This window comes from Lissotriton vulgaris, chromosome 5 (assembly GCF_964263255.1).
Source record: "Lissotriton vulgaris chromosome 5, aLisVul1.2, whole genome shotgun sequence".
Taxonomy (NCBI): domain Eukaryota; kingdom Metazoa; phylum Chordata; class Amphibia; order Caudata; family Salamandridae; genus Lissotriton; species Lissotriton vulgaris.
Genome location: NC_141693.1, coordinates 471,206,023 through 471,315,358, shown reverse-complemented (window position 1 = coordinate 471,315,358; position 109,336 = coordinate 471,206,023). Strand labels below are relative to the sequence as shown.

General features: G+C 45.5%; 1 protein-coding gene across 2 annotated transcripts; it reads left to right on the top strand.

The window, feature by feature from the left end:
- Positions 1 to 47,798: 47,798 nt before the first annotated feature.
- On the top strand, positions 47,799 to 106,517 carry CPLANE2 (ciliogenesis and planar polarity effector complex subunit 2). 2 transcript variants are annotated; one of them, XM_086921914.1, is made up of 6 exons: positions 47,799 to 47,870; positions 86,330 to 86,468; positions 94,745 to 94,865; positions 98,724 to 98,848; positions 99,626 to 99,762; positions 104,292 to 106,517. In XM_086921914.1, exons 1-6 carry the CDS (start codon positions 47,854 to 47,856, stop codon positions 104,554 to 104,556), a joined length of 804 nt encoding a protein of 267 aa, XP_086778040.1. In that variant the 5' UTR covers positions 47,799 to 47,853; the 3' UTR covers positions 104,557 to 106,517. The 2 variants fall into 2 exon arrangements, with proteins under 2 accessions (XP_086778040.1, XP_086778038.1); XM_086921912.1 differs by having other exon boundaries at positions 86,330 to 86,496; positions 94,713 to 94,865.
- Positions 106,518 to 109,336: the final 2,819 nt, after the last annotated feature.

Genomic DNA, 109,336 nt, shown 5'->3' with positions numbered 1-109,336 from the left:
TTCTGGGGTTGTTTTTGGGTTTAAAGGCCTCTCTGAGAAAAGCAGGACCTATGTTGTTGATTGCTTTATATGCTATGCAGAGGGACTTAAATCTGGTGCGGTTCTTGATGGAAAGCCAATGAAGGTTTTGCAGGTGGGAGGAGATGGATTGAAATTTGGGAATCTTCAGAAGGACTCTGGCTGCCGCATTCTGCACTAGCTGAAGTTTGTTAGTGGAGGAGGCAGGAGGCACTCGTCACCTGAGAAAACCATTCTCATAGTAGGGAAGAATCATTAATCCTGCTGAAGAACAGCACTGGGAGCAAGTGAAAGTAAACAAGGGGTGGCTATAGGCCATACAAATGGCAAGCGCATTTGGAAATTATGGTAGCTTAACCGAATCATGTAAATGGCGGTATTCTCTGTCTCTCGTGAGAAGACTCCAACACCTGTGTACGCCCCCTTTTCTTCGCTTGGAAAACTGCAGAAATATATCAAGAAAATAAAAATTCAAACCATAAAGGAATGTTGACCAAGAGATTGAAGATAATGAGAGCAGATGGTCAAAAGCTTTAAAGACCCAAAGAACCATAACCAGATAATCAAGGGTAAGGTCAAAAGCTCTGAAAGTAGTTGGCTGCAGAATAATATGGAATTCACCTTGAGTGTAAGTGGAAAAACCCGCACAAGTACCCCAGGAAATAGCAGTGTAAATGCTAAAAGTCACATAATTATATGTTCTGATCCTAGCTATAGTATTGACCTCTAACGCCCTTTTTAATTCAGTTTTTGTACATGCATTGTGAAAAATATTTTAAGTGTGTTAAAAAACTAAAATATAAGTACTATTATATGACAGCTTAGGGTGTAGCAAGTTTAGTGATTCAGTTTGCATTGTCTACCTTTATGTTGTAGGTTTAAAAAGTGTAACTGCATTCCAAGTGTCTAAAATAGTTCATATTAAAACAATGAACTGGCTGTATAATACAGGAAACTCATGTCTTCTAGCCAGCAATAAAACAAGATTGTATATGAGCACCAGAACAAAACTGATTGTTGCATGCAAATCTGGATGATGGCTTGTATATAGGTTCAAATGTATTACAGTTCAGAAATTGCCATTGAGAGCTCGCCTTCAATCCGCTGACATCTGACAGAGTCCCCAGAATTAGAGCTTACAAGCCTGACTTTCTACATGTTCAATTGGAGATTCCTCAACTGCCTGAGAGAATTTGGAAAATGGGGCAGTCATGCATTCATTATTATAATTTCACATAAATTGACTTCAATCATAGGATTAGAAAACACATGCATGAAATATTCCAGTGCTTTCATGGTGTGCTTAGCAAATTCGACCTTTTTTCAGTGATTTGGGGATTTCACACTTCAAATAAAACTAAAAATGTGGTAAGAGAATGCATTTTTTCAACACACTTTCTGTGATTATTAGTTAAATACAATAAATATCACATATAGTTTCAAATATCTGGACCTGGCATTTGACATGTCATATCCAATATCAAAATGAATGTATTCTTACTTTTATTCAACCTTTTTGCAGTTCCAAGTAGATTTCCGTAATCTACTTTGAAGGCACCATGTGGCAAAATTGAAAGTTAAAAGGACCTCGTGCGAAATGTAGACAGGCCTTACAGATACTAATCAAGTTGCAGATAATGTACCCCCGTTTAGACTGCTGACACCGTTCTTTCAGGCTCAAAGCATCTAAAAACAGTAGTACTTGCACTACAAATACAGGTGCTAAAATCCATCGTCACGGTCTGTGAACTTTTAGCCAAAGCAGTAAGTATCTTCTGGCACCAAGAGAACTACATAAGCAATAGGTCCTTCAATTGCACACATACACAAATCAGCTTTGCATGTATTTTAGAAAATAAACCATTTTGTCCCCATCCACCAGGTTGTCAAGTACAAGCTGTTTTTGGTTTGGATAAATACTCTTCCTGTAAAGAAATATTGTCTTGAGAAACTATTTTATTCTAAAATACTGACTATTTGTTTTTTAATAAAGGCACTGTTGCCAAACGTGTCAGTTCCACCACGTATTTGCATACTACTGCTGCACATGAACAGATTCTGTTATACATCCACAAACCCATCATCTTACAACCAGATACCCTTCATATATTCTCTGAACCTCCCCCTATACTCACACACCCACCACCAAGTGTCCTCAGTCACCACCTTCACTTACACAGCCACCATTACACAGCAACCCCTCTACCATCACTCACTTACAAAACTACTTGTATCTGATAGATTCATCTAGCTGCAGATTCCTTACCTTCGAATTATCCCTGACTTCACACTGGAGCTGGAAGATTTTCCATGTGCGGTACCCTGGCACACAGGTATATTAGATCGATCAGCTCTGCGTGGTGTAGGTGCCTGCACCTGAAGAGACGCCTGCTTCACCTATATAGGCACCACCTCAGCATATGGATGTCAGTTCTTTTCTTTCCACACCAGCTAGCTCTGATACAAGAGAAGAGCTACCCCTCTGTCAGTATATGACAGGATCTTTGCACCGTTTTGTTGACATTTTGATGTATTTTCCATCTGGTGTGTCGAAGATGTCATTGAGGAAGACCGGTTTTGAACCCTGTGGCGCCTATGACCGTGCCATGTCTGTGATGGACCTGCACCTCGAGTGTTTGTGGTGTCTGGAGTGCAACCACAACTCCAAGTCATTCTCCTACCGTCGGGCCATGGCACCGAAAGCTTTGAGGGAGCAGCCCCCGAAGCTGCTAGCAGCCCAGCATTTGAAGTCCCGCTCAAGAGGATGGTCTCTGGACTGTTCCAGTAGTCCGAAGTCCACTTCGTCCTACTCAAAAACATCTAGGCATTCAGGTAAGAGGCCTAAAAATACAAGACGTCAAAGCACTCTTCAACTTCTCATCCGTCGGCCGACGCGATGAAGGAACATCCGAGTTTGAGGCCTGGTTCCACACTACCTGAGCCTGGGCAGACTCTGTGCCTCCCCAGTCCAAAATAAAGAATTTTATGAGGCCATGCGTCTCGTTTTTGAGTTGCATAACCCCTCCAGTGCACCTTCGGGCCCTGCAGGGTCGGATGGGGCCTCATCTGGTTTTTGCTCTGCAGGGTCTGACGTGCCTCCATGGATCCGGACTGGTGCTAGTCGTGTCACTAGGACCTTCCCCGATGCCGCTGGCGTCATTCAGCAGCCCGAGCCCCATTTGTAATCCACTATGGGATGGAGCCGAGTCGACCAATGCTGATTCCAGTGCCGACAGGACCCCTGTGTCCTAGGTCAGAGCAGGAGCCCAATTCTGAAGTGCTCGGCCTTGAGGACGAATGGAAGCATTCACTGACCCCTTTAGAATACCAGTATGAGCAGGATATGGAACGGTGTGAGGAACTGGGTGTTGCCAGCGGACTGGACACGTCTCCAGATACTGGCATGCTTTCTCCCCCTACAATGGCTACGGTGGAGGGTACTACATATGCAATGGTGGTGCGTAGGGGGGGGGGGCTGAAGACCTCGACCTTCAGTTGCCTTCGGCGGTGATCCAGACTAACATCTTGACAAAGGTGCTGCAACCGGGACTCTTCTCCTCTTAACCCCCTACTCCTGTTCATCAAAGCACTCACCAACTCCCTTCTGGGTACCTGGTCCAAATCCAGCACAGTGGCTCCTGTGAATAGGACGATTGCCCGCTGCCACTGCCCCACTCCAGGGGACCCAAATTTCTCTACCCAGCACCCTACCCCGGAGAGCTTGTTGGGCCAAGCCTCCACTTCCAATGAGGTGTTCCGCCCCGCATAGGGTGTTCAAGGTGCTGGACAGCTTGGGAAGAAAGAGTTTTCTTCTGCCAGCCTTGCATTGTAATCAGTGAACACCGCATGCCTAGTGGGCCATTATTCCAACACACTGTGGGAAAAGGTTGCACAAGTACTGCCACAGGCCCCGGAGGAGGGGCCATTCTCTCAGGAAGTTAGACGGGAGAGTACCAGTGAAGTTAACTATACGCTGTGGCTTGGACACTACTGACTCGCTGGCCAGAGTGGTTTTGTTGACGTGGCCCTCAGACGCCACACCTGGCTGAGAACATCTGGATTTTCGGCAGATTTTCAGGCGTACTCTGTGCTGGAGCGCTTTAAGGACTTGCAGGCTACGGCCAAGTCTTTGGGCCACTGGGCCGTCCACGTCCCTAGTCTGCCTTTTGATCCTTTTGTGGCCACGGAAGGGGCTTTCAACTGTGCCAACCCTACCCCAGCCACGCTGGCATCCCAGCCTCAGCGTGGACTAGGGCGCAGTTCATAACGACCTTGTGGGTCAGGTATCCAGCGGTATGGTCCAGCCACCACCCCTCTGGCAGATGCAGCTTCCAACCCTTCCTAATCTTGCCCTTCTAGTTTATGGATGTCTCGTTGGTGGCAGGATCCACCATCACCCCCACCTCTGGCAGTCCCTTCCATTCAAGATTAACCCTCCCTTGATGCCTCTATTTTAAAACTGGCTGATTGAGGTTCATAGGTCCCTGCTCCACTAGGAAGTCATGGCTCTCAAGGCCAAGGGATCCATAGAGAGGGTTCCAGGAGCCAGTGGGTTGTGGCTGCTATTCCAGCTACCTTTTGGTCATGCAAAAGGGAAAGGCCCTTCATCCTATCCTAGATTTCTGAGCTCTCCACTACTTTTTCAAAAAAGCATAAATTCAAGACGCTCAGGTCTTGTCTGCCCTGGACCTAGGAGACTGGATGGGAGCGTTGGACTTGCGGAACACCTATTTTTACATCCCCGTCCTGCCTGCCCATTGGTGTTACCTGCTGTTTACAGTAGTCCACGAGCATTTTTCGTTCACCGTGCTCCCTTTTGGCCTTACCAGTGCCCCTTCGGGTTTTCACCAAGGTGAAGGCGGTACTCGCAGCTTATCAGTACAGATCTGAGGTGCCGGTCTTCCCCCTATCTTAACGGCTGGCTGCTGAACGTGAGCTCGCCCCAAGCTGCCTTCTCCCACCTCCAGACTATGGTGCCCTCTTGCATTCGCTGGGGTTCTCTATCAAAATGCCAAAGTGACACATCACTCCCCCTCAGATGTTCCCTTTCATCGGAGCTGTTCTGGCTGTAGTGCAGTTTCGGGAGTATCCTTCTAAGTGATATTGAGCCTATGATACCGATGTTTCAGCCTCTATCCTGGGTTTCGGTCAGACTGACTCTGAGGCTGCTGTGCCTCATGGCATCCTGCATCTTGCTAGTAACACATGCCAGATGGCATATGTGGGCTCTGCAGTGAGACCTGACGTTTCAGGGGCATAGCATCAGGGGAATCTCACTGACATGATCCAGATCTTGGAGGGAACTGTAAAGGACCTAACGTAGTGGCTAACAAACCGCGATTGAGTCAGAGGCAGACCCCCTCCCTTCCCCAACCAGATCCCACAGTAGTGGTAGATGTGTCACTTTTGGGATGGAGCACCCATCTGGTAAAAGTTGGGATCAGAGGACTCGTCTCTGCCGAAATCTGAACTCCACATTATTCTGGAGTTCCATGTGATCTGACTGGCATTGAAAGCCTTAGTACCCTCAATCAAGGGAAAGCTGATATAGGTGTTCACAGACAACACCACTGCTATGTGGTACTGCAACAAACAGGTGGGTGGGGTCATGGACCCTTTGTCAAGAGGCCCTGCTTGTAGTGACATGGCTGGAACGGCAGGGCATTTCCCTGGACCTGGTAGCTTCCCTGAACGCCAGGGCAGATGAACTCAGCCGTCGATGCCTAGTGGATCTCAAATCGCATTTCCACCTGGAGGTGGCACAAGGTCTCTTTTAACACTGGGGAGTGCCTTGGTCAGATCCGTTCACCTCTGCAGAAAATACGCAATGTCAGCAGTTTGGAGAGCTGGACTTTCCAAAGCTGTTTTTGCTTGGAGACTCTTTCATTTCAAGTGGAGCTCAGGCCTCCTGTACACCTTCCTACCCAATACCTATCCTGCCCAGAGTCATCAAGAAGATCCGGAACAACAGGGCCCAAGCCATTCTTATGGCTCCGGACCTGGCACATAGGGTCTGGAATCCCGAGCTTCTGAACTTGAGCATCAATCCTCCATACAGGTTGCCCCTTCGGAAGGGGCTTTTTTCGCAGCAGCAGGGGAGGGTCCTCCACCCAAGCCTGTCAACTCTTAATGTTCTTGCGTGGAGATTGAGGGGCTGCAGTTGATAGCTTTCAGCCTTTCTCCTGAAGTCTGTAATGTTATTCTGGCAACTAGGCGTCCCTCCACCAAGGCGGTATAAACCTGCAGATGGAAAAAGTTTATATCATATTGTACAGAAGTCTCCTGCCTCCCTTTCTGACATTTTGCTTTTTATTTTGAACCTTGCACAGCAGGGCTCTGCTCTTAGCACTCTAAAATGGCATCTTTCTGCCCTGTCTGCCTTCTTGCTGCTGCCTGACCAACCCTCCTTATTTAAATCTCCCATTGTAAATAGATTTCTAAAAGGTCTTGTACATACACTCCCATTTTTCCCTTTCATTTTGCCTCAGTGGACACTTAATTTGGTTCTTAGATTTCTGATGTGTTCTCCCTTCGAGCCTTTACAATTGTCCACTCAGGCTGCTCACCATCAAAACAGCCTTTGTTGAGGTAATTACATCAGCCAGGAGGGTGAATGAGCTTAAGGCTATATCGCCCAAGCCTCCCTTTCTATCAGTCTTTCCTGACATAGTGGTGCTTTGCGCTAGGGCCGCTTTCCCGCCAAAAGTAGTAACACAATTTCATGTAGGCCAATCTGTCACCTTGCCCACTTTCTACACTCCTCCACATCTCTCTAAAGAAGAGGAGCGACCCCACCATCTGAACCCCAAAAAAAGGATTGGCATTGTACCTTGACTGCACATGAAAATGCCGGGTGGACGACTAACTATTCGTTCAGTATGTTAGGGCAAAGAAAGGTTGGGCAGTGGAGAAATGGACCATCTCTTGATGGGTCATTTTCAGCGTCAATATCTGCAATGCACTGGCAAAAACCTAGCCTCCTGAAGGCTTAAGAGCTCATTCCAGCAGAGCTAAGGCTGCAACCACTGCGGTAGCCTGTGGAGTTCTAGTCCTGGACATCTGTCAGGCAACAACATGGGCGGCTGTTCACATGTTTGTCAAGCATTACTGCTGCGCAGTGAGGTCCACAGGGACAGACATTTCACCCTTTTGGTCCTGCAGGACTTTTTAGTTTAAATTTGTCCACAGACTCACCTCCGAGGATGGTATTGCTTTGGTATCTATTCAAAGGTAAGGAATCTGCGTCTAGATGTCTCTTAAAGATGAACGGCTTACTTCCCTCTGGTAATGCCTTATTTGGTAGAGACAATATGTAACTGAAGATTCTTTACCGACCCAACCATCCATCATCCTTGCTCTGCGGACACATTTCTAGGGTCAGGGCTGATCCCTTTCAGGACCCATGGTTTTGTGCTTCTGGCGTGGAAAGTCATGAAAAGTGACTGATGTCAGCCTGCCGAGGTGATGCTTATAAAGGTGACTTGGGCGTCACTTCTGCTTTGGATTCTGCTGCCACATGGAGCCAATGAACGCCACTTGCCAGCGTGCAGGGGTGCGGCTCACTGAAAATCTTCTGGATCCAGTCTGACGCCTGGGGAAATTCAAAGGTAAGGAATTTGCATCTACATATTGTCCCTATCAGATAAGGTGTTACCAAAGGTAAATAACTTGGTCATCAATGTGTGTGATACAAAGCAGCAATCAGTCAGGCCGAAACTGACTTAACAAGATCATAGAATCACACAATAAACTAATTTCCTGCTTACTGAAGTCTTTTTTGCTAGTTCTTAATCACAATTGAGATAGTTATGTAATATTCGTAGCCACTCATTTTCTTACCAAAGTAGAAAATATATGACTTTATTAAATCTCTTCAGCTACAGCACCCCTTGGATGCTAAAACACGAATGGTTCCCTGGAATGGTCCAGTCTTATACATTTTCCACCCAGAGTCAAATAGGCACTGATACAATAACTGATTTTGGCAATTATTAAGGATCTGCTCCTTCATTATCAAATTGCACAATCCCTTAAAATCATTCACTTTGCTGCCAAGCAACCAGCCTTCCAGAGCCTTAATGACACTATCCACAATGCCTACCCAATCCACATTTTGTGTCTTCTGGGTGTCTGAACGTTATCCTGTACTGTTCAGTGGTTAAGCCAAACAAATCACTTAGAGCACTCTTCAAGATTGAGTTGTTGTCAGTATCCTCTGCTCCTGGGAATCTTTTCCAGAGTGGGTTTCCCTAAGGAGGTCTTAACTGACAGAGGTATAAACTGTAACGATTCGCTCCCTGCACTCTCGTGCCCACCACCAGGGGGCTGAATTGTGGGGCTCTCCAGTGCTCTAATAAGCTTCCAGACCCTCCCCTTCATTCATGTAATGACTTCCAGTCATTTGGGTGGAAGCCTGCCTGCTTGTGCTTGAAGCCAGCCTGCTCATGTTTGACACTCTATTACCTAGAATTCCCTGTTCACTGCTTTGTCTAAACCCCTGCAGGCCAAGGATGGTGGAAGAATTCAGCTCACCTGTGGCATGTGATTACTGTGAACTCCTTTAAGCCCCAATGCCCTTCAGTCCAGTATTGGTCTTTGTAGTGTGTCTTGTTGAAGACCGATCCTTGTTTCCTGGGTTTTTGATATTCCTTTATTCTTGAGCTATAGCTATTCCTTGTGCCTGATTTAGCACTGCCTGCAATGCTACCTTGTTTCCTGAGTCCCTGAGCTATAGTTATTTTTTGTTCCTGTTCCTGGTCTTCAGCAATTTCTTGTTCCTGATTTGCACTGCTTATAGTGCTCTCTTGACTCCTCGTTTCCAGAGCTGTAGCTAGTTCCTGTTTCCTTGAACTAGCAATGCCTGCAGTGCTATCTTGACTACTGAGCCTTAGCTCAATTCTTGTTCCTACCCCAGAACAGCCTTCAATGCTACTTTGTTTTCTTGATTCCTGAACCTTCACTATTCTAGAATACCCTTGTTGCCTACCTTTCTGTATTCCAGTCCCTGATTTTCTTCCCATTTCCTTTGTTCCAGTTCCTAGTTTGCTGTCTTTCTATTCCTGCTGTCTTGCTTCTAATTACCTTATATGTTTGGTACTTGCTTTCTGCCAAGTGTGTCCTGTGATTTCCTTCGTTTCTTATTAAGCACTCCTCCTTGCTAGCTCCTTGTCTATCGTGCTTGTGTTTAGTTCTACCCCCTTGCAGTTACTGCCTTGCATGTTCCTGTGTGATCACCAGGATCCGGGGGCACAGCTGACTACCTAGGTGGTGTTTCTTGTTCACTGTGAGTATTGTCTTTGAGTTACATTTATAACATCACCATAGGTATCCGCTCCATGGACCCTGCCATTCCAGGCATATCCTATATGTGGGTATTTGCTGTCAGTATCTGTAACAGCAATTGTGGGTGAGGAACTTACTGAGCTTCAGTCTTACCATGTGGAGCTCCTGAGTGCTTTGCCCAACATTCCCTTTATTGTATGTCTTACATATCCGTCCTGTGTGTAGTTTTCTGAACGCTAAATCACCTCTGAGGGCCTATCCTTTCTGAGCCTTAATTCTCTAATTCTCTTATACAGAGCTTCCTGTTAGAATTCCCTTTCTCCTTTGACTCACTGTGTGATCTTGGGCAGCTCAGTACCCAGTATTCTGCCTACTCTGTCTTCCCTGGCACCAGTCATTGCCAGAGTACCTGACACATGCCAGTGTCCCAGACTGAGTCCTGACAGAATGACCAACCCACATTTCCAGAGTCACTTGTAAGGTTTCTTTGCATTCAGTTAACTACCACTTTACTGTTACATTTGTGTGTGAAAATATTGAAGGTGTGTCATAATGAAAGGTTTAAGAAAGAAACACACCAGTGCATCATTTAGGTTTGTGCAGGGCAGTTCTCCAGTGCCCAACAATAGGAGGCATGGAGTGTCTACTCTACAAGTTGAAGATGTTAACTCTAGTCCTGAAAGAATGAATCTTCTCATGAGACATTGACATTTACTTTCTGAATATTATACTTATTGGCTCTCAAATACTTATTTGCCTGATTTTGACTTAATCTGCTGCTCTGATTCAGATTCAATGTCTGTGTCAGCATTGCAAAAGGATAACAATACCTTATTCTGCTTGCTGAGCAAGAGTTCTGATTCTTGCATGTCTGCTGGAAGTGGTTATAATATAGCATGTTTAACCACACCACAGACAAAGAAAGAGCAGGTGCTTTATATAACCTCTGTTTTCCATTCAAATGATATAGCTCAGAGTTTGGACCCAGTGAAGATCACAGTCCCTGACACTAAAGATGCAATGTTTAATACTACATTCAAAGTAAACCACACTCTGTTTAACAAAGAGAGAAAAGACCTTCCGGAATACATGTGGCTAATACTTTAAACAAACTCCAATGTTTAGTTCTGTTGCTTGTTGTGAAGTTGCCAAGCCTACCCTGTCTTTGTGGAGAATGGTCTACAGTCTTCACAGGATAAAATTAAATCGAAGATTAGGGAATTACAACAAGAGATTAAAACTTTTCAGGCCCTGTTAAGATTCTATAACCCAAAGTTCAAGTGGGAACCTAAAACCCCTGTACAAGAATAGTTTTCTGAATCTATGTCAGCCTCCTTACGAATGAAACCTTGTGCTCTGTTTTGCGTTCCCCTCCGAGCTGGTCTAGTGATTGCTTGAATAATACTGTGGCTAACCACTCAGATCCCACTCAGAATGGCCAGATTACCTTGTCTCAAAGGGCAGTTAATGAACGTATTTGTTTGATTTCAGAATTTTCTAACTCCTTTGATGTTTTGCCTTCTAGTGCTAAATTACATTTAGGCTGTACACCTGAGATGTGTCCCTCCACTTTTCATGAACCCCAAATGCCAGACAAGACACAAAATATCTCTTTGCTTTCTTTTGCTGGTAGTGGGGTCAGTTCTATCTCAGAGATCACCCATAGGCAGGCCATAGACATACAGATAAAATCTGAACCAGTGCCCCACATAATCCCTGATGTGACAATATAGTGTGACTCAGAACATGCTCTTGAGCTAGCTGCTGCGACTGAAGACAACCTCCTTGCTGAGAAGAAGCACAATTCGGACCCCTGGTTTGTTTTCTTGCCTTCAAGCACATCACATATGGAAAAATCAGGAAATTATAGTACTCTATGCTCTGTTGCATCTGTACCATGTTGTAATGCAAATTAAAATGAAAAGATCTCCCATGGCCAAGTAATCTCTGACCTATTTCCTCAGACTGTGAGCTGTGAACTGCCAAATTGTGAAAGAAGTCTGACAATCAGAAACTCTAAGATAAGCACTTTTCTGAGCCATCTGGAAGGAAATGCTTCTGTGTGTTTTAATGTGGCAAGGACCAATGAGGATGTAACTACTGGCAACCGCAAACCTACTGTTTACAAGCTACTACCATTCCCAGAGCTTAAAGTTGGTGAACCATGAGCCCCTCCACCTTTAGCTTGTCTTCTTGCAGAGTCCTCAGCCAGCCTGCTGCCTTCAGAGCACGAGTCCTCAGCCGGCCTGCTGCCTTCAGAGGCGAAATCCTCAGCCGGCCTGCTGCCTTTAGTGCTCGAGTCCTCAGCCGGCCTGCTGCCTTCAGAGCCTGAGTCCTCAGCCGGCCTGCTGCCTTCAGAGCCTGAGTCCTCAGCCGGCCTGCTGCCTTCAGAGCCTGAGTCCTCAGCCGGCCTGCTGCCTTCAGAGCCTGAGTCCTCAGCCAGCCTGCTGCCTTCAGAACCTGAGTCCTCAGCTGGCCTACCTACTGAACTTCAGCCTGCAGTCTGCCTGCCATCTAAGTCCAAACCTCTGGCCTGGCTGCCTACTGAGCCTCCAACTAATTTGCTTATAGAGCCAGCGCCTCCTAAAAGCCTGTTTATGGAGCCAGAGCTTCCAAAGAGCGTGCTTACAGAGCCAGAACCCCCAGGCTGCCTGCCTTCAGCACCAGAACCTCCAGGCAGCCTGCCTTCAGCACCAGTGTTTCCAGGCTGCCTGCCTTCAGCACCAGAGCTTCCAGGCTGCCTGCCTTCTGGTCTGCCTACTTTTTGACCCCGTACTTCCAGTTTGCCAGCCTTTAGAGGTCTCAGTATGTATACATTCAGAGACTGAATCTCCAGCATCAGAGACAAAACTCTCAACATGTAAGCCTCCAGGGCCTGGGTCTCCTGAATTCTTGCTTCCAAAGAAACCTGCATGTGAGTCTTTGTATGTTTTCCTCCAGGGCCAGAACTTCAAGTCTGCTTCCTGTCACCTCCTTCGTTTTCAGCCAGTTTGCCTTTGACCTCTGTGCCTCCTGCCAATCCATTTTCTGCTTTTGACCCTACAGCCAATCTGCCTTTGTTTCCAGCGTGCTACTCTAGCCTGCCATCATCAGGACTTCAAACATCTTTAATTCAGGCTTCTAAGCCCCTGTCACTGGATCTGGACTCCAATACTGCTGTTAATTTACATCCTATTATCGAACCATCTAGAACATCACAGTTTTCCTGCAGTCCTCTGGTATCTTGCACTACATATATGACGGAAATGGATTTACTTCTTAGGAGAAAAGGCTTTGAATCCAGTTCCAGATTCCTGGAGACGGTCTTTGGAGGGGGTGTACTGTCACAATTCGCTCCCTGCACTCTTGTGCCCACCACCAGGGGGCTGAATTGTGGGGCTCTCCTGTGTTCTAATGAATGAATGAGGGATTTATAAAGCACTGAACTCACCCCAGCAGGGGTATCTCTGCGCTAGCAGTGAAAAAAGAAGCGAGGAAGTAGGTGGGCAATCATACTTTAAAAGAGTTCTGTTTTCTAAATTTGAGCAGGTCAGGGCACATTCATAACGCACTGGAGAGTTAGTTCCAGAGATGCTGGGCTACGAAGGCAAAAGATTTGCCCCCTGCACGACGTTTGTTGACCCAAGGCACTACTAGCAGAACCTTCCAACTTGAGCGCAGGGATCTGCTTGGACGATAGGGGACAAGACTTTCAGTCATAAACTTGGGTCCACTATCGTTGATGGTTTTGTGAATCAAATTTCAAACTTGATTCGGTCACGAATGGGAAGCCAATGAAGGATTTTCAGTAACGGCCGAGAGAGAGCCCTCTTTGGTTGATTTAAAGCCAACCGGGCTGCTGTGTTCTGCACTACTTACAACCTGTTTAACACCCTCTCATTTACCGCTCCCAGCAGTGCATTACAGTAGTCCAAATGACTAACTGCCAGGGCTTGGAGAAGGGTCTTGCATACCGATAGGGGGAGAAGATCAAACACTCTCCAGAAAAGCTTTAACATACCAAAACAGCTACCTGAGTCAACCTCCACCTGGTCCTTCATAGATAGAGAAAGTCCGGATGCACTCCTAAGTTTTTAGCCTTAACAGTGGGAATAAGCGCTGGGCCTAATTCTACCAGCCACCAATCGGGGGAACAGATAAGTTGAGCTTTGCCAAACAGGAGGACTTCGGTTTTATTAACATTCAACTGGAGCAAGTTCATTGTCATCCAGTTGGAGATTGCACGCATACTCTCTGCAAAAAGCTGTTTAGTTGCCTCCGAGTTGTTATCGGATGAAAACAGAAGTTGCGTGTTGTCCGCATATGTAAAAGGGACAAAGCCGGGATCTCTAATGATCTTTGCAAGGGGGGCCACGTATATATTAAATAACGTGGGCTGGGGCATGAGCCCAGAGGAACCCCCTTATTTAAAGATTTGGCTCCAGAGCGGAAGATACCCAGATTCACAGTTTGGGTGCGCTGTTCCAGAAAGCTGGCCACTGAAAGGCAGATCCCATTACGCCAATTTCCGTCAGCCTTTGCAATAGTCTGTGATGCTCTATGGTATCAAAGGCTACAGACAAATCCAACAGCACTAAAGACACTGCCTTATCCTTGTCCAGTGCAAGTTTGATAACATCTGTAACACCAAGCAGGGTTGTTTGGGTAGAATGTTTTGGTCTGAAACCAGATTGCGAGGGGTCCAGACATGACTGAGCTTCCAGACCCTCCCCTTCATGTATATACTTACTTCCAGTCATTTGGATTCTACTTACAAATCGTCATCCATTCCCAATCGATGCCGGATTTTGTCGAAGCCAGCCTCATGCTTGTAGCCAGCCTGCTCATGTTTGACACTCCATTACCTAGAATTCCCTGCTCCCTGCTTTGTCTCCACACCTGCAGGCCAAAGATGGGTGGAAGAATTCAGCTGACCTGTGGCTGGTTGCTGCTAGCCTGCTCCACCTGACGCATGTGATTACTGTGAGCTGTTTTAAGCCCCAGCTCCCTTCAGTCCAGTGTTGGTAATTGTAGCAGTGTCCTGGTGAGACTCATCCTTGTTTCCTGGGCTTTTGATATTACTTGATTCCTGAGCTATAGTTAATCCTTGTTCCTGAATTCCTGAGCTATAGCTATTCCTTGTGCCTGATTTAGCACTGCCTGCAGTGCTACCTTGTTTCCTGAGTTCCTGAGCTATAGTTACTATTTGTTCCTGTTCCTGGGCTTTAGCTATTTCTTGTTCCTGATTTGCACTTCTTGCAGTGCTCTCTTGATTCCTTGTTTCCTGAGCTGTAGCTATTTCCTGTTTCCGTGAACTAGAACTGCCTGCAGTGCTACCTTGACTCCTGAAGCTTTAATAATTCTCTGTTCCTGAAGCAGCACTGCCTGCAGTGCTACCCTGACCGCTGAGCTTTAGTAATTCCCCGTTCCTGAACTAGCACTGCCTGCAGTGCTACCTTGACTCCTGAACCTGTTTTCATTATTCTAGTATACCCTTTTAGCCTCCCCTTCTGTACATCCTTTTCCAGTCCCTGCCCTTCCTTCCATTTCCTTGGTTACCTTTCCTAGTTTGCTGTCTTTCTTTTCCTTCTGTCTTGCTTCTAATTGCCTTGTATGTGTGTTACTTGCTTTCTGCCAAGTGTCCTTTGATTTCTTTCCTTTCCTATTAAGCACTCCTCCTTGTCTATAGTACTTGTGTTTAGTTCTACCCCCTTGTTTTTTCCGGACTCACAAACGCTAGTGTGAATCGCATTGAATAGAATCCAGTAGCCGCGTCTTTGCTTTGACTGCAGGCTGCAGCGAGCAGGGGTGAGCGAGGACAGCGCGGAGACGCCGAGGCTGAGCAGGTGTAAGGAGTAAGGTGCTGCTCCCGCGGTTGAGCTTACGGACCCCGGCCTCACGGCTCCCGCGCGGACTTTTACCTGAATTACTGAAGTACCGTCCGACTGCGGGACGGCCGAGCGGTGCATTGTGCATTGAGCGTCCCTGCCCCGTCTCAGCTCGGCTCTGCACTGCCCCTCACAGCTCCTTGTGGTGATTTACCGGTGCACTGCTTAATGCTGCTCAATGCTGCTCAATGCTGCCTCATGCTGCCTCATGATCTCTGAGCCGCTGCTTCACCTCTAACCTATGCCCCCAGCAACCTCCAGAGGGCGGGTTGGAGCGGTGAAAGGTGAACAATTGCTAAATGTTTATTAATTTATTTTTCACTACCTTTGTCACCTATTTAACGTTCCTTAAACGCTACCACGATAACATAATTGAACTGGTATCTCGAATGAGCGAGTAAAGAAACGAGCGGCGGGTTGGCAGCCGGACGAGTTATAGCTAGAATCACAGCTCAACTGTTGTTGTTCAACCGCTGCTCCTCCCTGTTCCAGTGCCTATTTACAGCTCGTGGCCCCCGCTTCGCCCGGTTACGTATTCGGACTCATCCTCCTCGTGGTGCGGAGTGCATCGGAGCCCTGCAGAGGGGGTTTGATTGTTGCTTGGACATTGTCTTCCTCGGATTGCCTTCAGCGGTCGGGACTGCGAGTACCAGGGTGCCTTGCGCTCGACCAACACAGCGCACCTGGTGACTCTTCCCGCCCCTGCTCCTCCCTGTTCCAACGCCTATTTACAGCTCGTGGCTCCCGCTTCGCGGGTGCCACTCGAAGCTGTTACTGTTGGTTACGTATTCGGACTCATCCTCCTCGTGGTGCGGAGTGCATCGGAGCCCTGCAGAGGGGGTTTGATTGTTGCTTGGACATTGTCTTCCTCGGATTGCCTTCAGCGGTCGGGACTGCGAGTACCAGGGTGCCTTGCACTCGACCATCACAGCGCACCTGGTGACTCTTCCCGCCCCTGCTCCTCCTATTTAGGCCCGCCCTTACACGCACAGCAGGATGCGTGTGCGGGACGCCGGACTAAGCCCGGACAAAGGGCGGGCCCTCCGAGGCCCTCAGAGGCTGAAGAAGGCTGGAGCTGGGCTCATCCACTAACTTGATTTATTCCCAGTTCCCTACCATTGTACAGGATTTGGTAATAGTTGCATTTGGGCTGCACTGTATTTTATAGCATCTAGGTTATCGTATCAGGATGACCGCCAAAAAGTTAAGGTCTGGGAGAGTTCTGGTGGGTACAGCATGCTCTAAAACTAAATCCAACCCACTTAGAAATAAGGACGGTCCTACTACACAGTTAAGGGGAAATTGTCAATTGTTTAGTCTCTGGGAACGGGGTTCGAATAAAACTTCAATGGCGTCACCCAAACCCAAAGATAAGGTAGACATTAGTAAAGGTATACCAGCCCTATTAGCTCCAAAGGATGTTCTTTCCCCTGAGAAATTACTGGGGGAAAATAAAAAAGAAGAGGTTATTAGTCGGATTAAGGTCACAACAGTGAGCGATTCTCTTCCCTCAAATCTCAATTATATCCGAGAGAATAATTCTAAAAGTGAGAAGGTGTTAATCCATAATTCACTCCCCAATTCCATTGAGCATCCTTTAAAACATCGCTCAAGAGGGTCTATCCGTAAATCCTCCTTAAGCTCCCCTTCTCTTGAAAGAGAGGTCAGTAATAAATCAATATCATTCGAAATCGATATGGAGCTTTGTGAGCGGTATGTAGCTGACAAGCCCTGTAGAAATTCAAATCTGGTAAAAATCCCGGCGGCTTTTGTCCCTTCTGGACTCCAATTGTATAGCAGCATGCCCTCCAATAAATCTAATCCCAATAGTGTATCATTGAGCCCCGATCTTAACATAACAGACCCAGATGTCTTGATCCTTGCTAACTCTGTTAAACAGGTTTCCGAGTCTCTGATTTCATTGGAACACCTACTTTCTTCCATACTGTCTTTACTTGAAAAGTTTGTCGGGGGGTCGGATTGTGTTTTAGAAACGGTAACGAAAATCCTAAAAGTACTGTTGGACAATCGTGTAGTGAAGGTTTCTCCCCCCAATACAGTAATAAGCTCTACGGAGGGGGAAGGATTGAATGATAAAATTCTATCTGAGTGTATAGATGCTGTTACCGATGTTCACCCAGTCCCTATAGCTGTGGAAAAGATGCCTCCCCCATAACTAATTTTACTTCCAATTGTGTGGTGGAGCTTGATAGTCCTATAGTTGTACTGTCCCCAGATATGAATGTGAGACCAGTGAAAGAGTGCTTCGCGATTTTCAATCAACAGAGTGGTAAGGAAGATAAGGCGGTCCTGGAAGTAGCTGCTAGAGCAAAAAAAGGAAAATTTGGGAAATTAAATAAGAAGAGAAGAAATAAAAGGAAGTTAATCCGCAGGATTGAAAAAAACAGGCGGAGGAAATTCCTTTTTGAATCCCAACAAGAAACATCGTCTAGAGAAGAGGTCCATGCGGAGCCTTCAATCTGCTCCACAAATACGCCAAGGGATATAAAAGTAGCTAACGTTCCCTCCCTACTTCCCCCTCTGGTCTCAATGTCTATACCATCTATATTAGACTCTTCTTTACCAGTATCCAAGTCAGCTTCTGTTGTTCGTAATGGCATAAAGAGGGAATTCCAAGCTGAAAAGGGGGAATGTAAGTCGAGACATCTCGGGGTATTGTTTAATAATCCCCCGGTCACAAGTTTGTCTGTCCTTAACCCTTTGGCAAAATCCTTTTCTGGTATGACGGTAGGCGTAGAGGATACAAATAATTTTACTGATCCTAGAAAAGAGGAAAATATAAATACGTTTGTACTCAATTTCTTTCCGCTATTTGAAGCAGATTGTATCTTGAATAGAACCGCCCTTCTTAAATGTTTTCAGGAGTCCGGAAAATTGGAATTAATCCAATCATCGGACATAGATCTAATTTATATTTTGAAAACAGAGGGAGGTTTCTTAACGAGGGCAAAGTTCCACTCTAAACTCATTGTTAATTTAATCCTTCAACATTCCGAGATTTTTCAGAGTAGGGGTATCGATGTTACACCATTTTGGGGGAATTTTCTGTCGGATAGACCATCTAAATCCCCTAAGGGGGCACGCTTTTCTGCCCCGCTTTTTCCTTCAGCCCTGGGTAGGAAAGAACGATTTGATGTCTACAATGACCTAAAAAAAAAATTCTCCAAAAATATACGTTGCGTATCTGAAATTACTTCCCTTCCTCCACTAACACGAAGCAAGAATGATGATGAGAGCTCCCGTTGGAACTGGCTTCCCGGTGTCCTTACGAGGAAACACACAGTTAGTCAGGAAATGCAACCTGACGTTTAGCAGCAACTTTAAAATTCTGTCTTGGAACGCTGCAGGACTAAAGAATAATTTTGAAAAAACTGCGTTCCTCTTGTCCTCTGACGCTGCTGTGATTTGTCTACAAGAGACGTGGAGCACCGAGAATCTTGTTGTGGGTAGTGATTACATTATCTTGGAGGGTAAAGCTTCTTCCTCTCCTAGAGGACACGCAAGAGGTGGCATTGCTTGTTGTCTCTTAAACCGGATCAAATGGTCCTTTTCTCATTTTCTGGATCCTTGCAATTTATTTCAGGCTGTAACATTATTCAGCCTGGGCAATATGGAATTTCCCAGCCCGATTGTTTTGATTAATGTGTATATTCCTCCCGATGTATGTTTTAATCCTATCCTAAAGAAAGTTTTTTCCTACGCTAAGAAAGCCAGAGAGGAAATGCCGTCTTCATATATAATCCTGGTAGGAGATTTTAATTGCAAAATTTCCAACTTAAGCGTGTCCCCATTTAGGAATAAATTTAGGGAAGAATCTCTGCACATCCCCCAAGCCGTGTTCCCTGCGAACATTAAAACCATCAAAAGAGGGCAAATTCTTCTGGAAGAGTTATTTGAGATGGATGGAATCGTGGCGAATGGAAAACTTTCTTCCGATTCGCTGGTGAAATATACACACGAATCATATCAGGGAGAATCTATTTTGGATTATGTATTGGTGGATAATTCCGCCTATATGTTACTAAATGATCTTGTGATCTCGAATACGCCTTTAAGCGACCATTCTTCTCTGGCTATTTCACTAAAGATTTGTCCTCCTATGTCTGACCGTTGGTCGCTAAACAGGGATTTGGTAAGCTTTGGTGGTTCATCGGGGAGATGCTATTGGGGTAAAAAGACTCTTAGTGGGCTGGACAATATCCTTGATGCTACAATAGCTGATTTGCTGAATTGGGATGGTACTGAAATTGATTGTTTTTTAGATTTAGTGCGGAATGTGACCTCTGCAGCAAGACACCCCAAAAGAATCAGGCTTCCAGCCCCACCTCCCAGTTCCATTAGTTTATTAAATAAAGATATAAATAAATTGGTAAGGGACCAATATTTGAAAATCCTACCCGAAAGATCTCGCATGATAACCTTATTAAAAAGGAGAAGGAAAAGGCTAAAGCTTAGACTGTGTAAGGAGAGGGAAGACCAAATCTGGATGCAATTGAGAGAGGCAGCTTTTCATGGCCGAGTAAGAACATTTTGGTCTTTAATTGTTAAGGGTTGTGGTGTAAGGTCGAGCCCCTCCCCAATTCCTATTGAGGAACGAATCTGGGTTGAGCATATTAAAAATCTATATGCAAGCAATGGGGAACACTCACTTCGGGGAAGTTACAACGTGGTGCATTTGGCTCATGAGGAACCCCCATCGGAAAAGTCCATTGAGTTGGCCATCCGTGAAATGCGCACATCAGGGGCCATGGGTCCAGATTTCTTGCCTAGCTCTGTCTTAAAGCAGAGTAGCACAAAATTGAGTCAAATTCTATTTCCTGTATTTGCTCGCTGCTTTTTGATTAGGGCTGTTCTCCCATCTTGGAAGGGGAGTATTTTGGTTCCCCTTTTCAAGAAGGCTGATCGACTTTCGCCTCAAAATTACCGCCAGATTGCCCTTCTGGATGCCGTTGGCAAGGTCTTTGCCAAATGCCTATTGAAACTGTTATCTGAATGGGTAGATCAGAACAATATTCTCCCCTTTGAACAAACTGGTTTCCGTAAAGGACATGGCACTATGGATAATCTAACAGCTTTACAAGTGATTATGGACAAATACATCAGAGTCCGGGGTGGAAAGGTATATGCTGCCTTCATAGATTTTTCCACAGCATTTGATAAAGTTGACCGCCACCTGCTGTGGAGGAAACTATTGTCTTTAGGCATCCCACCTTTACTGTTAGATTTAATTCGGGATCTCCACACGGATACCTGGTGCAGAATATTGTTGGGAGGAGAAAGAGGCCTGTCAGAATCCATTCCCTCTGCCAATGGACTCAAACAGGGCTGTTTGCTGGCTCCTTTATTGTTCTCCCTTTACGTTCATGATCTCCCTCAAGTTCTATCTTTGAGCAGTGGAATTGCTCCTGTATTGGGGGATAAAGCTATTGTGTGTTTAATGTATGCCGATGACATATTGTTATTAGATTTGACACCGAAAGGGTTGAACAAGCGTCCACAGGCATTACATGTTTTCGCAGAGTTGCACTTTCTACAGATAAACATCTCTAAAAGTAAAGTTATGTGCATGTCGGGGAAGGAAAAATCTGCTCATGGGAGTTTCGTATGGACATTAGGTGGCCGTAAGTTAGAAATCGTAAATTCATACGTATTTTTGGGGAAAATAATTTGTGGTAATATGAGGGATAAGGCCCATATTAAGAATAATATGCGCAAGGCTCTGATGCAGGGCAAGGGTCTAAACGCTCTCTACAAAGCCACAGGAAAACGTCATTTCCCCTATTTGTTTGAAGCTTTCCGAGCAAAAATCCCTGCCTCATTATTGTATGGTACTGAACTTATTGATGTGAGCAACAGGGGTTTCCTCCATATTATTGAAGGTAGACTCTTGCGACAACTAACCTCCGTTAATTCCGCCTGTTCTGTGGCCTCTCTTAGGCTTGAGTTTGGCATAAGAAGTAGCTGGGTCCAAGGACTAGCTGGGATAGTCAGATGGGTCTTCTATCTAGCTAAATGCGAACCCTCCACGTTAAGACATCTCATTCAAAAGGAATTACTGGGTCCTTTAAAAGAACTTTCTTCAATCGTAAAAAACTTTAGAAAGGCAGTCTCTTTGCTGCGATTGGAAGAATCCTCTTTGTTTTCACTTTCTTCCTATCAATTAAAGGCATTACTAAAATCAGCAACGTGGAGGTTAAGCTTTATGTTGGATAGAGATTCTATTGTATCAAAGAAAAGCAGTCTGCCGGTGATTAATTCCTATGTTTTTAAATCCATGCAATACTATGTATCTTGGAATCTTCCACATGGCATTCGGCGTTTTTGGTTCTTGCTAAGACAAGACGTGTTACCCTTGAATAATCTCCTATCCAACTGGTATGGTTCTTCCAACATATGTACTTTGTGTAACCATTCGATCCAAGACCTCTCCCATGTTCTGTTTATTTGCCCAGCTTTGTCAAATTCGCGGCGTAAGTGGATAAGACCAATTTGTTTGAAATTAGGTATTCTATCTGCCAATGCATTTTCTGAAGCGATCATAAGCCCCCCTAATGAAATGTTTTGTTCTAGAATATTTAACTTTTTTAAATGCTTTTTGAATTTATATTAATCAGGTCGGTCATCTCTACTTTGTAACAACTGAATGATTTTATATATTTGTACTGTTTTGCTGTTGCACTTTTTATGTGGACCTCTCACAAGTTCCAAATCATAAAATAAAAACTTGAACTTGAACTACCCCCTTGCTGTTACTGCATTGCATTTCCCTGTTTGATCACCAGGATCCGTGAGCACAGCTGACAACCTAGGTAATGTTTCTTGTTCACTGTGAGTATTGTCTTTGAATTACATTTTTAACATCACCATAGGTATCAACTAAACAGACCCTGCCTTTGCAGGCATATCCTATATGTGGGTATCTGTAACAGCAATGGTGGGTGAGGAACTTACTGAGCTTCAGTCTTACCGTGTGGAGCTCCCGAAAGCTTTACCCCATATTCCTTTTATTGTTAATGTTGTTCTATATATATGTCTTGCATATCCGTCCTGTGTGTAGTTTTCTGAATGCTAAATCACCTCTGATGGCCTGTCCTTTCTGAGCCTTAACTCTCTTCTCTTGTACAGAGCTTCCTCCTAGGATTACTTTCTCCTTTGACTCGCTGTGTGATCTTAGGCAGCTCTGTACCCAATAGTCTGCCTACCTTGTCTTCCCTGACACCAGTCGCTGCCAGAGTACCTAACAAATGCCAGTGTCTCGGACTGAGTCCTGACGCAAACTTCATGTCCAGTTACATTACTGCAATGTGGAAGTAGTGTGGAGTGAACTATAAGTTAACCACACTCCATCACCCACAATGCAATGGGTTAGTAGAAAGGTTCAACACAACCCTCAAGGGGGTGATCGTGGGTCTCCCAGAAAAGCTCAAGCGAAAATGGTATTTCCTATTGCCCTGCCTTCTCTTTGCCTACAGAGAGGTCCAAAGGGGTTGGCTACAGTCCTTTTGAACTTTTGTTTAGGCATCCAGTTAGGGATCCCTTGTGTTTGGTGAAGGAGGGATGGGAGTTACCTCTCAACCCTCCTAAACAAGACATAGTGGACTATGTACTTGGTCTCTGCTCCAGGATGACTGAGTACATGATTTAGGCCAGTAAAAACCTTGAGGCAAGTCAAGAATGGCAAAAAGCTTGGCATGACAAAAAGGCTGTGCTGACTGTTTATCAGACAGGGCAGAAGGTGTGGGTGTTGGAGCCTGTGGCCCCAGCAGCTCTCCAAGACAAGAGGAGTAGACCCCCATACTATTCTTGAGCAAAAGTGAGAGGTCACCTACCTGGTGGGTGTAGATACTCCCAGGACCCCCCCATAGGGTGCTCCATGTGAACAGGCTGAAGCCATAAATTGACAGGGCTGACATGGGCTTGCTCATGGCAACTGATGAGGGACAGGAGGAAGAGAGTGACCCTCTTCCTGATCTCTTCTCTCAGAACCCTGATGATGGATCAGTTGATGGTGTAGCATTGGCAGGCAGCCTCATTGACCAGCAACAGATTGATTGTAGGAAGGTCCTCATTCAATACAGACACATGTTCTCTCTCACTCCTAGTCAAACCACCTGGCGTACCCATGGAGTGGACACAGGTAAGAGTCCACCTAAATAAGATTTACAGGCAGCCTGACCATGTCAGAGACTGCATCAGGACTGCGGTTCAGAAGATTACTTGGCAGTAATTGAGCCCTCAGATATCCCTTGGGCTAGTCCAGTGGTCTTGGTACCAAAACCTCACACCCAGGGTGGTAAAAGAGAGATGAGGTTCTGTGTTGACTACAGGGTACTCAATGCAGTCACTAGGACTGATGCTCAACCAATTCCTAGGGCAGATGAGCTTATTGATACTTTGACCTCAGCAAAGTTTTGAGCACATTTGACCTTACTGCTGGCTTTTGGCAAATCAGACGCTGAAGATGCCAAACAAAAAACAGCATATTCAACCCCAAGTGGGCATCATCAATTTATTGTAATGCCCTTTGGTTTGAAGAATGCACCTGCCACATTCCAAAGGCTGGTGAATAAAGTCCTTATAGGCCTGGATGCCTATAGTGCATCATATCTTGATGATATAGATGTCTTTAGACCCACCTGGAAGAATCACCTAGTCCACATGAAGAATGTTTTGGAGGCTCTGCAGAAAGCAGGCCTCACTATCAAGGCCACTAAGTGCCAGATAGGGCAGAGAACAAAATTGTGTATCTGCCACATTGTGGGTGGAGGCCAGGTTCAACCATTCCAAAGCAAAATCCAGACCATCATGGACTGGGTTGCTCCAACTACCTAGACTCAGGTCAGAGCTTTCTTGGGCCTGACTGGGTACTACAGAAGATTTGTGAAAGGATATGGGTCTATAGTGACCCCCTTGAATGATCTTACATCAAAGAGAATGCCTAAGAAGGTTCAGTGGACAGTTTGCTATCAGAAGGCATTTGATGATCTCAAGCAGGCCATATGCACTGTTCTCATTCTACAGAGTCCTGACTAATCAAATCAAATCAAATCAAAAAAATCTTTATTCGATTGTAGAATTTACAATCATAAAAGTACAATTCTTAAGTACATATTTAAAAACTTTACAATCAATTAATTTCATATGGCAAATAATGACACAGTATACAGTACGAAGAAAAGGGTGGTACATCAGACACTATGAGCATGATCAATATTTGGCTAAAAACATAAATAACTGTGTTCTTAAAAAAAGCACCTAAAACATTCGCAGCATAATTAACCATCCATACTTTTCCTAAAACAGATGGCTTTTTTAAAAAAGTTAAAGACAAATAATGTACAATCGCTATTCAGTAGTTGTAAATAGTAAAGTGCAGGTTTAATTTGTGCAAAACTCAATTTTTTAAGGCACGGTTTAAGATATAATTTCCGTGGGATGGAATAATAGGGGCAGATAAAGAGAAAGTGTGCCAGATCTTGAGGAGACTTTCCGTCGCAGCCACAAGCTGGCAACACTTCACCCCGTTGAGCCCCACTTGGTACTGCCAGTAGAAGATGATAAAGATCAAAACGGAACCTTATTAGCAGAAACCGTTCATAGCTAGTCATCGGCCATGTCAGGTAAGGTTCCAGTTGTGGACATGTTTTTAATAGTAAGTGTTTCCTTACACTGGCCTTCTGTATCTCAACCTCTTCTCTGTCAGTACATCTTAACAATAGTATAGCGTTCTTGACGGAAATAACATCAGATTTTATAATTGAGTTGGGAGCATAAAACAGGTCCGGCCGACCAATTGCCGTTAAACAATCCTTTATGTACTTCACCCATGGTACTTTGAACCTCCCGTCTAGCTGTAAGGCTTCTTTCAATAGGGCATGTGTTAGTGGAATGTCAGTGTTAAGCCAACAATTCAGCCAACACAAAACCGGATTTACTGCTATTCTGTCGCCTAAATAGGGGATCCCCAACTCCTCATGTACAGAATAGTTCCCAATACCCCTTGGCAGCCTCAGAATCTTTTTCAGGAAGTTATTTTCTGTAACCTCTAGGTCTTTAATCTTGCGATATCCCCAGAGCTCGCTCCCATAGCTGGCGACAGCAACACTTTTTGCCTGGTACAGTTTAAGCAATGCGGCCGTAGGGCAATTGCCGATTTTTTTTGCAAAGCCAAGAATGGCCGCATTAACCCTTGTTGTTTCGCCCTTCTTTTTAGAGACTGCTGGGCCCCACGATAGTTTATGATCTAGCAGGACCCCAAGGTATGAGAAGGAGTTAGTTGATGGGATTTTTTCCCCATTTATGCTAAAGGAATCAGTTTTCCGGGTTCCCTTTCCTGTTTTCATGACGTAGGACTTGGAATTATTTATACTCAGGCCACGTGACTCCATAAATTTATAGAAGGAATTTAATAATTTCTGAAGACCGATTGCTGTTCTAGATATGAGAACAGCATCGTCAGCATAGAGTAATACAGGTACCCCTTTGCGCTCAACTAGGGGGTAATCTGCTTCTGTGTTTAAAAGAAATTCCTCCAATTCATTAATGTACAGGTTAAAGAGGAATGGGGCCAGAATACAGCCTTGTCGAACTCCCCGATTTATTTTAAATTCGTCCGTAACTTTAAGATCTTGAGTGTAACGGACGTTTGCTCTTGTATCTGAGTGCAGATCAGCAAGGAAGTTGACAAGATTCCTCTCTATACCCATTCTCAGTAAGGTAGCCCATAGTAAACTTCTGTCCACGCAGTCAAAAGCGGACGACAGGTCCATAAATGCCATGTAGACAGTACCTTGTCTCGCCAGGGTATATTTGCTTAGAATCAGGTATAGGTTCAGGCACTGCGTAATGGTCGAATGGCCTGATCTGAACCCATATTGTATGGGTGAAAGGATGTTATTATCTTTAGCCCATATGGATAACCTATTAAGAATTACACCCCCTACCACTTTAGCTACTGAATTTATTAAAGAAATTGGCCTGTAACATAACGGGCTGCTGCGATCGCCCTTTTTAAAAACGGGGACTATAGTGGATAGACCCCACGTCTTTGGGCACCCCGTTATCACCGCTGCGTTTATTACAGCCGTGAGAACTGGAGCCCAAAAGGGTGTGTTAGACTTGAACAGGTCTGGCGGTAATCCATCCGGGCCCGGGGCCTTGTTGCTGGTTAGACCCTGTATTCCCCTAGCGACCTCATTTACTGTGAAACATAATGGAATCACAGTTGGTGTCAAAAAATCATGATCTTCCCAATGTTCATTGCTCTTAAAAATTGTGCTGAAGTGAGTCACCCACTCCCCCTCTGAAATATTTGTGCCAAGAGCTGTGTCATTTGGATTATCAAACAAAGGTTTGTTGATTATTTGCCAAAACCTGCTGCTATTCCCCAACACTGATGGGTCTAAAAGGGATTCAGTAACGTTGACCTTAATTTCTTTTTTTCTAACAGCTATTGCCTTCCTATAAGCCAATCGGAATTTTTTTTATCAAATCAGAATCTCTCGGTTTAATTTTTAAAGCGTTTTTCAGGTCCCTACTTGCCTTTGAGCAGTTATGATCAAACCATTTGGAATTTTTCCCACTTTGCCCCTTTGTTGGCGCTGTAAGCATGGAGCCAATTTTGGAGACCAGCCCCTCAAACCCGGTCAGAATATTCGAGGGGGTTGAGTCAAAAGATGAACATGCAAACAGCTCCTCTTCACATGCAGTGTTTATTTTGGAGTATAAAGAGTCTTGGTTTATCATTGACCATTTGATGCGACGTCTGCCATTTACGCAACTCAGCGTGCCACGATCAATGCGCGACTGTCGCTTTATAAGTAGAGACCCACCCAAATTAATGACGAGGGGATTATGATCACTGTATACACTGGTATGGATAGTAAAGTGCGAGACCCATTGTACAAGATCTGAGGATACTAATATATGATCAATAAAAGATCCCTGCCCATGTCCTTTAAAGGTTGGGGTGTCAAAAATGTTTGTGTCAGGAACCAAGGACATAGCTACAGTCAAGTTGTTTTCATTCACTAAGTCATTTAGGTTCTTGCCACCCCTAGTGTGAGAAAAGTGAAAACCTTCAACACTATTACACCCCAAGGAGCCCATTGGAGTACAGCCTGGATTACCACATGGTTGGACATTAAAATCGCCTACTATCAACAGGTGCCGTGATACAGTGTAAACATTTTTGCTCATTAGTTCTGTTAAGGAAGCAATATTACATACATCATTACTGCTATTAGCATTGTAAAAGTTAACCAGGGTCAACACATTCTTGCCATTCTTTAGTTCAATCATCTGAATGTTCAAATTATCGTTATGACAGTTACTTATTTTACAAAGCAAACCCAGGTTAATAAAGGTGGCCAGGCCACCCTTAGCTCTGCCCCTGTTCGAGGCGACTGCTGGGATAATGAAACTTAAAAAACCATCAATATGAACATTTTTGTCCTCCAACCAGGTCTCTTGAAGACACACAATACTAAATTCTTTGATGAATGATAACCATACTGGGTCTCGTAACTTATTGGCCAAGCCAGCTATGTTCCATGAGATTAGGTTTACACAATCATCGGGTACAGGGCAGGTAGAAGTTTCTCTGATAATTGGAGCGGATGTTGAAGTGGGCATCACTGCATTTGTGTCCACCGAGTCCTCAGTACTTACTGCAACCGGTTCTGAATGCTCAAAAATAAGATCAGAAGCCCCGTACCGAACAAAAGAGTTCTCGGTTTTAGGTGGAGAATCCACAGTTAACAGTGATGTACTGGGGTGGTTTTCGTGGTATCCTAACGTACTTACACCCTTATCGACACCACTTTCAGAGTCGCTATTTACTGGCCTTATAACGGGTAAAATCATTGGAGTCACCTCGTTTTTCCCAGAAAGCACTGTAGGTAATACTGCGGGGAATCTGCTATTTTTCCCAGCATATATTAAAGCAGTATATGTCTCTGTTTCGTGGCAACAGCTACCCGTCTTATCATGTGACATTAAGGTGCCCCCCCCCCCCGCTGCCACTACACTCCTTAAACATCAGTCGCATTCCTCCAAACCACTGAAGGCCTCGAACCTGTTAGAAAGCTCTAAGGGGGTAAATGGTATCAGATTTGACATATTACCATTAAGTCCTATTTTATGGTTAATTGGTATGGTATTCCACCCTTGTATAACTGGCGGTGGAGCTAAATAGTGCATATATGCAGGATTCAAGGCAGACTCAATGTTGAGGAATTGGGAGGTAGAATAGGTATTATTATTTTGGTATTGTGGGGGGAAGACAGTGGATCTAGGGTAAAAGTACGTCAGAGGACGTGGTACTATGCAATTCTTTTCATTACCGAATGGCCAATTCAGGATATGGTGTACTGCTTTTCTGTCCCTAAAATTTATAACCACAACATCACCACCTATATCCTTAGCTCTGCCCCCCAACCAAGACAGGCGGCGAACATGAACTATTTCGCCATTTACCGTAATGGGTTTTGGTCTATATAGAGAGAGCCAATGCGTTATTTTGTTTTTTAATTGAGAGTATCCCTCTCTTTTTCCATTTGGCAGTTCGGGGACCCCGGTGAGTACAACCACGTACGGTAGTGCTTCCGGTGGGAGTTCCATAGGCGGTGTCCTAGACTGACCCACTCTTCCCCGGGTATTCTCCTTCCCGTCGGGTCTAGGGAGTCTATCCGGGAGAATGCTAGGTTCCCTGGTTAGGATATTGGCTGAAGTAACTGTATTGCTATTTGATGTTGTGGTAGTTGGTCTACCCTGGGCAGCTATTGAAACTGTTGACAAAGAATTGTTGCAAGTATTACCATCATGTGTTATCGAGGCCACATGCAAGGGATTAGGGGCAGCTGGAGTTACTACTACTGCCTGGCTATTACCTGTAGAGGATGTAGATTGTGTGGGACCCACAACATTTTTTGAAAGGGATTGTGTTGTTGTGATAACTTTTTGTTGCTGCACTTTTGATGGACCTTGTGATCGTACAAAATTCCCTAGTGCAGTCAAGTCCCCCTCTATTTTACCTAGCCTTGTCTCCATCCCCTTAAATCTTTCTGCTAGTGCAAGCATGTAACTACGTACAATCAACTCAATATTGTCCAAAAGCGTCTTGGGTGTGGCCAATTGCGAATCCTCTTCCATTTGAGTATGAGTGATGTCTAACTCTATAGTTACTTGGGCTGGCGGTGTTAGAGGGATAGCTGCAGTAGCTTGGTTAGTATCAGGAACTCCCAATGGTGTTATAGCAACAGTGTTCACCTTTTTGCCAAACTCAGTATGACTTATTTTGGGCTTATTCACAGTTGTTGTTTTCCGTCTCCTTTTAGAAGGAGGGGGCCCATGCATTTTCTGTGCCAATGGCCTCGAGTTTTTGCCTCTTACAACCTTGCCAGGTCTTATTGTAGGTGAAATCAAGATCTTAGAGGTATTGTTAGGGGCATTGGTCACAGTTGGTGAGGCTTGTTGGGTTTGAGTAGGTGACACTGCAGGGGCTAAGCATTCTTGAAGGAGCAGGGGTACACTAGCAGTTAGTGAGTTGTTATCTGCTGGGGTGGTAATCAGATCGTCGTCCAGAGAAACAGACATTATGGGTTCGGAAAATGTTCTGTTTTTGATGCGTTCTATTGAGCGACGACGATCAGCCCTCCTCTCAGCTAACAGAAGCTCCTTATTACCTTCTGAGGCAGGTTTAAGAAAGTAATCATCCATTGTTCGTTTAGACGTGCCCCCATTTTTGTCTGCTCCCACGAAAGCAGGGCTAGTAGCGGCTGTGGCCATAAGGCGGTGGGAAGTAGTGGCAAACTATGTGAAAATATACAGCTTTAACTTACAGATATCTCGAACCAGGACCTCTGGCCCAGCCCAGCCTCTTCTGGCCGATGAGGGCCGTAGAGGGCCCGCCCTTTGCCCGGGCTTCGCCCGGGCGTCCCGCTCGCGTCCCGCGTTGCGGGAGGACCCGTCTTTTCAGGCGCCTCCTGGTGCTAGATGATGACGCGCACAGCGTGCGCGAGTGCAGGGCCCCCTGGGGTACCGAGTCCGCTCTGCTGCCGCTGGTGTCTCCAGGCGCGGCGGCGGCGGTAACTCGGCGTGGAGCGTGTTTCCCGGTTGGCAGACAAGGTGAGTGGTTCCCAGCTTTTGGTCAGCTAGGGTAGCAGCAATACCGCAGCAATACCGGTCAGGTCGGGGTTAGTGCAGCATCACGCACTGGTCGGGAGGACCCGTCTTTTCAGGCGCCTCCTGGCGCTAGATGATGACGCGCACAGCGTGTGCGAGTGCAGGGCCCCCTGGGGTACCGAGTCCGCTCTGCTGCCGCTGGTGTCTCCAGGCGCGGCGGCGGCGGTAACTCGGCGTGGAGCGTGTTTCCCGGTTGGCAGACAAGGTGAGTGGTTCCCAGCTTTTGGTCAGCTAGGGTAGCAGCAATACCGCAGCAATACCGGTCAGGTCGGGGTTAGTGCAGCATCCTGACTAATATAAGCAATTTATTGTCCAAACAGATGCATCTGAGTTGGGGGTAGGGGCTGTGTTGTCACAACTTAATGCAGAGGGTCAGGATCAACCAGTCACATTTATCAGCAGAAGGCTGACCCCCAGAGAGAAACTCAGCTATAGAGAGGGGAGCCTTTGCTGTGGTCTGGGTGCTGAAGAAGCTGAGGTCATACCTCTTTGGCACTCACTTCATTGTTCAGACAGACCATAAGCCTCTCCTATGGAAAAACAGATGAAGGGTGAAAACCCCAAACTTTTGAGGTGGTCCATGTCTCTACAGGGGATGGACTATACAGTAAAACATGGACCTGGGATTAACCATGCCAATGCAGATGGACTCTCCAGATATTTCCAATTAGAAAATGAAGACTCAACTGAGCAAGTTTAGTCTCATCTCTTTACGTTGGGGGGGGGGGGGGGTTGTGCAGGAAAGTAGGATCTGCTTCTTATGGTTACCCCCACGTTTTGCTAAATGTGATATTGTTTTTGACTAGTCTGACTGGGATCCTGGTAATCAGGACCCCAGTCTATCTGCTTTCTCCCTAAACCGTTATGTTAGGTGCTTAGGTGCACTCCAGATTGGATACTGGGGTACCCTTGTCAGGCCCTATTATATGGTACCCATGTACCCAGGGCATAGGTACCCCAGAGGCCTTCCATGGGCTGAGGCATGTATTATGCCACCCCTGAGAGGCCATGCAAAATGGAACTGCAGGCCTGCCTTTGCAGCCTCTGTAAATTGGTGCATGCACCACTTACTTATGAAATAGGTTTAATGTATCAAATGGTCACTACACTTAAATCCAGCGACCCCTATAGCAGGCCTTAACAATCCTGAAGGCAGGGTGCTTGGCTCTAAGTGAGAGGGTGGCACTGCATGAGCAGGACACCCCTGCAGCCTACGGAGTTCATTCTCCCGGGTTGATAGTGCTGCAGCTATTTACTGCATATAGAGTGGCATTATGCAACTGTGTGATAATCCTAATAGGGCTGAAAGTAACCGTATCGTGTTTGGTTTCAAACATTGTGGAACAATATCTCCACCCTGGTAACAGGTGTGCGAGGTATGATTCCACCCCTCAGAAGTAAGCTTCTTTGGGTCCCTGGTGTTCCCGGTACCAGCCTTCTAGTCCCAGGCAGCACAAAATGGTTGCTGCTGACCAGACACTTGTTTCTGCCCTCCTGCTGCTGAGCCAAGCTCGAGCAGAGGAAGGTGGAACAGGCATCCTCTCAGGGGGAGGTGTGACCACCTCCCAGACAGGATTCAGTGTATTAGGGCTGGGTGGGTCCGCTTGCCAGTGACCAAAAGTCTGCATGAGGGGCACCTTTGGTGTTCCTGTGCATAGTCCAGTTCCAACCAGTCCTTGGAGCCTTTGGCTACTGCTCTGGTGCAAAACTGGACAAAGGACATGAGAGTAACCTCCTCACTGTCCAGACCCTCCCCTGGGAGTGTCCCCGGAATCTTCCCAACCCCCTCCCGTGGGTACAAAAGGGCTTACCTGGCTTAAGGACCTTAGCTTCAACGTGGACAAGATTCTGAACTGGAAACCACTGAAGTTCGACCGTCTGTACACTCTGGACTTCGCTTGGGCCCGACTTCGTCTCCCTCTCAGTCTGAAGCATTGCCTATGCCTGTGCACCATACAGGCTCCATGCTGGACCTGTGGAGCATCAAGGTCAACCGAAGATATCTCCCTAGGAGTGAAGGAGTCACTCCCTGCAACCACATGCACCACACCTCGACCAACCGGTCTGCTGCTCCTGGGCTCCTAAAGACTCTAAAGGCTCCAGCAACACAGGAGGTCCAAGCTGCTCTCTTACCAGGTTTGAGGCCAGAATCCCTTGTGGGGGCTGCAATACCTGTACCCCTGTGCACCGTGTTAATTTGCAGGTGCATATGCATGTTGGTGTTTCCCGAACAAGTGCACTGGGCTCCAAGTAGCCCCAATCTCTGGTACCATTTCCTACAAAGAACTCTGGGTTCCTCACATCGAGTGCTCCCTGGGATGCAGCTTTGTGAAATCGCTTGAGGGCATCCCGCAACCCCTGTGCCTCAGGCCTGTGAGTTCACTTGAGGGTCAACTTTGCTTTTCTTGGGCTCCCCTGGTTGCTCTAGGATCACATTGACTCCCCTGTACTTGGTGAGTCTCCTGGTCCTTGCTGGTCTGTCCATAACCTTCCTTGACCTCCTGCATGGGTTGCCGCTGCCAAGGCTTGCTGGTGCTCCCGTCGGACACTGACCCCTCAGCACTCAATATCCTTCATGGGACAGCTCGTACCCGGCTCCTGGTCATCCTCAACGTCTTCTGATCCCCTTGGCTACAGAGTTAAGAACCCCCTCAATGCACCTGAAGCACCTGACAACGTTGGGTATTTATCTACCGAGCCCCTGGTCACTCCTGAGTGACCCAGACTCTTTCCCTCTGCTTTCAGGTACTCTTCAACAAAAATCCACCTTTGGATTCCAACAGACACTTTTCTTCCTTCCAGCCGTGGCTCTTCTTCGAAGTCCTTCATTGAGATCGACAACTTTTTCCGATGCCACTTCAGATCTATGCACCCGGGATAGGTAACTCTGGTACTAAGGCAACAACGGGTGGGGTGGCTCTCCAACCTCCTAACTTCCACAGGGTTTCTTTGAAGTCCACTGGGAAGGGTCCTTAAACTTTAAAACCTCAACTGCGACTTTCCCATAGAATTGTATGGAGCACACAGTTGTGTTCCCACACTTCACCCGTCCTCCGTGGGGTCCCAACTTACTCACCTTGGGTGGTTCCTTGGGGTCCCAGCGATTATATACCAAGCCAACTTCTCACACTCCCCATGCCACAAAAACTAAAGTATGGTTTCATGTAGAAAATGTGCTTTTTATGTAAAGCGCTTTAGTGCCGGTAGGTTATGTTCAGGCTATATATATAGCGACAAAAAAGTACCAATTACGCACTCCACATATGACTCAAACTTGCCGGAAGCGCTTCAGCCGCTCTCGCAGACAATAGTAGTGTATTCTAGCATTGGGTTGCAGCCTAACACTTCAACTGAAAGTGAGACAGTTTGCTGCATGGCTAAATACTTAGGCCCCAAATACGAGACCGATTGCATTTCAAATGCTTGTCTTTTCAGCAGCCAGTACTGCCTTCTTCTTGTCAGCAATTTACTTTTTCTCAAAGGTAACCAGCTGCAACTGGACGGCCCTCTCCACCTGCCTGGACTCTAGCTTTGATGGGGACCAACTGTAGGCGGATATGCTGCTCCCTGCTCTGGACATTGCAGGTGATGCTGTTCCTTGGGGAGAACATTCCTCTGGCACTCTGGCTTCATCAATGTCCTCCTCATTATCCTCTTCAACCTCATTCTTCTTCTTCTTCGCTGAGGTTCATTGCAGATGATGGACTTACTCCCAGGCTCTGAGGACAATGTGGTAATCGGTCTTTTTCGACTGCTTGTTTAGTTTTAGTCTTTATTGCTTGCACATGCTTCTTAGCACTGCCATGGAGAGGTGCTCCTCATTAGCCAGATCTGCCTCCATGATCTCAAACACTTAAGGTGAGAAAATTGTGTACAAGAATTAATTTAGATTTTTTTTTTAAATGATCCAATTAAAACCAAGAACCATTTAAAAATCTAAAGGTTACTTTTGCTGCCAATTAAAAAAGGGTGTTTTAATTTCATCTTAAATCACTGCATAGTATTGCAAAGCACAAATCCTGGATCCAACACCTAAATACCAATGTAAGACACTGGATTATTATTTGAGGTGGGTGACTACCCATCTCAAAGAATAATCACAATCCTTGTCCGGATGATTCCTCAAAGTCACTAAATTAACCTTAACACAGCTCTCTGGAAGCTAGGGCACACAGAAGCCAGGCTTAACCTAGAAAAATGTGTAAAGTATGTATGCAGTATCATCTCTGAACATCCAGGTAAGCCCGATAAAATCAAAATGCAAAACCATAAAAGCCCCAATCAAAATGAAAAGAAAACAATATATTTTATAATAATAAACAAAATTATGCCAAAATGACAGAAGCCCAATAAGGTGAACCAAGATATGAGTTTTCAAAGAGCCAAAAAGCACAAAGCACTTCTGATAGTCTATGGACGCGGTAAGTCTAGACCTAGGCCCAATTTGAGCCTGACCCCAATGGAGTGTTGGTCGGATAAATCAACCAGGTTCATTCTGGTCAAAGATTTTATCTTCTTAGTCTAATGTCTCAATTCAAGCACAGCAGTACACTTCTAAAGAACCCCAGGACCTCAATGGTGGCAGTTTGAGACTCATAGGGAGTCAGGCAGAGGCCAACAGCATGGCCATTCCAGATCTAGTTGCCACTGGTCAGCTGGATACTTTCAGGCAAAGCCTCTTGTAACTTCTAGACTCCCTGTAGCCAAACAGGAGTTCAGCCAACTGGCCCTTTCATTCCAATTCCTTGACCTGTGCAAGAGTGAGCAGATCCAGTCTTTCCGTGTTCCACTCTTGTCAAAGACAGTAGGCCAAGTCCTCTTCTGATCTTCTGCAGATCCTGAAAGTGTTCTGACTTTGGTGCATGGAAGTGCCACATTTATGGCTGTCACCAGCTAGTTGGTTTGGTGACTCCTAGTTTGTTCCTAACCAATGGGGTAAATGTTCCCATACCCTGATCTATTCATGTTTACAGAAGTTCTTGTTAGCTGTATTGCCAATAGGACCAAAACGCCATGTGTCAGGGCAGTTTCAAGATAGCAAAAGCCTTCTGTGACACTAAACATGGGCTCTGAGGGCTTGGAGTGTGTTTAGGGAGTGTACTGTGGTAATCCTTGTGTCGTTCCACATCTAATACAAATATCCAGTATGGAGCCGATACTAAACCAACAGCAGACCCAGAGATAGAAGCCTGGTAGGCCAAAATCAGGGTCTATAAGGAAACTTGGTCTGGGGGCTAGGTGTCCGGGGGAGTGCACTATGGTAATCCTAGTGTCCTCCCACATCTAACAATAAAATCCAGTTAGGAACAGGTGTACTGTACCCACAACAAACCCAGAGACAGAAGTCTGGTGTGAAAGTGGGTGCACAAGAATTGCCTTGGCATCTTGTTTTCTCCATTTCAAGTGTGTCCTACGTGTTATATGTGAACCCAGCAGACCAGTTAAGTAGGATTTGACACTCAAGAAGGATTTGATACGTTTATGTAAAAAAAAAAAAAAAGAATGCACACATCCTCCATATTCGGTGGAGTTCAGAGGGGTCATCACTGCCCGTTCAGGTCAGCCTACTGTTTGGTGTTGGGAGGCATTTCACACAATTTTCACACCTATTCAAGGTGATTTACTGGCTGGGAGAAGCTGGCGGCCAATTCAAATAGGCCTCTAGGAAAATCTGGAAGGAAAAAGGTAACTTTCTCAAAGTTACTTGTCCTTAAGATTTAATTAAATTTGACTTCACCATTCAATTGGAATTTTAATAACTATTAAAAATAGTTGTTTAATATGTCTTTACCACGGTTATTGTATATCCTACAAAATACTCCCTGTCTGGTAGCAGACAAATTCTTCAGGGGTGTAGATACTGAGCTACGAAAGTTGCTATGGGATGGGGGGGGGGGGGGCACGGATCGCACTGGCCAAATTACAGAAGGGAGTGTACAAGGGAGGCTTAGCCATCACAGACCTCGAAAAGTACTACTGGGCGTGGCACCTAATGGTCATTAATAGATAAGAGTAACCCGGTTTTTACAGGGTGGATCACTGGGCAATGGGATCTGACTGCTATCTAGGGGCATTATATGGTCGGGAGAGGCAGGGCAACGTGCCCCAGCACACCCAGATAGTGCCAACAGTATGGGCCAAGGCTGATCGATTTCTGAGTTGGGCCAGCTGGCTAACCGAGCAGACACCGCTGTGGGCTAGCGGAATGCTTCGAGAGGTGGGACAGTTGCAGGGCTTCTCGAAATGGAAGCTTATAGATATTATACGACTAGGAGATGTGTGGAAGCGACAGGCAGTGAAATCGTTCTCAGACCTACAGACAGAATTTCATCTGGCACCTACAGAACATTATCAATATTTACAATTGAAGCACGCGCTGGGCAGGCACCTCAAAGAGGAGGATCAGATTCTCGAATATAGCCCACTGGAGGACAGGTTATAGTTGGACCTGATTCCGGAGAAGGCAATGTCTTGCACATACAAGAAGATACTCAATAATTCACCAGATCTATAAAGTTGCTGTAGGCGTGGGAATCCGAGATTGGATTGTTGGAGGATGACGACTGGGCAGAGGCGGGGCAGAGTCCCAGGGAGGTGGCAATCCGGGCAAGATTTAAATTGGTCCAGTTGAGGATACTGCAGAGGTCCTAATACACCAGCATACTTATGTTCAAGCATGGGTGAATTTTAACTGAGGAATGTCAGAGGGGTGCACCCAGAAAGACAAATTTTTCTATTTACTATGGGACTGCCTGTGAATACTGAAATATTGGAGGAAAGTAGCTCCGATTATGTCAGAAGTGATAGAACAGGAAGTCCCCCTGGATGCCAGGTGGCATGTATTGTGCATCTCTGGGGAACAAAGCTGGCCCAAGTAACAAAGAATCTGCCTACAGGTGGCGGCATTGGTTCCCAAGAGGAACATTGCAGGGGCATGGGGGGCGATGCAGCCGCTGAAAGTATCCCAATGGAAGAGAGATATGGATTGGTGTTGTGCAGCAGGAAAGATGATTTATGAGAGCCGGGGATGACCCAAGAAATAAGAGAAAATTTGGCGGGGTGGGAAGAGTACAGGGGGTAAGGAGGGGCATAACATGGCTAGGTGGGGGGAGGTATAGGTTCTACAAGAGGATTTGACTTGCTTCACGACTATTATAGCGCATCTATGAGTTGCAACTTATGAAAGCCGCGGAGAAACGTGTATCTCAACCTATAAATATGTAAATGTATATGGATGCTGACACTTGTTTAAATAAAAAGAAGTTTAAAAAAAATTGTTGTTTGATTATTTTACTAGCTAGTCCCATTCCTGAGATACAGTATTAGTATTTGATATTGCTTGCCAGTATTTTTCTATTGGCCAGGTAGACTTCTTACAATGAAAATAGCTTTGCGGGGCTAGTCACTGGAAGGACATGCTAAGTAGTGGCGGCTCCTCCGCTAAGGCGGAGGAGCGTTGCCCCAATGCCGAAAAGGAAAAATAAAATTATTATAACTATCGTTATTATCATTTTATTTTCCCTAATGCAGTCAGTGGTGGAGTGGGGCTGGCCAGAGCAGTGTAGGAGTGCTGTGCCCTCCCTAAGTGCGCATGAATTGTTTGGCCGGTCCTCTCGGGCCGACCAAACAGTTCATGCGCAATTTGCATGTTCCTATCAGGCTGCATGAAATAGCCTGGTTAGGAACATGCACAGGCTCCCTGTTGCTGTCTGAGCGCCAATCCACGGCACTCAGACCAATCACAACAGTGCATTACAGCGTTATGAGTGGCTCAGTGGAGCCTATCTGCCTAGATGCTTCTAGCTGCCAGCCGGGACAGGAAGAGGAGCAGAACAAGGATGGAGGAGAAGCGGCAGCCGGTCGTTAAAGGTAAGTCCTTTTTAGATCTCGTAGAGAGACCTATTGCGGTGAAACCAAGACTTAAAGTAAGCTCTCTTAAAAAGCGGATTTTCAACAGTTCACGTGAAATCACGTGACCACAAGCACGCGCATTTCCCCACATCAAAGCCTCAGCCTCCCTCCCTTGCCATTTGCCTCCTAACTAGCCTGCCTCGCATAATTGCATCAGACCCGACATTTCAAAGGAATGCGCCCCTCGCAATGCCGAGAGACACTTTCACGGCCGCCAGGCCATGCATTTCTCTTCCCCCCCTCCCCACAGCAATGCCAAGAGCTTGTGGCTTGCTCCAACTTTAGCACACAAAGCCAACTATGTGTTAATCATTCAGCATAACGCAAAAGACAGGCACCCCGCGACTGGAGGGATGCATATTTCCCTGTGGTTTGGGATGTTTCCTTTCTCCCCTCGTGCTCTCCTCCCCCTTGTTTATCTCCATTGCCGTTGTTGGTCTGCATTTCACAGTGTCTTGTAACTGTTTGTCTCTGACTCCTGCTGGGCTGAGACGTATCTGTTTCCACAAACCCACGCCTTCCCCAGCCTCTCACAGTTTCTAATACTTCTGCTGCAGTTTGACCTCCGTACAGATGTGCGACTTGACATAAGTTGTACATAAATCTGCAGAAGATTGTGCTGCATTGTACAAGGCTGTACCCGACCCTATCCCTGCTCCCCGCAGTGCAGTGTTTACAGAGCCCAGTCCTGCTCGTTAAGTTTTTGAACATCCCTGAGCAGGAAACACCGCCCCCTGCCAGCCCGGTGCCCCGGTGTCCACCCCGCGGGGGAGTCCACTCTTCACAACAGCAGCAGCACGGCCGATGCGGCTTCCCTCTAGCAGAAAGCAGTTGATTCAGGTAAGTACCAATGAGCCATAAAAAAAATGGATGTCTGCGCCCATGAATGCGTGCTGCCCTGAAAGCTGCTTCTAGGTGCTGCGAACTGGGAAGCTACAGAAAAGTTCTGCACGCGCCAGCTGCCTGTGACTGCCGCATTAAGAGAAGGTGCGATCTATTGTTTCAGTCAAGACACCGGTTCCAATTTCAGGTGGGTAACTGGGCTTTGGTTACTGGGGTTACTTGGTTAATGTTGTTCCATTCTTGTTTTTTCTTTCTCTGAAGTAAGAAAGTTCTGAACTGGCCGCAGCGCATGGCACTGCTTACATTTTACTTTGACGGCCGCAAGGCCATCTCTACCCTTACTCTCCCCTATTCTTCCCTAGTTTTCATTTTCATTTGCTAGACTTTTGCCCATATAAACGATTCCGATGTAAAACAATATAAACTACATTCACGAGAATTCGTTGAAATAACATTTATTAAATCTTTTTAAAATGGCATTAAAAATAGACCACAGCCCACGTAATTCTCTCTGAATTTAAAGATAGTCAAGTGCCAAACATACTTTTGCTAGCCAGCTTCATACGTCACTGGTCTAAAGCATTGTTTTCTCCTAGTCGGTACTTAGGGGCATGTCACAAGTGTTGGCTTATGTTTATTAATTATAAAGTGCAGAGCAATCCAAATAGAGCTTCTTAATGCTGGTGACCGAAAATAAAGCCAATTCTAGGACCACCTACACATAAGAGGCCAATACGTTTTTAGCTGTTTCCTGAGAGCAATCTCACTAGGACTGGGCAGAGTTATTGTGAAAGAGCATTGTACTGTCTCACAGCCAGATAGTCGAACGAGCGTCTGCTCTTTCACGAGCTGCTAAATCTAGGCAGAATGGCTAGGTTGGAACTGGCAGAGTTCAAGAATCTGGAAGGGGGCATGACCGAATCAAGGGCTTGAGGCTTGCATCATACTTTCTATCACACTTGTTTCATTTTCGGAAGACTGTGTGTTCCGTAAACTCCCTTATTAGGTGACTGGATTAAACACTGTCACGTAGTATTTATTAAATGAAGTCTGTTCACGAGCTGCGTGCGCACCAGAGCACAACTCACAAAGAGATGGAATGAAACAATGCAGAAGGTGTTCCAAAAAACAAACCGAGTAAACAAAAGGGGAGTTAGCGGCTCAACTTTTCAGCTCCTTTCTAACCAGGCCCGCAGGCGCCGCAACCCGATGCTGAAACCTCCAGGGCACAACTAAATACATTTAGGGCAAGCACCCTTTTCTCTATGTAGGTGTTTGTACATGAGGCATAGGCGAGTGAAGTGTTGGTAAGTAAGGCATTAGATCCCTTAGGCCCTTATCCTGACCGTCAAGGTAATACTGGTTCAATATAGAGCTCCCTTGCAATGTGCATTTACTGGGTGCACAGCGTGAGGCCACGCAATTCTCAGGGCTCCTGTAATCAGGGCTTAGATGTAACCTAGATCACTCAGTGATCATGATGCAGAGCCCGCGTAAAGTCAGGGAGCAGAGAAAGTGCGTTCACCAGAGAGCACGTTCACCAGACAGTGCGTGTTTACTTCACAATCGCCACGACAAGTATGGGGGCACTCACAACTTTAAGCCTTGAGCCAAAGGTCAGGCCGGCAAAAAAACAGCAGTGGCTACATTTCTGAAAACCCTCTCGTTCTACATAGTCCAGCACTCTGTGTCTGCATGCAACAACATCGCAGAATATGTTGACGGGATGGGACTATCATGGATGCCTCTGCAGAGGTCGTCCCCGATTTAATTCTGTAATAGTCTAATTTATCTGGCTGATCCCCACGAACGCAGAACCCCGCCGCTTTCCGAAGAGCTGGTTTGTGTCCCTGCCTGCGACTATTGGGAGCATCTCTTGCATTTCTCAGATCCTGTTTCCAAGCTCACAGCCTCTAGATCCGCTGTAGATCCATCTTTTACTAGTAGGATTCAGCTTCCAATGGTTTACCCTCACACCTGACAGATGGCAGCTCAGCAGATGTAACGCACCACAAACTGCACTCCTTTCATCATCAACTGGCCCCAGCCCCCAATACTGCATCACTCAGCCAAACCCCTGCATCACTCAGCCCAACCCCTGCATCACTCAGCCCAACCCCTGCATCACTCAGCGAAACCCCAGCATCACTCAGCGCAACCCCTGCCTCACTCAGCGCAACCCCTGCCTCACTCATCGCAACCCCTGCCTCACTCAGCGCAACCCCTGCCTCACTCAGCGCAACCCCTGCCTCACTCAGCGCAACCCCTGCCTCACTCAGCGCAACCCCTGCCTCAATCAGGGCAACCCCTGCCTCACTCAGCGCAACCCCTGCCTCACTCAGCGCAACCCCTGCCTCATTCAGCGCAACCACTGCATCTCTTTCTGGCCTTACCTCGACCTCGCACCTTATTTTCTTCAGGACAGTCTGGATGCTTCACAGCTCCTCTGGCCTCCCTGCCCCCTCCCCCCTGATCTGTATCTTGCTCCTCTCCTCTCCAGCCTCCTTTCCCTCTATAGTCTCTTTCCACTCTCATCTCTTTTGAGTCTCTCTCTTCCACCTACATCCTCACCCTTATCTCATCTACCCTCTTCTCACCACCTTCCATCCTTTTCTCCTGGTCCTTCTATCCAACTCTTTATCCTCTCACCCCCATCTCTTTCCTGCCCGCTCCCCATGCTTCTCCATTTCTTCTATTTTTTGTGCCTTCTTCTCCTCTGATTGTACTCGTTTTTCGTGCCTTCTGCTCCCCTGATTGCACTCGTTTTCTTGCTTCTGCTCCCCTGATTGCACTCGTTTTTTTCTTGGATTCGGCTCCCCCACTCCATCCATCCATTCATGCATACCCCCCACTCCATCCATCCATCCATCCCCCCACTCCATCCATCCATCCCCCCCACTCCATCCATCCCCCCCACTCCATCCATCCCCCCACTCCATCCATCCATCCATCCATCCACCCACTCCATCCATCCATCCACCCACTCCATCCATCCATCCCCCACTCCATCCATCCATCCCCCCACTCCATCCATCCATCCCCCCACTCCATCCATCCATCCCACTCCATCCATACCCCCACTCCATCCATCCATCCATCCCCCCACTCCATCCATCCATCCATCCATCCATCCATCCATCCATCCATCCCCCCACTCCATCCATCCATCCATACCCCCACTCCATCCATTCATCCCCCACTCCATCCATCCATCCATCCATCCATCCACCCCACTCCATCTATGCCCCCACTCCATCCATCCATCCCCCCCACTCCATCCATCCATCCCCCCACTCCATCCATCCATCCATCCATCCATCCCCCCACTCCATCCATCCATCCCCTCCACTCCATCCATCCATCCCACTCCATCCACCCCACACCATCCATCCATCCATCCCCCCACTCCATCCATCCATCCCCCCACTCCATCCATCCATCCATCCCCCCACTCCATCCATCCATCCCCCACTCCATCCATCCATCCCCCACACTCCATCCATCCCCCACTCCATCCATCCCCCCACTCCATCCATCCATCCCCCCACTCCATCCATCCATCCCCCCACTCCATCCATCCATCCCCCACTCCATCCATCCATCCCCAGACTCCATCCATCCCTCCCCGCCCCACACTCCATCCCTCCTCCGCCCCACACTCCATCCCTCCTCCGCCCCACACTCCATCCCTCCCCCGCCCCACACTCCATCCCTCCCCCGCCCCACACTCCATCCCTCCCCCGGCCCACACTCCATCCCTCGCCCGGCCCACACTCAATCCCTCGCCCACACTCCATCCCTCGTCCACACCCCATCCCTCGCCCACTCTCCATCCCTCGCCCACTCTCCATCCCTCGCCCACTATGCGCTACCACAGCATCACTGAACGCTACAGCATCACTCGTTGCCGCCACAACATCATTCAGAGCCACCACAGCATCAATCTGTGCAACCATTCAACAACAACTGATTCAAATATGTTCTCTCAATGTTTCAAACTTTATTACAAATGTCACAAAAAAAGTTAATATTTCACTTCTGTTCTTGTATTTTCATCACAATAAAGTACACTAAACATAATCTTCCAAAAAGTTATTTGCAAAAGTTTAAGCTATTGCCATTATAAATTACAATAACTTTTATTTAAGTATTAAATATTGGAAAAAATACAACCATTGTTATTTTTAATATTAATACATCTATGTCATGTAAATACAACACATATTGCATTACAAATGCTATAGGTGTCACGTTTGCAAAGGTTAACACTATTGGCATTGTAAATGACAAAGTTATTAATTTCGTTATTTTCAAAACAAAAACATAAATTAAAAAATTGTCATTTACAATACTAATACCTCTAACTTTACTAATGCGAGCCCTATTGCATTGCAAACGTATTATTTATAACATTTTGAAAAGATTGTGATTTGTCACATCAATACATGGAAGACAGGGGAAAAATAAACATGTACCTTGTATCCAGTATTAATTCCATGATGGAATCTGTAGCCACAGAAAGTGCTTTTACAATCCTAGGCGACTTAAATTTTCACCTAGACCTTATTCACTTAACTGACTCTGCTACCCTTATTTCCGATCTTGAAACCTTAGGACTGAAACAACGTGTCATGTCCCCCACCCACCAAGCGGGCCACATTTTGGACCCCATTTTCTCTAATCTTGAAGGCATGCAAATAACAAACATCTTGCCCATGCCCTGGACGGACCACTACGTCATTTTCGCAAAAATAATTACGCACAACCAGTGCGGCAACAGACCACTCCCCACGCCCAAACAATCCTTCAAAGATTGGAAAAACATGAACCATGACCAATTAAAACTAACACTGGAACTCACCCGTCCCACACTGTCCCCAGAGCCCAATTCAGCTCTCCAGCAGTTTTACACCTGGGGGGGCCAGGCTACGAACCAATCAGCCCCTACTAAAGAACGGTCCAGTAACAGATCTAAACCAACCGCCCCCTGGTACAACGACAAATTAAGGGCACAAAAACAAATAAATCGCAATAAGGAACGACAATGGAGAAAGAATTATGATACAGACAGTAAAATCATTTACAAAGAAGCACTGGCTCTCTATAAAGCCATGATAACAAAAGCAAAAAAGGATTATTATAGCGACCAAATCAAGAACGCCAAAAATTCCAGCAGACAACTGTTCCAAATTACCAAAGTACTATCAGGTAACGCCCCTGATCTTACTCCCCCTCCATCGCAATCGTTATGTGATGCTCTTGCCTCCTTTTTCTACACCAAAGTAGATGATATTTACCAGGCTTTTGCTGCTAATTCACCCTCGCGCACAGTCAGTCTCCCCATCCCGCCCCCAGCCAACATATTTCCCAGCTTTCAACCAGTCACCCCAGATCAAATAAAAGCCACATTGTCCTCCATCAAATCAGGATCACCTCTGGACCCCTGCCCACTCTCAGTACTCCGGCCGGTAATGGAGGGTATCATTCCAGTGATCACCCAGGTCTGCAACTCCATTCTTCTATCAGGCAACTACCCAGACCCCCTTAAAAATACGTTACTAAAACCCCTGTTAAAAAAACCATCCCTTGATAAAAGTGAGTTGAAAAACTATCGTCCCATTGCGAGCCTCCCTTTCATGGCGAAGGTGATCGAAAAAACAATGAATTCCCAGATCTCCGACTTTATAGAAAAACATCAGCTCTTCCATGGGACAGAGACAGCCCTGATCAAGGCTGCTGACGATATCAGGGTAATCAGGGACCAGGGGGGCACAGCCATTCTAGTTTTGCTAGACCTATCTGCAGCCTTCGACACGGTCGACCACACCATCTTGGTCGACCGGGTCGAGGGTTTTGGAATTTGTCACACTGCCAAAAACCTAATTGCGTCCTTTCTTGCCAAAAGAACGCAGGCTGTCATCCTAGGACCCTTTCAATCGGCCCAACTCTCAGCTCCATGCGGCGTCCCTCAAGGCTCATCCCTGAGTCCGACACTGTTTAATATCTACGTGTCGGACCTTGCTAAAACCATCAAAGCACATGGGATGAGCCTAACCTCCTACGCCGATGATACCCAACTAGTGTTGGCTATCAAAGGGGATGGAGATCAAGTGGCCGAACAATTCAAGAAAGGACTCCTAGATATAGGAGACTGGATGTCAACCAACTGTCTAAAGTTGAATTCTGACAAAACCGAGGTACTCATTTTTGGAACACTCCTGCCAGCTTGGCCTTCAAGCTGGTGGCCTGAGACCTTCGGTACGCCTCCTAAGCCTGCCGCTAAAGTCAGAAACCTTGGCATCATCTTTGATGATGCCCTAAATTTTATGGACCATGCCAATAAAACGGTGTCTTCGGCACACCTAAAGCTCAAGATGATCAGGAAAATACACCCTTTCCTTCCTGACTCAGCCATCAAGACACTGGTCACCTCTCCAGTCTTGTCCTCCCTGGACTACTGTAATGGTCTCTTTCTAAATGCTCAATCTAGAGTCATCACCAAACTGCAGACCATTCAAAACGCGGCAGCACGCCTGCTCGCTGGCAAAACCAAATTCGAATCCATTTCCAACAGCATAAAGGAATTTCATTGGCTCGCTGTGCAGAAAAGAATCCAATTCAAATCCCTATGTATTGTATTCAAGGCACTCAACAACCAAGGCCCCCAGTTTTTAAGAGACCAATTACAAATGCACAAACCCTCCAGAGCCCTAAGGTCAGCCACTCTCAACCAATTAGTCACCCCCCCCGCACCAAAACTGTCACCTGGGGCGATCGCCGCTTCCTGGTAGCTGCCCCCAAGCTATGGAATACCTTGCCACTCAACATCAAACAAAGCCCCACCCTTCTTCAATTCCGTAAACTCTTGAAAACCTGGTTGTTCACCCAATAATCATTCCTGTTCAGAGTCATTCACAAATAACTGGCTTACAGCGCCAAGACGCCTATGGGTATAAGCAGCGCTTTAGAAATATTAAAAATAAATAAATAAATAAATAATAAATACTAATGCTATAGATGTAACATTTGCTAAATGTATAACTATTGGCATTTCAAATAACAAAATTAATACTTTCATAATTTGCAAAACATAAACAAAAATTTTAAAATATTTACATTTACCACACCAAAAGCTCAAACTTTTCTATTGCGAGACCTATTGCATTTTTATTATTTAATTCCTCTCCTCTCCCCCTCCACCCGCCTCACCAGTCCCTTCCGGTAGCAGCCGCTGCTGATGCTAAGTTTACATTCCTACATCCCTTACTTTTAAATACCATGCACACTGCCTTGTGGTCTACAAGGCCTATATAGGGGTGTCCTACACTTTTTTTAAAAGGAAGGTTTTACCGGTTTAAATGGGTTTACTTTCACAGGTCGCAGAGCATGATTTGCAGTGTTACAGTCAGGCTACAATGGTAGGCCGGACGTCATTTTTCCACTGCCACTATGGTGGAGGCACAATTAGCGCTGCAGTCCATTAGTGGAATTTAAATTCCATGCCCTGAGTACATTTTGTATAGGACTAAGGATGTAGAGGCAACTTAAACATACAAATTAGGAGTATGCCAATTTAACCATGTTAAAAGGTGGAAGCACAGGCACTTTGCTACTGGTTATCAGGGGTAAGGTGCACAGAGTTCTAATTCAGTGATATAGGGTCTAGCAAAAGGTACAAAATACAGGGTGACAACGCAGAAAAGGCAGATTTCCTACACCCGACCTATTGCTGTAGGATCACCAAGTGTCCTGCTTCGGAGGCCTGCAGATTTCTGCAGTGCTGTAACGTTTCTTAGCTGTGCTCCAGTAAATCAATTTATGTATGCATAGTTCTGCTCTTGCTTTTAACCTGCTCACTTTTTTGTTGGCCTTTTTGGGCATTATTGGAACTAATATCGTTTTGAAATAAGACGTGCACCTTATTTGAGACGTAAGTATACATATTACTTCTTGGAGCTCACCCTCAATGAACCTTCGGTGCCTGTAACATAACATACTCTTGGTGAGTAGCGACTTTGTAGCCAAATTCATATAAAATGGAAAACTACAAGCCTCATAATGCAACATTCCATTGCATTAAATAAATAGCACTGGCTGAAATCATCACACATAACTGCTATGTTGTAACTGCGGGGCGGAGCAGCACAGTGGATGGGTCCAATGAAATTTCCACAGGCAAAAACAGCTAGCTACAGTAGACAACACCTGGCAGTAAAGTGAAAAGTCCGTTACCGAGATAACAATCCCAGGTGAGGATTGTTACCTCTCACTTTTTGTTTGCTTTAGATACTTGCACAAGTGCCACCATTGCCTACGTAACGTTTGTTCTTGTTCTGGAGTGTCTGCCATTTATTGCAGTATTGTACCTCTACTTGCACTTTGTACGCTTTTGTAACCTGCACACATATCACTTTTTCCTCCTGTAATGTACCGATTGCTACCTCATGTATTTTGGTTGCTCACTATTGTCACTTTTGAATCGTGTAACTCAACGTTTGCTTTTGTAATTTGTTCACTTGTAATTTTTCTCCTCATGTATCATTGCTGTTCCTATTGTGAAGCGCTCTGACACCTTCGGGCAAAGTCCGCGCTATATAAAATCGCATAAATAAATAAAAATAAACAAAAGGCGGGACTAGAACAGTCTCAGGGTCAGTCTGTCTTCTGTTTCAGTGGCTGTCGATTCAACGATCTTTGCTGCGCAAGCGCGACGAAATGTCGGAAAGGAATGCGGAAGCTGGATAAGTGAGTGAAATCTTTAACTTCTGAATGTATCTGTGTTTTTTAAACGTTGTTTGCATAGCGGGAGTGTCTTGGGGGAGGACCTGTAAATTATCACGAGTCGCTTAGGTGTTGAGACCGGGACACACTGCCAAGTCCTGCCATCGTCAATTCTGCTTTGTTTAGCTACATGATTCTGCTATAGGTCTGCGGCTATTAAAGGATCACCGGCCCCCGCTCTGTTCCCCGGAATCCCATCCGGTTAGCGGGTGGTGGTGGTGCCACCTGGCAGGTTTTGTACTCGCACCACCAATATTTTCCCAGCAGGTTCAAATAACTCAAAATATCCAAGCCAGTATTGTTATCCCTTATCTGATAATCTCTATACACTTCAAATAGCAGGTTCTAGAGCTGCTTTAACTATCCACGCCTAATAATTGAAGTAAACACAGGCAGAAAAGTAATGTTGTAAATGAATACAGTCGATTTGGTTAAAGTCCTGTTTACCCGGCCTTTGCAGAATCTTAAAACAACAACAAATGACGGGTTCTAGTTATTTCCGTTTTGGAATCCTCGCCGTACATGTTATGGTATTTAGATGACCCATTATCATTCATACATGCCAATAGACTCCATTCTGGTGGGAGACACTCGATTGCTGAAGCAGTAAATTGCCATATTTTCGCTTGAAATTGCTTCTGCTTCAATAAAAATCAACGAAGAGAACCCATTCCCCACCGTTTTCCCCCAAAATCTTCAATTTTCATGTTCTAAAATGTTAGCATGTGTTCAGTATGAAAAGTAAAAAAAGGTAGAAATTGCCATCCATACCTTGTCTCAACACCCCACAACCTGCCAGGGGAAACAAAAAATGATGTCTGTTGCTTTACAAGTTGGCCAAGAAATAACAAAAGATATGTGTAGAAGTGATGCCAACAGGCCTGAATTAAGCGAGGAAAATGGGCATCCTAGTCAAGGCTAAGTAATAAAAATACGGGGAAAAATTTGGTGCAGAGGACCCCCAAACCCATAATTCAAGGGCCACTGCACCTGATACATTATTGATAGCTAGGTCCACGGATAAGGAATTGTTTTACTTTCTGAAGATCAGCGTGTATGAGAGGTATGCAAGATATGTCAGTCTGTGATTAATAAAATTACCAGGTTACTTCATCACCAAGGTTGCAATGTGACCCTTCTGGCGCTTCTTTTAACAGTCTAATGTATTCCGGTGGTAGTAACACTAGCTCTTGTCTGATCCATTTGAAATAACACCCATTAAGACAATGTTTTGTTAAAAGCCAAGGTTTAGAGCATCGCCTCCTTGGTGATGTGTACTGAGGAAACCAATCCAGAATTCTCTGAAATGCCGCATATGTCATTCCCTTGTACTTCGCCATTATACATAATGCTACTCCTGTCTCTGGAGCTTCCCAGAAGGCAACACATGAGTCCTTATTCATGATTATATAAAATCGAAATATGAGGGAGGAAAGCATCTCCTGATGACCTTTAGTTCCCTTTTGAAGCTTACAGCTCTGACCTTCTCGAGTTCCTTGCATGAGTGGGTCATCCTGTCCAGCGATCTACCATGAATTCTTGTCCTTGCAGTCCCGGTTTTACAGTCGGTTTAAAGGGACTACATATCTTAGCAAATAGCTAAAGTAAAATCTGAACCAGATGAGCTACTCATGCAAGTAACTGGATGACTCTGAGTGCTCTATAATCTTGGTGTCTTCTGCATGCTTGTGAAAGTCCATTTGGTGGCTAGGAGGAATTTGGCCGCTGGAATCGTGTTTGTGACGAATAGGATGTGATTTTCTGTGAGTGCTGGTTTTCGATAGGAATGTAGCTAATCTTACATGGTTGGTTCCATGGGATAGGAAGGGTGAAAAATTGGTTCAACACAAGGTTGCGTCTCCCAAGTCATCTTGGAGAATCTAATGCAAATTCTGTTATTGACGTTGACAGTTGAGACTGAGCGGTCCAGATGTAAGGGCATGCCAGGTTGACATAGTTAGCTGTTTGCGAGGAGTAATTCTCAGGTGTTCATAAGTGTATTTTTAATGCCTCCTTTGGAATTGAACTCTGATTAGCTGTTTCCTAGGAGGGAGTTTGTCTTCCAAGTTCTAAGTTTGAGATAACCTTAACTTACTAGTATCCCTGAGTCTACCAAGGCGTTCTTCAGTGCAGGGTGTTTTAATATCCAGTATTTAGCTGTTAACCAATCAACCTCTCTCAGAAGTGCACTGACCAGTTGTGTTATTAGTTGGGCAATGATTTGCAAGCATTTGATTATGGTTGATTCTGCCTCCGTTATGGAATTGATCTCTACAAGGACTCCTCATTTGAAAACTGAGCATCGGTCTTTGCTTAATGCATTCCTGTGTTTTGAAAGTAGCCTTTTGGGTGCTTAACCCGATAATCAATTGAACCTCCATATTCTCAGACATCCCAGATTTTACCTTGTCAGCTTCGCTCCTTCTCTGTAGTTCATCTAGCAGTTAGAAATATAACTCTTTCCATGTACCCATCAAATTAGCGTGGAAATTAAGAAAGAGATCAAATAGTGACGAGGACCCTCCAAGTCGTTTTGCATACAAATTGTTTAGTACGCTGACAATACACAACTTTTCCTCACATTGGACCATAACACTCCCAATGCTTTGAGCAGTTTTATGGAATGTATGACTGCCATGTTCGCCATGTTCCAATGGATGCGGGACAGCAACCTCCAAAGTAAAGCCCCCTCCATCACCACCACCACCACGAAAACCAGGATGTTTCCCTTCCACCTTCTCCGGGCACCAGCAGAGTGTAATCAAGGGGTGACATTTGTTAACACTGTCTTGTGTGCCTCAGGTGGCAGGGATAGTAGGTTTCTGTTTTAGCCTGTTAAAAAAAATAAAAACAAAAAAACCACTGTATTTTCTTCCCGTTATGTAGTAAAAAGAACTCTGATCCAGGCTTTCATTACTTATTGGTTGGACTATGCCAACTCCCTCTACTGGTGGCAGCCTGCCTACCTCTTGAGGAGATTGCAGCTAATGCAGAATGCTGCCGCACGAATCTTGCTACGCCTCCCCAGGAGAGCTCATATTTAGCCAGTTCTTAAACATCTACACCGGATACCTGTGACAGACCGTGTCAGGTTCAAAGGCTTAGTCTTTATTTATAGAGCATTCATTTGAAAAGGCTTGTCTAGTGGATTAATTCCATATCAACCTTTTTGGGTCACTTCGGTCCTCCAATTCTTTGATGCTAGTCATCCCTTGGTTCAGAAGAAAATATGGGACAGCAGCTCCTATTCCTATCTGGCTGCCAAGGAGTGACGCTCTTCCACTCCTTTCAACTCCGGGCCCCTGAGATCATCTTGGTGTTTTAAAAAACAACTCCTTAAGACGCAGCTCTTTTGGTCTGCCTTCTAGTGCTTTGTTTCAATGGGTCTAGACCTTACGGTTAGCGCTGGGGCACTCATGGAGTATCTGTAACTCAGTACACACCCGTTTATTATAATAATAATTGAGTTATAGATCAGAAATACATAATACATTTAAGGATTTATTACAATAAATCTCCCATTATCGTGTATTTCCTGACTTCTGAAATTAATCAAAGGGAAGGGTGGGGTAATGAATTGTTTTATAGCCTGTGCTTTTAGCTATTTATGGAGAATATTCACATTTTGACTGTTATATGACACCTGTAACTAGGGAATGAACAAATGCACTGATTGTCGCGGTATGCATCACATTTTTTTTTATTTCTCTCTTTTTAGGTTTTGCCTGGGGTACGGAGCTTTAGCTCCGCCCCCAGGAGAAATCTTTAGTTTTCAATATAGGGGACTTGAATCCGCCCTCTATTCCATTGGCTAGCTCCATAAATGAAGGCTAGCCATTGGAACAGAGATCTGTCCGTCAAGGCCGGACCAGATTCGGGGGCGTTCCCGCGATTTTTTCCCTCTCCACCCTTTTTGCATCGTCATTGGGCGGTGGGCGGGGTTTATATATTTTTTTGTCCACGTTTGTTTTGCCCATTCTGCGGCCGGAGGAAGTCCAGGTGAGTGCTGGTTTTATCAAGGCTTTCCTTACTGGACACGAGAACTACGAATCGGAGTCCAGGTGAGTGCTTTGTTTTTTTCTTGTTCTTGCCTTATGTCTTCCCGCCCCCCTCCCGCTCTCCGTGCCTGTGCGTGTGTCTGTTCCCGCTCCCCCCCCACCCGATTGCTCGCAATGAAGCGTGCACCACTAAACCCCAGCACAGCGAGGCACAAACCAGCCCGAGGGAGGGGGCGGGGCTCTATAAAGCTCCAGGCAGCGGCGCCTCGGTCAGGAGAGGAACGCGGAGCTGCACCAAGCGTGGAGAAAAGGTACACCATGTCCACCGCCCGGTCCCCCGCGTGGATCATGGCCACACCAGGTACCCAAGATGGCCGAAGAGCGCCTGACTATCGAGCGCAAAATGGCGCTAACCGACCCAGCGCTAATGGGCTCAAGATCATGCCCACCCAGCACAGCTAGCCGTCCAGCCGGCCATGCCAGGTAAGAGCGCTACTCCCTCCCTTCCCCCGGTTAACCACGACCGAGGAGGACCATATCCCATCCCCGAGTCGGGTAGGGGGTGGGAATTCAAGAGGGGGGTGCATGCTACGCCTGCCAGGGAGGAGGACGCGCTCACGGGAACCCCCCTCGTAAACGCTGAATTAGCCGCAAAATAGATTCGGCCCATCTACGGTCAATGTTCGAGCCTCGGGGTGTAGCAACATTACGGTAAAGAGTGTCTGGAACATTCTAACAGGAAGTGGACGCAGCACTTTCACCTCAACCATTAGGGAAGTTCACTGCGCTGTGACTGCTTCCGCTGCCATGCCGATGAGGAGCGACCACGGACCATTTCCGTCAAATCGTCCAGAACCCCATAAAAGCGGGGTTACCATGTGCGGAACTCTCGTCCCGGGGGTGGTTATGAGAAGGGGCAAAATCCGGCCCAGTTCGCCCCTTCACTAGCCGCGGTGGTGGGGTCGGTTTGGCCCACCCCTCACTGTAGCAGTCCCAGTGAGCTGCCACTTACGACGATCCACCGTGTGACCTTGGGCATCGTGGTACCACAGCCGAGTGACTGACGTAGATTCCGCTTCTTGTTATGACAGCGCAGGGCGCGTCTGTAGCCACCATCACCTGTGCATGGGGCAGTGATGTCTGACATTGTGATACAGCCACTTGTTAGTGTCTGTAGTAGCCAGCCTTGTGACACCCATCACTGCTGGAACCTACCACCCGAGGCTGCGCGTTGGGGTGGGGTGGGGGGGGGAATGGTGCTTTCTGAGCAGCAGCGTGTCTGTTGTAGCAAGCCTGGTGCCACACAGCACTGTTGGAACCTACCACATGAGGTAGGTGGGGGGGGGGCTTCTCTGAGCAGCAGCGGTGTCTGTGGTAACAATCCTTGTGCCACCAAGCACTGGTGGAACCTACCACATGAGGCGGGCGGGGGGCTTCTGTGAGCACCAGCGATGACTGTGGGAACAAGCCACGTGCCACCCAGCACTGCTGGAACCTACCATGGAGGCTGCCAGGTGGGGAAGGGGTGGGGGCGGGGTCTCAGCATCAGTGGTGTCTGTGGAAACAAGCCTTGTGCCACCCAGCGTTTTGCATTACGTGTGCATTACGTGTGTTCTGTTTTGTGTAAATCTGAATTGTACACCAGGGGTCTGCATCATGTTGCTGATTTGTGTGTCTAGTGTGCATCTCGTTGTGTTGTGTCTGTATATGCTACCTCTAAATCGGATGGGTTGTCTGTGTGTGTTTTGGCTGTTTGTTGTCTATGTCCTGTTTCCTATGTGTCACCAGGTGGTGTTGTAATATATTGATGGTCCTGTATGTGGGTCTGTGGGGTGTGCTGTTCTTTGTGGTGTCTGTCTATGTTCTGCGAGTGTTGCACTGTCTCTGTGTGTTTGAGAGTCGTGTGGGCCTGTAAGTGCTGTGCTGTGTTGTGTGTGTGTTGTGTATGCCTGTGCCCTGCTTGTGCTGTGCGTGGGTTGTCTGAGAGACTCGTCTGTTCACGTGAGTTGTGGGTGTTTTAATCTTTAAAATATGATGCCTTTTTTATTTTATGTTTTATTTGGGCATTTATATTAGAGCGTTGTACTGCGCATTGCTTTAATGCACGGAGAGGCAGTAAGTGATTCGCAGGGTGTGGCGCTGAGGCACTGGTTGGCACCTGACTGCTGGAGTCCGAAGTGGTATGTCTGCCATCACCAGGCCACGTCTACTATCTCCCCCTGTGCTACTCTCCCTCCCTGTGTCGCTATCTCCCCTTGCGCTGCTCTCCCTCCCTGTGTCACTATCTCCTCCTGCGCTGCTATTCCTCCCTGTGTCGCTATCTCGGCCCTGCACTACTCTCCCTCCCAGTGTCGCTATCTCTTGCTGCACTACTCTCCCTCCCTGTGCCATTATCTCCCCCTGTGCTACTCTCCCTCCTTGTGTCACTATCTCCCCTAATCTGCTCCCCCTCCCTGTGTCGCTATCTCTCTCTGCAGTACACGGGAGGAAGAAATGTTCAACTCAACACTGGAAAAAGTGTGGGGTTCAGAGACCGTGAGAATGAGGGGCCTGAAATAGCGTAGAACAAGAAGTGGTGGATAGTTCGGAAAAAAAGGGGAGAGTTGGTTTGTCATGAGTGATCCGCCTGTTGCCTGCTTGTGACCCTGTTTTCGTGCCTCTGTTGCCTGCTTGTGACCCTGTTTTCGTGCCTCTGTTGCCTGCTTGTGACCCTGTTTTCGTGCCTCTGTTGCCTGCTTGTGGCCCTCTTTACGTGCCTCTGTTGCCTGCTTGTGACCCTGTTTTCGTGCCTCTGTTGCCTGCTTGTGACCCTGTTTTCGTGCCTCTGTTGCCTGCTTGTGGCCCTCTTTACGTGCCTCTGTTGCCTGCTTGTGACCCTGTTTTCGTGCCTCTGTTGCCTGCTTGTGACCCTGTTTTCGTGCTTCTGTTGCCTGTTATTATAGGTCTTCTATAGCGCGCAGCTACTTCAAAGGAGTGTCCCGGCGCTTTGTGCTCCAGACCTAGGAGAAAGAACAGACAAAACATAACAGTGAAAAGATAAAAAGGCAGAACCAAGGACGGGGCAAAAAGTCTCTAGCGAGTAAAGAGCCAAGTCTTTAAACTCTTCCTGAAAGCGAGTAAGTTGGACGTGGAACGTAAAGACAAAGGTAAAGAGTTCCACAACTGAGGGGCCAGCAACCTAAAAGACCGTCCTCCGATGCGGGCTTTCTTTATACGGGGGACTACTGCTAATGCAAGAGACTCCTATCTTAAAGATCGTGCCGGAAGGTAGAAAGCCAGTCTCTTTTGTAAGTATTGGGCTCCCGTAGCATGCAACGCTTTGTGAGCCAGTGTCATGGCCTTGAATATTATCCACTTCCGGATGGGGAGCCAATGTAGAGTTTGCAGTAGACTCGAAGCACTCGCTCGCCGATGCAGGCCGAAGATGGCTCGAGCGGCCGCATTCTGAGCCACCTGCATGTGCTGTAGGAGGTATTCCGGAAGACCAAGATATAGGATATTGGCATAATCCAGTCTGGATCCGATGAGGGCCTGAACAATTGTTCTCCTATGTTCCTCAGAAAGCAGCGGAAAGAACTTCCGGAGCATCCTGAGGATACCGAAACATGCTCCTGTGAGAGTCAGCACCTGGGATTTGAGCGTGAGCCCGTTGTCTATTTTAATTCCCAGGTTCTTAGCTGACTCAGATGAATAGGCTGGAGGGAACATGTCGGCAGGCCACCACCCTTGCCAGTCCGGTTCTGATGGACATCCAAAGAAAAGTATCTCGGATTTATCTGAGTTGCACTTGAGGCTGTTCATTTGGGACCAGTTAAAAACAGCCCCAAGGCACTCACGGATACTTTCGCCATCAAATTCTTCACCCTTCCGGCAGGTAAAGAGAAGCTGGGTGTCATCAGCATAGGAAACGATCTGGGCCCCGTAGGACTCCACCAATGTCGCCAGAGGGGTCATAAAGATGTTAAATAGAGTTGGGCTCAATACTGAGCCCTGAGGAACTCCGACTCCCAAAGGCGACATTTCGGCAGAACCAGGGGAGGCCCAGACCGTTTGTCGACGGTTGGCTAGAAAAGAACGAAACCAACTGAGCACTGTCCCCCTCAGACCGATGTCATGCAGTCTTATGAGGAGATCCTCATGGGGGACGGTGTCAAAAGCCGCCGACAGTTCTAACATAACTAGCATCACCCTGCCTCCGACATCCAGCGTCTCCTTGACGACCTCTGAAACCTCCAGAAGCGCTGTTTCTGTGCTTAGATTAGGTCGGAAACCAGATTGAGACGCGTGCAGTAGCTCGTTGGACTCCAAAAAATTGGAGAGCACGCCATGAACATGCTTCTCCAAGATTTTAGTGAGTGCCGGAAGGAGCGAGATGGGCCTATAATTGGCAGGGGCTTCTGGAGCAAGGCTTGGCTTTTTAAGAAGAGGGATGACCATGGCCTGTTTCCATGAGTGTGGTAGGGCCCCCTGACTCAAAGAGAGATTCAGGATAGGGTTGGCTAGAGGGTTTACAATGTCTGCCATTCTGGCTAAAAATTTGGCAGGGCAGGGGTCACGTGGTGATCCAGATTTGAGATTCATCATCAGTGCTAATGATGAAGATACCGTAAGAGGCGGAAAGACTGCCAGAACAGGGCCAGAAGTGGGCGAATGGGCTAGCTCCTCCGGCAAGGTCGGGAGACCGACCGTCGGCCTAGGGGGAAAAGAATCCCGTATCTGCCTAATTTTAGTGGTAAAGAAATTAGCTATGGTATCGGCCCAGGTCTCAGCCGGGGCTTTCTGTGCTGAGTTAGATCGCAGGGTAGTGAATTCCCTAACAATCGAGAAAATCTCCTTACAGGAGTTTGCTGCTTTTTCGATTCTTTTAGCGAAATAGCATTTTTTTTCCTGAAGGACTAGTCTATGGTAGGATTTAATCATAGATCTATAGGTCAGCTTTGCCTCGGCATCATACTGAGCCCTCCATGTCCGTTCGGCAACTTTACATTGTCTACGGGAGTGAGCCAACCCCGCAGTAAACCAAGGTGCCGAAACCCGTTTGATGGCGGTTCGGGGAGGCTGCGCGGGGGCAAGCTCATTCAGTCTTGCTAGGAGCCAGGTCTGCATGGTTTCGAGGTCATTGTCCAGGTCGCCGGTATAGGACACAGGATGGTTCAAAAGGGCCTGGGCTAACAGGTCTGGAGTCACCCGATGGTATGCCCTAAAAGCACATCCCTGCTGTCTCATAGCGGTGGCTGCTGGTTTCTCAGTGCCTAGTATTAGGAACTGAGCTAGTCGATGGTCAGACCATAATACCGGCAACAGGGTAGTCACCTCAACCGGAAGGGTGGAAAAGACCTGGTCTAAAGTGTGACCTTTGTCGTGGGTCGGGCCAGAAAGATAGGGAAGCAAGCCCAGGGAGGACGTAACATCAAGCATCTTGATAGTATCCGGATCATAGCAATCTTCCATATGGAAGTTGAAATCTCCGGCCAATACACACTGCTCAGTTCTCAGGACTAGTGTGGAAATGACTTGCTGGAGTTCCTCAAAAAAGGATCCCGCAGGGCCCGGAGGTCTATACACTAGGAGCCCCTTGACAGATTGTTGGGATGACAGGGATAGGGAGAAGGCAAGGGATTCGGTGCCCGTGATGGTCTCCGTATAAATGACAGAGCAAGTAAATGTTTTTTTCACCACGAGAGCCACTCCTCCCCCTCTACCCTTATCTCTATCTTACCTAAAGATGTTGTACTCGGGGGGGATAGCGGCAGTAATGTCAGGATGGGAAGACTCATTAAGCCATGTCTCAGTTAGCATCAGACAGGCAGGTTTATCAGTGGTCAGGAGATCAAAGATTTCCTGAGCATGTCTGTGCATTGATCTGGTGTTAAGGAGTAAGCAAAGATGTTTAATGTTTCGCTCCTTCGTGTGAGATGTGGGAGGATGTACGCTAGTTAGATGCCAATTACAACCTGGGCATTTATGCTTGCCCCTATGGTGACCAGGAAAAACTGTGCAACAGGACTCCGCAGCTTTGTTCATGGAGTGGAGCTCCTGGGACGAGTAAGATAGCATGTTGCTATGGGGAAATGGAGCGTAGGGGAGAAGAGAGCCTGCCACGCCGTACGCCTCCGTGCGCCTCCGGGTCGCTGACGGGCGCAGACGGGCAGGACTCTGGCGCGACTCCGGCGCAGGTCCGGCGCGTCCGCAGTACGCGTCCGCTACGCGGAGGAAGAGGGGAGCATTTTATAGCGCTACTAGAGCGCGAGGGCAGCGAGTACTACCCCCAAGATGGTGGCCAAAGTCAGATCCCAGCCCTCGGCGTCAATACTCGGCAGAGGGCGGTCTGAATACCCAGGCAAGGGGAAGGGAGCAAACGAAGCGCCTAAGAGCGCTGGGAAGTCTCTAACAAAGACAGCAAACGCTCATTAATCAAGCGCGAAGCGCGAGCCTAAACTGCACAGAAATAAAATGACTATACAGGCAAGTCACAACACACAGGTAAAATGTGCAAGAATAGAGTGGAGACCTCCCGGCTTCCGCCTCAGGAGGGAAAAGGTTGTAGCAGATGGTAATCCCTAAGCAGACGCTCAGATTCCCTTTTATAGCGCTACTAGAGCGCGAGGGCGGCGAGTCCTACCCCCAAGATGGCGGCCAAAGTCAGATCCCAGCCCTCGGCGTCAATACTCGGCCGAGGGCGGTCTGAATACCCAGGCAAGGGGAAGGGAGCAAACGAAGCGCCTAAGAGCGCTGGGAAGTCTCTAACAAAGACAGCAAACGCTTATTAATCAAGCGCGAAGCGCGAGCCTAAACCGCACAGAAATAAAATGACTATACAGGCAAGTCACAACACACAGGTAAAATGTGCAAGAATAGAGTGGAGACCTCCCGGCTTCCGCCTCAGGAGGGAAAAGGTTGTAGCAGATGGTAATCCCTAAGCAGACGCTCAGATTCCCTTTTATAGCGCTACTAGAGCGCGAGGGCGGCGAGTCCTACCCCCAAGATGGCGGCCAAAGTCAGATCCCAGCCCTCGGCGTCAATACTCGGCCGAGGGCGGTCTGAATACCCAGGCAAGGGGAAGGGAGCAAACAAAGCGCCTAAGAGCGCTGGGAAGTCTCTAACAAAGACAGCAAACGCTTATTAATCAAGCGCGAAGCGCGAGCCTAAACTGCACAGAAATAAAATGACTATACAGGCAAGTCACAACACACAGGTAAAATGTGCAAGAATAGAGTGGAGACCTCCCGGCTTCCGCCTCAGGAGGGAAAAGGTTGTAGCAGATGGTAATCTGCTTGTGACTCTGTTGCCTGCTTGTGACCCTGTTTTCGTGCCTCTTTTGCCTGCTTGGGACCCTGTTGCCTGCTTGGGACCCTGTTTTCGTGCCTCTGTTGCTTGCTTGTGACCCTGTTGCTTGCTTGGGACCCTGTTTTCGTGCCTCTGTTGCCTGCTTGTGACCCTGTTTTCGTGCCTCTGTTGCCTGCGGGGGGCTCGCAGTGTGTGGGGCTCGCAGTGTGTGTGCGGGGGGGCTCGCAGTGTGTGGGGGGCTCTGTGTGTGTGGGGGCTCTGTGTGGGTGTGTGTGGGGGGGGCTTTGTGTGTGTGTGGGGGGGCTCTGTGTGGGTGTTTGTGTGTGTAATTTGCGAGAGATAAAACTAGTGGCATTGTAAATGACCATGCCATTTATTTATGTTAAAAAAAAAACATAAATCAAAATAATGTCAAGAGCAATGCCAATAGCTCTAACTTTAACAAAGGCAAAACCATTGCATTGTAAATGCTTGTTTCATTTTCCTTTAACTTTGTGAGTTTTAATGATTTTATCTTCTGCTGTTGTCTGTATTTTATTCTTCATCTGCTTTTATGGTTTGATATAAACTGAATAATGATGCAAAAAATCTCTTAAGGCATTACAGAAAAGATGATAAATGTAAGGACTCAAATACAGAAAATACAAAATCGGCACCAGAAATATTAATCATAGTAAGTAGCTATTCCCTAAGTTTTAGTGTCCTAGTCATAACGAGTTCTAACAGCGTTCTATGTGAAGAAAATCACAATAAAATCGGACAGTTTCAGGAGTAAAATGAGAAGTCCCCCTCGATCCATAAAACCAGTGAATTATATACACATTTTATGTATAAGAAATTTGCAAAACTGCAAATTTAGCATTACCTGATCATGATTAACTCAGATCGGGCAAATCAGAATAAACAGCATCACAAAGAATAATTTTAGCACTAACTCATCTGCGCGAGAACGCCGCCAGGAACCCTACTCCTTTTCTTTAAAAAGGTAATCAAATGCCTCTTCTGTCTTACACCAGTGCAAATCTAATAGGTTTTAGGGCAAAGCCTATCCTTTCTATACTCCGGTCTACTCTGTACCTTGATACTGCCTTTGAAACAGGATGGCCCGCGTGTTTGCAGATTTTGCAACTTTGTGTGCACCCTCTCCACCTCTCAGGAGACTTGCATTGTTCAGAGTGACAAAAATCCCAGTCGGCCTGAGCACATAATAGTTTCTCCCATTTAGCGCTTAACAGTAGAACCACCACTGAACTTCACCACAGACCAGTCTCCGCTCCGTACCCTCTATTGTAATGCCCATTCTATTCCCAAGCATGCTTTTGAAATATGGGATCTCCTAGCTATTGACAAACCAGATATCTGCTTAATTTCCGAAACAGGGCTTCATCCCTTAGCACTTCCCAGTATTCGAATAGCATTCCCCCTCTCGAGTATAGACTGATCAGATTAGATAGAGAGGCTAAAACTGGTGGGGGATTTGCTAATTCCTTTCGCAATCCTACCAAAAGCACTCTATTGAACTCATTCCTTACCGACTGGGCTGAGCTCTGTATTTTCAAATTGGAGACACCTACGGATGTGGTCTGGTATGGCGCTTTAGTTTATCGCCCTCCATGTCCAAAAAATATTTCAGTATTACACTTATCGAATGTCTGGCACTGTACATTCTTGTATCTGACAATTTTATACTGATAGGGGATTGTAACTACCATGCAGAACTGAACTCCGATCCAGAAATTGCACTTCTGCTCTCAGACTTTGAGTCGCTAGGACTGTATCAAAGAGTCTCAGGCCCCAGTTATACTTTAAACCTTATTTTCCACCTAATTATAATGCTCTTGACCCATAAACTGGTTTCAAACTGGGCAAGTATTTTAATTAGCTGAGACACCATTTTCTTCTTTATCACATATCGGAGCACCTTCAAATACTTGAGTTCAGCATGTCTGCTGTACAGAAAACTCTGGTTTAATAGACTAAACTTTTGTTCCATATATAATACAAATCTAGCCACGTATAGAATGCACATGACCGCTGACTTGCCTCAGTTCATTAACAGCATTGTCATCAGTTCAGGGGCAGAAAGGTTAAAAAACTGTCACTTTTAATAAATGGGAAACATCCATTACGACGCAGGTATTACAACACAGTGCCTTTACATCTCAGCTAATACACCACAAATTCCATTACAACGCATGCTATTACAGCGCATATGCCTCACTGACCAGCACCTTCCCTGAGATAAGCACCCAGCGGTGTTAGAATAGTAATTTACGCTGTAATGGTACATGCGTTGTAATGGCCTGCGTTGTAATGGCCTGCGTTGTAATGGCTTGCGTTGTAATGGCATGTGTTGTAATGGAAGTTACTTTGTAAAAACCGCGTTGTAACAGTTTGCCTTGTAACGTCATACATCCCTAATAAGATACTTAACTAAAGCATGAGGTAGCAGCACACTCATTTGCAATAAGCAGATTTTACATTGAAATGCCCACAGAATTTCCCACCGTTTCAAAATTCTATTGCGTACAATGTCTGGAAATCCAGTTTCTGCAAGTATGTCCTCCGCACATCACCAAGTTATGTGTTGTGATTTGTTTTGCTCCTATGTAAATCTTTGTTTGCATCACACTTCTGAATTACAAACAAAAGTTATTTCAAAACTCCTGATCTAGTTTGAAATAACTGTACTATTCACTTATAAGCTGTTTAAATATTGTGTTGGAAAAAAAACCTTACATTTTACAGCCTGTTTTTTCCCCAGATATTATCAACTGCTCCCTAACTTTTAGTCTTTTCAAAATGCATGTTCAGTCTTTAGGAAATTATATCATTTTGCAAAATCATCCAATTTAAAAATCGTTCTTCTCAGGTTAAGTTCTATTTTCCTTACTTAAACTCAGTTAATCCCAATGGGATTTTTCTTCCACATTTCCAATTTCAGACTGATTCACCGCAAAACCTCTGCTGGAAGTCTTTAAACCAGAAATAATCCTTCTGATTTTGTTGTCTTCACATACTGCAGCTTGATATACCCATTCAGGTGAAGATTATTTCTGATTAGGAACTCGTTTTCTGTTTGATCTTTTTGTAGCTGGTGACTCACTCCCACTAGTCTCTGTGTCTGACTGTCTCGCTTGCTCTTTTTCTGGTGGGCAGTGTTTCTGTTTGCATGTTCTTTTTCTTGGAATATCTTCAACTTGTTCCTTTTCAGTTACTCTTTAAAAAATATATATTTCATTTGTCTCAGATCTCTGATTCGATATCAATTCTGAACTTTGACTTTTCACAAGGAACTTTATTATTCTAAGAGGGGTCGTTCTGATTTTGATTCTCAGTTGTAAGGTGTTGTCCTTGCTCTGATCAGAGACTATTTTTTTCCGTTGCCACTGATACTTTGACCTTTTTCTCTGCAACAGCTCTTCACTCCTGAAACTGGACTTCTGAAGTTTCAGGTTCTACATCAGAACACTTGCTCACCAGAAACCTCACTTTTGCTTTTTGTTTTTGAAATTTGTCTGTTTTCACAAATGCTGTGTCTTCACCTGTTTCATTCTGTCTGTATAGATTTTCACACTCCAATTTTCAGATAGGCATCAAACTCTAAGAAAAGCAACCAATTCTGCCACTTGTGCTGGTGTCCCATTTGGCTAGGGAAATGCATCTACTATCTTTGTAATAGAGCCCACTGCATTGGCCGCTTTGAATGCTCCTTGTTCGTCCCTTAAGCAGGAACCATTCGTAGTGTTGAGTTAGCCATTTGTAACGAAATATCTGTAATGTCTGGTCTTGGTTGTGCGTATAACTCTTCACTTCCAGGCAGTCATGATACCGTTTCACTTTCCTTGTCTTCATTAGTTTTGTCTGGAAGCAGGAGCAGTGTTGCTAGACTCAGGATGTTATATTTCTGAATTGATATGTTCTCTGTTGCAAGTATAGTCTGCTCTTAATGAGTCAGCCTACTATTTGTCATATGCTGAGTCTTTGTTAAAAGGATCTCAACTGAATGTAGGATGTAAACAATTAAAGTATGACCCGTCGCAGTCCTTTCACTTTGTTCAATTGCCTGCTGCAACCGATTTCAGACAAATGGATCGATAAGACATTCTTATCCAATTTACAGTCTTCTTTAGTCTTGCATGCTATCAGCAAATCATCTATATACTGTACTAGAATTTGGTTAAATGGCAATTTTAGACTCTCTAGATCTTTCTTCAGTATTTAGGAGACAATTGATGTGGTCTCAGTATACCCTTGTGGAATTCTGCTCAAACGAAAACTTTATTTATGATTTGAAACACAAGGGGATACTGAGACTCTTCGTGAAGAGGAATCGAGAAAAACGCTTGGCATAAGTCAGTGACTATACCATTCTACTACTGAGGGAATCTGGAAAAAAATCACTGCAGGGATTAGTTCCACTGGACAGCATTGAACAACAATTTTATTAATTTCCCTGAGGTCTAGAAAAATTCTCCATTTCCTATTTGGCTTCTTTTCTCACATGATAGGAGAATTGCAGGACTACCAAACAACTCTCAAAGGATTCCTTGTTCAATCTTTTTTTTCAATCACTGGCTGAATTTCTTCATCTGCCCCCTTCATCAAATTATATTGCCTCACTCTTGGAGAAAATTTGTATCTGGTTTTATCTTTATTTTAAATGGGTTTTCTGCTTAGATGATGGACTGGCAACTAATGCGAGGGAGACCACATTTATGGCTATCCACCCCCACAGATGCTTTACAGGATTAATAATGTTGGAAGGGTAGGAGTTGGAGAAAGTGTCAGAGTTTGATTACCTTGTCATTTGCCTCTAGTTCAAATACCTGAGGCACCCAGGTTACCAATAGCACTCTCCTGCTTAAGCACAGGGCGGCAGTCACATTACAATTTGCATATTAGACCTTGTTTCACTGATTATCCCCATCCTTGAGGTTTGGAGATCTAAAGCGGTAGGTTCCTCAACATATGGAGCAGAACTCTGGCAATATGGTTATCTAAAAGCCCTTGAGTTGGTAGAGAATACATTTCTAAGAGTAGCCCTTAAACTGCCTCAAACTATTCAGTCTATTGTTCCAATAGTGCACCTGAAACCTATTCTGTTCTGGCTTCCGATTTGGTCTACACCTAAGCTGGCAAAATATAGTGTGGGATTAAGAGATGTCCTAGATATATCACATAGATGTGTTCTCCTACCCTGGTTGGAGTAAATAAAACCATCCTTATATCTTTGAATCTACACAAGTATTGCTAGTCCCCTGAAATCATTCTATCTACGATAAATAAGAAATGGTAGCCCATCTATTGAGAGTCTGGGAGGTTAAATTCTCCAATCAGGTACGCTTTGGCCAACTTTTTTTTTTCTCCTTTTTTTCTTCTTTCTTCATAGAATTCAAGCCTACCTGTTACTTTGAAAACTCTGAGTGATATTGATCCTCCATTCACAAAAGCTCTTTATATAAGCTTCAGGTTAGGTGCATTACTGTTTGCTACCTCCACCGCTAAATTGAATAGTCAACAAGGTGGCAGTAAAATATGCCATGTTTGCAGAAGTGCTGAAGAGACTGATTGCATCTCCTCTTTTTTTTCCAGAATGCGCACTGAATTGTTCCTCTGTGTCACCTTTTAGGTGTTGCCTAATACAGGCTAGCAATTGGATTATATAGAGCATACACATCTCTGGTCATTGTCTTCTCCATTGCAAAATCTTTGGAAAGCATATGGCCAATTCACCCAAAAAGTGGCCCTCTTACCCTTTTTCTTCCTCTGATTAATGTAAATCCCTTCCATTTTCAAGACAATTTTATAGATTTTAGAACTTGTGTTTTTAATTATTTTGTAAGCTGGAGCACATGCCCTCTATTCCGCTAGGATGCCCTGTGAGATGGGGAAGAGCATGTAACCCCAGCTTTCCCTGTATTGAAATGATTGTTGTTCCACAATTGATAAATTCCTGTGCTTTGTGTGTCAAATGCATTACGTACACACCTAGTAATGAAAATCACGGGGTATCTACCTTTTAAAGCTTAGTATTCTGGCCTGAAGCTTTTTCTAACATTATTACTATAGCATGACATGTTTAAACTGTACTTTTGGCATGACGTACCGCAATAGGTTTTTGTCTATGGTCAAGTGTTTGTACATTTGTTCTGTGTCCCCAGGCCAAGTGTTGGTATGCTTGGTATCTGTATATGTTCCAGCTTTTATTGTACTGTGTTTTCCTTTATAATTTTTTTTAATTGTACTACTTTTATGACTTTTGGCTGAAATAAAGTAAATAAAGAAAAGAACTGGTTTTACTCCCTTGATCAATCCGATTTTATTACCTGTGTAATTCCATACCTCTTATTTGACAGTATGTCTGAAATCCAGACGCAGTTCTGCTCTTGTCAACGCTGGGTATAACTCAACTCATGAGTCTCTCGAGCTAACTTTAAAAACAGATTCTTTATCTTTGGTTTTAGCTGGAACATCATCCATTGTGCAATTTATCACACAGTTCATTTTACAAACGTAGTCCCTTCCAAGAAGAGTCACTGGACTTGAATCACATAATATGAACTGGTGCTTATTCTCTAATTGACCAATTTTAACTATAACATCTGCTTAACCAGTTTTATAATCTCTTTATTGCTAATCCCTACAACTTGGACTGCTGTTCGAGAGAGGAGTAGGTTAGGGACTTCCACAGAACGGACTATTGAACAGGTAGCTTCCAATATCAATTGGAAACAAAATGGGGTGACCTCTTTTGTTTAATTTATACATCTACCCCCTCATTTTTATGTTACAGCAGCTTGAGGTCACGGTGTTCAATTACGCCGATGACCTCCAGCTAATTTTTAACCTCTCCCACCCCTCCTCCTCCGCCTCAAATGTCCAATCCGTCATGTTGTTCATCCAGGATTGGATGAACTGCAACCACCTCAAACTCAACCCGGACAAGACGGAGTTAGTCTTGACCAGAGGTGGTTGCAGTCCCTGGTCCCCCTCTCACTGGCCCTCTTCACTTGGTGCTCCCCCGCTCCCAGTTCCCAAGGTCAAGACCCTCGGCATCTTCCTGGATCCCTCACTTTCCGTTCATTCCCAGGTCAATTCAGTTGTTTCCTCCTGTTTCTTTTCCCTTCGAATCATCAGGAAGATTTCTCGTTTTTTTTCTTTACCCGCCCTAAAAATTATAGTGATGGCCATGGTGCTTTCGCGCCTCGATTATGGGAACATCATTTATAATGGCGCTCCAGCTTACGCCATTCACCGCTTGCAGCTAGTGCAGAATCAGGCTGCCCGCCTGATTCATGGCCTGCCTAAATACCATCGAGCCACCCCCCTATTGCAGGCCTTGCACTGGCTGCCGGTGAAAGAGCGTGCCCTGTTTAAGCTAGGTTGCACCACTTTCCAAGCTAAAATAGGCACCGCCCCGGAATTTATTTGTTCTGCCATCACCCCTTACATACCTGGACGAGAGCTTAGGTCCACTCATCAGGCTCTGTTAACCATCCCCCGCTTCAGCAAGAAAAAGACTGGCGGTACGAAATTCGCAGTGCTTGCTCCTGTGTTTTGGAACTCCCTCCCCTCGGAACTCCGTATGTCATCTTCCTATATTGAGTTCCGGAAGGGTCTCAAAACTCATCTTTTTTCTCGAGCCTACAATGCTTAAATCCCCCTCTGCTCCTGCTCGCTTCTCACAATCCAACAGCGCCAAGAAACCGCATGGTAAAAGTGCGCTATAGAAATGTTTTTAAATTCAAATTTACTTCTCTGTCAATATATGAGCCACTCGGATCTACTCTTGTTATGAATTAACCTGTCCCCAGTTCAGGTTTTGTCTACATTCCTGCCTCCAATGCCTGATTCTTCCACAACAGTGACACGCTGTATTCTTTTTCAACATCTCAACATTTGCATTCATCCAATGCATTCTTGCATTCCTTGAGTCATTCCGTTCACTTCATTCTGTGTAAAAATCATATTTAAACCCATTTGACTCCGGTTCTCTCTCTCAAAGTGCTTTGTCTCAACAGTCAGCAGCTTCCCCTTCTTTTCTATATTTCTTTAAATCACTCCAGTGTTGTCAAATTTTAACATAGGCCCTTAAAGTAATCAAACCCATCTCATTAATTCCATCATATGTCAAATCCTTTTTTTTTTTTTTTACTTCGATTTACATTTTATTTTGTGCTGAGATCAACTTCCAATTCATCGGCTAACTCCTCCAATTTGTCATGCACTTCTTTAGCACATCTAGCAGCTTCTTTTAGTAAATATATAATTTCCTCTGCACGGTATTTCAAAAGCCTGTTCAAATCTACATTACCTTGTACCATTTCACCAAATTCAGTCTTTAAAATGCCAACGCTAATGGCTTTAGGTGATAATTCAATTGACATTGGAGTGATTTCGACCTGCATTTCTATGTGCGTCTCTCCAGGGCTGCTTGGAATCACTGATGACGTTGTAACTTCCATAGGCACACTCAGTACAACTCCAGTAGGAATTTCTTTACACATTCTATCATGTCCACTCTCCAACTCATCTTCCTTCGATCTAGCTTATTTTCAAGCCATGGTATAAATTAACTGTGCTTCTTTAGAGACCTTCTTTCTTTTTCTGTAGCCATTCAATACCATTTATTAAGTGCCTCATACTGCATAAGTCTGTGCATCGGCTTCATGTCCTACATGATTTGTCTCAAATCTATTTTTTTAACATTGTAGCTACCCGCCAATGGAAACTGTGAAGCCTCATCATGGCTTTATATTTATTGCAGTCCGAAATCCTAATGAACATACAATAACTAAGGCTCCCGGCTTTCTGTTTAAACTGATTTTTGTATATAAATACAGACGGAAAAATATTTTTACTTTGTCTGTATTTATAAATAGAAACTAAAAAATGCCAGTGAATATGTTTAACTGAGAGATTTTTTTAGGTCTCTCACCTGGCGACGCAGCGAGAAGCTCTGTCGCCAGCAAGAAGTATTGTCGCTGACTTGGCTCTCAAGGGAGACAGGCACGCGCAGGCTGCAGGCCAGACTGGAAATGTGAGTGCGCGCATGAACACGCACGTTCAGCCACGCGGTGTGCACATTTCCTGTCCCCCTTCAGTCCACCAAGCCAGCAGCATGCAGTAACTGCGCCAAAACTCCCACGCGCCCAAAAAAAAACACCCCCGCCCCTACACTCATACAAGTCTCCCTCAACAACAAGCATGGCGTGCTTTCCCTCCCTCCGCCTACTCTATGGCTTGTCTCCTACCGGCCCTGCAGCGCTGTTACCAGTAGAATGATGCCCAAGATGCGTGTGCTGTGGCTCTTCTGGGCCCTCAGCTGGGCCGGCATGTACTCCTGAAAAGGCCCGCTGGTCATCTTGGACTGCGACAACCACTCTCCCCTGCTGAACTGCAGCAGCGCCTGCTTCACCGAGTTGTACCCGCCGCCACTGGGCACGAGCCGCAGGCCACGCCGTTGTGCACGCTCATGGCGCGCTTTCACTTTCTCCTGCTCCACGGTGTCTTCGTTTTCCTTCCAACTCTAATGCAGCAAATACTACTTCGGCTGCATTTTCTGTTTGCGCACTTCTACTTCTTGCCTGCGTAAGCCTTTTATAGTCTGCTACCAACTTTGCCCATGTTGCTGGAGCGAAGTGCTGCTTAATGTGCTGCTCACGACTCGCCACAGTGCCGCTTATCTCCCGCAATCTGCAGTGACGTACTTCGGAGTGTGGAGTCCTCCGGCCGTGCACACAACCAGCGTGCCCCCGCAGTGAATGGGAAAGCAGAACCAAGGTGAAGGCGCCTCGGGGGTGGGAGCCTGAGCCGCGGCATTGCGGATGCATCGGCTCACGCATGGGGAGTGATGCCGCTATACTACAGAGCTGCCCGGGGGATCTTAATCCGTTTGTGGTAGCGTGTGGCTGCCCGAGAATTCCCACGATGTAAGCGCAGCTGCGCCCGGTTACCGGGTCATCATTTGTCGCGCTCCTGCACGAAGCACTGAACTGTGTCCTGATCTGGGGCTGCGATGATCCAGCCTGATTAGTACCATTGAACTGGTGCAGATATAGTAAATAAGTAGTGGGAGACGCGGGCAACTGCAGCCGTGCACGGCCTAATCAACATCTGTGCTATGGGAAACAGAATAACATGGGTCTGAGGCATGGAGTCCGGGACTGACTAAGTGCACAAGAACTGCATCATATAAGCATTGATTGAGGTTTGTCTCCAGGGTAGGTTGTTGTAGTGTCTGATGAGCAACTGCTCAGTGGGGGTTGAAGAAGTGTGTAGCCCGAAATTCTTCCGCCGTGAGGAACGGCCAATGAGCAGGACTCCAAGTCCCAGGTACCCCGACGCGTGCATTCCACCCGAAGGCACGTCAAAAAGTACAGGTGCTGCACAATACTGAGAAAAGGGGGATACATGGCTTAGGCAAATGGGTGGAGTGATGCTACCAGCCGAGTGCTAAGAAAGTGGAGTGCCGAGACGGAGAGCAATGAAAGCGGAAGTGGGCTGTGGGGTACCAGCAGCGTGGCAATAAAAGCGGAAGTGGGCTGTGGGGTACCAGCAGAGTGGCAGAGGAAGAGAGGACCGGTTCAGAGGGTCGGGAACACAAGGGGCTGGCCTATGTGTTGAGAGATGGTGCACAGGGCTTGAGTAAATGCTCAAGTGAGGGTGTGGGGGAAGGTGCCGAAGGGGTCGGCAGCAGTTGTAGTGAGAGATAAGGTAGCTGTAGTGGCAGAGCAGGCTGCTGCAGCACCGGACACCCCAGGACCAGTCATGAGTGTGCACGTTCTCCGGACCAGCACCAGCACCCCATGAGGGTGTCCCAGGACTCCGGTACCATAGACCGGTGCTCCCTCCGGACTGTGCAAGCGATGTTCAAAGTGCTCCATATGGTAACTGTCCCACTATTCCCCCCTGCCCCCCTCCACACGCCCCCGCCAGGACACTTTTTCTGTTTTGAGTTATTGGAGACGTTTCGGAGATGAGACAGGCCAGAATCTGCAGCATCGTAGTATAGTTTTCCGTAGCGCCAATGTTCAGCCCGGGGCAACATAGCGCTATGTTAATTTATAATGCGCCACGTTATTATTTGAAAACTGTGTAATATTTTTTTTTGTTGCCTGCCAAGCGCGTTGGAAGGCTGTAAACGTACAGAAATGCAAATAACAGTAGTAGGGAATGGCTTTATAAAGCCTGAAAAGTAAAACTACTAGTACCAGAATGCAAAAGGGGATTCTGTATTCTTCTTTCGAATAGCACGAGGTCACGTGACCTCTTTGATAGCTCTAACATATTATCCTTACACGTAAAATTGAATGGCAATGTCTTTTGTAAACCGACTATTTTTCGGTACAATGCTACAGAATACGTCTGGAAAAATAAGCATTAGTCGAGCTTTAATAATGTAGATGCAATTAGAGGTTACATGCAGTCAGGGCTTTAAGTGGGATGAAAAAACTGTGGGACATGAGATATGTAATTAAGGGCGTGGCTTAAAAGCACTGAAAATCTATACTTAGCATAGTGTGCCGCCTGACTGGTATTTTGCTACTTCTGTCATTACATCTAGATATATAATACAGCAAGTAACATTACACTTACAACACTCAGGTGCTATTGGTATTGTCAATGGTTGTTAGATGCATGACATAAATAAGCAACAGCCATGACTTCGTAGCATAGCACATTGAAAATGCTTCAGTTCTGAAATGGTGAGACAGTGACAGAACTACAACGAGTCTCTTTGAAGTTGCATCACAGGCAGTGAAGGGTGACAGTGCTGCAGTGTTAACATTAAGTTTTTTCGTCCTGACGGTGAGGGCAAAAACGGAGAGCCCAATAGCGACCTGTCTCAGCACCTGCTTTTTAGTTAGCGCCGCAAGACTCGTCCCACTTAAAGCCCTGCGTGCAGCGTTTAAATGAGAAAAATGAGTACAGGTACCACTCAAATTAACTTAGTGGGCGGGGCAAGGGGGTCGAGCTGGGGGCTGGACATGATTATATAAAGACACTACTATCATCAGTCAAGTATTCATTTTGCCCTTGCATTACCATTGTTGATAGTTAAACATTTCCTGAATGTGCAAATTCCCTCTGTACATGTGGGCATCGCATACATAGACCATTAGTAACCTGTGTCCTACTATGATCCCCTCAAATGTTTAAGCTGTCCATTGCCTTTAAAGGGACATGTTATGTTTTGACTAAGCTTTGCAGGAAAAATAGAATTCACATAAAAACCACATAATTCACAAAAGCTAATATCTGTTTTCCAGATATTTATTCGCACAATCTACGACTATACTAATTTAAGCAGAGGAAACACCAGCTGTTTTAATTAAAAGATTCTAAGCACACACACCTAATAATTTAGCAATTTATACGCATAATTTGTCAATAAAACACAGACCCCTCTCAAATAAGTGAAACAATCGCAAATGCATGTAATCCAGTTTGTTTTATCAGTGTGATGTAGATGAGATTTCCTGTTGCTTAAACTTTTAATTTGTCACTAATTCATCTCGTCTAATGGTGCATATTTAATAATATATACTGTATACTTTTTATAAAAGAAAAACAATATAAAAAACAATGTCATTTACAATGCTAATAGCTTTAAACATGTCACTGCGAGACCTATTGCATTGTAAATGCTTGTTTATTGTAGCTACAATGACATCTCATGTTTGCCTCTGTGGATTGGTAAGCCAGGTTTCAGCTTCTTCGGATGCTATCTTTTTGTTAGGATTACTCGTTGAAATGGATCCAAAAAAGAAATAAAAACTTTTGCTGGAAATGTCTCATTCTGACATTTTTCTCTTCCGGAGTGCAGCCTCTGGACAGAGAAAAAAAGAAGGAAAAAAGTGCAAAACTTGTAAAAATGAAGCTAGGCACAGTGATCCCAAAGGGGCAAGAATGGTTTTATTTACACCTAAACATATTAGCACCACTTTACAGAGTTTTCCAGCTAAGCGCTATTTTAGTTTTCTCGTCTTTTTTTTAACCGCATTGTTTTCCGCGGGTGGGGAAGTGCACCATTCCTGGAAGTACAGTAGGGCGTTGCCATAACAAAGGCAGACGCTAAGGGGACACCAGGCTTTTTTTTTTTTTATAGTCCTCATTTCACCGTTGGCAAACACAAATAAACACTAACAGCCCTAGTTGTGTCCTGGGCGCCTCAGGCTGAAGTTATTGCTTATGTCTTAGGCCGGCCCGGCCTGCCCATTCTGTTCAGGGCGTGGTGTAATCATAGGACCCTGAGGCTTTAGACCAACCTCATTTCTTTTCCCCACTCCATCAGGGGTTCCCACACCGTACTATTTACATTTTGTGTCATACCAACTTCCAGACGTGCAATTCTCAATACAGCTCTAAGCCAATTCTTGTACGGAGGGGGGGGGGGCTCGGGTCTTTCCAGATCTTACAATTCTCTCTGCGAGCAACAAGGACAAGGTTAAAAAATAAAGCCACCTTTGTCTCCCTAAACCTGCAAACAAAATCCGTGTCTAACCCCCCAAAAAATCTAACTGTGTTCAGCTTAATTTTAACCTTATAGATGCCCTCCCAAGCTCTCTCTACATTGGCCCAGAAAAGGTCTAAGCTGGGACATTCATAGAATATATGGATATCGTCGGCCTCTAATAATCCGCAACTAGGGCAGACTATCTTTAAGGCATATTGGTAAGCCAGGGGAATCCCAAATTGGAGCGAAGTCAGAATAGTATTTTATGCCCCATCTTGCCTTTACTCTGGTCCAAACTAAAAATGCCAGTTTCAAAACGTTTAGACGTACCTTTTTATAGAACTTTTGAGCCCTAAACATATACAAAAAACCGGGCCCTCTCCCTTCCTAACGGGCCATGATCCCTAAAATCTTTCCCCAGTTGGATTCGTCTGGGTTAGAGAGGAGACTGTGGATGCTTTTTAGTTGGAAAGCAAGAGCATACCCCAGGACATCTGGAAGAGCAAGGCCCCCCTTTAACAATCTTCTTTTTAATTTCTTCCATGATAGCCTGGAGTTCTTATTGGCCCAGATGAAACTTCCAATTTTTCCCTGAATTCTACCGAGCTTTTTTTCAGGGAAAACCAAGGGTATCACATTAAAAAGGTATGTTAACTTGGACAAAATCACCATTTTAACCAAATTGACTCGACCATATATCGTCAGATGGAGATTCTGCCATCTCAAAAAAAGCTGATCAATATCCTTGGCCACCCTCTTTATATTAATCTGGGGTATGTTGGTTATGTCAGGAGTTATTAGTATGCCCAGATATCTAAACTGACTACTTTGGACTCCTTGCCAGTTGTTAATCCCCCAACACATTGTTTCAGTTTTTAAAGTGTTAATAAGATAGCCTGAGTGTTGACCAAAATCAGACATTATCTCCTCTACTCTGGGGAATACCCATGCCGGATTGCTTGTGTAGACCATCAGATCATCCGCGTACAACGCGAGCTTACAGCTGTACTCCTCCACTTTGATCGGTGTTATCCGATCGTCCAACCTCCGTGCTTGCGCCAGAGGCTCAATATAAAGGTTGAACAGGAGGGGCGAAATAGGGCACCCCTGCCTTGTTCCCCTGCTGATGTTAAAACAGGATGTCAATAGACTGTTCAACAAAATATTAGCCGAAGCACCTTCATAGCAGCCTCTCAGTACATGGGGGAAGATTGTCCCAAACCCCATAACGTTCAGGACATCCCATAGATAACCCCAGTTGACACGGTCGAAGGCCTTCGCAGCATCGTATGCAGCTACTGCCAAGGGCTCCGACTGTGCCACGGCCAGATCAATGCTGCCAATCAGCTGCAAAGTCAACTCCTGGATGTGCCTACCAGGCATGAAGCCCTTTTGGTCGGGATTGATGAGTAGGGGAGCCAGTTTGGCCAATCTCCCTGTCAGGATACTGGTAAAGATCTTATAATCCGCATTTAACAGGGAGATTGGCCGAAAAGAGTCTGCCTTAAGAGGGTCCTTCCCTGGTTTTAGTATAAGGACAATAGACTCCTTCCAAGATGGTGGTGTCCTACCCTCCAGGCTATATATGTAGTTAAAAAGTTCACAGGGTCTTGGGAGTAAAGCCTGCTGGAGAACTTTATATACTTCGCCAGGGAGGGCGTCAGGACCGGCTGCTTTGTTATTTTTGACCTTTTTTATATGACGACTAACTTCTTCATTCGTAAATGGTCCGTTCAAGATCTCGCCCCCTTCATCAGTCAATTTAGGTAGGGCCTTGCTCTCTAGCCACCGAAGTGTATTTGTGGCACTTGGAGACTGTTCTTCCTTGTATAATTCTGAGAACATGGTGAGGAGGCATTCTTCCATGTCCTCTTGTTTGCAAGACACAGTGCCCTGATCATCGATGATTAATTTGTTTATATTATTTCTCACCCGGTCTGCCCTGATCTTACTGGCCAGGGTTTCCCCTGCTTTTTCTCCGTACTCATAGTTTTCCATAGAGTAAGCGGCCCACTGTGCTTTGACCTTCTGGTCCAACAACCCTCGATTATTCAGATCGGAGGCATTCTAGATCTACCAGGACCTGTGGTAAGTTATCTACATGTGATTTCTGCCTTAAACTCTCCAGACTAGAGATTTTGTCTTCTAAGATTTTAAACTTCAGTTTCTGTTCCCTATTATTAGAACAGATCAGGCTGTGGAACTGGCCTCGGATATAGGCCTTATAGGTATCCCATACTATTTCAGTTGGCGCTGACCCCCCATTATCAGAGAAATAGTTGATAGTGGATGTAGAAACCATAGTAACCATATCTGGGTCCTTTAGGGCTGTACGTTTTAAAGCCAATCTGGGAGCGGTCGCTCTGGTAGTCACCCCTTTTGAGAGAATAAACATCACAGGGTCATGATCAGATAATCTACTTGGCAGTATTTCTATCTCTACTAATTTGTCTAGACATAATCTGTCCACAAGAACATAGTCTAGTCTAGAGGCATGCCCATGCTTTTTACTGAAATATGTAAAGCCCAACCCATTCCCCTTTTTGGCTCTCCAAGCATCAATTAGGCCAAGCTCGTGCATCATGTTTTTCATAGCATGTCGGGATCTCGGAGCTACAATATGGCGGCAATGGTTGGAACGATCCTGCTGGGGGTCGAGAAGGACATTAAAGTCCCCTCCTATAACAATAGGGGTATTAACCTCAACCAGATTAGACTGTATTTTTAATAGGCTGGAAGGATCGTCTATATTTGGTCCATAGTATGATACAATGGTTAATTTCCTTCCGCTAAACTCTACTCCTGCCAGGACCCATCGCCCTGACTGGTCTGTTGAACTAAACTTTAAGGTGCCACCACTGCCCACTTTAATCAAAATGGCAACTCCTTTGTTTACCACGGACTGCCCGGAGCAACAAAATGTATCTCTCCAACTGATCTTTCCAAAAAGTTCCCTTGCCTCAGTGATACTCAAGTGAGTTTCCTGGAGAGGAATTATTTTAGCCGGAGACTGCTCTAGATATTTTAAAATTAACATACGCCTCCATGGACATCGAAGCCCATTAACATTCCAGGTGATACAGGATATGTTATTATCCGCCATCATCTAGTCTCTCTCCCTCCTGACCCTGGTACGCCCACTTTTCTGAATAAAGATTCCCACTAACTATTGTGAAATAAGGAACTTTTTTCACTTTTTTCACTTTTATCGCCCACCACACCCTCACCCCTCCCTCCCTAGGGAACCCTCCCATCCTTCATGAGCATTCAGCTCCTTGACGGAACCCTCTCCCCCCCCTGGTCTTTATGGATTGACAAAAGTGCATATTTTTTCTACAGTGATTTAACTTGTTTAGCTTGGTGTATCAGCAGTGAATACTGCATAGCAAACATTGGTAGTGGAAAAAAGGAGGCAAAGAAAGAAAAATAGAAATATAATATTCATACTACCCCTACCGCCTAACTACCAGCTGCAAAGCCTCGCCATTCCCCTCTTTACCGCCCCCCTTGATTTTTTCAATCAGACTGACTGCTTCTTCAACATGACGGATGTTATGCATGTGATTATTCCACATTACGCGGAGTGAGGAGGGGAATCTAAGCTGGGCACGCACCCCCAATGAATTCAAAGTCGTGAGTCTCTTCCCCATCTCCCATTGTTTTGTCGCAGTAATATGAGAGACATCAGAGTGTATTGTGAAAGAGAAGGGGCTAGAAAAGGATGTTTATCTTATTGAGCCTGCTTTGAGGGCCAAGGAAAGAATCTTCTCTTTGGTATATGTCAGAAAGTTGACAAGGATCTTCCTAGGACGCTCCTTCGCAGGGTTCCTTCTATACGGATCCCGATGGACTCTCTGAATGTCCGTCAATAAATCTTGATCAACATCAGTTGAGTCCTTTAGGATTGTTGTTTTCAGAACAGCAACGATAAACGCCTTAATATCATTGCCCTCAAGATCCTCCGGCACATTCAGGAATTTTAGATTATTCTTCCTTGAATGGTTTTCAAGTCTTTCAAGGATTTCTCGGTTTTGTTGAGCCAGTTTATCCATGGCGTCTGAGGAAGCAGCAATTGCTTCTTTAATCTTGGGGAGCTCTGCTTCCAGGGCGTCAGTCCTTAAAGAAACCTCCTCCACTTTTTTGGCCACGGCCTCACACGAGGCCTGGATGGCCATTTGATTCATCTCTGATATGGAGAAACGCTTCCCTATGTCCTCCTTCAGGCCCAATAAAATAGCTGCCAAGGTCCCGGGGTAAAATCTGTTGGAGGGGTATCGCTATCAGATGTACCGCTATTAGTTGGACCTGTGCTCTCTGGGTTATGATTACTCCCGGCCCCCTTTCGATTAGATGAGTCAATCTTGGATTCTCCTGGATCTCTCACAACTATATCCTGCTCCTCTTGACCATTGTGAACATCGTGGATATCAAGGGCGGAAAAGCTATTGGAAAGTTCTATTGCGGGATGAACTGTATCCGCTAATGGCGATGATGACATCTGTATCTTGTGGTTAGACTTAGATAACTCGCCCTCAGTGTTCAATGCAGTCAATACTGTATCTGCCTGTATTTTACTCGAAGTAGGAGTAGGAGTAACATTATTTACATCAATTTCAATTAAAGTAGGTGCAGCATTATTTGCAGCCATTATCTTTGACCTTTCAGAGCCGGACGAAGAGAGGACCTTGTAATAGGATTTCAGCGATGGAGTTACTCTCACTGAAGCAGAAGTACCGCCTTTGGCTTTCCTCCTGCCCTTTCCTCTTCCAGGAGGAGTATATGCTCCAATATGTCCCCCACTCCCCTTCCCTCTATGTGAAGTAGGCTTAACCTGAATTATAGGTGGAGAGGTGGATGGATTTTTGTTTAGTGAATTTAGTGGAGCTGATGTTAAGTTGGCAACCCGGTTTCTAAATGTATAGCGAGTAACTCCCGTTTGATGTACAGTTCTTTGGGCCGATGCCAATGCCGTTGCAGAGCCCAATTCTAGTACGGGAGCTTCGGGGTCACAAACCGCTGCACTTTTGCCGCCTTTCTCCATGCAATACTTCCTCCTGCTATCAGATTGAGGATCACTAATGAGATCATGATGCGGACGCCCACTGGCAAAGTACTGATTGAGTTCGTCCCCAAAATCGATACTTGTTATACTCTGGTTGCCCACTATCTTATTCCGATTCCAGGCTTCTACCTTCTTGTAGTCCTGAACTGCCCCAGCTTTTAGCACGAGATCCAACAGTTCCTCTCATAGGGGGTAGCTATAGCGATACACTCGTAGGTTTTTCACATGATCAGAGTACGCCGCCCCCGCTCCGAAAACGGGTCTGATCACCCTGCCCGTGTTTCTTCGCCACAATCGTGCAGCGCCTAACTCTCGGAGCCAAGCCGGCTCTGAAAGGTGGCCGCCCCCTTCACAAAAAACCATCCGCGTTTCTCGATACTATTGACAGCCGGGGATCACTAGAAAAAAAACCCGGCAGTTGGTAGGGGGAGTCTGCAGGAAGCGGGAAGCTGAAACGCCGAGCTTCCAAACACAAGCTCGGCTTCGACACCGAAGACCACCAAGGAAGAGAGACAGCCCGTCAGAGCCTAGGGGGACCCAAGAAATACCTCACTCGTCCTGATTTAGTCTCCACTTCTCTGCTGTAAAAACCATGAGGAAAACGCAGAAAACGCACCAAGTACAAAGAGACCGGCAAGCTACTGCCGGACTCAGCACGCCATACTCGCCATACTCCACGGCTGGGGAAGTGCACCATTCCTGGAAGTACAGTAGGCCGTAGCCATAACAAAGGCATATGTTGAGGGGACACCAGGCCTTTTTATGTTGAAGTATCCTGGCGGGAGCTATGCTGGCAAGGTGGGAGGGGAGATATGGGGGAAGGGGGCATGCACACCTCATAAGCAAACCAGGGGAAAAACAACTTATCACTTCACGGGTACTTAAGAGAGGCATGCTTTTGACTTTTTTCAGTCCCTGTATATAGAAGATAGGCATGCACTGTAGTTAGATGTGTTGGTCTGTACCAGGCCTGTACCAGTATTTACACAAATAACAATATAAATACCACTACTTTGTTTTATTTCTTTTATAGCACTACTCATCCCAATGCGGGGGGGGGGTCAGAGCACTTTACATCGCGCGTACATATTATACATTGACAATAAATCATATGTGTGTAAATCACCCGGTATTTTATTTATTTTAAAGGTTTTATATAGCGCTGGCTAGACCCAGAGGTATCTGAGCGCTTTACATGAGTATTGGACCATAGTTGCAGGTTACATTGTTACAAAGGTTACACAGTTATTAGTGCATGGCAACATAGTTACATGTAGGTCGAGACAAACAAGAAGGACATATACTTAAGTGAAAAAGCAGGGAAATTGAGGGATTCAGGGGAGGGGGATAGGAGCAGGGGGAAGTAGACAGAGAATGGAGGAGGGAAAGAGGAGGGGAGGGTGAGAGACACAGCCTGGAAAGAGGAGGGGGAGGGTGACTGGGATACAAACCAGTAGACAAGTCAAAGCTGCGTCCAAAGTCCTGTAAGCTGTGATCCCAGGGGAAGTGGTAGGATGTGTTGCATAAGATAGTCGAGGTTACAAGGTGTAGGAGCCACATGTCCTTCATAGCTCACTATGCTATATTAGAAGGATTATAATTTAAGAACTGCAAGTAACGGGGCGTGGCTTGGCGCCGATGTGAGGGGAAGTGGACTCCGGAGCTCTGCCCGCGCCGCACCCCTGCTTGCAATCATCTTGGCACCTTGAAAGGGCCCATTATCGAAATCCTGGTGGCCGAAACCCTGCTGCCTGTGCTGGGTGAAGATGGGGGCTCAGCGCTGACCCCACAGTGACTGAAACGCTGTTGTTGAAACCGGGTGGCTCCGAGTGATGCGCACCTAAGATGACTGGAGCTGAGGCGGAAGAAATCGCAGAGTGCTCACACAGAGCTCCTGGGGCTCCATAAGAGGCTTCATTGCTCCGGAGGCATTTCGGAGCAGCGGCTGACGGGATTACTGGTGAGTGCGGGGCACCAGGGCTGCTGGGAGCGCTCTGCTCGACCCGGAGACGCGCTCACCACCCGGTTCCCCTTCCTTGCTGGCAAACTTGAATAGTACTCTCTCTCTACTGTGCAGCACCATGGGAACGGCCTACTATGCCGGGGTGTACTTCCTGAACTTGCCTGGGCGCACTGCATATTCTGATTTTTCCTGAACTTCTATGTGCTCCCCTTTGGAAGTTTTGCGTGACCCATCGCAATCAGTCCGAATGGGCCGAACATCCCGCCAGAAGGGTTTCACGGCCTTACACGTGGAAGCCACGGGGCAGCAATCGGATGAAGAGGAGGACGTGGCGGAACGGCGGAGAGACGACGTGGCAGAGGGCCCCACGCTGGCGCACATAATGCAGGCCATCACCTCCTCGAGGAAAGCTTTGGAGACTAGGATGGACGCCATAGGGGTGGATCTCAACCAACTGAAGGATGACTACCTCAAGCTCAAAGAGCGGGTGAAAGCTACTGAGACGACTTTGGAGGAGGTCCCGGGCGCAATCTCTACCCTGCAGCGCTCTCTGAAATTGGTAGAGGACAGTGTCAGAATCTTGGAGGTGAGAGCAGAAGACAGTGAAGGGCGGTCTCACAGGAACAATCTGCGCATAGTGGGGGTGCCGGAACGAGAGGAAGGAGACGAGGCTGTTCGGTACTTGGAGAATTGGCTTTGGTCCGAGGTGGCCCCGGCGGGGCTCTCCCCCTTCTTCGCCCTTGAATGTGCGCACAGGGTCCCAACCAGACCTCCAAAGCCGAGCACAACCCCGACCGATGGTTGTGCGCTTGCTTCATTACTGCGACAGAGACCACATCTAGCAGCAGGCACGAGGAAAGCAGAACCTCCAAATCGCCAGCGCCAGGGTGATGATTTTCCCTGATTTCACCAGGGAGGTGCAGAGGTGGCGCGCTTCCTTTCTTGCACTAAAGCGGAAACTTCGACAGCTGCAACTACCATACACTATGTTGTTCCCAGCACGCCTAAGAGTAGTAGATGGGGCAGGTACACATTTATTCGATACACCAGAGCAAGGATGACATTGGCTGGAGGCGCAAAAAACCGGGAACGAGGAGTGCTTCCCCGTCGAGCACAGCGGAACGAAGATCACCTGAGCCTCTGAGGTCTCAAAGGTCCATAACACCTCCAGACTCCAACTTGAAAGGAACAGGGCTGTGAGGGCGGTTGTGGAGATCAGCCGGAGCGTGACTAGCCCGTGATCCACTGTTGCTAGCCGTGATATGGGCAGACTTGAGACTTCTCCTACCGGCAGCATGAACGGGGACTCTGAGCCTGAACTTCCCATGGTTAGACCCCAGACGGCGGGCTTCCTCATGTGAGATGGATACATGACATTGGGTGAGATTGGCCCGAGCTGGAGCAGAGGATCGACTCCTGATCGAGCAGGACTCCAGGGGCGGAGGGGCGGTGACTCCTGCCATGAACGATAGTTTGGTGCCCTCCTGATTGATATGGGCGGGGGAGTGGTCAGGGGGGCTCTGGGTCCTATTGGGTCAGTACAGACCTCACCACGTTTAGGGCCATATGTATCCTAGTTCCGTTTTGCGATTCCTAAATAGCGATTTTTAAGGAATCGCTATTTAGGAATCGCAAAACGGTATGTATGAAGAAATTCGCTTTTTTCGAGCGATTCCTTAATCTTCCTTAATTGCGAATTCGCAATTAAGGAATATTTTCCAATGCATTCCTATGGGCCAGGAGGCCCATCGGAATGATTTCCAAATAATTCTCAAATTGCGAATTCGCAATTTGCTAATCGCAATTTGAGAATTATTGCAGGGGTGTTTCAAGGACACCCTGCTGCACCCCTGTAAATTACATGTGGGTGCATATGGCGCACATACCTGCCCAATGGGCAGGTATGTGCATCATATGCCACCCTCACAAATGCACAATTGTGCATATTTACCAGAAATCGCAAATTACCACCAACTTGTAGTTGGTGCTAATTTGCGATTCCTAAACCTGAAATCGCAAGTCTAAAAAGCTTCTTACATAGCATTTAAGGAATCGCAAAATTGCGATTCCTTAAATGCTATAGCAAAATAAGGAATCGCAAGTATGTGCGATTCCTTAAGATGCGATAGTTTGATACATATCATTTTATGCAAAACAGCCTTTTGCGATTCGCAAAGGCCGAAATTCGGCGAATTTCGGCCTTTGCGAATCAAAAAAGGCTTGATTCATATGGCCCTTAGTAACCAATTGATTGTTGCATTAGTTTGGATGGGAACTAGTTTGAATGTACCTGTCCTGGGGAGTGGATGTTGGAGAGTTACATGGGGTTGTTTTTTGTGTTTTTTACAGGGGTAAGGCATGTCGCTGAGGTGGGGTAGAAGGGGAGATCACTGAGGTTCAAGATATGGGTTCCACCGTAGTACTTAAATGTATGTCATGGAAAGTTAGGGGCATGCACAGTATGACACGCCGACACAAAATTCATTCGTATTTGGTGTGAAGGGGTGTCCAGTTTGTTCTGCTGCAGGAAACGCATTTAACACAGACGGAAGGGGCGGTGCTGCAGTGTAGATAGAGGGGCCAGTTGTTCTACACCTCATACTCTGCCTTTGTCAAGGGCACATTGATCTGGAAACGAGCGGGGGTTCCGTTTCAGAGCACTAGGCAGCTGATTGACCCAGATGGTAGATATTTGGTGGTAGCGAGACGACTAGACGGCAGGGATATAGTGTTAGGGAGCTTCTATGCCCCCAACGTAGACCAAGCTGGTTTCTTTGCGCGCCTATCTGGGAAGCTGGCTCCCCTGTTGACAGGTTCAGTACTGCTGGGGGTGACTTTAATTGTGTTGCTGACGTAGACCTGGATCGCTCTCATCCACCTCTCCCAGATGCTTCCATGCACAGACTTGCAGCGACTACGCGGGCTTGGAAGGGCCAGTGGGGACCGATAGATACTTGGAGGGCCCATCACCCAGGGGATAGGGACTACTCATACTTCTATGGGTTGCACGAGTTACATGTTCATCTGGACTCGTTCCTTTGCTCTCCAGAAGTCCACGGAGGGCTTACCCATAGTGAATATTTGACTAGAACGATTTCTGATCAGAACCCGCTGCTAATATCGCTGGATTGGATACTGGTGAGGCCCGCCATTCCTAATTGGTGTTTGAGACCGGAGACGCTAGAAGATCCGGTGTTTAAGACCACGATTGGATCTGCGATTGACAACTTATTTCCTAGATAATGCTGGGTCTGCATCGAACCGATTAAGGCGGTCACTTGCCTATATTTTAGGATTACCCACAGCTTGAGAGAGCCCTTGTCGGCCCTGCATCTCAAGTGGGAAGAGGATTGGGGTGAACCCATTGGGAAGAAGCCGTGGGGGGAATTGGTAGAACGGGCCTGGAAGTGTTCCAGGAATGCCCGCTTCCAGCTAATTCACTTCTACATGTTGCATAGGGCATACCTCACCCCGGGTTAGGTGAACGAATACTGCGGAGTTCTGACAGCATGTCCACAGTGTAACGTGGAGGGGGCGGGGTTCCTCCACATGTTTTGGGACTGTCCACTTCTAGGAGAGTACTGGAGGGGAGTGACGTTTGAGCTGACTGTGGCAACGGAAAGAGGGGTAGCACTGACACCGAGCTGCTGTTAGTTGCATTGGTTTCCTCATACTGCCAAGACCAAAGTCACTAGCAAGTTTATAGACCTGGGGCTGGTCTTGGCCCAGAGGGAGATCACCAGCCACTGGAAGGCAAAGACTGGCCCCAATTTAGCAGGCTTGACTAGGGAGTTAGTGAAATGAGCAGAAGCGGAGGGGAATTCTAGATTGTGAATGGCTAGCCGCGCTGGGAGCGATAAATCCCTGGAGAAGGCGCATGAGTGGGTCGCACGGGTGGATCTGGTAAAACACCTGTCTGGCGCTATTGAGGGCACTCCTGGTTGAGGTGGGGATCCAGCAGCAGACAACTGAGGTTGGGAGGCACTGATCGACTAGAGGGCAGAGCGCAGATAGGGCGGGGTGACCCTGGGAGAACACTTGTCCCTGACACCTGAGGTTTGGAATGCATAGGCCACAGAACATCACTGTCTTGCCCACGGATCCAGCAACGAAACTTTACTAACTGAGCGACATGCCTGGCGGGGGGTTGGGGGATAGTTGAGATTGGGGGGGGGGGGGGGGGGGGGGGTTGTTAGAGTTACATGCTACAGATGATGGCCGGAGAGATATCAACTAATAGATCTCACTGACTTGAACTGCAGGACAGAGGATGGGGTACAGGGGATTATCCCCATCTCAGATCACATTTCCCCATATCAGGATGGGGTTCCTATTCTTCTTTTGCTTACCGACGATTGCTGGTGTAATGTGGAAATGTAATATCCTGCTAAGTACTGATTTTGATTTCAATTGTCCATTTACAGCCCTAATTTGGCACTTCCATGTGCGTATGTTTTTGATAACTCAATAAAATTCGTTTTCAAAGAACTGCAAGTAACAAAAATATTTGTTAAAGGTAGTAACCCATTTACCCATTTACATAAATCGATCTAAACCTATAACAATCAAGTGTGCATTGTCTATTTAAATAACTGTGAAAAAATACTAGCTGCAGCTTCTTTGTTTGCTTGCGAAAAAAAAGTGTGGGTAAATACAGATAAAATTACCCAAAAATAAATCTGTATAAATACAGACAGAAATGTTAAAAACATACATGCCATAAAACTGGGAGCCCTAATAATTACCAACTTCTTTCGCTATTTCATATGCTTGTGTTCCTTCAGTTGGTGATTGTTTACCCTTTCTAAGCCTATGCACAGGTTTGGATTTTGTAAATTAACTTCCTATTTTCAAAAGTTCATCAATAGATTCTTCCAAGCTCAAAAAATCTCCTCAAATCTCAACAAACGAATTAGCGAACAACAACCAGTAGCAGAGCAGCTCTGTTGAAGGTCAACCTATCTCAGTGCAGCTTATTAACTCGCCATTTGGAACACTGCTTTGCAGTGATGTCTCCCCAATCCCAGCGCGGCTCCTGGCCCGACAATCTATCCCTGCACAATTTATTTGTGAACAGGGAACAATTACAAACCCCCTTTTATACTCAAACTAAATAAACCCCATGTCTGTTTAATTTAGGACAGGGCAGTCAAAATAAAGCCATAAAGTTGATAGCTCTCTAGTCTCTAACCAACACGATGATAACCACAACTCACTTACAAATAGTCTTCCCACCTGCAGCGCGCCCTACTTCCTGTGCACACAAGAGCAGGTTACACCAACCCAAATGAATATGAACAACGTAGAAGAAGAAATTGTTAGCTTAGAATCCCGTTCCAGGTGTAGACAGCGCCTCGCTCTATACATCACTATGACAGACAAATAATTCGAATAGCTTGAGATCTTGGATTTCCACTAATCTGATAACATCTTCAAATCAATAATCTGAACACTTAATAAACATGAATCAGTGGTCCAAAATACAATACACACATATTGTACATCAGTACAATAATAATTAATCCACCAATCGAACCCATGGGTATCATCACAAACCTAAACAACTCAAAACCAAACAGAAATCCATTACCACAACCTTGTCTGAAACGATGCATACTTTCTCAATTCAGTTGTTCTCGTTCATCTTATTTACACTCTAATCTCAATCAGAAACGTACAGCCAATCCAGTTTGTCACTGCAGGAGAATCCGATATTGGGTAATTTGGCAAAATTGTTTTCTACCCTGGGTTTTTGGAAGCGTGCACAATATTCACAGGAGAGTTTTTATGGGGAGAGGGGCCCGTTACAGAGAAAGTGCTCTAATGTTAAGCATCCTCTGCGACCAAATCTTTGTGGCCTCTGAAGCCCAATAATCAAGTGCACCCCAATGTTCTCAGATGCCTCAAATTTTACCTTCACACTCAGCACCTTCACTCCAGTTGATTTATCAGTTAGAGATACCACCCTCTTTTCCTTTTTCCTTGTTCCTATCAAATTAGCAGGGTAATAAACAATTCCATCAAACCTAGCGACTCAAGTGAGTTCTAGATGAGCAGTAAATGTAAAGCTTTATTACAGGAAATCTCATAAGGCATTACAGAAAATATAATGAGAAGACTCGGAAACATAAAATGCAAAATATTCATCAGAAATATTAATTATAGTAAGTAGCTATTACCTAAGTTCTTGTCATACCCGTAAAGAGTTCTGACCCCTTTCCATTTAAGGAAAATCTCAATAAAATCAGCAGAGTTTCTGGAGTAAAAAGAGAAGTCAGCCCAAACCCATGAAACTAGTGTTTTTACACATATTGTATGCATAAAGGGCATCTCTTTTCTTCATCAACTTAATCACTGTGTACCTACACTCCAGAGAAGTTGTCAATTCAACTTTTAGCCGATAAGAGAATGCTGCGGATTTTAAGCTGATGCCCCATCTTAAATGAAATGTTTGAATTGTGCTGTGTGCTGACTACTATACCATTGAATGCAGAAAATAAGTTGGTGGGTCTCCCAATGCAGAATAACTATGTTAGTAAAATTGGTCATGTTGTAGGAAAGAGGATCTTGAAAATTACAGTGTCATTATTTAGTAAAGTGTGTGCACTTGCTTTCCATATTACTACTTGTCTTGTTTTTGTCTCACTACAGTGACTACCTGCACTTGGGAAGACTATGCCTAGCCAAAGGACGTTGCAGTGGAGGGATGGCTGCATTTCTGATGCCAGGCTCTGTGATCGTCACTGACTGGTATAGGTCCAGTGAGGGCAAAGAGTTCCTGAGCAGCATTGTGCGCAAAAACAAAAGGAAATTCTTCGGTAACCTTGCAGCCACCAAGCTGCTACACCACAGTGTGATATCGTCATCTTTTGCCATGGAAGTGAAATAGGCCAGTAGTGCGAGGAATGAGTGATGCTTTATTGTAGCATATGTGATCAGTTACATGGGGCTGCATGTGAACCTATTGCAGTATGTGAGATGTCAGTGAGAATCTTTTGTAGTACATAATGCCAATGACGTGGGGATGAGTGTGAAATCAATGAATTGTGTTAAGCCATGCACAGAGAATGATTTAGATGATACTAAGCTGAATGAAGCAACTCATTTGAAAAATAAAAGCGCACCCAAAAAAGGTGAATATGTATGGAGTTTTTCCGTTGCTACTTCTAAGCCAGTGATAGGAAGTCATGGGGGGGGGGGGGGGGGGGGGGTGGATCCATTGGAGTGTGGTAGAGAAGAGACCGGCACTGGTTAGGGATTTACTGACGGATGTAAGAGTGTTGTGAGGACAAAATCCATAGGAGTAATGTGAAGGGTAAGTGAGCCTGGCATGTGGAACTGGTAAACTTGCTTACAAGCATAAATGATGAGGCACGTGGGAATGAAAGCTTAGAAGTAGCATCCGGTTGTTCAGGAGTATGTATGTATGTATGTAGGTGTATTTATAGAGCACGGTCCTGTCACCCAAAGGGCATCCTGGCGCTTGAGATTCGGTCAACAACACTTTTTGCTGCTCAGACTTTTCCAGGAAAAAGATGCGTTTTTAGGGCTTTCCTAAACGGGAAGTAATCCCTATGGCTTCTCAGAGAGAGTGGCAGGGAGTTCCAAAGTTTGGCCGCTGCGACACTAAACGAGCGACCACCCATCCTAACTCTCTGGAACCTCGGGACCACAAGCAGTTGTGCCGAAGAAGAGCGAAGGAGCCGCGGGGCAGAGTACCAGGCGAAAATATTCTGCAGGGGCACTGGGCCCTGTCGATGTACCGCCTTAAACACCAGGAACGCCGCTTTAAACAATACACGAAGGTGCACCGGCAGCCAGTGTAGGTCCCTTAAAGCTAGAGTGGAAGAGCTGACATTAGGGCGAGAAAGAGCCAACTTGGCGGCCATATTCTGCACCCGTTGTAACTTCCCCAACAGATTTTTTGGGGCCTTCAGAAGTAGCGCATTACAATAGTCTAGAAGACTCAGTATTATCCCGCGAACTACTTCCGGCCTGGCCTGGGCAGGGAGAAGGGGCAGGACTTTACGCAGCATGCGCAGCAGCATCATGCACAGCAGCATCATGCACGTAGAGATGGTCTTGTTGACGTGCATGTCAAGTTGTAAATTTGGGCCGAAGATCACCCCCAAATTACGAGCTGACTCCGCAGCCGACACTGGCTCGGGGAAAGTGGCAGGCCAAAAATTCTCTGGGAGTATCCGCGGTATCCGGTCCATGGAGCAGTGAAGCACCTCTGTCTTTGTGCTGTTAAATTGTAGGGAATTGGCCCGCAGCCAATCCGCTGTGGCTGCCATACAACAATGGAAAGTCTCCAGCGAGACCGCATTATTTCCTTCCAGAGAAAAGGCCAGCTGGGTGTCATCGGCGTAGTTAAAAGCCGAGATGCCGAAAGATTTTATAAGCTGGACCAGAGGGTGGAGGTACAGATTAAAAAGTATAGGGCTGATGGCTGAGCCCTGTGGAACCCCCTGCCCTACTTTCCGTGGCTCCGATCGAAATGGAGGAAGCGCAACCAGCTACTGCCGGTTGCTAAGATAGGATACCAGCCAGTCTCTTGCCCCCTCTGTGACCCCGCACTCCTCAAGCCTCCTGATGAGGGTCCGATGGCAGACCGTATCGAACGCGGCCGACATGTCGAGCAGCACCTAGAAGGCTGCCCGACCACTGTCGACACGCGAACGGAGATTGTCCAATACGGTTACCAGTGCGGATTCCGTCCCATGCCAAACTGTGTCTCATCGAACCATCCGATTTCTTCCAGGAAGCCTGAAAGGGAGCGGGTCACCCATTTTTCCACGATCTTAATAGGAAAAGGGAATAAAGAGATGGGCCTGTAGTTGGAAAGACAGGCGGGGTCCAGCGTTGGTTTCTTGAGCAGTGGTGACACGACTGCCAACTTCCAGCACTCGGGAACGGTTGCCGAATCCAAAGACTGGAGGCAGATGGAATACAAGGGCTGGAAAAGTTCCGCCTGAAATGCCTTCCAGAATTTGGGTGGCAATGGATCGAGCGGAGAGCCCGATGACACTGTGCGTGCCATGCTACAAAATTCCTCAAAGGAGGGACTTGGAAAATTTCTTAGTTGGGGTCGACTGGAAAAAATATCCGGAGCTCCCAAACCAAGGACTGGATCACTCGGCTGGGGTCGACTGGGTGACCCGTCCGGAGCTCCCAAGCCGGGGCCAAAGACAACCGGCCGGGGTCGACTGGACGGGCTAACCAGAGCTCCCGAGCCAAGAGCAGGAGGCAATGGGTTTTTTAAGCCATCCAAGATCTTAGCGGTCTTCTCCTCAAAAGCACCTGCCAGGGAGTCACACAGGGCCTGCGACGCAAAGACCGTATTGGCCACGCATACAGGATGGGTCAATTCCCTAACAATTTTAAACAGGGCTTGAGACTTATTGGGCGCCTGGTTCAGGGTGGTTTCTAGAAAAGCCGCCTTAGCCAGCTTGATCTGCGCCTTATAGCCCTGCAGTGCCAGCCTAAACGAGGCCCTCGCTGAGGTCGAGTACTGCTTCCTCCAAGCTCTCTCGGCGCGTTTGCAGCTCAACTTCAGCTGCCGCATCTCCTCTGTGTACCAGGGACAGGCCCGGTTCAATCTACCTCGCGACTTGCGAAGGGGCGCAACCATGTCTAACGTGTTAGTAATGGACCGGCACAAGGTGAGATAGCTTTCCTCCACCGAATTACTCAGGCAAAAGTTATCTGGTAATAGGGAAGGCAACGATGGTGAATTTATGTAGAAGCGGGACCAAGGTCTACCCAGTTTAGCCTGTCCGGCGCCGGCTTCCCCCGAGGGATGATCCTCTATGCAAAGGGAGAAAGCAACCAGCGAGTGGTCGGTCCAGTATTGACATAGGATATCATTGACCACTACTAGTTGAGCGTCAGCAAAGACCAAGTCCAGGGCATGACCCCCCCTGTGAGTCGCTGATCGGACCAGTTGCTGCAACTGAATGTCGCCAAGAGCTTGACAGAGTGTCGTAAACGCACCATCCAGCGGGCCACCCTGCCGCAGGTTAAAATCCCCTAGGACCAGCAGCTTGGAGTGGGTATTAGAGAGGTCATATATCAGGTCGACGAAATCTGATAGGAAGGATACCGAGCCCGGCAGGCGATAACAAAGAACGCCCTTGAGCAATGTTCTCTCATGATCTTTGAAAGAGAATCCCATCAGCTCAAAGCCCGAAACCTCTCTAATTTTAAGTTGGAAGAGACCCAACGTTTCTCTGTAAATGACACCAATTCCACCACCCCTATGCTTCAACCTAGAAGTGTGGATGATTTTGAAACCTGGGGGGCAGGCCAGGCCCAATTCAACCAGGCAGTCCTCCCGAGTCCAAGTTTCTGTTAAAAACAGGACATCAAGCCCAGAGGACTCGATGAAGAAGGCAATCTCTGTGTGGTGTTTGCAAAGCGACCGAACGTTAAGCAATCCACAAGACAGAGAGTGAGACGGAGGTAGAGCAGCAGCCTTCTGAGTCGAGGGCGACTGGCTCGGTCTCAGTTCCAATAGGGTAGCCCGAGAATAAACTAGGCGGGGAGAGTGCGGAAGGCCAGAGGGAGCGGCCCCGAGCGCGCCCGTTGCGCGAACAGGCGCAAACGGGCTTACCTCTGGCGCGCCTACGTCGCGTGTGCTGCGCGCGAGCGCTGCACGCTTGCTCGTCCATCCTTTTATGATATTGGACCGAGTGGGAGTCCGCCTCCTGCGTCCCTTGCCCTAAGCAAGATGGCGCCCGAAGTGCTCCCTGCCTTCAACCCCACCCAAGATGGCGGTCGGACCCGCTAAGCTGTCTGTATCCCGCCAAATGCGGGTGAAATCCAATTAGGGTGCGAGTGAGCCTGACTGTTCCCCGGCCTAAGAAGCCGACACCTAGGTAGGCAGCGTGAATTTAAAGAGCTCTAACAGCTCTGTAGCGCGATTACCAGCAGCGCGATTAAGTTTTTAAATAACACAGTTAAAAGTGCATCAGCAACAAAGAGCGCGTAGGCAAAAAGTTCTAACCTGTCCGCACCCCCGGTGGCTTAAATAAGCTCACCAAGTGCGGGAGTCCGCCTCCTGCGTCCCTTGCCCTAAGCAAGATGGCGCCCGAAGTGCTCCCTGCCTTCAACCCCACCCAAGATGGCGGTCGGACCCGCTAAGCTGTCTGTATCCCGCCGAATGCGGGTGAAATCCAATTAGGGTGCGAGTGAGCCTGACTGTTCCCCGGCCTAAGAAGCCGACACCTAGGTAGGCAGCGCGAATTTAAAGAGCTCTAACAGCTCTGTAGCGCGATTACCAGCAGCGCGATTAAGTTTTAAAGTTTTAAGTTTTGGAAGGACATATCTAAAATTTCTTTGGCAGATTTTCTAATGTGAAGGTGCGTGCTCTGAACCAGATAATATCTCAGACCTGATCTCCGGCATAACACTTGACAACATATCTGCTCTCCGGCCATTCCTGGGTCTGACCCGGTATATCCCTGCCTTTGTTTTAAATATTGAAAGGCAATACAAACAATGCACGCTGGGTACTGCCTGTTTATACGAGGACACGGTTGTCACAGGTCCTAGTGGCACCTACTTCCCCATTAAGGAGGCCCCGAGCCTAGGAGGAGTGTTTGACTGGTATCTGCCTCAGCATTTTCTAGTTAACCTGCTGAGTGGTATGTGCTCCAGAAATGAGTCCCATGAAAGCATGTTTATGATACAGGATCCTGGGTTTGGCTTGCACAACTTAATTTCTAATATTTCGATACGTGGACATGTGTTTGTCTGCGCCATAGCCAAACCTCACCAAATACGGATTAATCACAGGACTTGTGAATGCTTTGCCCTTAGCCAAAGCGATCACATTCTCTCATTAAGCATGGCATAGCACAAGGGTAGCTTATGGTGTACCACAGCTCATTGTATGCCAAAACCTGAAACACTTTCCCCAATTATATTCTGTTTGCTGTCACTTTACGGTCAGTGGGTGCCAAGTGAATATTGTAATGGAAGATAGTCTTCTGTGGGTTTATTTTGAAGAGTAAATTGAGCTGCAAGAAAATGGCATGGTGCATCTTTCAGTTGCTTGTGGCTGTCTTGACTCTGTCTGCATTTATTTTGCCTGCTATGTACTTATCCTGTCTATTTACTTTTACTAGCCGTACAAAAGACATGTACTGCCCTCGTCCTGCCCCACTTTTTATTCATTTATTTTTTAAGGCAGTTTTTCACAGTTTCCAGTCTGTGTTTGGCCCTTAGGTCTGAGAAAAAAAACTTGAAGCCCACACCCCTTCAATTAAATTATTTGCCCTTTTGTAATTTAACTAAAGCCCATCTACAGTATTTTCATTATACACAAGTGTAATAGTTTGGAATCCATATGCTGTTTATGCAGCATATTTATAGGAACATTCTATTATTGTTTTGTAATATGCTTTGTGCACTGCATATGTAAACTATGCTCTAGCCTGGCTCTTTTGCATCCAGTGCCATAGTGGTAAGGGTCTGGCTCCTTTTTGGTGGAGTCTGTTAGACAGTGTAAGCTGTCTGTTTGCAAAAGACATATTGTGGGCTTAAGAAGAGCATGAAATGGCTTGCAGCCCATCCATTGCTTAAATTTGGTTGGCTTTGCTGTCATTCTTATTTGCTTTCTTTTTATTGGATGTCTTTTTCTTGTTTCAGCTTGTCCAATTTGTGTTTGACCCTCCCATGGAACATAGGCTCTTTACCATCTCGTTGACCGTCTGGCTTATATGCTTGCGTTCATGGAACTATTTTATTTAAGCATTCTATGAAAGTGCCTGTGTTTTCCAGCTGTCTCCTACATGTGCTTTTCTCTTCCTCACTCTCTCTTGCCCGAGTGCTTCTCTCTCACACCTGCACCCATTTGGCTTCTGCCCCCTCACCCCATAAGAGGCCCTCAGCACTCCACCTTGCTCTCTTTCACCCGTGTTCTCTCTCCATAGTTTTTTTTAAATTAGCCTTTTTAGTTTATTTGCAATAAACAAACATTACCCAAAGTAAGCTTCATAATTATAACATCCATCCTTCCCCAACCCCCTTCACCCCACCTCCTCCCCCGGGGGCACCTCTGTATTCTAGTCCTGCAGTTGTATTGAAAAATGTTTTTAGAAAATATTGGGAAACAGCAAGTTTCTTTTCCCGGACCAGTATCCTCAGGTTAGTCCATCGCAGCCACACGTCTCATGTTCTTCCCATCTCTGATCTCTGTAACTCATGCACTCGCATCTGTTATCCTTTATCCTCTTCGTACCAGCCCATCCACATTTTTCTAACTTTCTGGAGTAGTCTCTTCCTTGTGAGTAACCTTCTCCCTGGCATACACTCCCCATTGTTGCTTCTCCCACGCTCACCTTGTTGCTTCTCCCCCCACCTACAGTGTTCCTTCTTTCCCCATATTGCGTCAACCCTTCTCCCCAACTCGCTCCCGCAACCCGCTTATCCATTATCTTTTTTTTTAATGCCTTTCGGACTACATGCTAAAACAGAACTTTCTTGTTACCTTTTTTAAATTTATCGATGAGCCAATAATAAAATCTGTCATTTTGTAGACCCATCGTGAGTATTGCATGCATGTACCTGTCTTCAAAAAGCAGCAGCGGTCCCATCTTTTAACATTTTTGTTTTTTAGCCATGCTGGTCAACATGGCTAAAAAAAAGAATTAGCAAAGCCAATAAATCTTATCGGCGTAACCTTATTAGCTTTGCCAATTCTTGTTTTATTTTATTTATTATAAAATGGTATTAGAGTGAGTATGGCAAGTGAGTTGTCTTTCACAAAAGTGATTTTCTGGTTTACAATTCATTGGACTATACTTTATTACCTTTAATTTATAGGTTAAGAAGCATAGTACTCCAGCATCACCCCTTAGTTTACCAGTATATGTCCGTTATGTCTTTCATTACTTTGTATATATTGACCGGAGCAGGCCTTTGTAGAAGGTGGGCAGGGAGGAGGCAATATTGTGCAAATCAGCTGTGTGCCTCCTGACCATCGGATAGGCATGTTTTCCTTGTAGGCTGTAGGGATTCACCATTAGATTGTTGGCATCAAGAGCTGCTGATGGACCCACCCCTAGCCAAATCTGATTTGTGCCAAACCCTCTTAGATTCATCAGGATGTTTCCACCATCAAGTTCGAAGCTTGAATTTAAATTCCCAGCACAAGGGATAAAGACAGTAAGGCCTTAATGATTCTGGTTCATCTAGTGGAGATGTGATACAAGATCCCTCACATCTGCAAATGAGTGGGAAGAGAGTCTATGGTGTCCAGATCAGAGGTATTTTGGTTGGTTTACTGTTTTGAGATGTTCTAGTGTTTTGCTCTTTGTAGTCAGAATATTAATAGTTCTGTTGTGCAACTTGAGTATTTATGTTTTAATAAATACTCTTGCCACGTCTCTCTCAGTATCCTGATTGAGTGTCAATTTGAAGTTAGCTGATTCGGGGACTCCTGTTGCCTTGTGATGGCAACATGGAATTCTGTTTGTCTTAGTGTTCCTTCCTTCCCATTTGGAAAAGCAAATTTTAAGATTTGATTCAAGAGAAAGCGTGGGTGATTCTTATCGCCACACACACTATTCACGTGTAGGGAATTATTTGTTGCATTGAGAACTATGGGTGAAACTGTGTGAAATGTATACTAAAACAAACTCTTGCAACACCAATGAGTATTATGAAACCAGTAGGAAGGATTGCATGAGACTTCATTGAAGTGTAGAAGGGCAGTGATAAGGGACATAGAGATACAGGAGTGTCTGGAGCCAATGGTGAAAGAATGTTTCAGACTACGTTAAAGTGCAATTGGTCAGCAATGTATGTGGTATTTGAAGTTTAAAGACTTTGATATGTAAGTAAGTAAAGAACGCTTTGTTGAATAGTAGTATGTTAGTGGTAATTGAATTTCCCCCATTAAGCCCTTCTCAGTGCCATGATCCACATCTCAGATTTTCTGCAGTGTCCCTAGTACTTGTTTTTCATGTTTTGCCTCAACTGCTGTTCTGCCGTTGTTTCTCATTTCTCTGCTATCTTCTTCATGCAGGACTAATTGAAAGGCCAGTGCTTCCCCCACAGGTAGCTGCTGACACTGCTAGCTATAAGATTTTTGTCTCTGGGAAAAGCAGCGTCGGGAAGACTGCGATGGTAGCTAAGCTTGCTGGATTGGAGGTGCCTGTTGTTCATCACGAGACCACAGGTGACTAATTTTATGTGACTCTTATCCATTCCAGTTGCTCCTTGTTAGCTCCCTGTTGATTAACATGACTTACACATTGATTTTTATGCTCCAAATGCTGCAATGCTATGGATATTGTTAAGCTTCTCAATGTTCTCTTGTTTGTTGTGGTGTTTAAGTTTCTTTTAAAGCGCTTCCTTGCAGTGCAGGTGCTACATCAAATTGCTTCTTACCTCACAGACCGACAAAGTGTTGACTACCTACAACCTTTCAGATCACCTCCTCACACACAACACTGTGACGTTCCTCAAGGATCCATTGTATCCTCTGTATTATTTAATATCAACGCTACAACTTTACCAAATCTGCTCATATTATACAACCTCACCTGTTACAACTATGCAATTGCTACTTAAATCATTTTAAAACATATAGCCCCAAAGACCTATACGATTCATAACCTGATAACTGCCTCCATGCAATAAAGTGCAATACTACAAAGACAGAAATTATGACCTGCGGACAATGGCAAAAGGCCCAGCCTGCCACCATATGGCGTAAGGAACTTAACGCCCCCCCCCCCCCAACAACATAAATAGAAGTTGAAAACCTAGGATTAAATATGGATTCAGACTTAGCCTTAATAGTGTATGCTAACGTCACAGACAGTGGCTGGTTCGCGATGCAAACACTACTTTGCATCTTTCCAAACCTTGCATACTCACACTTGTAATCTCCAAGCTTGACTGTGCCAATAACCTACACATTGGTGCACCCGCAGTCATCATATGCCAAATACAATCGTGCAAAATACTGCTGCAAGGCTGCTTCTCTGCCTTTACCCAAGAGAACTCATGACTTCAGTCCTGCAGTTGCTCCACTGGCTTCCTGCAGCTAGAATAGCAATGTTCAAGGAACTCTGCATTAGCCACAGAGCCACCTAAGGAAAGGATCATTCTACCTACAGGATAAATATCAGCAGTACACACCAAATAAAACACTACACTCCAGGCTTGCACCACTTATCCTACCACTCATCATACCACCTTACCATAAGACATCTGTAGGAGGCACTGCTTTCTCAGTACAAGCTGGCAAGCTCTGAAACTCGCTAAGAGCAAACATTAGAAGCACACAGGAGCATATACACTTCAGTAGACAGTTGAAAACATGGCTGTTCCCTACATAACTGCACCACCAACACCCCGGTATCAAAGCCCAGAAAACAGCTGCACCCTCAAGCACAATCTTAATCGTAAAACCCACAAATTAAAAACAACTTGATATACAGGTAAGCTAAGAAGGGCTGACGTGAGGTTCTATGTGCGTTATATATTTATGTACATGCATATATAACCGTTATGGTCCACAATAGTACTAACATCATGGTATGCAGGGGTCAGCCTCAAATTATAACTTGTACCTTTTAAAATCACATACAACATATCTGCTATGAGGATTATCCATCACCAGCACTGTACAGACAAAAACCAAACCACCAAATGAACAGGCATGGAATCAATGAAGAGTTCAGTCACACATTGCAGGTCAATTTGCAGGGTTTTAATGTAGTCCACCACTGCAGGTCCCAAATATGTATACAATCAGATTGCTTCTTTACAGCTCTCAAAGACACTCCGATATGGGATGGTAATAAAAACGCATGTCTCTATAGATCTCCTCACTTTAGTCTCCCTTCAATCATGCCAACTCAGGACCAGCACTGTACACAAACACTCAGATTAGACAATCCAGGGCAGCAACCAGCTAAACCGATATCATAAGAAATACCATAACGGGACCTGCAGAGTTGTTCAAAGCTGCTGACATTTTGAAAACCGTAAAACTGTGCGTATGTCTCTCACACTGGATCATTCACCACACTGCTATATGCTACATCCCATAATAGGATGACTGGTCATTGTGCATGGTCTTCACGCATTACATGGAAACACTTCCCACATAGGTTCAAAACAAAGACAACCTTCCCACCGCACATCCCACACAGTGTAACGTGCAACCCATGTAGGCAAGCGCTAGTGCACCTCACATAGGGTTAGTAAGTGCTTTATAAATGCTGCAATACAATACAATACCATAATCGGAGAGATTGCTGAGGCAGGCAACGTTGTTTGACTGGGAGAGACCGCAGATGCTCTTGGTGGCAGAGGCCAGACTTTAAGGCACTTGTGAAAGGAGGAAAGCAGTCCATACTGGTTTGTGGCATTAGATCTGTGTCCTGCGAGAGTGGAATTGACATTTTTAAGGTCAGTGAAACACTGATTGGAACAAGAAGGGAACATGCAATGTATAAACTCAATGGGAGGGGCATACTGTATTTTCTAACTGTGCATGGTACCTAGGTGCAAACGCTTTTCAGAGGTAAATGTGTATTATGTCTTGATACAGAGATTTATTGGTCTTAAAGAGCAGCATTGTTTTGTATTGCTGCTTCATTCATTTCCTCTGATCTGATTAGTTGTACTTGAATGTAAAGATAAAATCCACAATTAGTAAAGATAAAATCCACAATTAGAAATGATGCATGCAGTGCTATCCAAATGATGGAATGACACATCCCTCTTCTTTCCTTAGTTTAGGTAAAGTAGTATGATGATTTTATGTTGACAGTACACTATAGTAATTATTAATCCATCCGATTAGCTAATATTTTTCCAACCTATGATTGGATTTCTTCTCCATAATTTTTAACAATCCCATTGTTTGCGAAGACACTTGCTGAATATCACGTGTTTGCATTAATGATTCTCTTTATGGTTTCTCGTAATAAACATTCTGTGAATACATATTTTGACCTGTGTCCTCGCTGCTTTCTCCTACTATTCTCTGCTTTACCCAACTCTTTAGTCTGTTTGTGGTATGTAGTGTTGATTGAGCTCTGAGCTTTCCTCCATGTTTTCCAGTGTTCGGTTGCACTTCATTCATGTCTGATAGCAAGTCCCCTACATTTCCAATGTCCACCTTCTTGGCAACCTCTTGCCCAACTATCTTATAAAGTCTTTGATGTAATTTTCCATATTGGGTGTTTGTGGGTATTACAGATAAAACATTTGCTCACAATTTCTCTCTAAGGAGTTGGCAATGGAAAAAGGCTGAATGGCGGAGCCTCGAGTGTCCAAATACTATAAAAACAGTGGTTGCTACTGCTAAACACCCAGTACCAACTTTTATTGATTCCTTTTCTCTTGGAATAGTAACACCTACATTAATGCTTTTTCAGACTGCTGTGCATATTCAAAGACACCATCTCTTTCTTAATCTTTGGCTGCCTGCCATATGGTTATCACTTGCTGAAATCTCTTTCACATAGGATTTTTATTATATGATTGCTCAGTTCACTGTTGGCATAGTTTCTATATTCAGTGCCCACAGAACTGTTAATCATGAAGTTGCATCAGTAGTGGATATTGTGAATTTAAAATTATTCGATTTCCTTCTGCAGCTTGACCAGAAGGCAAGCTCCTTAGATCTTTTACCTGTGAAATAATTTTTTACTTAAACTTGGTCAGCACGGGGTGATAGTTTGTTCCAAGTGGAAAACGCCTGTCACATATGTACATACTTTTAAACTTGTGTATGTTCAATACAAGGCAAAAGCATATTTGTTACTCTTCATTCATTTTCTTTTTTTGATGTTTGTAAATATGTTAAATTGGCTGTTACAGCTTTTCCTTGAGTCTTAACATTTTAAAGTCAGCCGCCATTAAATTGCATGTGATACTTTGTGACCATTGGCAACTCACAATGATAAACATTTTGAGCAGCATAGTGTTGGAACGTGATAGTCTCTGTATGAAGTAAACCAACTCAGTTGAGAATCTTGGCTGTCGGTGATAACAACTTTGGTTGCACTTCCAGGGATTCAGACTACAACAGTGTTCTGGCCGGTGAAGCTGAGAGACAGTGAGAGAGCAGTTATCTTCAAGCTACAGTTCTGGGACTGCGGGGAAGCCACGCTCAAAAAGTTTGACCATATCCTGCCAGTAAGTGTCCTTGCACCTGTGTGTGTGTATGTGCGCGCGCGCGCTCGTGTGTGTGTGTGTGTGTGTGCGTGTGTGTGTGTGTGTGTGTGTGTGTGTGAGAGAGGGGGGATGATTAGAGGTCGAAGAAGACCCGATCCTTCATCATTCTGATAAGTGTGCAAGCTTCTGGAGTGGAAGGAAGTGGGTTCTATAATGATACTCGCTATACTTTGCTAGTATTTGTGATACTGTTTTTAGAGGTCGAGAGAAGTTGGCCTACTCAGCGAAATCATTAATTTTCGGCTGCTATGTGTCTGCTGTGGGGAGCAGATGTACCCCTTTACAGTTGCAGGGAAAAGTTAGGATCGTGTTCACAAAGTTCAGTAACATTCTAATGAGGAAAGAGAGTAGTCCGTGGCCAGTTAAGAAAGGTGTCTTGTCCTACTGTTAGATTACACCTATTGGGGAGGATGAAGAGGGCAGCAGACTTCCTAAGCCACATTTTTCAGGAGGAAAAGGCTCTATAAAGATTGCTGTAGGTTTGGCGCCTCCGGAAGTCGCGTAGTCTTGTCTAAAACTGTAAGTCATATTTTCCTGGCAGGTGAGGGCACTAATGTCCACTGGGGGCTTTCAGTTAAATCCTGATAAACTGGTGTGTTCATAACTGTTGGCATGTAGGGAAGTATTCAGTGTGTTATGGTACTTTTTTTTTACTCGGTCTCTTTGTCACTATACAGCTTTTTTCTCTCTCTCGCCTTTATCTTCCATCTTACTCCCACCCTGTCTTTTTTTTTTTAGGCCTGTAAGGAGAAGGCAGATGCCATCCTCTTCCTCTTCTCGTTCACCGACCGGTCATCCTTTGATGATTTACCCAATCAGATCTCTCGGGTGGCTGAGGAGTCTGAACACATTGTGAAAATAGTAATTGGCACCAAGTATCCTTTCATTCAGTGAGTAGCTCAAGACCATCTCATATGTCAAGCAGGGTACTTTGAGCCCACAGCACGAAGCTTAAAACCACCAGAATTTCCAGTTTGTCAGTTTGAGGGCAATTGGTGATAAGAGTTCACAGCTGGTAGCAGGGGAGACATGTTTTTGGTCCTGGGTGATGCGCTTTGCAGGGCCCTCTTTTCTTGCAACTATGTGTGGTATTTTCCCCACTCAGCTACAACGAATATATTTACTCTTAAAAAGGTCTTTTGATTATGAAGCATTAGTGGCAGTTTGTACTTCATGACCCCAACACTCTCTATCTAATCATAGGGTATGATTGCTTAAATGAGAACCTTCACTGAAGAGCTACCTTCAGAAGCCATTCCTCAGACCTTGGTGGCAGAAAGGCAGCACCCTGTAGATCTGCTTCCAATCTGGATATTCTGCTGCAGAAGAATTGTTGGTTTAAGCTCTGCCTCATCTTGAGTCTAAACTATATTTTAACCCCTTCGCAGCGGGGGTAATTCCCCAGCTGTGCTGGGGGGCGGGGGGCCTGCACAGCGCCTCTGAGCTCGTCACGAGGCACAGTGCTCGTGTGCTCATGACGAGCTGAGCTCGTCATGACCACACCCGTGGAACGCTCAGCACAGCAGGGGATTTATCCCCGCGTGTGAGCGTTCCACGGCTCATGACGAGCTCAGCTCGTCATGAGCATGGATGGAGTTAATATTTTGGCAGTGCTTACTTTTCTGTTGCAGGCCACGTCAAATGTTCTCTAAAATTCTGCTTGTGTGGTTGTAGAGCCTTAGTAATGCCTGAGGCTGCATTGGGAGTGCCTCTATACAGGGTAAGAAAGACGTTAAAGGCCATCACTCCCTGTGTCACTACCAATGTTACAGAAGATGTCCACCACAAATGCTAAAGCTTTTCTGTCACTTTATGACTGATTTCAATAGTCGGAGCCAATATGAATATATACAAATTCTCATCATCTAAATAAATAATGGAACAGCACAGATTTTACTGAACAATGGGGCTGGATGACTGCGACCACAATGATCAAAATATTCAGAAATAAAGTTGCGATCATTATGGCCACTCACTTTCTGCTAAGAAGAAAGAGAGTCGTGAATCCTCCACATTAGCTGCTTGGGCTGGGAGTGGGTATCGCCAAGTAGTAATGGTAATATGAAACCTGTAAAATGTTGTTTCTGGTTCCTCATACTTTGTTCATTGACAATGGTCTCCAAATAGAAACTCATAAATACTACCACAAGAGAATAACATGAAAGTTCTGTGGCGCATGTGAGGAACTGAAACAAGTGAGCATAGAAACGAAGATACGAGGGAGAGAAAAAGTTGGATGGTTAGAACAAAGGATGGATGGGTGAATGGGTAGATCTACTGGGTGGATAGTTACAGATGGATGGAGGCATTGATGGACTGTATGATGGAGAAAAGGATGGATGAAGAAGAAAGGTGGCTAGAGAGCAGTGACAAAGGATGAAAGAATGAAGATAAGGAATGATAGATGGACGGATGCCCAAATTTGTTGATATATAAAAGGCGCTATGTGATAACAATGCTTTCAGATTTTCCTCAGAGACTCACCCAAACGAGTGCTGGGCTTACTTGATGTATATATTCATATTCCATTGTTTACGAAAAAGGGAGTCCGGGAGGTGGGTCCTGAAATGTCCATTCCGATAAGAAAATTCAGTTGGCACCATGGAGAAAACTGCTGAATGAAATTACACCAATTTTGACAAAAAGGTAAAACTTAACTCAGTTATTTTTGTGATTTGGCATAAATCCGTTCAGCCATTTTCGAGAAATTTGTGTTTAGAGAGGTTACATTAGGTATAGCTGGAGGGTTGGGACCAACATAGTCCCGCTGCACCATAATTAAAAAAATTGGGTTGGAGGGACTGAACATTGGACCACTGAGAGCAGGCGGAAGGGACAGGGGCAGCAAAACAGATTACGGATGGAGGTACCGGGCCAGCACAGCAGACCAGAGAGGGCAAGCAGGAGGGACAGGGAATGGCAAGCTGACCACTGAGGGCAGCTAGGAGGGGGCAGGGGTAGCACAGTGCACCCTGGTGGCAGGAGGGAGAGGCCAGATGCAACAAGCTGACCATAAAAGGCAGGAGGGAGGTTCGAGGCAGCAAGCTGACAACACAGGGCAGGCGGGAGAGGCAGGGACAGCACAACAGATCATGAAGAGCAGGAGAGAATGGCAGTGGCAGCACAAGGACAATGGAGAGCAGTTGTGAGAGGGCATGTGCAGCAAGCTGACAAGAGTGCAGGAGGGGCTCGGGAAGGGTAGGAGGGAATGGCAGCACATGGACAACTGCGGGCAGATGGGATGGGCAAAGACTGCATGCTGACCTTGGAGGGCTGGTGGGAGGGGCAGGGTTTGGGGCTGGATCAGCACAGTGGACCACAGAGTAGGAAGGAGGTACAGTGACCGCACACAAATGGAGCTCAGACGGGAGGGTCTTGGAGCAACAGGCCCTGTGTCCAACTGACATTGCGCAGGACATAGGCTGTGCACAATGGGGATTGACCGCTTACCACTGCAGGGTTTGGCCACCGACTGGAGGTGTTTGCAAAGCCCCCACTGTACATAGCCGAAGTGGATAAGTTGGCTTAGTATGATTAAAATCTCCAGAAATTCACAGAAAAAACACAGGTTAGAGAGAGGTTATAGTTAGATGTTGTAATAAGATCTTAGGTTGTTTAAAAAAAAAATAGAAATCCACTGAGAAATCCAAGTGTTAAAGCAGTGATACACCAAGTACAGCCCCGGGGCTGCATCCGGCCCTCCTAAACTTAACATGCTGCCCCCTGGTCAACAGTGTCATCGGGCTGGTGTTTACTCGACTCAATACCAACATTAACAAAAATGCTTAATAAATGGGTAAGAACTTATTTACTGGTTAATTGAAGTTAAAGAAAGGAAGTAACCAGGTTATCCTGCACTGCTTAACTTTAGAATGGCCTTCATTTTTAAAGACCTCCTGCAGCAAAAGTGTAAAGGTATGATCAAATCTTTTCAAAATTCAAAAAGTTTACATGCAGAACTGTTTCACTGTGGTACATCAGATTATATCAGTGCACTGATAAGTATTCTTTTTAAATGATAGTTTTAAAGCATAAATTTAGAAACCTTCATTCTTCCCTCCACCCTGACAACAATGCCAATAGTGAACTAAGAAACAAGTCCGTTATGTGAACTCTTTGGGTCGCCAGGGTTTCGAATATAAATGAATATCATAGTATATTTAATCAACCACAGAAGTGCTTGTAGCACATCCAGAAGTCATGTATGTGCTAATGAAGAAAAAGGAGGTAATAATTGCCTAGGATCACACAACTTGGTTAAATGAAGAAGGTGGGATTAATCCCAAGCTTTTAGTTTAACATTGTGCAAATCACAGTAGATGTACAAGCTTCACTTCCCCTACAATCACCTTGCCAAAATCGCCACCCTGGCCTCCCAGTCCCCGACCACCACCTTGCTGGCATCAATTCGGCCCTCTGTCACATCACAGACCAAACTTTGTGGCCCTCCTGGGAAAATGTTTGCGAGTACATGTTTGCGAGTACCCATGGGTTAAAGTGATGATATAGTTAGGTGTTGAAATTAGTTACAAATAAAAAAGCACTGAAATTCACCAATTATATTTCATTGAGCTAACTATAACTTGTGACCCCATCATGCACTGCTTATGACCTCACATATTACATCCCTCATTGCATTTTGAATTATATCACTGATGACATTTCAAATGACATCACGGATGACATAGAGATATATGTTTGATATTGGGTGAGGAAGAAGATTCTTTGGGGTGTGGACATGGGTGAGTGGGAAGAGAATTGTTGGAGGGGAGTGTTATGTTTGAGGCAGCAAGGGTGGCACAGTGATGGCAGAATGTATCATTGAGTGAAGAATTAGAGGCACACCCTGGTGGATTTGGAAAGTACTAAGGAAGAAATAGTGGGTGCTGGATAGTAGTAAAATGTTGCAAATAATGCACAGTTGAGAAATAGCAAATCCAGGGATGTTCAAACTCACTTTGCTCAACTGGTACTTTGAATGACTGCAGTTGTTTTGCCAGGTAAAAAACTGGTATATGTAGTTCGTCTGTATGCTACATTAGATGCCTTCACCAGCTGAGTTGTCACAACAGAGGAAAATTACAATTGTATTGGAATAATTGTGAATCGAAATGGCTCAAATAAGCTTGACAGAGCTGCGGAGTGGAGGTGATGGTGGAGTGCCTGGATACTAGAATATAGTCTACACTGTCTAAATACAGATTAAATGGAGATTAAATGCCATGAAGAAAAGTTGGCGAGTATTAGTATTGGAATTTGTGGCCAAGTGCTTGGTGATAGGGCAGCCAGTACACAGAGGGAAGGTCAATGTATATAGTTGTTTGGATTGGTGGGTATAATGACCTGGGAGGGACCTCAGGGTGGGAAGAGTAAACCAAGGGATTGTCCTTAACCGAGCTTTCAGATTTGATCAGTACATGCATGCTGATGTGACCGAGCGTGACCTAGCTGAATTCCAGCGCACCTGGCGCCTCCCCCTGCTGAGGATGAAGAGTGTTAATGGACCCCGCCTTTCAGATGGACAGACGCTAGATGGCAGGGCAGGGCTGGCTGATGTGTCACATGTGCTGAATGGACTGGCAGAGCATCTCTGGCACCAGGACCAGCTGATGGCAGGACTTGTACTACCAGGAATCCAGCCACCTCAAGAGGATACTTTATACTTATAGAAACATTGTGAAAGTAGTCATTCCAACAGAAAGAGGACTTGTGTACAAGGAGCAATGCATGAAATAGCTGAAGCCAACAGGGAGGATCAAATGGCATTGCATTGGTGGTAACAGAACTTTTGGAGGGGAGGAAACTCAAGAAAAGCCCATCATGGATGCAGCTTTAAGCGGTATCTCTTCTTACTACACTGTGCGCTCTTCATTGACCACGACAGACGTGCGATCCTTCTTGTGATGCAAGTGTATTTTGACATCTTGAACAGTTGCCCAATGCTAGTGCACTCAAAGCATATTTCTCCAAAGTGGAGCTAATGTGTCAAACATGGTAACCGGACATGCTGTAGTTCCATGTGAAACACATTTGAGATTCAGATATTGCCATGGGAAATGTGTTATATTTTCTTTCTTTTTTCAGATAAGGAAGCCCTGGCTCTGAGGGATAAATTCTAACTGGAAAGATCGTTTAGACAGGGGTTAACTTGTTTGAAACCTCTTAAATGTGAGAAAGTGTCCATAAATTATTTCAAATCTTACAACTTCGCTACATGAACTGACTGTACTTCGTCAAGCTGGGACCAGTAATAGTCCTCTAGCCAGGCATGTACAAGAATCATTAAAGCAGCGGCTTGTACTGTTAATAGTCCTTTAAAGCATGTCAAGAGTTTACATCCATGCCGGTAAATAGCAGCTGTATTATGTCAGTGTGTTTAGATTTATCTGAAACGGTAATCGGAGCCACCCCATTCAATTGCTGCTTTCCTCATAAGTAACTGCTGTTATTCAACTCCGGTAAAGCACTTGAGTGACAATTTTTGTCCAAAATAAGTTTCCTTTACATTGCTGGAAATGGGTTCAGGTTTCTGATTGTGTCACTAACGAATATCATGCCCCTAGGCAAAGGAACAAGGTTCAGATGTACATTACTCGTCCAAGGGAACTGCCCTTGACAAACCATAGACCTTCCATCGTTGTTGGGACAGATTCACGCATGTATAGAAAAATGGTTGTTATTTAATTGCTTATAATTTAACCTAGTTTTGCTATTTGCATTTCTAGTTGTTTATAAAGGTATGGGTTTGCAGGAACAGATTTTGCAGGTAACAGGTTTTCAAAACTTGACACGGATATGCAAGCATAAAAGGGCACAAATAAAATATAAATCGAAAAAAAATCTATATTCTATGTATTACTCTCAGAACATCTTCCCGATCACATTCTCAACAATAGACTTTCTGAATTAAACTTGACCTTTGCAAGATAATGTAAAAATGTAGCCATTAATAAAAATAAAATTGCAATTAGCCATATAGACATCACCAGGATTTGGTGACTGGTATGCCCATTACTAAAAAATAAACTGACAGTTGTTCTATAAATTCCCTGTATGCGTTATGGGTTGGGGTGGCCTACCCTGTGGTAGCTTACCCTGTGGTCACAGTGCTTAAGTGTTAATGTATTAATTTTTGTGCTGTGTTGAAGAAATCTATAAAACTGCAGGGAGGTGATCATTCATGGTGTGATAAGATGACCTTATGGAGTATCCAATTGGAATGTTATTTACTTAGCTTTCTTTTGTTTGTGGAGGGTTTTACCATTGCCTGCCCTGCAACATATAGTTTATCCTTAAATTTTACACCGTAGAGTTTGGCTTAGAACAGTATGTGAAATTTACATTCAGTCCATTCATTAGTTTGTTTCATCAACTTTGTTTTGAATGAAAATTCTTTTGGGCACGCACCACCGTTTGTATATTGACTATTGAGGTTTCAAAGCCCCCTTATTCTTATGACCTGGGTTGACCGACTTCATTTGTCCCCCAGATCAGTGGAGTTGGACAAAAGTAGTATCTTTTGCATTTGTATATGTGAAGGTGTGTATGTTCACTGCTTCCTGTTGAAGCTCCATAAGCACTTTTCAGAGTAGTGGATGAAACAAAAGAATAAAAGTCAAATCTAACTCCAGCCTTGTACCTCACAGTTATTAAACATCTAAATCTAGACAGATCCTATTAAGTTGTCAGACTGTTTTTCCTCTCCTCGCAAATAATTGAATCCTAGCCAAAAGCCAAATAGGGTTGGCTATACTACCACCTGCCTCTGTCCATTACCAAACCATGATTGCTTGTGGTCAAATCAAATCAAAACAAGCTTTATTCGATTTTTGATTTAAAATCATAAAAGCATAAAATCACATTTTTACAAATTTGAAAAATAGACCGAATACAATCCATACTATACAGAATAGGCTTGATTGATATCTAAAAAAAATCTTTAGTCATCTAATAAAAAATCATTAAAAACAAGGAAATTACATTAATATTGTATTATCAAGCAGAGCCAATTACAGGGAACTTCTGACTTTTATGGCAGCTTTTAAAAAACATGAGACGGCATAAATAACATGTTCATCTCCTAGTTGTAGAAGTTTCACGAATGCTGATCTACATGTACGAATACCCCAGGATTTAAGGATTGGTAGCAAAAATAGCTTTCTGGGATTCATATAAAATTTACAAAATAACGCAAAGTGAATGTTCGATTGGGGTGAACTGTTATCACAAGGGCAAATTAGTTTGGCAGCAGACCAATCGTTACAAGTTGGTAGAGTGACCATACGGAAAAAGGTACCCAATCTAAAGCGTGTCAACAACATGCGGGAGTAAGGGCTCCGGACCAGGACGAGGTAAAGTTGTAATCCCTTGCAAGGTGTAATTTCCTGAATTTGAGCACAGTATTTTTAGATTTTTCATGATTCCATCTGATGGTATTGAGGTGAGTGGCCACCATCTTTTTCAGTGGGGATCTAGTAATCCCTTCTAAGGTGGTAGGCTTGTCAAAGAACTCTGGATGACCTAATTCAATGAACAAGTTTCTCACGTAAGATAGCCATCTGATGTTAGCTACCCCGTCCAATGCCAGACAGTCGCTGATTAGGTCTCTATTCAGCGTGGTTTCTTTCGTAACCCAAACCTTATGCCATAGCAGGATAGGGGACATCCTGATAATATCACTAATGTAGATGACTCCCACTTCAATGTGTGTCATGTAAGTTGATGTAGTTTTTAAAAAAATTTTTTTTATAAAAAACTTTATTGTGCATTTTAAATACGATTACAACCATGGGCCTACAACCACAGGGGCCGGCCGCTAGAACACGTGAAAGCGATCTCTGTATATCACAAAACTGCGGCCGATCTCCTAGAGGTCCGGCAATAATACAGGATACAATTCGCAGCAACACAGGATGAAATCAGGATACAATAGTATTTTGTGATTTATGAAAAGGACCAAAGAAAAGAAACCAACAAATCTCAAGGCATAGGACATTATATACGAAGTGTTGATGTAGTTTTTGATACACCCAGTAAGTAACGAATAAAATTGGTTTTCACAACATTGTAAAGTCTGGGCACTCTCGATTCCCCATAACCCTGCACCATACGTGGCTGTAGATACACACTTTGCCTTGTATATGTGTATTAATTCTTTGACGGGTTTACCGCCAATTTTTACCGAAAAATTTCTTAGAGCACCTATGGTCCGGGTAAAAGCCATTTTCCTAACTGCTATTGCGGCCTGCCAGCCATCCCGCCTATCGAACATTACTCCCAGATAACAAAACCTGTCGGCTGTTTCAATTCTTTGGTCTTCTAAGAATATGGGGCAGGGGACCCTCCTTAACTTTGATGCACAGGGCATGGTGTACGTTTTAGAAATGTTCACCCTTAGGCCTCTGTCCCTCATGAAGCTCGTAAATTTTTTCACTGCCCGCTGTAATCCGAGCCTCGTTCGTGACATTAATGCCGCATCGTCTGCGTATAGTAGGATAGGCACCGGGGACCCGTTTACAGAGGGGTAGTCATATAATGAGTCTGTTAAATATTGCCCAATAGAATTGATATATAGGATAAATAACAGCGGTGCTAATATACAACCTTGTCTAACCCCTCTCAGTATGGAAAATTTATCTGAGCATTCTCCTTGTTGACCGAACCTCACTCTAGCACCTGCATCCTTATATAGTTCTTTTATAAAGGTGATGATTTGATCATCGATGCCAATATCACGAAGTGTTATCCAGAGGAGCCCGTGGTCGACGCAGTCAAATGCGGAACTTAAATCAACAAAAGTGATATAAAGTTTTCCGCATTTGGCCTGGGTATATTTGGAGATGAGTAGAGACAGGTTTAGACATTGTTCAATCGTCCCTTTCCCTGTTCTAAACCCATATTGCAACTTGGAAATAACATTGTGATCCTCCTCCCAGGATTGGATTCTGTTCAGAATTATTTTGCCGGCCACTTTCATAAAGGCATCCAAAAGAGAGATTGGCCTGTAACAGGTGGGGTCATTTCTATTGCCTTTTTTGAAAACTGGGATCACGATGGCATCAGGCCAAGTAGAAATGAACCCACACTGGTTGGCGTTATTTAAAACGTTCGTAAGAAAAGGGGCCCACAGATCCAACTATGCCTTATAAACATCGATCGGGATGCAATCAGGGCCTGGTGCCTTGCCTGATGCACTTTCTTTAATGGCCACGAGTACCTCATGACAACTGAACGTTATATCCATGGAAAATGGATTGCAATAATAGAATCACTTGAGGTGACAGTGGGTACGCTTGATGTAGATAACTTCGCCCCAGTTATCGGTTTATTGTATAGTTGTCTGAAATGAGTGACCCATGTATCACCTGTTATTTCAACATCTATGGTATTTTCGCCCGTGTTTTGCAGAAATGGGGACTTGACCACTTTCCAGAAAGCGGTATTGTCTCT

Coding starts and splice junctions, on each gene's coding strand:
- CPLANE2 (XM_086921912.1), top strand. Junction 98,849..99,625: donor AGTTTGACCATATCCTGCCA/GTAAGTGTCCTT, acceptor TTTTTTTTTTAG/GCCTGTAAGGAGAAGGCAGA. Junction 99,763..104,291: donor AAAATAGTAATTGGCACCAA/GTATCCTTTCAT, acceptor CCGAGCTTTCAG/ATTTGATCAGTACATGCATG.